Genomic DNA, 144,179 nt, shown 5'->3' on the forward strand with positions numbered 1-144,179 from the left:
TCTCAAGAAATCCTCTTTTTCTGATTCAGATGCTCAATGATCACTTTTACTTGCTCTGCTCTCTCTCTCTTTCTTGATCTGGATGAATCAATGACGGATGAATGGAAAGGACAGACTGAAACTGCTCAGGTTAACTCCCCGTATTTGAGTATATGATCACATGACTGCAGCGTGCAAATGTTTCGCTTTAACCTTTCAGAGATATTGCAGTTATTAATAATTAAATAATTAAATTAAATACTCTTTGTCAGTCTAAATGGAAAGTTTTATTTTACCTGGATGTTCTTAAATAATTTAATTGTTTAATATCTTAGTACATTTAAAAAGTTTCATTTGGTACATAAATCTCCTGTAGAGGATTTGAAAGAAGGAAAGGACAAGCTAAACATAACTCAGATAATGGTTATGTTTCTAAACTGGAATATGCTCATCAACTGTAGAGTTTGCTGTTAAGGGGATTTTGATTTTTATAAAATTACTTGCAAATGTACAGTCATTTTGTGTGTGTGTGTGTGTGTGTTTGGATCCTATTTCCAGAATATAGTCACGTATTTGTTGTATATTTGTTATATTTTTATATATGTTATAATGCATGGCCTTCATAGTGTAATTATATTGCAACCTAAAAGCTGTAAAATATCCCCACCTAGTGTTCAAGTCAAATATCTCTACCTACAGACAAATGACAAATTTGACAGGCAGCAGACTTAAAAACAGGTAATTAGCAAAACAAGACAGAGAAAAGTCTGGCATGCCAGTGCACTTTTAATTCTGGACCTCTGGTCACTGAGACAGTAATTAGTGTTTGGCATGTAATAGAGTGGTAAATATCAGCATTAAGCTATTTTTTTTTTTTACCACATAAAACCATATAAAATGGTTCTGATATATAGTATGTTAAAAAACTCCAAATTGCATAAAGAGCCAAGAGTCAAACTGACCAACAAAAAGAAACACTGATCATCATAATGATGACCAACATTTTCAATAAGACATTAAGATCTAAACCTCTGTTAATTCTCAATAAGAACTTCTGTAGACGTCTGACAGAAATAAAGTCAGCCTGGTTAGTAATAAGTGAAGCTGGTAATGCTGTTTGTGGAGTTGTTTAATCAGATCTTCAGAGATTTAATGTCTTCTTTTCTCTTTAGCTAATCAGAATTATAACCAGACTGACTTTATTTCTGTCAGACGTCTACAGGAGTTGTTATTGAGAATTGACATTAATTCGATTTTTATGTGGCTGCTGTGACAGTGTGTTTGTCAAACATATTAGCTAATAGTAATAGCTCAAGTTACAATCATTGTTCTATTCTGTCCAACACAACTTCATATACAGAGTTTAGTTCAATCCATCTCTACTCTCTCAATCCACAAGCTCAATGTGACACTGCCTCCTACTGGCAGAAAGAGCTCAATGTACAGTTTCAGGAGGAGCTCAATGAGTCTTATATCCAGATTTACTGATGAAAAGACACTATGATGATTCAGGAGCAGTTTGTTCTTTAGCATGTTTCTTCTGGTGGGTCTGAAAACTACCTAAATAAGCGAATCTCTCGTCGCAGATGGAGCAGCGGTAAGGCTTCTCTCCTGTATGAACTCGCTCATGAGTCTTCAGGACGTCTAACCGAGCAAACGTCTTGTCACACTGAGAACACTTGAACGATCTTTCTCCCGTATGAATCCGCTGGTGATTTTTTAAGGTACACTGTTTAGCGAAACTCTTCCCACAAACACCACAGTTATACGGTCTTTCTCCAGTGTGAACTCTCTGATGAAATGCAAAATTAACCGGACTAAAGAAGCTCCTCCCGCAGTAGGAGCACAGGTACGGTTTCTCTCCGGTGTGAGTCCTCTCGTGGCAAATCAATTGAGATTTGTGACGGAATCTTCTATCGCAGTGTGAACACTGATATGGTTTCCCCTCAGAATGTATTTTCTGGTGTGACTTTAGACAGCTTGAGTTTGTAAAGGTTTTCCCACATTCGCTGCACTGGAACGGCCTCTCGTTGGTGTGAACGCGCAAATGGATCGTCAGATGGGATTTGTGGTTGTAACTCTTCTCGCAGTGAGGGCACTTGTACGGCTTTTCCCCCGTGTGGACTCGCTTGTGAACAAGAAGAGATTGTTTGGTGCTGAAATACTTGTCACACTCGCTGCAGTGGAAAGTCTTTTCGCCAGTGTGTGTGTTTATATGAGCTCTCATATTAGATGGAGTGGTGAAAAAATCCTTCCCGCACTGTTCGCAGTGAAACTCCTTCTTCACTCTGTGCTCTTTTGAATGACGTCTCTTCTCTTCTAAGGTAGGAAAGCTGATGTTGCATCTCTTGCATGTCAAGTCTTTATCTTCTGTGTGTGTCCTCTCATGTCTTGCTAAATTTCCCAGTGAGCTCAATGTTTTCCCACAGGTGACGCAGGAGAAACTCTTGACCTTCAGCTGCTCTTTTGATGTCGAGGTTGTTTCTTCATCAGAAGATGAACCGCCATTCACATCTGAAAATAAAAAAGGTATTAAAATGTCGGTAACACTATACAATAAGGTTCCATTAGTTAATGCATTAGTTAACATGAACTAACCATGAACAACGCCCCTGTTCAGCATTAGTTAATCTTTATGTTAACTCACACATATACTAATGCATCTATTCACATTAACAGCACAATTAGTTAACATTAGATAACATGAACTAAACTTGAACAATGCCTGTGAAAAGCGTTACTGTTTTGTAAGGTTAACTTACTGTACATGTATACATTAGTTTATGTAGCAGTTGAAACACAGGATGAACATTTCTAAATCCCCATCTTACCCTAAAGGTAAAAATACTGTTGTGTACCTCATCAACATTATTTAATAATAAGGCATTGATTTGGGCTGTTGGTAAACATAATTCTACATCGAGAAACTAGCGGGAAAACTTGTTCGTTTATACGCACTTTACTATCATTACTTGCATTCAACAAAGTATTTATTAATGGATTTTGTGAACCTTATTGTAAAGTGTACACTATTTCAACATTAACTGATGTGTTACTAACATTTGAAGACTCTTTATTAACATGACTTACCATTAATAATTTTGTGTAGGCTATATAATGAAGGTTGTGAAATAGGTTGTGGTGTGGGTGGCAATGATTAGCACAACGATAACTGACCTTCTCATCTGAGCGGCTTCAGCACTCAAACACAGTGTGACCAGATGACCAATCAATTAATTGTATTAATAGTTTTGTATCATAAAAATTTGTATGCTCATGTTAATGAGTTAATAAGTAGCGTTAAGGGTATCTTTGAAGCTTACTCTGTGTTTGTGTTTGGCTTGTTAAACTTGCCAGTCACGTGACCAGGCACTGGAGGTAAAAATGGTGGAGCGGACAGGGAGTACGGCAGGTGCTGCAGGAGTTTGCTCGGTCGAAACCAAATATAAGTACAAGACTAATCTCAATAAGAATTTTTTTTTTTTGGCAAATAAAACATCAAATTTAAAACTGGAAGAGGATTAAGCCAATTTATTGGAAATATGGCGTACAGAGGCACCATGATTATTTACATCTTTGCTCTCCTGCTGGTTTCATACCGTTGCTGCTGGTCCGGCCGAGCCGGCGGTGTTGTGCAGGGGAACCTTGTTGTCTTAGCTCAGTTGAGTCATCAAGTTGTATATTCAAATATCCTGAGCAATGGAAAGGCTAATATACCAACTACTACCTGGCCACGCTCTATGATGAAACATCCAAGCCCAAACTACAGGCTAACCAGCTACTGGATAATTACGATCCTACTGGCAGGTGACGTTCATTCAAATCTGGGTCCAGTCTGCAAAGTTGAACTATAGCCATTATTGCCGGATATACCTCAGTTTGTAAATGCCACTGAATTGCATCAAGGAAGCGACAACCGATCTGTAAGTCTGATCGCAACTCTACAAAACACTATTCTTCACCTGAATGGCTGTATACATAAAGAACAATTAAATAGAATGACGACTAAAAGGAAGTTTGAACTTTTTCAACCAGTAAACCAGGCTAAAGTCTTGTGGGACAAACGACTAAAACTCAAAAGACTGCTCGTCAGACATTTGAATATAAGAAGTATCAAAGACTGAGCAAATTGGGGGTCTGCTGATGGATTCAAATTTTGACTTTCATTTTCCCTCGGAATCATGGCTAACTGAGTTATCACCAACAACTGCTTTTGCTGTACAGGGGTTTGCTGTACATAGGTGTGTTAGCCAAGACAGCCCCACAACATCCAGAGACTTGAGGTACTCAGGGCGGATCTCATCCACCCCTGGTGCCTTGCCACTGAGGAGCTTCTTAACTACCTCGGTGACTTCAGCTTGGGTGATGGACGAGTCCACCCCTGAGCCCTCAGCCTCTGTTTCCTCAATGGAAGACATGTCGGCGGGATTGAGGAGATCCTCAAAGTATTCCTTCCACCATTCGATGACATTCCCAGTTGAGGTCAACAACTGCCCAACTCCACTGTAAACAGCATTGGTAGGGCACTGCTTCCCTCTCCTGAAGCACTGGAGGCTTTGCCAGAATCTAGAGGCCAGTCGGTAGTCCTTCTCCATGGCCTCACCGAACTCCTCCCAGGCCAATTTTTTTGCCTCCACAACCACCAGGGCTGCAGTCCGCTTGGCCTGCCGGTACAAGTCAGCTGCCTCAGGAGTCCCACAAGCCAGCCAGGCCCGATAGGACTCCTTCTTCAGCTTGACCTTACGGCCACAGCACCGAGCGGCCGTGTCGACAATGGAGGTGGAGAACATGGTCCACTCGGACTCCTTGTCTCCAGTCTACCATGGGATCCAGTCGAAGCTCCGCCAAATGTTTCCAGCAGACCCTTACAGTATGTTTGGGTCTGCCGAGTCTGTCCAGCTTCCTCCCCTGCCATCGGATCCAACTCACCACCAGGTGGTGATCAGTTGACAACTCCGCCCCTCTCTTCACCCGAGTGTCCAAGACATACGGCCGGAGGTCGGATGAAAAGACCACAAAGTCGATCATCGACCTCCGGCCTAGGGCATCCTGATGCCACGTGCACTGATGGACACCCTTATGCTTGAACATGTTGTTTGTTATGGACAAGCTGTAACTAGCACAGAAGTCCAATAACAGAATACCACTCGGGTTCAGATCAAGGGGGCTGTTCCTCCCAATCACGCCCCTCCAGGTGTCACTGTCGCTGCCCACGTGGGCATTGAAGTCCCCCAGTAGAACGACGGAGTCCCCAGTTGGATCACTTTCCAGCACCCCTCCCAGAGACCCCAAGAAGGCTGGGTACTCTACACTGCCGTTTGACCCATAGGCGCACACGACAGTGAGATACCTATCCCCGACCCGAAGGCGCAGGGAAGTGACCCTCTCGTTCACCGGGGTAAACTCCAACACATGGCGGCTGAGCTAGGGGGCTATAAGCAAACCCACACCAGCCCGCCGCCTCTCACCATGGGCAACTCCAGAGTGGTAAAAAGTCCATCCTCTCTCAAGGAATGTGGTTCCAGAGCTCAAGCAGTGCGTGGAGGTGATCCCGATCTCTAGTCGGTACCTCTCAACCTCCCGCACAATCTCAGGCTCCTTCCCCGCCAGCAAAGTGACGTTCCACATCCCTAGAGCTAGTTTCCGTGTCCAGGGATCGGGTTGTCGAGGCTCCCGCCTTCGACTGCCGCCCAATCCACTAAGCACCAGCCCCTTACAGTCCCTCCTGCTGCGCCATGCCGGGCGACGTCACGGTCCTTGATTTTAAGTCCATCATAAGAGGTTTTTGAACCGCTCTTAGTCTGACCCGTCACCTAGGACCTGTTTGCCTTGGGAGACCCTACCAGGGGCAAATAGCCCCGGACAACATAGCTACTAGGGTCATTCGGGAACTCAAACCCCTCCACCACGGTAAGGTGGCAGTGCAAGGAGAGGTATGGAATTCCATACCAATAAACATCTGAAACATTGATAGCTTCACAATTTTTAAAACCAAGCTTAAGTACTGGCTACTATCAGAACAAATCTGCAACCACTGATGACTGTGTTGTAATTAATTTGTTTTTATATACTGATTTTGTAAATCTTACATTCCTGGACATATGTATGTTGATGTTTTATGCGGTGTATATGTATTATTGTATGTTATTTCATTTGTTTACCTGCCCATTGACATGCTTTTAAAGCTACTGTTATCCTTTGGCCTTCAAACACTTTAAAAGGCACGTGTGCAGATCGGGAAAATCAAAATTCTTTTTTTTAAAGGGTCATGAAACCCTAAACCAAATTTTCTGAGATTTTAACAGAGGTATGTGTGTTGAACACCATTGAAGACAATGTTAGCATCTGTTAGATTTAATAGTAGGGAGACAATGGTAAAATTTTAGTTTTTTTCAATTTTCATCTTCCAGGTTTAAAATCTTCATTGTGTCCTAGTACTTTGATGACTCATTGGTTTCTCTTAATTATTCATGGCACCACGTGGAACTTTCCAATGACAGACATGTCAAACTGTGATATCGCGTATTAGATGAGAGAGGCAATGATGGGACGCGCGTTTGTTTTCGTGGTGCAAAAGTTCCAGTGCATCTTTCCCTGCGATGCTGCCAGGGCTAGACTCTGGCTGCGGGTGGTTGGTTGGCCATCAACCACGGACACATCTAAACTATGTGTGTGTAGCAACCATTCAACTGGAGAATGGTGGACTTCGGCCTTGTACACCAATGCAAGTTTCGTCTTGCAAGTGATGCGGTCCCGAGGACTTTTCTATCGCTTCAGAGGTGTGTGTGTGTGTGTGTCTAAAATGTAACCCTGACCGTTTTACTTGCCTTTTGTTAAATAATCACTTGTTATTAAAATTTAGATTTCGATAATACCTCAATTGTATGGAACGTATGCTTAATTTGTGCAAATTTCTATGTCACTGTCCATCTTTATTATGTGGGTTTAGGGGGCGCGTAGATCTAGGCTATGTACGGAACGTTTTTTGTTTTGTTTTTTAAGCAGAAAATTTATTATTTTCAAATATATGCATTTATAGTGTGTATATAAACAAATATATATTTTATAATGACATAATTGTAAATGCATGTACATTTATATGTTTTAAATACAATTATGATTACTGTAGGCTAATACATGTAGCAGTGCATTCAGTTACTTTTGAAAGGACAAAAATAAGGTGTCAGTGTATTTCATTAGACTTTAACTTTGTCAGCTATAAAAAAATCTAGCATTTCCTCATGTTTTACCACTGATTTTTAGTGACAGTCGATATGCATGGGCCACTGGCGATGATAGTCTCTAGACTCTTTATTAACATGACTTACCATTAATAAATGATTATTATATTATTAAATGCTTTATTAATGGTAAGTCATGTTAATAAAGAGTCTACAAATGTTAGTAACACATCAGTTAATGTTGAAATAGTGATTTTTAAAAATAGAAAATTTAGATTTTCCCGATCTGCACGTGCCTTTTAAAGTGTTTGAAGGCAAAAAAAAAAAAAAAAAAAATTGTTGACAATAAACAATCACATATTCCAAGTTTCAGCAACTTATTTCTTTCCTAAATTAATCAATGTTTTTGGACTAATCTGTTCAATTAATGGTTCAATTGCTCACTTATGAAGACAGTCACTTGTCGCCACCTACTGGCTTAATAATGCAAATTGCGCAAACACAGGCAAGTGGAGTAATACAAACAATGAAGTCCCAGTGCGGACACTAGTGAAATATTCAAACACATTTGATACAAATATATTTATACAATAATAATGGCAATATATTTAATATGTGCTTGTGTTGTTAAATTGAGCTTATAGATTCCACTGTAATTGGCAAAGAACGTACAGTATATCTGTGTTAACTAATGGAACCTTATTGTAAAGTGTTACCAAAATGTCTAACTTAAAATGAACAATTAGATTTAATGAATCATGCACTTAACATCATGAAATTCTATAATATCCGTCTATGTTTTTCTATAACTTCTAGAGCTTAAAGGGGACCTATTATGCCCCTTTTCACAAGATGTAAAATAAGTCTCTAATGTCCCCAGAGTGTGTGAAGTTTTAGCTCAAAATACCCAACAGATCATTTTTTACAGCATGTTTAAATTGTCACTTTTTGGTGCTCAGAAAAACGCGCTGTTTTAGTGTGTGCCCTTTAAATGCAAATGAGCTGCTGCTGCACGGCACAGGGGGCGGAGCTTCATGAGCTCGCGCTCAGTCTCTCAGGACAATTTCATTTCACGAAATGATGATAATATCAGAAACTCTCAGAAACTGTTCATTTTGACCCGGAGTCGGACAATAATGCCTACAGAGTCAGAGTGCTGTATAGAGATGGAACAGGTATAGTTTAGTTTAATTACGTAAATAACGCATTTGTCATCTGCTTGTATGTATCCACTATTAATAGCCTAACGTTATACAAGTCTGCTGTTTCGGACCAGGTCCGAATGATGATCAAAAATATACTGATGAGTTTAATTAAGTTTATTGTACATCACACAATAGATGAAGCGTTAGTTTTACTCCAGAAAATCACCGTAAGAGCTGAGTGTGAACAGTATAAGAAGTGCGTAAGTACATAAACAAATTTCAGTAGAGTTGAGGGAGCATTTTCTCTTAAAAAAAAATAATTCCACCTCGTCTTCAGCGGCTGCCTCAGATTTCGGGAGTAAATAGAGAGAGCTATGTGGATTAATACGCTTGGGAGACATTCTCGTCAGTGCAGCAGTGATCAGGGCGGGTCTATGTTGAAACGGCAGTGTCTGTCAACACTCGTGGGCGGGGCCTGTATTAGTGACGTCACTAAAGCCGCATTCTGAAAACAGGTCGTTGGGAGACACTGCTGATGATTTATGGGGATTAATAAAAAAGGAGTGAGTGGATTTTTATCACTATTGGGTGGTTGTGTACACACACACATTCATGTCCAAACAGCATGCAAAAGTGAATTTTGCCTAATAGGTCCCCTTTAAAAATTAAAGATAAATGTGAAATTGTGATGCAGCTCATGATACAGTGTTTTCAACACATCGGTTCACAGTAACTAATGTCTGCACCTGCTGATTTAGGAACACAACTAAATGCTTACACACATTCTGACTAGGGATGCTCATATTGACCGTTTAACCATTAACCGGAAGTACAATTTTTGACCGATTAATACTATCAGTTAAATGGTTTAAAAGTGAAAAAATTTTTTTTTGAGTTTGCTGCATGGTTTAAGAAAATACTATATAGCCTATATTTATTAACTCACGGGGCGCGTCGACACGCACAACCACGTGTGCCTGCAGACATATTCTCTTGACTGGAGGAGAGCAAAGGCGCTTCCCGAAGCTGGCCACTCTAGCGAGACGTTATCTGTGTATTCCCGGGACATCTGTGCCATCGGAGAGGGTTTTTTCTGTCGCGGGTCTAACTGTCAACAGGCTGCGCTCCAGACTAACCCCACATCATGTAGACATGTTCGTTTTTTTAAATAAAAATTAGACAAGGTGTGGAATGAGGTAGGCCTGCTATTTTTATTTGACGAAAAAACGTAGTCTAACGGAAAAAAAATTGCCGGTTTTTCAAAGCTTCAAACGGATTCAGTGTTTTCTTTTTGTCATCTTAATTTGTAAATTAAGTTAAAAATGCTGCAGGTGCGTGAAAATTTGGTTCTGTTGTTGATCTGTTCTGTATGCTGCTGTTTGCACGTTAAAATATATCCGTGAAAAAAAAAAGTTTGTATTTTTAACGGGTCACAGATACGCGTCAATTTTATTTTTATTTAATGCCAATTCAATATTATACTCTTATCAGTTAACGGTTAATACTCGGATAACGAGCGGCGGTTGTCGGCCGGGAAAATTATCCGAAATGAGCATCCCTAATTCTGACTATGACTTACCATAACAAAAGATCATAAATGGAAGATACACACCTGAAGGAATAAAATCATCACTGTCATCATTTCGATCATCCTCATCCTCATTTTCTTCAACATCATTTCCTTCTTCATCCTCATTCTGAACATCATCCTCCTCCTCCTCCTCCTGGTTCTGTTGTTGTTCCTCTGCTGTGGTTTCTTCTCCTCGTCTCTCTATCAGGTTCCTGCAGTCCTCCAGTTTGACGGAGCACATCTTCATCTGCTGTTCTCCAGCGTTACAGTCAGAGGTTTGATCAGCAGATCCATGATCCTGAGCGTCAGTGTAACACAGTAAAGTGAGGCTGAGCTCTGAGTCCTGTGTGTCTCTGTATCTCCAGACTGAATCCTGAGCTTCTGTTCCATCACTCACACACACTGAAACCTTCTCCAGATCCTGACAAACACATCATAGATCAACACAAATAAACAACAACCTGCTGATATTAGCCTCATTACTCAGGAGTAATCTCTAGTGGGTATACTGGTGATTTGTTAGCATATTTTGCTGTTAACTTAAAGGGACACTTCACCCATTTGCATTAAGCTTTGTATTGTTAGAAACCCAGTCATATATTATAATAATCGTGGATTTTTCATTCATTTTTCCCTGAGATGGGAGAAATAAGGATTTAAGTGTTTTACTTCCTGCTTATTATGACGTAAAAATCATCATTTTGCGTCATAATAAGCAGGAAGTCACATTTCATTGAAAAGTGTAGAGACTACAAACACTGGCTCCTCATTATTCCAGGGGGAGGGACCCGCTCACGCTACAGGCCTATTACAGATCAGTGGGTGGGACTTCACTTTCTGAAACTGAAAGCAATATCCTCCATCTTGTTTGGAAGCTAAGCTAACAGGCGCTGTGGAGACAGATGTGAAGATATGACAATAGCGGAGGAGAGTGCTCAATATGATATAGAGGAAGAGGATTTCGGAAGTCTGATGCTTGAATCAGGTGTTTGTGGCTACCTTTACAAGTCGCATAGCGAAGAGCAGCCGAGGCAGAAGACCTGCCTGTCGCGGACGAGAAGCCCAGACTGGCTCGAGCTGGGGGCGGACTGGTGGCGCCGGTGATCTCACACCTCTCGTTTCAATCTAACTGAATTCATTCCGATTGGTGAATCTGACTGTAGTGTTTACATGAACGCTAAACAAGTGATCGGTTGATGTGCGCTTTACCCTTGCTAAGAAAATTTCCGCTCCTCCGTGAGAGATGCGAGACCCGGCGCGTCTCAGTAATGACGCCACCGGCCTCGCGCCGTTCTCCCGCGGCCGTCAGCCTCGTCCTGCTCGCCACAGTAAACATGATGAATGGCGACTGTAGAACGCAAAAGCCGAATCCCGGACATTTTGGGTCTCTAAATCCCTGGCAAACTCATCACTTACTGAGGCTAGCCTTGTTGTTTTCAACTGTGCTCTCTAACCGGTAGGCGTGGCCTCCTAAGGCAGCGAAGCAAGTGCATTCTGGGAGTTGTTGTCTTTCATCCACATAAGCCAAAAATACATTTTCTGGCTTTTCTCAGTCTAGAAAGCTCCAAATTCAAAAATTTCTCCACATTTCTTCTACTTAAATGACCTATTTTAAATACACATTCATCTTCCCAGAGGTGAAGTATCCCTTTAAGAAGTGAGAAGCTAACACAACTTTGGTTTGATTGAGCTGAAGGATGAAATGATGAGCTGTTCAAACCTCTCTGTTGGGGTTGTCTCCTCTTTCTCTCAGCTTTGCCTCCAGTGACGCCACCTCTTTCTTCAGCTGACAGATTTCAGTGATGAAATCCTCAATATCCAGCATGGACAGATCAGTTCCTACTGATTTACAGCAGATCACATCCATCTGTGCTCTCATGGTCAACATCTGAAGACAAACATCATCATCATTATTACAAGAGGCATTTATAATGAACTCACACTGATTTAAACTCAAAATGAAAAACTGAATATGAAAATGATTGCATTTTCTGATAATATTCATATACTAATAGACATTAATTTCAGATATAAATAAACATATGTTTAGGCGTGTATATGTTTAAATTCATTATCGTAAGAATATCATTATACATTATCATTATCTAAAACTGCTGGATTTAAACGCAGATTTCAGAAATTAAACATGATAATGTGATACTTGTACTCGTTTCTAAGCGTTATTTAAGTGTCCAGCATTGAAAATTAAACGTGTTAACTTTGGTTTCATTACAAATATCACAGTTAAAACACAGCTACTGTAGTAAGCAAAGGCTAATGTGTGTTTATAACTACAAATACACTTACTATTATTACAAATACCCGTTACTGTGGTAAAATCACGGTTAATTCATTTTTATAATGATAAATGTGAATAAGTAGTTCCTTTAAAGCTCATTAAAACACTACAGACAGAAAATCAACAATCACACACACAGTTAAAACAACACACCTCAGTCTGAGCGCCAGGCTTCCTCTTCTTCAGTGGTTTTACCGGCGGACTGAAGAGCGTCACAGCGACTCCTACAGGTTTCAGGAAGAAACGCTAGTCAGTAGATATCGTGATTCGTGTCTTCGTGAAGAGGAAGAAAAAAGTTTTTCCATCCAGAGGATTAATTTCTTTGCGGTAATTATTTTACCTGACATGGTGGCACAAATGTTCTGGGAAAACACATGACATTGAAAATGAATAACATTGAGTGAAAGGAAAACCATGCCCTTTTTTTCTAGTTTTTTTTAGATAGTTTGATGTTGGGATTAATGTTATTCAAAAAAGCATGGAACTATTTAATATCTGCCTCTGACCCAGACCAAAACAAACAAACATCATCAATGTAACGTCCCCACCAGACGATGTATTTTAAATAGGCATTCTTTTCCTGGTTTAAGACAAAATCTTCTTCCCATTTTCCCAGAAATAGACCTGCATATGATGGGCTGTAACAAGCCCCCATAGCACAACCTTTTATCTGTTTGAAAATCTTATCCTGGAAGATGAATATATTATTATTCAATGTCCATTCTGTTAATGACAGTAAAAAATCTGTAGGTGGCATTTCCGACTCAGGTCTCCTACTCAAAAAATGTGTCAGAACTGCAAGACCTTCTACATCCATATCTAGACAGATCTAAATTATCTGTCTAGATATGTATCAGAGCCTATATTTTGTAGTTGTGTGATCTTATTCAGAACATCTGTGGTGTCTTGGACAAATGCCAGAAGTGAAGACAAACAGGGTTCAATAAAATAGCCAATGTACTTAGAGATTGGTTCAGTGCGACTGTCATTACCAGAGATAACAAGTCTCCCTGCAGGGTTATCAACACACTTGGGTTTACAACACACTTATCAACACGCTTGCCACTCTTGGGTTTTCATTCCACAGAAAACCAAGTTCAGATTCAGAAATCCAGTCGTTGTCTTTGGCCACATATAGTAGTTGTCTCAGTTCCTCTTTCAGAGACTCAATAGGGTTAAATGTCAATGGCTGATAAAACTGTGTTGTTTAACTGACGAAAGGCCTCTTTTATATACATGTCCTTTCCCCAAATTACCATAGTACCACCTTTATCTGCATTTTTAATTACTACTGTCTTTGGATAGTATTTCCAAAGCCTTCTCTTCAGTGTGAGACAGATTACAATGCCTGGGTGATATTTTATTTTTAAACAAATTTTCAATATCATAATTCACCTTTTTAGCAAATGTACTTAATGCTGTATTCTGAACCAGTGGGCAGAAAGTTGATTTAGGCTTAAAAAGCCGCCTATGGGGAAAAGAGACTCTCTGACCTGTGTCTATGGAGCTTGCAGGTGTGGCCTGTGGCTTGTACCAGGTCTTGAGGTGTAGATTCCTGTAGAAGCGGAAGAGGTCTTTGTGTTGAATTCTTTGCAGAGTATAGGTTGGTGCAAAAATCAACCCTTTTGAAAGGACTTGGATGCTCTCCTCCGACAGAGCTTTGGCAAAAATGTTGATCACGGCTCGTGTCGGGTTCTGCTCCGTGTCCATCTGGGTTCCCAGTTTATTTCTGCCTCTCTGCGTTCTCCTCTTCCTTTGCTTTTGCTCCTGTTCCTCGATCGTTTCCACGTCCTCGCCCCGATCCACTCCCTCTTTAACTGGGGTGGGGTGGGTGCTCAAAAAAGCCTCCCGAGGTGTAGCAGGGCATTGAGCTTACGTCATCTTCACTGCTGGAAAAGTTGAACGAGACTGTTCTAGATCTTGGTCTCGCTGATGGGCCTCCAACTGTGCTCCTAGGAATTCACTTTTTCCCGCTGTAGACACTGCCCTCCTTATAGTCTGTAGCATCCCTCTGAAACTTACGTATTTTATCTTCTTTGCGGCTTTGGGTGAATTTCATGAGGTCTGTCTTAAGTTTGTCTTCAAATTCTTGTATGGAGGTGTTATTTGAATGTTGTGCTATTATCTTTTTCACCTCAGTGATTTCTTTCTTCATTTCTTCTCTGTCTTTATTTGACTCTTCTATAAGAAGTAACATCAAATCAGATGAGCACTTGTTGAGAATGGCTTCCCACCTGTCTCTGAAGTCCTTTTTGTCATCTCCTCCATAGGCTGGGAATTTATTGATCCTAAGGCCCCTGGAGGTATATCCTTTTCTCCAGTAGTCTGACAAAGTGACTGAATTAAGGTGGAGTCGTGTGTCTTTCTCGAATAGGTGCCTTGGTTCTTTGTAGGTTCTGTGGAGATCAGCTTTGGGTAACTCTCCGTCTGGTAAATCATCCAACAGTGAAGTTTTTGTGATAATCCGTTGTCCCTCTTCAAGAGAGTAAGAAAATGTTTATCCATCTTGATGTGACAAGTCAAAAAAATGGTCCAACTCAGAAAACTGTGGAGCTGCTCCTTAAAGCATGTCCCAAGTGCATGTAAGATTTGCCAAATGTCTGTAGAGGAGCGCTTCAAGGTCTCAAATGTTTGCTTGAGGTGCTCTTTGGATGGAATAATCATATGTAGCAAAAATTCAGGGAACTCCAAGGCACTCTCTTTATAAAGATTAAAAAGCCTTTATTGTTATGGCTTGGTCATCTTTAAACCTTTAAAACACTCCGAAGCATTTCGGCATACAAGCCTTCGCGTTTCGGCACACACCAAATAGTGGTGTGGCAAAATCCGTGCTCCTCATTAAGCTCACAATACCAGCGGTGGAGGGGATGGAGGCCGCCTACGAACGCAAGAAGGCCAAGTACTGAGAGCCGGCTGCTGCATGCCGGGAGGCTGGCTGGAAGACCACCATCTATCCAGTGGAGGTTGGATGCAAAGGCTACGTGGGGCTGTCAACCACACGCCTTCTGAGGGACGTAGGAGTGACCGGAGGGAACATGAAGAAGGCAACCAAAGAGCTATTGGAGGAGGACGAGAAGGGGAGCTTTTGGCTCTGGCTGAGGAGGAAAGACAAGAGCTGGGGAAAGAACAACTAACCCCGACAACAGCCGCAGAGGGTAACACCTATCAGCTGCACGGGGTGACAGGGAGACGTCTCTGTCACTGCTCCGCCACCAGGAGATGTTCCAGGATTAAAGGAGCGAAACGTTGGTGAATGGTGGTTCCTGACTGATGACCCTGCAGCTGACCCGTGGGCACCGGGGAAGGTGTGACCGGCAGCAATGCCTAGCAGGTGTTCCACCTACCTGTACATTTCACATTGTTCACTTTATTTAAACAATTAATTTTGATTTAACACCATATTATCAGGTTTCAGGTTTAAATGTGATTGCTTAGTGTTAAATGGACTTGAAACGGTTACTCTTTGACTTCACTTGATGTTTTCATTTTGAAATATCATGTTTTAATCAAGTAACAATTTAACAGGACTTTCACTTCGCTGAATTGTGAGAGTAAATGTTGAAAATGTGTAAATATGTTATTTTATGCAATGTTTTTAGCAAGATGATCAGATCAGTTAGCACTTGATATGCTAATGTGAAGCTGAACACATTTGGTTTTCACACCTCTTCTGCTGTCAGAGTAAAAAGTAGTTTTTTTAACTACTGTAGAGTAGTTCTCATATGATAAAAATGGTTTATTACCAACTTCTTTTTAATTAGTCAAAGTGTGTGAAATGCATAATCAATAATTTACTTGGTTCCTTAGAAACCGATTAAATCTGCATCAAGTTTTAAAACATAATGAGAATTTCTGCGTACTGATGTAAAGTTTCTCTCAGTTGAACTTCTACATTTTTAGTCTAACGTTGCATCTGTGATGACCTTTTTCCTTGTTTAAACTCTTCTGCTAAATGCTGTGGGTCATGTCTTTTTTTAAATGTGTTAATCACGTGTCATTCATAGTGTGAAAACCCCAATACCTGTCACATCCTGGTCATTTTTAGTGTGTTAACTGGTCATGATTGTTGGTGAAACGGGTAAGAGCATGGTTTACCAATCATTCTGAATTATTCTCAGATATGTTGTGTGTGTGTAGGGGATATTGGGGCTAGTTTTCAGGAAGTGGACACATGGCTGTATCTCAGTAACTATAAGGTTTAAAGTCAAATATCAAGATGGTTTTATTCTATTTCAAAATATTCTGCCTTCCAAGTTAAAATTCCAGCATTGTTATGTCTTGTAACATCTGTTCAAATCAGCAATAACAGCGATAATGTTCAATGACTTTTATACCCAAGACTTGATAAATATTTACAGAACTTAAAGCGTGACTAGTCCTGGTGTGTGTGTGAAGACAGGAACTATATCTGTACCATTTGGTCTGATTTTTAAGATAAATGTTGTCGATTTATATATTTAACATGATTTTTTTCCAGCTCAGTGAGTAAATAAAGTTGTGGTTAAAACTTTTTAAATCTTTATCTGCTGATAAGATGTGCTTAATGGATAAGAACCTGCTGCAAAGACTCTTGTATTTTAGATGTTGGTGTCACTACCAGGCTTTTACTTTTGCTTAACCAAAAACACGATCTTGGTTTCACCAGAAAGACTACGCTGGTAGTCCAACTTTTAAACCCCTAGATAGCATATAAACCATCATTTAAAAATAAATGTGGTATAAGCCAAGAATGATCAAAGTCGTTTAATTTTTCTTTATTCTTTTTCTTTGTATGGTTATTTTAGGCTAATGGTTGTGTTGTAGATGGTGCTTGATTTTCACTGGCCAAAGAGGAAGTTAACAGCATGTGTGCTTTATTAAAAGCATCCTAGAAAAAACTCTGCCCTTAGATAAACTTTATATGTTCTTCTACTTCTAGCTCTGACGCCATTGATTGATAATTAAGTATAGTGGAAAATTATACAGGTTAAGTTAATTAAATGCAATTCAATAGTGTTTTGTTGGTAAGAAATATATGTGTGTTATTTTAACAAAAAATATTTGGGTAAAAAGAACAGTGCCACAAAACCATTTTTTTGAGTGTAGTTTAACCAACCAATTGCAATGAGCCTGGCTAAACCGTAATAAACACCAGTCACTAAACAGACTAGCTAACTGTACTATAATTTACATTTATGCATTTGGCAGACGCTTTTATCATTGCTTTTTGACATTGCATTTCAAGGCACACATTTACATTCCTATCAGTTCTTGCTTCCCCTGCCCTTACGAAAAATAAGTTTATTCAAGTGTGCTATTGGTATACTTCTTTTAAACTAAAAATAAGAAAGTATACTTTCAGTCTACTTTTTATGTACTTCTCAGAAATATACTTTATGTACTTCTCAGAAATATACTTCAAATTCCACTTAAGTATACTTGACTTATACTGACAGAAAAGTGTAAGTATATTTGGCCTGTACTTGTTGATCGAGATATACTTAAAAGTATAATTAAGTATTCTAGGTATTCTTGGCTTGTACTTGTGTTTACTATTTTGATTTAGTAGCTTATTAAATACTTTTTTTTAAAACATAATATTGCTTATCTTATAAACGAACATGTTCAAGTTTATAAAATAATAAGCTTTCTGGTGGAATAGCTTATAGAGATAAATAAAATAAGCATGGAACTGAACCTGATCTTGTATACAGCGATAATAATAATTTAAAGTTTATTAAAGTGTTCTATTAGTAAGCTTCTTTTCAACTAAAAAGAAGAAAGCATACTTTCAGTCTACATTTTATATACTTCTCAAAAATATACTTTACATTACACTTAAAGGGGACATATCATGCTAAATCCCTTAACCCTTAAAGACCGATACGGCCGCCCGCGGCATAAAATAACTATCGTTCTAAAATGTTTAATAACTTTTGAGTCGCTAATCCAATCTGTATGCTTTAAAATGCACCGTAAAGATGAGATTCTCAGCTTTCCCGTGTTATCACGGTTGTCTCTATTGGTCATTAATAGGCTGCGTAGTGCCGGTGATTGCGTCATCAAAATTTGCAGCAGTGATTCGTCAAGAAAACACATGTGGTTTCTTTCTCTAAGCCAAACAGGAACGATTGTTGATGCTTAGTCCCACCCCCATGCCCAGATTCGTTCAAACGGTCATCAACTCAACCAATAAACATAGTGATTGGTGTTTTTAACAACCAATAACGTTTCTTTATACATTATTTAATATTTATTACATACCTATGCATGAAAACTAAAGGATACAAAGTTTTTGACCATAGCGCAAAACATGAAAGAGCACAAAACACATAAGAGCATAAAACACATAAGAGTATAAAACACATAAGAGTATAAAACACGAAAGGTCATGTCAAAACAGCAGTACACATATGAGGATGTCTTAGAATTAATTTTCGACGAGTCAGACGATGACCTGGTGGAATCTTCCGATTCTGATGCTGATACGTGGTGCAGTGAGGATGATTACATTCAAGGGATTGATCCGTTTGAAGACAAGTGAGTAACCTTTTTTTTTTTTTTTTTTTACTGTGCAGTTTGTGTATCATTCATTGCTTGCTATTTCTGTACAATGAGGACATAATTACCTCAGGTTTTCTAATCCCTGCACACCGCACACCAACGGACATTTTCAGTAAATAATTACCTCAGGTTTTCTAATTTTCTAAAATTCATGGCAAGTATTGCGTTGTGTGTGTAAGTTATTACTTGGTGAGGATTGCCCTTTTTTGTAGTTTGCCATTCGTTCGTTTATTTTATGTGCATTGCATAAAAAGTCTGTTGGTCATACCATCAAATTTGCTAGTGATCTTGGCAGGGGGAGAGTGTGTGTCAAATCAACAGTTTAGAAGTCTGTGTGAATATGAGGATGACAAACCAACTGGAGCAAAAATCTGAATATGCTTTATTTAGGCAATAGCCTACGATTGATTATTATTATTATTATTATTTAGGGGTGTAACAATATATCGTGTCACAATAAATCACAATACAAAAATGCATCAATATGTATCGTGGGTAGTTCACCCAAAATAACAATTACTGTGTGAGAAAAAAATCAAGTTTAAGTTTTTCAAGTATTGTATAATATAATACAATATATCAAGCATTATAATGCAATGGGAGAATATTTGTGGGTCCTCATACTGCCAAATGTCTGAAGTGGCCAGTAAATATATCTAACTTAGTCAGTGACAGAGTGCAAGTATATTTGTCTAAAATAATTCTGTTTTCAGCTTCAGAATCATGAATATTTTTATTCTGGTGTCACCATTGTCTTGTGCATTATTCATTTACACCCAAAATGTAATATGAAATTTAGCATTTTAATCAAAAGTAAGTTTTTTTTTGGTTAATATTTTACCATATGTCTTGGAGTATCACAATAGTATCAGTTCAGTTCAGAGTTCAGAATCGTGATGTGTATCGAATCATGACACGAGGGTATCGTTACACCCCTATTATTATTATTGTTATTATTATTATTATTATTATTATTATTAATATAAAGGATAAAAAAAATCACAATATGAACGAATGCCTTTTTTCAGATGTTATATACAGTTATTATATATTTTATACATATGTTTTCTTCCCTTTTTTATTGTAGTCGAGAGGATGAGAGAAGAGATGCACTGCCCATCAGCATGCTTCCTGCAGACACTGGGGCTGAAATATGTGTCCAGGAGGGTCCAGAGGGCCAGCAGAGGAGACAGAGGGCCACACCAAATACTTCCTCCATACCAGCCTCCCTGACTGGGAAAGGAAGAGGGAGAGGAAGAGACAATGGAGTAGAAAGGGGGAAGGGAGACACAACACCTCATGCCCAAATGGAGCCTGGAGCTGGGTGGAATGGGCCTCTAGAGTACCCGCCGAGGAGACAGAGGGTCACACCAAATCCTCCCTCCATAGCAGCCCCCCTGACAGACAGAGAGAGAAGGAGAGGAAGAGACAGTGGAGCAGGAAGGGAACAGGGAGACACAAGACCTCATGCCCCAGATGAGCCAGGAGCTGAGTGGAATAGGCCTCCAGAGGGCCAGCAGAGGAGAAAGAGGATCACACCAAATCCTTTCTCCATAGCAGCCCCCCTGATAGGGAGAGGAAGAGGGAGAGGAAGAGGAAGAGGGAGAGGGAGAGGGAGAGGGAGAGGGAGAGGAAAGGGGCGAGGAAGGGGAAGAGACAGTGGAGCAGAAAGGGACACAACATCTCATGAGCTAGGAGCTGAGTGGAATGGACCTGAGGTGACAGATAATGTCCATCCTTTTTCCCAAAAAGAACCCCTGGATTACAGGGTTTTGTGGGTGTGACATACTCTCCTGCACAAATTTTCAGACAGTTTTTTAGTGACAAAGCTGTCAAGATAATCTGTCACAACTCCAATATGAATGCAGAAAAGGAGCATGCCAAGGGGAAGAAGTTTGTTTGGGAAGAGCTGCAGCCTGCCAATTTTCTGGAGTATGTGGGCCTTATGATTTATATGGGACTTGTAAAACGCCCAAAAGTTAGAGACTACTGGAGGAAGGGATCGCAGCTAAGTGTACACTTCCCTGCTACAATCATGGCCAGAGATAGGTTCATGGCAATTAGCAGAACTGTTCACATGAGTAACCCAGAACATGACGTTGTAAATGACCGGAAAAAGGGCACCCCTGAGTATGATCCTCTCCAGCGTCTCCAGCCTCTTTACACAACTATAAAGCATGCATGCAAGGCATTTTGGCAACCTACACAGCAAAATCCCCAGAGTTAAATTAACTCTGCTCAGAGAACATTTGGTCCCTCTCTACAGAGAGTTAAAATAACTCTGAAACAGAGTTCAAGTTAATGAGATACTTAAGTGATTAATTAAGTGATGATTGGGCATTAATGATGAACACCTGCTGTCAACAAGCAGAATCACTGAAGGAAAGAGAAACAAGAAAAGAAAAAAGAGAAACACAAGAACTACAACTGACTTCCAGCCACAGATGAAATCAACTGAAGACAAAATAAGACATTAAATCTCTCAAGGAGGATTAAACAACTCCACAAACAGCATTACCAGCTTCACTTATTACTGACCAGACTGACTTTATTTCTGTCATATGTTTACAGAAGTTCGTATTGAGAATTAACAGAGGTTTAGATGTTGACGATTTATTGAAAATGGTTGGTCACCATAATGGAGATGAGTGTTTCCTTTAGTTGGGAAGTTTGACTCTTAGCTTATTTTTTTGTGAGTTTGTGTTTTTTTGTAATAGTTTTTACCAAAACACATAATTTGTTGCAAAGAATGCCAGACGCAAAGATGTTCAGGTGATCTAGTTTTCAACAACAAAAAGTAGAATGATGCACTTATATCATCACTGTCCAAAAGTGGTCATATGATGTTAATAAATTATATTCATTAATAATACTCTCTTGCCACAGATTGGACATTTTTAATTTTTTAAATACATAATAGGGGATTTTTTTTTTTCCTAAGACACAGACATCAAGAATCAGCATATGAATCTCAACAATGGTGACATGTTGCATGCCGCAATGCATCCTGGGAGCCATGAGTTTTATACTATTGTGGCTCCCAGCATGCATTGCAGCATGAAGCATGTCACCATTGTTGAGATTCATATGCTGATTCTTGATGTCTTTGTCTAAAAAAAAAAAACAAATCCCTATAATGTATTTTAAAAATCTAAATTCAGAATGTCCGATCTGTGGCTAGAGAGTATTGTTACTGAATATAATCTATTAACATCAAATAAATCTCTTTTAGACAGTCATGAGATAAGTGCATGTTTCTACTATATGTTGTTAAAAACTTTCACCTGATCATCTTTGTTTTTGGTTTTCTTTGTAACAAATTACATGTTTTGGTAAAAACTGTTACAAAAACCATAAACTTGCAAAAAGAGTCAAACTGCCCAACTAAAGGAAACACTCATCACCATAATGGTGATCATACATTTTCAATAAATCGTCAACATCTAAACCTCTGTTAATTCTCAATAAGACCTTCTGTAGACGTCTGACAGAAATACAGTCAGTCTGGTTAGTAATAAGTGAAGCTGGTAATGCTGTTTATGGAGTTGTTTAATCCTCCTCTGCTGAGATCTTGTTGACAGCAGGGCCCAGTTTTTCAAAAAATGTAATCTGGATCAAATTGATCCGGATTTGGAAATCCCATGTTTTGCTATCCAGGATCACCTGATCCATTTTACTTTTATGCCAGTTTTTTAAAGGAACCTTGGATTGGATCACTGTGATCCAAATACCAAATTTCAGGATTACCAAATCCTGTTTACTAGAGCCTTAAATGGAACCAACAGTGTGGCCTACTGGCTTAGCAAAGAACAACAGTTGGCAAAATACCGGTGGCCACAAATAACCATTGTTTATTTTAATTTTAAGAAACAGAAACACTGTAATAAACAGAAACATTTTACTTTCCTTATTTTGTTATAATGTTAAATTGTAGATTTTGTTGTTTTACCATATCTCATTAGATGTGACATGCTTCATATATGCTTCAAATATGAAGAAATGTATATATCATCAGTAGACATTGATTTTGTGATCATTCACTTAAAAAAAAAACTCTCTGGTTTTATTTGGTTCAAAAAATCACAACTGAATCCACCCTTCTGATGGGATCAGGATAATCCTGTTTTTTTTTTGGATCAAATAGATCCCAAACCGAGTTCAAAGTTCTGAAAAACCCAAAGGGCAGGTTTGATCCAGATCAAATTTAAGATCGGATTACATGATCTGATCTTAGTTCAGAATCCCTCTTTTGCTTTTGAAAAACCCATTTCCAAGATTTGATCCAATCCGTGATCCGAAATCCCACTGGATTACTTTTGAAAAACTGGGCCCAGGTGTTCATCATTAATCTCCAATCATCACTTAATTAATCACTTAAGTATCTCATTAACTTTAACTCTGATTCAGAGTTATTTTAACTCTCTTTAGAGAGGGACCAAATGTTCTCTGAACAGAGTTAATTTAACTCTGGGGATTTTGCTGTGTAGAAAGCAAATTGCCATCGATGAAAGAATGGTGGCCACAAAAGCTAAAATTGGGCTCAGACAGTACATGAAGGCCAAGCCAACTAAGTGGGGTGTGAAGCTGTTTGTGCTCGCTGACCTTAGCAATGGCTACACCTGCGATTTCTCCATTTACACTGGAAAGAGCCGATTCATTTCAGGGCAGGGTCTCTCGTACGATGTTGTCAACAACCTGATGGATTCATCATTCTTGGGCAGAGGTTATCATTTATACGTTGATAATTTCTATACAAGCCCAAAACTTTTTAGTGACTTGTATGCCAATGGTTTTGTTGCATGTGGTACATTCCGTGATTCACGCAGGAATACACCTAACACCAAGAACAATGCACTGACATCACGGAGCCCCAGGGGTTCAATCCGATGGATCAGACATCAGGAACTGTTGTTTGTCAAATGGATGGACACGAGAGAAGTGTCAGTTTGTTCTACAATACACCAAGCTTTTGATGGAGGCACTGTCACCAGAAATGTGCGCAGCAAGGAAACTGAGAGGTGGCAGAAAAAAAGCATCACAGCACCTTGCTGTGTGCTAGACTACAATGTGTGATGTGGCCCTGTGTCTTGTCGCCCACAGAAACTGCTTCAGCCAGTGGCATAGGAGCAGGGGGTCACAAGGTGGCACATAAACCTTAGAACTTTATTATGTAACGTGTATATAGTTTGAGAAGATTGTTTGAATCTTTTGTTATTTCTTTTTGTATTTAGTTTGTGAAGATTATTTGCACTATTTGTTCATTAGCACTCAGTATATTACCCTCAATGAACCGTTTCTTCATTTGCACTGTTTATTTCTTTTTGTATTTAGTTTGTGAAGATTATTTGAACCATTTGTTCATTTACACTCTGTATATTGTATTGTTAGTATTTATATTGCACAGCTGTCACTACTTGTTATATTGTTTGCATTTGTTGTTCATGTTCATATTATAATATAATTTTCTGAAGAAAAATGTTTGCTTCAGTGTTCTGTTGTAATCTAACAACTTTTCTATTTACTATACTCCCTGAACTTATTTGGACACATCTACATTGTCAGTAAATGTAATACACCTGTTTTTACTCAAAAACGCCTAGAATAATATTATAATAAATGGCTATATCTTGATGAGGGATTGTTACATGTAGACAAAATTTCATATGGAAGTCTAAAACAACCAAGTCTAACTTTCTAAAGGAAAAAAACAAAACTTCAGGAAGTTCTGTTTGAGTTCACACTGAAAACACCACATTTTTTGCTGCCGTTTTTCTTAAAATCCTGTTAATTTCATAAATTCTCTGACAAAATAAATGTAAAACTGGGACTTTAAATTAGCTAGATGGAAACTTTAGGTTCTCCTGTTTAAAATGATATATGGCACTTGATGCTTGCTGCTAGAATGGGTTAGAAAAACAAAGAAAAGTACAGGTGAGTCAGGCGCCCCAAAAATGTTCTAGGTCTTTAAGGGTTAATGCATTTTGCTTCCATTATGAGCATTTTTCTTTGCATTTGTGTGTGTGATATATATGACGACATATATATTCTACATGTTCTACCCCCCCCCTTTTTGGTCCTTTTTGTCATTTCCTCCATATGCTGGGAATTTATTGATCCTAAGGCCCCTGGAGGTATATCCTTTTCTCCAGTAGTCTGACAAAGTGACTGAATTAAGGTGGAGTCGTGTGTCTTTCTCTAATAGGTGCCTCAGTTCTTTGTAGGTTCTGTGGAGATCAGCTTTGGGTAACTCTCCGTCTGGGAAATCATCCAACAGTGAAGTTTTTGTGATAATCCGTTGTCCCTCTTCAAGGGAGTAAGAAAATGTTTTATCCATCTTGATGTGACAAGTCAAAAAAATGGTCCAACTCAGAAAACTGTGGAGCTGCTCCTTAAGTGTCCACATGTCCCAAGTGCATGCAAGATTTACCAAATCTTCGCGTTTCGGCACACACCAAATAGTGGTGTGGTCTACCAAGGCAAAATCCATGCTCCTCATTAAGCTCACAATACCAGCGGAGGAGGGGATGGAGGCCGCTTACGAACGCAAGAAGGCCAAGTACTGAGAGCCGGCTGCTGCGTGTCGGGAGGCTGGCTGGAAGACCTCCATCTATCCAGTGGAGGTTGGATGCAAAGGCTACGTGGGGCTGTCAACTAGGGCTGCACGATATATCACACGATATTGTTATGCGCATCTCGTCAGTAAAGCCGGTTCCTTGATTAGTAGTAAATCGCCTTCACCTGCTTTCAGATGGAGCGGCATTTACTACAAAGAGCCGTAGTTAACTGACAAGCTGAGCCAAATCACATCAATATCACGGACGTATCGCCAGCGATATTTAATGCGATATGGCTCAGCTTGTCAGTTAACTACGGCTCTTTGTACACAGCAAAAACTCCAGTGTTAATTTAACACTCCTGGGAGTGTATATGAACACTCAAGAGTGTTGAAGTTGATGAGATAATTAAGTGATTAATTTAGGGATGATTGAACATTATTGAAGACACCTGATGTTAATGTGGCATATGGGATACACTTAATAGGGCTTAAGCCCAGGCAGTTTGCAGACTACGCCACGATGGGACTTTCACCCAAAGAATTAACTAATTTGTTCAACCAAGGCACTCAAGTTCGTGGATGGATAGCCAGAGACAGTGGTCCAGTACAAAAATAGAATTTATTTTCACTTCGACAATGATTGAGATTTCACAACAAACATGCACTGTACACCAAATCAAATAACACATACACTCAATATTCACTCCACTCACTATACTCTATTCGCAACACACACATACGAGGGAGGAGGGCAATAGGGCGGAATCTTACCAGTGGGAGGCTAGTGGCTCGAGCAATGAGCATCCATGAAAAACACCCCAATCACACGTGTCAAATTTCATACACACAGCAAGAGATATGACCACACTTGGTGAACACGCAGCCACAGCACACCAAGGGACCCGCCACCGCAAGGGGCACTGCTCCCACTGGCAGTTCTCAGCACCTGGACAATGAACAGACACATAGAAAACCCAAACAAAAGAAATCAAAATTAGGCCAATCCTCTTGGATATCAACAGCAAGAAAAGGCCTCCATACAAGAGTTAAAAGAAATAAACACAAAACAAACCAATCAAAATGGTGTCAGTCCAAACACACTACACTCAAACCCTGATCTACAACAAAGACAAGAAGAATGATCAAACAGTGTTAAACAGGCAGCGATGTAACACGCTAGCCAGCCGCCTGATAACTTGAGCTAATAACTGAGTTCAATACTCCTTGGTCCAGTGTGAAAAGGCAGTCGGGTACGACGTAAATCCGTGAACATGTAACGTGAAGAATACAAGCAAAGCAGCAGATGTTCAGCGTCGATGTAGCCAACTGGCGGCCGCACCCCCGGTTAAATAGCACTCCCTAAAATGCAAAGGATGTCCATTTACAAATATGTCCCACAATAACCATTCAACTCTTACTCAGTATAGCAACATACCTATGATTAACAGCGTTGCGTCACAGGCCCTGAGCTCTGATCACTGATAGCAGGGCGCACACTCAGCTGGTGAAAGGGCTGCTGCCACACCGGGGATTCTATAGCACGAAACATTCCCTATAAGCCCACGTTATAAAGTTAAGGAGTGGAAAGAGAAACGAAGCGAACCATACCTGCGGCGCTACGGTAGACAGATAACCAGGCAGACATCAGGTCTCTGGGCAGGTAAACAAGACAAGTCGCATACCGGTGACATCATTTGTCAAAAGAAAAGTCCCGGTTTATAAAAGGGTATAGCCCTCGCGATTGGCTCAAAGTTAACTGCCCAGAATCACTCACAGCTGCAGCAACTTAAGCGTCACTTAGGGAGGCATGATCCAAACAACTGCATCCTGCTACATTAACAAGCAGAATCACTGAAGGAGAAAATCACAAATTGTAAGCCACCGTTATGGTGATCAATGGTTGCTTTAGTTGGACTCTTGGCCCTTATATTATTAACTTTAGATTTTGTTTGGCTGTTGTATCTGAGTTATAACTGCCAGATGAACAAAGAAAAAAAGTGATCTGATGGTGTTGGTTATATTATGACATTCATCATTTGAACTTGATCACTGAACTCATTAAGATCCTTCTTTCTGACTTCGATTTGGTTACAGCATAACTGTGAATCTGCATAAATATCCAGAATTTCTGATATAATATAAAGGCTTTTTTAAAAGTTGTTTAAAAAAAAATCTTTCTTTTAGGCACACACAGACGTCAAGATTCAGTCAATGCATCTCAACAATGGTGACGAGCAGAATATTCAATTAGGATAAGTAAATTACATAGACAATTCAGATCATAATTTATTCATACCGCAATGCATGATGGGAGCCATTAATGAGTTGTGATTGGTGGCAGCCACTGCAACATGCTTTATTATTGTCACCATTGTTGAGATTCACAGGCTGATTATTGATGTCTGTGTTTCTAAATTTGAATTTGAAAGTCTTTTGATCAGAACAATGTTTATTAAATATTTTGGATTATAAGTAAAGTACTGATAATCGTAGACTGAAGAATCACAAAACTGCTGCTAACAAGTTAAACCAAACTATTTCAATAAGTTTCATTTTTCAGATCACAGCATGATTATGTCAAAACATAACCAACACTATCAGATAACATTTTACTTTGTTCATTTAACTGTTATACATCAATAACAGCAGACAAACAGCAGTAAAAATTAAAGTAAACATATAAGGGTCAAGAGCCCAACTAAAGCAAACACCCATCACCTTAATGGTAACTTACAATTTGTGATTTTCTCCTTCAGTGATTCTGCTTGTTAACATCAGGTGTCTTCAATAATGCTCAATAATCACTTAATTAATCACTTAATTATCTCATTAACTTTAACACTCTTGAGTGTTAATTTAACACTCATATTTTAACACTTTACACTCTTGAGTGTGGACTCATATACACTCCCAGCCCCAGGAGTGTTAATTTAACACCGCTCCATCTGAAAGCAGGTGAAGGCGATTTACTACTAATCAAAGGAACCGGCTTTACTGACAAGATGCGCATAACAATATCGTGCGATATATCGTGCAGCCCTACTGTCAACCACACGACTTCTGAGGGACGTAGGAGTGACTGGAGGGAACATGAAGAAGGCAACCAAAGAGCTAGTGGAGGAAGACGAGAAGGGGAGCTTTTGGCTCTGGCTGAGGAGGAAAGACAAGAGCTGGGGAAAGAACAACTAACCCCAACAACAGCCGCAGAGGGTAACACCTATCAGCTGCACGGGGTGACAGGGAGACGTCCCTGTCACTGCTCCGCCACCAGGAGATGTTCCAGGATTAACGGAGCGAAACGTTGGTGAATGGTGGTTCCTGACTGATGACCCTGCAGCTGACCCGTGGGCACCGGGGAAGGTGTGACCGGCAGCAATGCCTAGCAGGTGTTCCACCTACCTGTACATTTCACATTGTTCACTTTATTTAAACAATTAATTTTGATTTAACACCATATTATCAGGTTTCGGGTTTAAATGTGATTACTTAATGTTAAATGGACTTGAAACGGTTACTCTTTGACTTCACTTGATGTTTTCATTTTGAAATATCATGTTTTAATCAAGTAACAATTTAACAGGACTTTCACTTCACTTTGCACAGGGCTGATTTGTGAGAGTAAATGTTGAAAATGTGTAAATATGTTATTTTATGCAATGTTTTTAGCAAGATGATCAGATCATTTAGCACTTGATATGCTAATGTGAAGCTGAACACATTTGGTTTTCACACCTCTTCTGCTGTCAGAGTAAAAAGTAGTTTTTTTTAACTACTGTAGAGTAGTTCTCATATGATAAAAATGTTAGACACGAGGAAACAACTTCTGTTCTATTACTCTGTTAATTTCTGATGTTATTATTGTTAATTTTATTACCAACTTCTTTTTAATTAGTCAAAGTGTATGAAATGCATAATCAATAATTTACTTGGTTCCTCAGAAACCGATTAAATATGCATCAAGTTTGAAAACATAATGAGAATTTCTGCGTACTGATGTAAAGTCTCTTTTAGTTGAACTTCTACATTTTTAGTCTAACGTTGCATCTGTGATGACCTTTTGCCTTGTTTGAACTCTTCTGCTAAATGCTGTGGGTCATGTCTTTTTTTTTAAATGTGTTAATCACGTGTCATTCATAGTGTGAAAACCCCAATAGCTGTCACACCCTGATCATTTTTAGTGTGGTAACTGATCATTATTGTTGGTGAAACGGGTAAGAGCATGGTTTACCAATCATTCTAAATTATTCTCAGATATGTTGTGTGTGTAGGGGATATTGGGGCTAGTTTTCAGGAAGTGGACACATGGCTGTATCTCAGTAACTGTAAGGTTTAAAGTCAAATATCAAGATGGTTTTATTCTATTTAAAAAAATTCTGACTTCCAAGTTAAAATTCTAGCATTATTATGTCTTGTAACATCTGTTCAAATCAGCAATAACAGAACTGAAAGCGTGACTAGTCCTGGTGTGAGTGTATGAAAACAGGAACTATATCTGTAGCATTTGGTCTGATTTTTAAGATAAATGTTGTCGATTTATATATTTAACATGATTTTTTTCCAGCTCAGTGAGTAAATAAAGTTGTGTTTAAAACTTTTAAAATCTTTATCTGCTGATAAGATGTGCTTAATGGATAAGAACCTGCTGCAAAGACCAGGATATGTTGTATTTTAGATGTTGGTGTCACTACCAGGCTTTTACTTTTGCTTAACCAAAAACACGATCTTGGTTTCACCAGAAAGACTACGCTGAGCATAAACCATCATTTAAAATTAAATGTGGTATTTAGGAAAGCCAGGACTGATAAAATTAATTTAATTTTTCTTTATTATTTTCTTTTTGGTTATTTTTGGAGCAGGTTATTCTCCACACAGTCTCAGTGTTGTAGATGGTGCTTGATTTTCACTGGCCAAAGAGGAAGTTAACAGCATGCGTGCTATAAACTAGTTTAACCAACAGCTGCAATGAGTCGGACTAAACCACAATAAACACTAGTATCTAAACAGACAAACTAACTGTACTAACTATAATATTTACATTTAAATGGACATTTATGCATTTAGCAGATGCTTTTATCCTAAATTAACTACAATAGAGCAACAAAAGCAAATATAGCTGCAAGCAGCCATTACCGAGGCCAAGCAGAATAAGATGACAAGACATGCCAACATGTCTGAAAGTGTCAGACCAACTGCAACAATGAGCAATTAAAGACATTTAAAGAGGATTTTAGGCAAAATGCCTGAAAAATCATAGAAACAATAATTAAAAATATGATTTAATGGATTATCACTTTCGACCAATAGGTGGCGCAGTTACAAAAGTGATGTGATGTGGTCAGAGTGAAGTGACAATGACACATACAAAGTTTGGTGTCAATATGTCAAGGCATTGCAGAGATAAAGCCTGAATAGTGCTTTTAGCATCATGCCTCAACTTTGCTGCTGCGCTATACGAAAACGGTTTCGTCTATCGACACGAAATCCATAACTTTTAGTCTGCACGGTCTGGAGATGATACGATTCGACTAAGATATCTCAATTCGCTTCAGAGTTATAGACATTTATATGAAAAAACACGTAAAAAATGACTGACACATGACTTTTACTTTTACTACCCCTTACTATCAATATTTTCGCATTTGGGCATTGGCGCATAGTTATCGACCTATGTTTCCAAACTTCTGATGGTGGTTTCGTCTCGATTGGACAAACGGTTTCGAAGATATAGCCAAATGTTTTTTAAGCGCTAAATCACAACGCTACACAAACCGTAAGGCGAAACCTAGCATGTTTGGTATCGTAGGAGTCGGCAAGGTTTCAGGAGTCTACTGAGATGAGTCTCGTGAAAATACGTCGACCACACCCAAAGTTATAAGCATTTGGAAAAGAAAAATTCACCACTAGGTGGCGCTGTTTTGAAACTTCTCATGCTCCTTCAGGACATTGTGCTGATGACCCATACCAAGTTTTGTAACAATCCGTTCATGCGTTCTTAACCCTCTGGGGTCTGAGGTGTTTTCTGGGCCTGGAGGTGTTCTGACATGCTCTGACATTTGTGCTTATTTCTGTTACTTGTGACATTTTCATGGCTAAAGTCTAATTACACTGTATTCAGCACAAACTCTGCTACAATAATATATCAGCAGCATGTATGTAAAAGTTTGCAGTTTTGAGATAATGACATTTAGGTAACCCTTCCTTTTACAGTCCCCTAATTACTAGGTATTTACCTGGTAAATATATGGTAAGTTATAGTTGGTTATTGGTAATTACCACAGGTAACAAGAATGTAAATGCAGAGAAACTACAAACTAGTTACTAGGTATTTACCGGGTAAATATATGGTAAGTTATAGTTGGTTATTGGTAATTACCACAGGTAACAAGTATGCAAATGCAGAGAAACTACAAACTAATTACTAAGTATTTACCTGGTAAGCATATGGTAAATTATAGTATTTTAGTGTGTAATTACTTTAGGTGATTAGTATGCAATTACAGAGAAACTACCAGGGAAAAAAACACCACTGTTAAATATCAACTCAACAAAGTACTGTGTACTTGTTACCTGTTTAGGTTGGTAATAACTCCGATTTAATTGTGTACTTCCTCAGAATGTAGGCAGCCAATTTTTAGAAACACCTCCAGTATTACCCATCAATTCAAGTTAGGTGTGTAGTTATCCTAAGGTTATGTTGGTAACAGTCCATGTTTATTTATTACTACCTTGAAATTAAGATGGTAGTTTCCAATAAATTACTTTGTCTTACATAGTTGTTGTTCATTGCTACACCCATTTATAGAGGGTTTATCAAATAATTTACCTTACACTTACCTGCACTGTTAGACCTTACCGGGTTTTTTTACAGTAAAATACTGGCAACACTGTTGCCAGTAAAATACTGTTAATTGTACAGTTCTTTACTGTAATCTAGTTTGTTTCTGCAAAAATGCACTAAATTATAGTTAACTAATTTCACTTGCAGAAACCGACTGCCTTAAATTGACCAACTGTCATTTAAATGTATTAACTAAAATGTATAATGCATTAATAATGTGAGTAAAGTATTACTGTGAACTTCTTTCATTTGAGGCCACTAAAAAACTATTGTACATAAAAAGATTTCCACTGGATCAGCAACTACACAGTCACCGCCTGTTAAATAAAGCAACATGCAGCAAATCATCAATGTTTGTAGATCTTCTCCTGGACTGAAGCACAGGCTCTACTCTTCAGCACAATGGTGACCCAAAAAATAAATTTTACAGTAAACTACTGGCAACAGTGTTGCCAGTATAAACCTGTTTTATAACTTACAGTTTATTACTGTTAAAATACATTTTGTGGGTGTGTCTTTTTTATCTTACACAGTTAACCCTTTCAACCCCACAGGGAAATCCACACTACGAGTAAAAAGTAACGATGCAGTGAGATAATTAAGGGAATATGTAAGTGATTGTTGAGCATTAGTGATGAACACCTGCTGTTAATAAGCAGAAACACTGAAGAAAAGAGAAACACAAGAACAGAAAATAGAGAAACACAATAACTACGACTGACTTCCAGCCATTGCACATTATTACACTTATTATTAACCAGTATGACTTTATTTCTGTCATACAGAAGATGTTATTGAGAGGTTTAATTGAAAATGTTTGGTTTGAAGTTACCATTATAGAGATCAGTGCTTGCTTTAGTTGGGATGCTGATGCTAAAACATTAGTTTTTTTTTTGCTGCTTGAGCTGTGTTGTTGCAAGTCACACTTGTGCACACACAGTTTATGAATGACTGCAGTTATAATGATTATGATGACAAAATCATCATATTGCCTGTTCATTCACTAAGGAATTCATTCTCACTTATTCAGAGTTTAATCCTCAATCAAAAGTGTTACATTACCACCACTGTGAAAACGCAGCAGTAAGATACAATGACTTTTTTTTTAACACATGATGCATAACCAGAGAAACAGAGCTACACTGTGTTTTAGAAACACCGAGATATCACAATTTAGCACATGAATCTCAACAATGGTGGCAATATTTCTTTTTTATTATTATTTTTATTCATGCAGCAGTGCATGCTGGGAGTTTTATATTATCCTGGAACCCAGCATGCATTGCAACATGAAACTTTTCACCATTGTTGAGATTCATATGCTGATTGTTGATATCTGTGTGTGTCTGAGCCAAGCAGGGGTAAAATAAAATTGAATGCACTATATGATTGTTATTTTTCAGAAGACCTGATTACAGAAATATTGATTTCATTTTGTAGATTCACAGATATATGCTAAATATGAGATAACTATAATTTCAATGACAATATACAGGAAAAATCTGAAAATCAGGCATGTCCAGGATGATTGTGACATCATCACAAAAAAATAAAAACACCTGATCATCTTCCTCTTGACTTTTTCTTGCCATAACAAATGTGTTTTATAAACTCACCGCTACAGCAGCCAGAGAGAGATGAAAGGTAAGAAGTCCAGGGACAAGAGACCAACTAAAGCAAATACTGATCTCCATCATGGTGACAACAAATTTTATTATTAACTAAATCTCTGTTAATTCTCAACAAGAACTTTTGTACATGTATGAAAGAAATAATCGTAAACTGGTTTGTAAACTGGTTTCACACTCAGTGTTACTGGAAGTCAGTTGTAGTTTTTGTGTTTCTCTTTTTTCTGTTCTTGTTTCTCTGTCCTTCAGTGATTCTGCTTATCAGGTGTTCATCAGTGTCTCAATTCAATCACTTCTTTTCATTCAAGTGGACTTTATTGGTGAACTAATGTAGAGAATAGTGAATGAGGGTATAGGGTGTGATTTGGAAAACAGCCTCTGAGTGTCGACTTTGAGCACTGTTAATTCACAGTATATTCCTGTAGGCGACTTTTATTTTATACGGTATATTACTGTTTTAATGGAAAATGGTATAATATTGTCAGAATTTTACAGCAAGGGTTAACAGTGTGGTAACTACCCCGCAGGAACAGTTTTCCCTAATGTCATGCACATCTTCAATACTGGGTATGTTCTTGCAGATGTTTTTACAATTTACTCTGTAAGTAAAGTGCAACTGTACTGTAAAATGAAGCCTTGTTTATTTCCATGGTATTACTGGAATTGTACCATATAACCTGATCATTCCCTTTTCCATATAGTCACAATTTTTTACCTCGTATGTCCTGCAACGTTACCAAGGAAAACATGACAATTTACTCTGTAAGTAAAGTGCAACTGTACTGTAAAATGAAGCCTTGTTTATTTCCATGGAATTACTGGGATCTTACCCTATAATCTGATCATTCCCTTTTCCATAGTCACATTTTTTTTACCTCGTATGTCCTGCAACGTTACCAAGGAAAACATGACAATTTACTCGGTAAGTAAAGTGCAACTGTACTGTAAAAGGAAGCCTTTTTATTTCCATGGAATTACTGGGATCTTACCCTATAATCTAATAGCTACGTAACTGTAGCTATTACAGATTATTGGGTAAAATCCCAGTAATTCCATGGAAATAAAAAGGCTTCCTTTTACAGTACAGTTGCACTTTACTTACTGAGAATGTTCAACGTGATCTCATGAGAATACGTGTGTATTTTTACGTAAAGTGTAATTCTACCGTACATTTACTTACGTTTTATACACACAGAAACGTATAATACTGACGTATTTACAGCACTAAAATGTAAAATGTTTACGAATTAACAGCACAAAAACGATTAGCCTACATGCAGTTAAACAAGAATACACATTAAAACCTTAAAAATACCTTATTTAATCGTTTAACCATTTTAATATTTAGTTTATTTACAGTGAGACACAAAATGCGTTTTCTCCAATAGAACAATAATAGGCTACACCAACATAAATTCACAAAATACATCAATTTTATTATACTTGATATAATCCAAATCTTTAGAATCCATACGTTTGCAAGAAAGAGATCCAAATTCAGCCCTTTATCCAGTGAGTGATCATCTCCATTTCACAGGCTATCACAGCAGCGCAGTCCGTGTCAAATCCTGCACTCGTGATGAATTCAAATTCAAAAATTGCGCCCTCAAGAAGCGTTACGACATGTTTTACGGCAGTGATATCAAACGCTCATTGGCTCTCACCTGTTCGTCCATGTTCGTCACAGATTGCAACATGCCATATTTCAGTTGGTAAACTACATTTGAAATGGAGAAGCGTACCATTCACACAGAGGGAAGCCGGATTAACATTTTCATGGATTAATAACTTAAATTCTGCTCTGTACCTCATTCAAAACTATTATATACTGAGAGAGAGGACTGTGACTGCAACACATCGTCATGTGAACGACTTTTGGTACCGGTTTTGACATTTTCGCAATAAATAAATTATTGTGATTACACTTATGTTGTTTTTCTTCATAATTGTAGCCTATGTAGTTTTCTATCTTTGAAAATTACGTATTAATACTACTTATTAATGAGACCAGGCTGGAATGTTTTAGTTAAGTTGCAGAACACACATGATCAAAGTTTGTGATTTCAAAAATGTTTAAGCAGCAAAGGATGTGGTAAGAGTGGTAATACAATAGAAATAAACAAGGCTTCCTTTTACAGTACAGTTGCACTTTACTTACTGAGTAAATTGTCATGTTTTCCTTGGTAACGTTGCAGGACATACAAGGTAAAAAAAATGTGACTATGGAAAAGGGAATGATCAGATTATAGGGTAAGATCCCAGTAATTCCATGGAAATAAACAAGGCTTCATTTTACAGTACAGTTGCACTTTACTTACAGAGTAAATTGTCATGTTTTCCTTGGTAACGTTGCAGGACATACGAGGTAAAAAATTGTGACTATATGGAAAAGGGAATGATCAGGTTATATGGTACAATTCCGGTAATACCATGGAAATAAACACGGCTTCATTTTACAGTACAGTTGCACTTTACTTACAGAGTAAATTGTAAAAACATCTGCAAAAACATACCCAGTATTTAAGATGTGCCATGACATTAGGGAAAACTGTTCCTGCGGGGTAGTTACCAGGTAAGTGTAAGGTAAATTATTTGATAAACCCTCTATAAATGGGTGTAACAATGAACAACAACTATGTAAGACAAGGTAATTTATTGGAAACTACCATCTTAATTTCAAGGTAGTAATAAATAAACATGGACTGTTACCAACATAACCCTAGGATAACTAGTACACACCTAACTTGAATTGATGGGTAATACTGGAGGTGTTTCTAAAAATTGGCTGCCTACATTCTGAGGAAGTACACAATTAAATCTGAGTTATTACCAACCTAAACAGGTAACAAGTACACAGTACTTTGTTGAGTTGATATTTAACAGTGGTGTTTTTTTCCCTGGTAGTTTCTCTGTAATTGCATACTAATCACCTTAAGTAATTACACACTAAAATACTATAATTTACCATATGCTTACCAGGTAAATACTTAGTAATTAGTTTGTAGTTTCTCTGCATTTACATACTTGTTACCTGTGGTAATTACCAATAACCAACTATAACTTACCATATATTTACCCAGTAAATACTTAGTAATTAGTTTGTAGTTTCTCTGCATTTACATTCTTGTTACCTGTGGTAATTACCAATAACCAACTATAACTTACCATATATTTACCAGGTAAATTCCTAGTAATTAGGGGACTGTAAAAGGAAGGGTTACCGACATTTATGCGTGGTTTGTGAAAATACCAAAAAAAAATTCTCACTGATTAAAACTAAAACTTTTAAATTAAAACTAATGAGCAAGTGTTTGAGATACTGGACATCTTGTTGGTTTTATACAAATTACTTATACAGAGAAAATTTGTTTTCAGTTTGAATCCGATCATTTAAAAGTACACACTTAAATGTTTATAAAGGTATATGGCTCATAAATGTGTGACAAGTATTCACTGAGTTTTGTTTCAGTTTATAGACGTGCTCAAGAAAAAAAAGTTCAACCCCAAGAGGAGGCAGAAAGCACACCTTCTTTATTTTACAAAAGCACAATGTTTTGATTTGATTGTAAGTGGACACATACAAAAGTAGAAATATCACAGATTCTTTTTTTATATTTCTTTTTTCTGTATGACCATAAATGACGGAGTAATTTAAGTTTATTGTGCTACAATGTGACAAAAATCCAGCAAAACGCGCGGGTGCGTTTGTCGACCCCAGAGGGTTAAAATACAGCATTTTAGCACAAAATTCAAAATGACAGACAGTCAAAATGGCCGATATGGTAAAATTGGATATCCGTCGACTCGGCATGTTGCCCTGAATCTAACAAGACCAATTTTATGATTTTTGGACAAACTGTTCAGAAGTTATTAGCAAAAATAGCCATTTTTCATATCTCCGGACCAGTAGGTGGCGCTGCGCCGAAACGCAGCATGTAGCCTCAGGTCATGCTTGTGATGACATGTACCAAGTCTGGTCTGAATACGATAAACCGTTGCGGAGATACAGCCTTATGACTGTTTTTTGCAGGCGCTACATAAAATTTGTTCGAGCGTTTATCGAAAACGGTTTGACGAAATCAATTTGAATTCCATATCTTTTGGTCAGCACTGCCTGAAGATGATCTGGTTAAATTTTCATGCGAATCTGACAAACCGTCTAGGACGAGTTCGAAAAAGTAGGTTTTTCGGAAAATTCTAAATGGTGGCAATCGAATCGTCATGAGCTCGGGAATCAGAGGAAAATTTTGTTGATTGGCCTTACGATTCAAAAGTTATTCGAAAAATATTACTGAAACTTTGGACAGGTGGTGGCGCTAGAGGGAATGACTTAGAAACACCAAAATTGGTGTATTTAATGTTGGGACTGTCCTCTATCAGAATGTCAAACCAAAACAACTTTCCCGCAATCGGTTCTATGGGCTGCCATAGACTCCCAGTCGGAAGAATAATAAGAACGGGAACAGATACAATAGGTGCCTCCGCACCTTCGGTGCTTGGCCCCTAATCATCACATAGCCAACAATATTCATTGTGTAAATTGCCATGTTTATTATAAAGCTGGATAAGCAAACAAGCAAAAGCAGAGGATTGGCCTAAGCGGAATTAATAAATAGTGACACCCACAAGCCAACTATAATTGCAGTTCAAAGCAAGGAAATACGGCCCACAGTGGTAGGGCTATTCGCTAGTTGCACGAAGCCGCCATTTTGGATTTCGGATCAGCGAGGGTATGCTAAGACACTTCCGGTTTCGCATTACGCCCGGTGCAGGGAGCCGGAGAAAGACTAAATTGATCTTTTATAGTTGTTTATAGAATCAATTATCACTTAAAATACTAATAAGATCCATATTACTATCACACGAGCCAATGGCAATTAAATGCACGGACGCATAGTCAGATTAATGAATGAAATACAACTGTTCACAAACAGAAGATTGTATTTGACTCATGCTACATACACATACGCAATGACAATTATGCCTACTGCAATTATAGAGTTACAACTACGACTAGAGTTGTTTACATAAAATGCACCATGAACAATTACATGTTTGCCCTGTTATCGGCTACAATTCGCTCCGTGCACGGCGACCGTTGACATTCGAACTTGAGTGTGTGGGCCAGTAGCTACTTCCAGTGAAAACTACGGTGATCTGACAGCGAGAGCGAGAGACAACAGCGATCGAGTTCCATTACACAGAGATATTTTTTTTCACAAGGAGTGTTTTTAGGATTCAAGAGAGGTGACTTGCCTTTCAGAGGACAGCCTCAGCACTTAATCGTTGTGTGCCGGTACCATTTCGTCACGTTACAACAGAGAAGTCAGCTTTCATGCGGTCCCCGTTGACGCCGCGGGACGGGCTGAGTGGATGCAGAAGATCCGGAGGGAGGACTTCAACCCGATCAAATTTTTAAATGCATATAATTTTCAGTGTATTTCACCTGTGCGTTTATATGCTTTCTATTATTTCTAATAATAATAATAATCTGTCTGGTGTTTATAAGCAGCACATGTATTGTGTAAAATATACACAAACTTACCTATATTCAATTGTTTGTGGTACCTACCGTAAAAAATGCAAAATATGTGATGATAATATTGATCGAGCAATGATGTAAGAAAGTAAAAATATATGCGCAGAATTGAGAAAATAGTATTTATGGAGATAAATTGTAGCCGATCACAGGGCAAACATGTGAATGTTCACGGTGCATTTTATGTAAACAACTCTAGTCGTAGTTGTAACTCTATAATTGTCATTGCGTATGTGTATGCAGCATGAGTGGAATACAATCTTCTGTTAGTGAACAGTTGTATTTTATTCATTAATCTGACTATGCGTCCGTGCATTTAATTGCTATCGTGTGATAGTAATATGGATCTTATTAGTATTTTAAGTGATAATTGATTCTATAAACAACTATAAAAGATCAATTTCGTCTTTCTCCGGCTCCCTGCACCGGGCGTAATGCGAAACCGGAAGTGTCTTAGCATACCCTCGCTGATCCGAAATCCAAAATGGCGGCTTCGTGCAACTAGCGAATATTGTAATGATCTATGTAAGCGCATGGTCTAAAGCTCATGGCGCAAGTGCACTTATAGCGTGTCTGAATCCACTTTTGCTAGTTTAACGATGGGAAAAATGATCGGCGCTCCCGGTGCATGGTCTAAAAGGGTTGTCTCTATTCTCTTAATGAGTATTGGATGTGTTTTGTCTGATCGCCGACCACGGAGGGGCGGGGCTGCCTTTTCAGGGAACGAGGGTTACATTGGTAACCGAGACGGTCTTAATAGATTCCTTGGGTCACGCCATCAACATAAATACCAAGTTTACCTTATTTTGGCCAAACTTCCTCTCCGCCATCTTGATTTTCATTCAATACCTACTTTTTCAAACTCCTCCTAGATCGTTTGTTCAATTTTCACCAAAATCGAATCGTATCATCTCCAGACTGTGCCGACTAAAAGTTATGGATTTCGTGTCGATAGACAAAACTGTTTTCGTATACTGCAGCAGCAAAGTTGAGGCATGATGCCAAAATAACTATTCTGGCTTTACCTCTGCAATGCCATATTGACACCAAACTTTTTATGTGTCATTGTCACCTTACTCTGACCACATCACATCAGTTTTGTAATTGCGCCACCTATTTTGGTGAAAGTGATAATCCATTTTAAATTACTGTTTAAATATTTTTTCAGTCATTTTGCCTAAAATCCTCTTTAAATGTCTTTCACAATGGTCTGACACTTTCAGACATTTTGGCATATCTTGTCGTCTTTCCACGTTTGCCAGATGTGGGCCGTAACAATGTTGCTATGTGAGTAGGGGTGCGTCTCATTTTTATTTATGAATCCTTGCTTCCTTTCCTTGCATCTTAGCAAGGAAAGAGTCACAAGTCATTAGTAATTTGATGGCAAGAATTACAGGAGCAACAATCAAGTATTTATAAATATGTTTACTAGGTATTATTAGAAGTACAATGAGAGATTAATACAACTTCAATATAATAAAAATGAGCCACTGTGCTTTTGTTGTAGGTGTTGCTATGCTGATGTCAGTCAGAAGAATGGCTCCTCTTTCTATGATCTTTCTGCTCATGATTCACGGTGAGTGGCTTGAACACTTCAGAAACTCTCAAAGGATTTTGCAATTTGCGTACAGAAGTTTTTCCAGTATCTTTGATGCACAAGCTAAAGCTAATTCGTTCAGTCTGAATTCTGTGTTTCAGGGGTTTCTAGTGGTAATTGGAATGTGAGTTACAGTCATTCACGCATCTGTGCACTAAAGGACTCAACAGTGATAATGAGATGCAATTATACATACCCTACTGGACATCAGATCGAGAAGGTGTTCTGGACCAAAGGCCCTGCAGATGATGTAAATCCTCCAGATCTGTCTGAGGACCCTGAATACAGTCAGAGGCTTCAGTATCTGGGAGATAAACAGCAGAACTGCACCGTCAGATTGAGTTATGTGACACAGAAGGATGAACACATCTACTATTTCAGATTCATCACTAATATAACAGGAGGAAGATGGATTGGTAAACCTGGAGTGACTCTTACTGTCACAGGTGACTTTGATGAGGTTTATCTCTTCTTCTGTGCATTATGTTGAATAATAATCAGTGTATTGCACTAGATATAATGTGTGTGTTGTGTTCAGATCTTCATGTCGAGACTCCTGAGAGAGTGACAGAGGGAGATTCAGTCAATCTGACGTGTAAAAGCAGCTGCACTGTGACTGACAGAGCAACATTCATCTGGTACAGAAACTCACAGAAGATATTAACTGAGAATCAATTCAGTAACAAACTCTCCATCAATCCAGTCAGAAGAGAGGATTCAGGCAGATATAGCTGTGCTGTAGACGGACACACTCACATCTATCCTGCTGGTTATCTCAATGTCATGTGTAAGTATGAATTCAGTCATATTTTAATAACTATATATTTTGTTTATATATATTTTTTTTTTATCAATAAAGATATTGAGTGTCTATTTACACTAAGTACGAGCCACTGCCACCATCACACAGCCTGGCTTTTTACAACTGCTTTTTGCATGACTGACCAAGTTTAAAGGACAGGCTCTGCACATCGACTGCAAAACCAAGTAGCTCCTTTCCTGGGCATTTGAGGACCTTTACTGATCAGCCAACACGATCTCATGAAAGTGCGTATCTATAGCACAAATTTTATTTCTCGTGCCATTTATACGGCAAAAATTGTTTTTGCGTGCAAATGAAACGCACTGTAAACTCCTTGGGTAGGATTAGGGTTATGGAGTGCATGCGTATTACACGCCATAAAGTGCGTATCATATGCACACGAAAACTATTTTTGGCGTATAAATAGTATGAGAAATAAAATGGTTTGGGTTAAGGGTAGGTGTAGGGGTAGGGGTAGGGATAGAGACAATTAAGGTCCCATTGATGCAGCATCCATTTATGATTTTAATAATTATGATCAGATACACCCAGTATGACTTTCAGAAGTATGAACACCATTTACACTTATAGCAAAGAAAATACATTTGCTACATGTACAATTATTCATACAGCAGACACTTTCATCCAAAGTCTCTTTTAACACCCTGCTGGTGGATCCCACATGAACGCTGAGCAGTGTTAATTTAACTCCAGAGATTTAACTGTGTGACTAGTTCAAATCAAAACTGCGGGACAGTTTGCCACTTAAGCACAAATTTACAGATAGATTTACACTTATTGCGCCATTAAGAATACAAACAGTGTGATGACATGGTTTCTTAATCTCTACTGTGGTACAAACAGTTTTAAATTGCAAAAAAAAAAACCACTAAAAATAACACATTTTCTTCTAGATCCTCCACAATACACTTTTGTTGGGGTGAGTCCATGTTGTGTAATAGTGGAGGGAGATTCAGTGACTCTGAGTTGCAGCAGTGACTCAAACCCTCCTGCAGAAATCAGCTGGATTAAAGGAGGAACGATTGTAGGATCTGGAAGAAACTACAGCATCTCAATGATCAGCTCTGATGACAGTGGAGAATACAAGTGCAAGTCCATCAATGAACATGGGGAGAAATACTCTGATGCTGTGACTTTAAACGTCAAGTGTAAGTTTAAAATAAAACACAAGATGCTCTAGAACATTCCAGTATGTTGATGATGATATACACTCACCTAAAGGATTATTAGGAACACCATACTAATACTGTGTTTGACCCCCTTTCGCCTTCAGAACTGCCTTAATTCTATGTGGCATTGATTCAACAATGTGCTGAAAGTATTCTTTAGAAATGTTGGCCCATATTGATAGGATAGCATCTTGCAGTTGATGGAGATTTGTGGGATGCACATCCAGGGCACGAAGCTCCCGTTCCACCACATCCCAAAGATGCTCTATTGGATTGAGATCTGGTGACTGTGGGGGCCATTTAGTACAGTGAACTCATTGTCATGTTCAAGAAACCAATTTGAAATGATTCAAGCTTTGTGACATGGTGCATTATCCTGCTGGAAGTAGCCATCAGAGGATGGGTACATGGTGGTCATAAAGGGATGGACATGGTCAGAAACAATGCTCAGGTAGGCCGTGGCATTTAAACGATGCCCAATTGGCACTAAGGGGCCTAAAGTGTGCCAAGAAAACATCCCCCACACCATTACACCACCACCACCAGCCTGCACAGTGGTAACAAGGCATGATGGATCCATGTTCTCATTCTGTTTACGCCAAATTCTGACTCTACCATCTGAATGTCTCAACAGAAATCGAGACTCATCAGACCAGGCAACATTTTTCCAGTCTTCAACTGTCCAATTTTGGGGAGCTCGTGCAAATTGTAGCCTCTTTTTCCTATTTGTAGTGGAGATGAGTGGTACCCGGTGGGGTCTTCTGCTGTTGTAGCCCATCCGCCTCAAGGTTGTGCGTGTTGTGGCTTCACAAATGCTTTGCTGCATACCTCGGTTGTAACGAGTGGTTATTTCAGTCAAAGTTGCTCTTCTATCAGCTTGAATCAGTCGGCCCATTCTCCTCTGACCTCTAGCATCAACAAGGCATTTTCGCCCACAGGACTGCCGCATACTGGATGTTTTTCCCTTTTCACACCATTCTTTGTAAACCCTAGAAATGGTTGTGCGTGAAAATCCCAGTAACTGAGCAGATTGTGAAATACTCAGACCGGCCCGTCTGGCATCAACAACCATGCCACGCTCAAAATTGCTTAAATCACCTTTCTTTCCCATTCTGACATTCAGTTTGGAGTTCAGGAGATTGTCTTGACCAGGACCACACCCCTAAATGCATTGAAGCAACTGCCATGTGATTGGTTGATTAGATAATTGCATTAATGAGAAATTGAACAGGTGTTCCTAATAATCCTTTAGGTGAGTGTAAGTACATATTAGTAGCACACAAATGGTTCATGATCTTTGCCACAATAAGTTTGGTAATATTTTTTAGACCCTTAATTAGATTAGATTAGATTGTTTATTTAGCCACACGACAATGCCAGTGGAATTTGTTTTCGGTACAGTATGTTTAAGCTCTACATCATCATACATTACAAACAACAAATAGACAATATACTTCACAACATGTAACAATACAAGATACAGTGGGTGAATGACCATGTGTAGTGTATGAGAGGACAAACTAAACTAAAGAGAGGAGTTCAGAGTCCTGATGGCTATGGGGAAAAAGCTGTTTGTGAAGCGTTTGGTCTTGGTAGAGAGTGACCTGTAGCACCTCCCTGAGGGAAGGAGCTGAAAGAGGTGGTGCGCTGGATGTGAGGGGTCGGAGATGATTTTCTTTGCACGCTTTACAGTCCGATGTGTATAGAGGGAATCGACTGAGGGCAGTGGTTTCCCTATGATCTTAGATGCTTTGTTGCCAGTCTGCTGTAGTTTTTTCTGTTTGGCTACCATACCATACTGTTATTGATGATGTAATGATGGACTCGATGATAACGGAATAGAACAGAACAAGGAGCTGATGTTTGATCCGGTATTTTTTAAGCTGCCTGAGGAAGTAAAGTCTTTGTTGAGCTTTTGCAATGATGTGATTAGTGTTAGTTGTCCACTTCAGGTTATTGCTAATGTGTGTTCCAAGGAATTTAAAGGAGTTAGTGATGGTGATTGGATTGCCATTTATTTGTATGGGTGTTTTGGGAAATGGCCTACATCTAAAGTCCACAATGAGTTCCTGGGTTTTGGCTGTGTTGAGCTGGAGGTCATTGTTCGAACACCAATTTACAGCTTGGTCCACGACCATGCGGTACTGTGTTTCATCATTGTCTGAGATGGTTTTGTCGTCCGCATACTTTATTGTTTTCACATGGATGTAAAGTATGCTGTATAAATGGAAAAGAGCCAAGGGGAGAGAACACAGCCCTGAGGAGCTCCTGTACTGAGGGTGAGAGGGTGTGAGGTTATGTTATTAACCTTCACCCTCTGTGATCTATTCCACAGGAAGCTCCTTATCCAGTGGCATATGGCTGGGTCAATGTTCATGTCCAAGAGTGTGGTAAAGAGTTTAAATGTGTTAATAGTGTTAAAGGTGGAACTAAAGTCTATGAGCAGGATGCGTGTGTAGGTGTTTGGTGATTCCAGATGTTGCAAGGTATGGTGGAGTGCTATGCTGATTGCATCCTCAATGGACCGGTTGGCTTGGTAGGCGAATCGATATCGAATCGAGTCCATCAGCAAGGAAGTGCAGGATTTCAGGTATGCCAGAATAATCCGTTCAAATGCTTTACCACAGATGTTAGGGCAACTGGTCTGAAGTCATTGAGGCAGGTGATCTTTAAGGACTTTTGCACAGGAATAATGATGGAGCATTTAAAGCATTGTGGGACTGTACATTGGTTTAATGAGATGTTAAAAATGGTGAAAAAAAGGCGCCAATTGAGCTGCACAATGGCTAAGCAAAGCAGGGCTGATCCCATCCGGCCCTGCTGCTTTCCTGATTTTAAGCCTTTTTAAATGTAGTTCTCACCGATTCCTCCTGGATGCAGAAGGGTGGTGTCGGAATGGGGTCGGGGGGAGTGACTGGTGAGGTAGGTTTTTCAAATCTTGCATAAAAGTTATTTAATATGTTGGGGAGACTTGGATCACTGTTAAGAGGGTAGATGGGGTGTTTTTTGTAGTCTGTAATGTCCTTAAGATTTTTCCATATTGATCTTGAGCTGCTTGATGAGAATTGTTGTTCCAGTTTCGTTCCATAACTGTGCTTTGTTCTCCTTATTGCAGCTCGTAGTTTATATTTGGCTGTTCTGTATTGACTCTTGTCTCCACTTTTGTACGCCCAGTTCTTTTCTTTGCGTAAGAGATGTAAGTCTTTGGAGAACCATGTTTTTTTATTGCCATAGAATGTCACTGTTTTGGTGGGGATGCACATTTCCTCGCAGAACTTGATGTATGACGTCACAGTATCAGTTCGCAGAGGGAGTCACAAGCTGCACTGAATATGTCCCAATTCGTGCATTCGAAACACCCTCAAAGCATTTCAATGGCATCTATGAACCAGGACCTTACAGATTTGGATGTTTTCTTAATGGATTTAAGCTTTTTTTTCTGTACTTCTGAATGAGGAGCAACACTGGATGGTCAGACCTCCCCAGTGGAGCCCTCGGGAATGCCCGGTAAGCATTTGAAACTGAGATGTAGCAGTGATCCAGTGTTTTTGCTTTCTCTGCTGTGGCAAGTGACTTGTTGCTTGTAGTTTGGGAGTTCAGATGACAGGTTTGTGTGGTTGAAATCACCTTACACGATGACAGACGTATCAGGGTTGGAGTTTTCAACAGACTAGATGTGTTGGGAGAGATCGCTAATGGCTGTGTTAGCGTTAGCTTGTGGTGGAACGTAAACGCAGATTAGTATAATTGAAGCGAATTCTCTCGGGAGGTAATATGGTCTGCATTTCAAACTGATGAATTCAAGATCGGGAGAGCAGTAACGATGAAGGATTGTTGAATTGTTACACCAGCGCTGATTTACCATGAGAGAAATACCCCCTCCTTTAGATTTGAGGGATAGTTTGACTGACCTGTCAGCTCTGAAGATAGTGAAGCCAGGGGGGGTTACCGCCTCATCAGGAACCGACTGATCCAGCCATGTCTCGGTAAAGCAGAAGGCTGAGCAGTCACTGCAATTCCTGTCCATTTGTGTTAAAAGCTGAAGTTCATCCATTTTATTTTTAAGGGATCCCACGTTGGATAAGATCAGAGCCGGTAGTGGGGGCCGGTAGGGCCGTCTCCTGAACCTGGAGACCACTCGTCTCCATTATATTCTCCGATATGTAACAGCTCCTCATGACTATTTGATGTAATGCATTATGTTTCCCTCACATATAACACAGACAAACTTGCAAAACATAATAGCAGAGCAGGTACCGGGGCAAGCCTCCTGGCAGCCATGTCTCAGTGTCCATTAGTTAGGCTGGTCAGATTTGGGTGGGAGATTCAGTGACTCTGAGCTGCAGCACCAGCACTCAAAACAAACAAACAAACAACCAACCAAAAAAAAACATTAATGTCTAAATTTAAGATTTATGTATTTGAATTTCATAAATAATTTCCATCCATTTGGATTACATAGTTTTAACATAAATTAATGTGATTCTGATTCATATATGTCAGTCATACATAATTTAAACAAATAAGATTTATGTAATTTATGTAATGTTTGCGCTTTGTTTCTGTCTGATATAATTGTAAATATATATATTAAAATACTGATATTCTGGTCTATAACTCCTCCCCGAACTTCCCGCTGTCCTGTATCTTGCGCTCTCATTGGCTGCAGATCAACGGCGGTGTAGTTTTCAGTCAGAACACATTCACACAGCAGGATTTTGAATCGCAGACAGGTCCAGATGTTATGTATGCCAAATATCTCAGGGGCATCGATGACGTATCATCACCTTTCCCAGATCGTGTCTTTGATAATTCACACTGCGTGATCATCACTCACGTGAACGAGCACTGATTTGCTTATGATTTCGGGCATTTGTCGGCGATCTCGCCAAAAACCTGTCTTGTGTTTCTCTTTACTTCAGTAATTCTGCTTGTTAACAGCAGGTGTTAATCATTAATGCTCAGTCGTCACTTAATTATCTCATTAACTTCAACACTGCTTCAATGGTACTTTAAGACTATAATAGTGTGCACACACATGAACACTTTTGCTGTGTACTATTACATAAATCCCCAGCAAGCACAGTATGTCAATGTGACTTCAGGAAGATGTTAGTCTCCAACTAATCCAACATCAGATGTCATATTTAGGTTAAAAATTTAATTCAGGTTGACGTCTAAACCCAACGTTTGTTTGACAATTTGGTTGGAATAAACACTGCACTGCAAAAAGGGTGAAATGCACATTAAAGTCCACATGAAATCAGAATTGACCATATTTACTTTGTTTGCCTAAATTGATCGTTTTGTGGTGAACAATTCATCAATGCAAGTCAATCCACACAAAAAAATTTTTTGGCTTCGTAATCTTTAATCAAAATCTGAAAATGCCCCTCCCCTCTGCATTGGAGGACCTTCCCTGATGACGTATGTTTGACGGCTTGGTTTGGGAAACGCTTAACCACTCCCCTCAAACCGTTAGTCTGCTATGAGTGAGAGATGGAGAGGAGGAGCGCTAGAGTAAAACCCTGCCCTCTGTTCAATATTCCTTTTCACTGGGAAATACGTCACAACACTGGAGAAAAGTCGTTTGCAACTTCCGGTTCATGCGGACTTTAAATCTGTGAAGATCTCAGCAGAGGAGGATTAAACAACTCCACAAACAGCATTACCAGCTTCACTTATTACTAACCAGACTGACTTTATTTCTGTCAGACATCTACAAAAGTTCTTATTGAGAATTAACAGAGGTTTTGTTGTTAAATGTTGATATAATAGGTTGGTTTGAAGTCACCATTATGGTGATCCGTGTTTGCTTTAATTGACTTTTTAACATACATTTTTCTTGGACTGCAGTAACCGTATATTTATGTCAATAAAAACATTTTCAACCAAACATTAACATCTAAACCTCTGTTCATTTTCAATAAGAACTTCTGTAGATGAATGACAGAAATAAAATCAATCTGGTTAGTAATAAGTCTACTGCCATGCATTTTTTTTTTTTTTTTTTTTTTTTTTTTGGTGTTTATTCCAACTAAAATTGAGTAAGTCATTCAAACCCTCCTGCTCTGAACTTCAGCTGGTTTAAGGAGAATGAAACCTCAGCTGTTGGATCTGGACAGAGTTTCAGTGCACTACAGAGTGGACGCTTCTACTGTCAGGCTCACAATCAACATGGATCTCAGAGATCAGACGCTGTAACTGTGACTGTTAATGGAACAGCTCATAAACTTAAAGTGATAGTTCACCCAAAAATGAAAATTATGTCATCGTTTACTCACCCTCAAGTTGTTCTAAACCTCTATGAAGCATAACAAAGACATTCATACAGGTTTGGAACAACTTCAGGGTGAGTAAATGATGACAGATTTTGTCTGAACTATCACTTTAAATTACTCACTCTAAAGTGAAGTAAATTAATCTTTTCGGATGTCATACTTTTTGTCTCAGCTATAGGATGTTTGGTGATATTATACATATCCATTGGAGTGGTTTGTGGAGCTGCAATGATCATTACCATGGTGCTAATTTGGTAAGATGTTTGCAATATTTGACTGCAGTTACTTGTACTGTCTTAACCTCTTTTCAGAAACAAGAAGTATTAAGTAAAGACTCAGTTTTCAGGCTAAATGGGTGTTTCTACACATATTGATTTCAGTTCAAGTTGGATAGTTGGGGGGGGGGGGGGGGGGGGGAGAAATGATGAAGGGAAAAACTTTCTTAGAAGAAAATGTGACACTAATATAGATTTTTTAAAATATACGCTAAAATCTGATCACATCACATGAATTGGTTTTCAAGGGTAAGCAAGCGGATGAAAAAGAGAAACGACACACTCAAATCTCAGGTGAGAAAAATGATTTTGGTTATCAGTAGTTTACTAATCAGGTAAATGAACTGCACTCAGACTGAAGTCCTGAATGTAGTCGTGACTTTTATCTAGTGGGTGTTGAAAGACATTATTCATGCATTTTTTCTCTATTCTGTGTTTTTTTCTTTTTTGTTATGGAAAAGATGAGTCAGTCCAGAAATCATTATAGCAGACGTGAAGCTTCTGGTGATGAGTTAAGTGAACCTGTGTATGAGAATGCAACAGTAAGTGTTTTAACTGAGCTTTTCACACTATTCACTGAATATCAAATGTCTATAAGCATATAACAAATATAAAAAAACATAAAAAAAAAAAAAAACAGTATTACTTCTATATTCATTCACTTACTCTCATTATTTTTCTCTTCATTGTTTCTTTCTTTCAGCCAAACATGAGGCCGTAGTGTTTGGGACACAGAGCAACAAAAATGTCCGCTTGCAAATTCCTTTATGTACAGCGGAAATGGAAAGTCTTCACATCCCTTTTAAAACAACTGGGCATTTTTTATGTTAAAATTTAAACAAAAGATAAATCATATCAGACATTTTGCATGTTTAATGTAACAATTACAACCTATGCAATGCCACAGGACTCCGTTTGGATGGGAGTCTTATCAGTTTGGCACATCTTGACATGGCAATATTTTCCCACTCTATTTTTTATTTTGCAAAAACACTTTGATTCACGATTCCATTCACCTTTCAACAATGAGAACCCGTTGATGTTTTGTATAAGCTCTTTATTTTTATCTTTGGTTGTCATTTTTTACATTAAATGTGCAAATGCTCTGAGTTATCTTTGTTTCATGTTTTACATCACTGTTTCAACAGGAGTGTGTAGACTTTTTATATCCACTGTATCTCTTGTGTGTGGAGCCCTGAAAAGCAACGTGAATTGATATAAAGTGTGTAATCATTAAGGTGTATTGCTACATATAGTTTGTTTAGCTTAGATGTTTTAAGATGTTTTGTTTAACTTTAATCCTCATTGTTTGTTTTCAACGTAGAAAATAAAGATCTGATATTGCAAGTTTACAGTCTTCTGTCATACAACAGCATAAAAAGCAATAGATTTTTGGGACATTTACATGACGCAGTTTTCAACTAAAAACTGAAAACTTTGTATGCCTTTTCACTGTTCATTTACACAACAACAGTGTTCTGGGCCTGAAAACGCAAAACTTTTGAAAATGGGTTTCAAGGTGCTCGTTTCTGAAAATTATAGTTCTCTTACGAGAGGTTCTCTCGTATTGCGTAAGCTTGCTTACGCTGCGGGAAAAGTCTTCTTTTCTCGAGATACTGAAGCCAAAAATTATCCTTAATTTCATATTTTGTCAACGCAGTGCAGCTGCGGGCAGCTGAGCTAGAGCGGCATACTGCACGCTCATTGGCTGCCGCGCGGCAACTGCTTAAGCCTACCAGTGAGCCTGGCGTGACGTCACGCCCAATGAGGGCGCGCGCGCCCTCGCGCGTCACAGCCCGCCAGAATGGGCGGCGTCAGAGCGTATATAAGGAAGGCTCGTAGGCTATATTCTCTGATTTCTGTCTTTTCAGCGAAGCACTCGCATCGCTGAACTCTGAGAGGAAGCCGTCGCCGTTGTCCTGCAAGGAACAGCTAACGAGCCAGCTTAGGACAGCCTGAGGAAGCCGGACGAATCTTCGCCGCCTTCAGCCTGCCGTGCCAGCTCAGCTATCCGGCGATATCCTTCTTTGCAAAAGCTCTTTTCTGTGTGTTTTGCTTCCGCAGCACTATCTAAAAGAGCGGAGGCGTTGTTGCAAATGCCTCGCACCACGTGCGGCTCATGCCGCTTTACGCTCAGCGACAGAGACCGCCATCTTATCTGCGCTCTCTGCCTGGGCCGGGACCACGCAGCCGTCGCGCTTTCCACGGGCGGCTGCACCTTCTGTGAAGAGCTGCCGATGTCGACCCTGCGGGCTCGTCTCGCCTTCTTCACAGAGCCTGCTCCAACCGTCGTTGGGCCGCGAAAGAAGAAACGCCCCTCTCAACGACCACCGGAGCCCGAGACTCGAGCCAGGGCCTCGCCGGAGCCTCTCCCGCGAGCCTCGCTCTCTCCTTCTCCGCCCCCGCTTCCCGACGCGCAGCCGACGGCTCTCGCCCTTGATGCCGTCGCCTCAGGGGATGAAGCGGATGACAACGCGCTACTGGACACGTGCTCATTAATGGCGTCGGACAGCGAGGGATGGTCCGGTTCTGTCCGCTCCGCCTCCTCCACCAGAGCGTCCAGCAGGACTCACGCCAGTGTGGACGCCGAGCTTCTCACTTTGGCAGTCGAGCGCCTGGGCCTCGAATGGTCTCCGCCAGCGGTGTCCCCGCCCAACAGGCTCGACGGATGCTTCCTGCCCGCCAGTCGACAAGCTCCAGCGTCCAGACCAGCGCCTTTTCTACCGGAGCTTCACGAGGAGCTTGCTAAATCGTGGAATGCTCCAGTTTCGGCCAGACTCCGCTCTCCGGCCTCATCAGCTCTTTCCCGCGTGGATGGAGCCACGGAGAGGGGGTATGACCGGATCCCACCGGTCGAACAGGCGGTTGCAGCGCATCTTTGCCCCCCATCCGCTAGATGGCGTTCAAAGACTGCCCTCCCGTCTAAGGCCTGCAGGACTACTTCGGCGTTTGTCAGCCGCGCTTTCTCCGCCGCTGGGCAAGCCGCCTCAGCCCTGCACACAATGGCGGTCCTTCAAGTTCTCCAAGCCGACCTCCTCCGCCAGCTCGACGAGGGAGAACTGGATAAGTCTGCCTTGACCGACCTGCGCAGTGCGACGGATCTCTCCCTTCGCACGACGAAGACAGCGGCCCAAGCTATCGGACGTTCCATGGCTTCGCTGACCGTCATAGAGCGCCACCTCTGGCTAACGCTAGCCGACATGGGGGAACAAGAGCGGTCCGTGTTTCTCAACGCCCCGCTCTCACCCACCGGTCTCTTCGGCCCTGCGGTGAGTGGCCTCGTGGACCGCTTCTCTGAAGTACAGAAGGCGTCACAGGCCATGAACCTCTTTCTGCCCCGCCGCTCGAGCTCCGCTGCAGGCCGCTCTAACACTCAGCCTCCTGCACGCAGCTCCATGCAGCGCCCGTCTCGACCTCCAGCTTCGCAGCAGCGCCAGCGCGGCCGACCCAGGTCCCGCTCCACCAGCCAGCACAGGCCGCTACCCCCGCGGGGTCCCCGGCCTAGAGTTTCGCTGAAACCCGAGCCTGCGAAGTCCTCCTAGCACTCGTCGAGAGGAAAAGACGGTTGAGTCCCGCCGCGGCCGGACCGCCGTCAAAGCTAACTTGTATCCCTCTGCCAGTCCCCTTGATAAAGGCTACTGCAGTAGTGTCCACCGCAGCCAACGAGCCAGTTTCTCAACTCTCTCGCCTGCACACAAACGCCGTTTTTACGGCGACCCAGATAAATCAAATAAAGAGTGTAAAATCTGGTCATTCGGCTCACGCCGTCAGTGTTATGAGTGTAGTAAACATGCCCACGTCCCAGTGTTCATTGCTACACACAAGCACAATCTCCCCTGTGTACCCCACAGAGTGCACTCACATAAAGCGCGCTACGGCCGCTCGAGTGTTAGTTGTAGGTCACGTGCCCACGCCCCAGTGCTCACACCTACACAGTGCTCGCTCTGTCTCACACATTCGGGGTCCAGAGCAATCCGTCACCGGCTGTGTGTTAATAAAGAGCCCTGTGCCCGCTACACAGCACGCACACTCTCATGTGAACACTCACGAGCCCGCCCCGCTTCCGCGCCGCGAGCCGTCACACTCAACGCTCTCTCACAGCATCACTCAGCCGGCTGCCGCTATCAGCGAGCCCCCGTCTCCCCTCACTGCCACTGCGCGACTCGCGCACATACCGCCACAGGCTCCTTGTCCCGCGCTGTGCGGCGGGCGGGACCCGGAGGCGATTCGACCCCTAGCTATGAGTGCGAATGCATGGAAAGCTATTCCGGGAGTGTCGAAGTGGGTACTAAACACAGTGATAAAGGGCTATTCGCTTCAATTCGCTCGCCGCCCCCCGCGCTTTCGCGCCCGGGTCGAGACTCAAGTGAAGCCGGATGCAGCTCATCTGCTTCACGCAGAAATAGCGAATTTGCTGCACAAAGGGGCGATAGAACGAGTTCACCCGCCGGTTACCGAGGCAGGCTTATACAGCCGTTATTTCCTCGTACCCAAGAAAGGCGGAGCGCTCAGACCTATATTAGATCTGAGACATTTGAACAAAGTGCTCGTGAAACGACCGTTCAAAATGCTCACGACCAGTCAAATCCTCGCGCAGATTCGCCCGGGGGACTGGTTCATCTCTCTCGATCTGAAAGACGCGTATTTTCAGATTCAGATTATACCCCGTCACAGGCCATTCTTGAGATTCGACGGTCAGGTATATCAGTACACCGTCCTGCCGTTCGGCCTGTCCCTGGCACCCCGTACATTTACGAAGTGCATGGATGCGGCTCTCGCACCCCTGAGATCGAAGGGAATGCGAATTCTGAACTATCTGGACGATTGGCTCATTATAGCGCACTCAACAGAGGAACTAGTTTCTCACAAGACAGCGCTTCTCGGTCATTTGGAAAGCCTGGGTCTTTCCGTGAACTGGGACAAGAGCTCTCTAACCCCCAGCCAGTCTATCACTTTTCTGGGTATAGATCTGGATTCGGCGGCGATGACGGCCAGATTATCAACACAGCGCGCATGCTGTGTTCGACACCTCGCCACTTCCATTCAAGTGGGGAAAGTTTTTCCCCTGAAAACCTTTCAGAGGCTTTTGGGCCATATGGCGTCAGCCGCAGCGGTCCTGCAGCTGGGTTTACTTCGAATGCGCCCGCTTCAATGCTGGCTAAAGTCGGAAGTGCCCCGCAATGCATGGTTTTCGGGCCGTGCACCAGTCAGAGTGACTCAGCGCTGTGTCTCAGCCCTGCAGCCCTGGCTGGCGGCCGAATGGTATCAGCGGGGAGTGACGATGGGGGTCATCGCACACCGCAAAGTGGTCTCGACAGACGCGTCCAACATGGGTTGGGGAGCGACTCACGAGGGCAGTCCGATTTGCGGCCCATGGTCGAATACGGAGAAAAGCCTTCACATAAACTGTCTAGAGATGCTGGCGGTCGAGAAAGCGCTGAAGCACTTTCTACCGCTTCTACGGGGACACCATGTGCTAGTTCGCTCGGACAACATGTCAGTGGTGTCTTACGTGAACCGCCAGGGCGGAATCAGATCCAGAACCCTGCGCGCTCTCACAGAGCGCCTCCTATCCTGGGCTCAGGGCCCGCTGCGCTCCCTAAGGGCAGCTCATGTACCCGGTCGTCTGAACGACGGCCCGGACAGACTGTCCAGGGACAACGTTCCCCCGGGGGAATGGTCTCTACACCGCCAGACGGTCCAAACGCTTTGGCGTCGTTTCGGCGAAGCGGAGATCGACCTCTTCGCCGCGAGCGAGAACGCTCAGTGGCAGAGGTTTTTCGGCCATAGCAGCGTTCGCCGATTCGGTGCGCGGCCGCTCGCTGGGCAGGAACGAACTCATTACCCGCTTTCTGCGCGGGGCCAGGAGGATGAACCCTCCTCGGCCCCCGTCAGTCCCTATTTGGGACCTGTCTCTGGTCCTAGAGTCCCTAAAAGTGCATCCATTCGAGCCTTTGGACTCTGTGGAGTTGAAATACTTGACGCTTAAAACCGTTTTTCTGCTAGCTCTGGCTTCAGTCAAACGAGTGGGTGATTTGCATGCGCTGTCCGTCAGCGCGTCGTGCCTCGAGTTTGGACCTAACGACTCGTTAGCCATTCTCAAACCGAAGCACGGTTATGTCCCCAAAGTGTTAGGTACTCCCTTTAGGGCTCAAGTCATTACCCTATCGGCCCTGCCGTCATCCGGCAGCGAGGAGGGTGTTAACCGCCTTTGCCCGGTCAGGGCGTTAAGGTGTTATGTCATGCGCTCTACAGCCTTCAGGCTCTCAGAGCAGCTTTTCGTCTCGTTTGGAGGGCGCGCTAAGGGTCGCGCCGCCTCGAAACAGACGCTATCCAGATGGATAGTGGATGCTATTGCAGCAGCATATGCGTCAAAAGACCTGCAATGTCCGTTGGGCATACGGGCTCATTCCACCAGAGGCATGGCCTCATCGTGGGCATGGTCCAGCGGGATTTCCATTCATGACATTTGTATGGCGGCGGGCTGGGCGTCCCCCTCTACATTTGTTAGGTTTTATAACCTGGAAGTTCCCGCCCTGCAGGCTAAACTTCTGTCAGTCTAGTCGTGTTCATGTCCTGCTCATGTGCGCAGGCTGTATTATCGATTAGCTTGTCTGTTGAGCTGCACGCTCAGGGTATCAGTATGCATAGACCGGCCGTACCGTTCTTGTGTTCCCTAGGTGTGCTTATGAACATGTGTTGGCCCGCACCGCTGGCCACCTGTCATTTCACCTCTATGCTTTTCATAAAGAGTCATATGTGATCGTTAGGCGCGCACGGCGTGGACAAGGGGTTCCCGCAGCGTAAGCAAGCTTACGCAATACGAGAGAACCTCTCGTAAGAGAACGATACTTGGTTACTCACGTAACCTCGGTTCTCTCTAGAGAGGGAACGAGTATTGCGTTCCCTGCCGTGCTTAAAGCCTATAGCTCGTGTCGCTTCATTCGACAGAAAACAGAGAATATAGCCTACGAGCCTTCCTTATATACGCTCTGACGCCGCCCATTCTGGCGGGCTGTGACGCGTGAGGGCGCGCGCGCCCTCATTGGGCGTGACGTCACGCCAGGCTCATTGGTAGGCTTAAGCAGTTGCCGCGCGGCAGCCAATGAGCGTGCAGTATGCCGCTCTAGCTCAGCTGCCCGCAGCTGCACTGCGTTGACAAAATATGAAATTAAGGATAATTTTTGGCTTCAGTATCTCGAGAAAAGAAGACTTTTCCCGCAGCGTAAGCAAGCTTACGCAATACTCGTTCCCTCTCTAGAGAGAACCGAGGTTACGTGAGTAACCAAGTATCGCTTTTGTCTCAGAGTAAACTACAAAACATTTGCTTTTGTGTACTTTCTTTAAAATTAAGGTTTATCTGCCATTTTAATTCATAATTTCCACAAAGTGCCATAGAGGACGTCCATATGATTGGTGAGTAATATTTCACTTATTCTGAAGTAATACGACAGCTTTGTGTGAGAAACAAATTTAAAATGTAAGTGATACTGTATATTAGTTGAGGGAGGCCTGTTGATAACTCTGACTTTACTCTAAACAAGTAATAAAAACTCGGTGAGTGTTTTAGCGCAATTTTCTGACCTCATGGGATCACAACACTAAGAGATAGTAAATCTTTTCCGTTTTTTTTTTTTTTGCGTTCCCGAGATTAGACCTTCCTTAACATAATGAGTGCTTTGAAAAACAAGAGTGCTTCAAAATTAATTTGTGAACAGGATCTTACAGTCTATAGTATCATAAAGACACCTAAAGACATGAAGAATCAGCGTATGAATCTCAGCAATGGTGACAAACGAAAAGCTACATGCTGCAATGCATGCTGGGTGCCGCCATAGTACAAAACCCATCCATGACTCCCAGCATGCATTGCGGCATGAATAAATTATGCAGCTGAATATTCCTACTATTTGCTTTTATTTTTGCTGTTGTTTTTGTTTTGTATTTGTTTTGTGAATTTAGTTGATTTTTGTGATGTTCAGAGTTGATCTGTTCAAATGAATAGTTTGTTGATCACCAATTGATGATGGCGAACACTTTAAATTCAAATAAATGTTTGCATTTGCACTGTATGGTCTGAAAACTGAATTGTGAAGTGTTACACGGACCTGTTCAGGTGCTTTGCTATTTTGAGGCAATATTTTTTGCTTCATTGACCTCATTGACTAGAGACGCGTTCAGTTTTTGCAAATTCCGTCATGTAAATAGCGAATCCGCCATGGCGCGAGCGCAACTGGCTTTTGAAGGGAATGGGAGATGAGACTCTGGTTGGTTTATTTCTCTTTACGCCCAAAACACACCCATTACTCATTAAGAGAACAGAGACAAAACACCCATTACTCATTAAGAGAATGGAGACGACCCTTTTAGACCATGCGCCGGGAGCGCCGACCATTTCTCCCATCGTTAAACTAGCAAAAGTGTATTTGGACACGCCATAAGTGCACTTGCGCCATGTGCTTTAGACCATGTGCTTATATCCTTAAAATAGGGCCCTATGTGTCATTTTTCACACATCTCTTTTTAGAGTGATTAACTACACAAAGCAACCAAAGAGAGCAGTCACGTGAAAACACCTGTCAAAATCAATGAACCTAACTACACACTGCACAACGAATCTCTTATTTAGGTCACGTCTACACATTGTGCTTGTTATCATGAGAGGATTTGTAAGCGTGTATAACTCAGTATTAAGTTCAAAACGGTGAATTTTGCCTGTACTATGGTGAAAACGTAGCACTTCTGCATCATCTTTTCTCATTTAGTTTCAAAACAAGGTGCCCTTTATTGATTTCTGGCAAGGTTTGCTCAAGTGCACGTTTATAACGCCCTCAAGTGGTGTTTTTAGCTGTGTGTATTCAAAGTCTGTGAGGGGAAAAAGTGCTTTGTTCTTTCCAATTTGACAAAAGGACAGATCTGCCACATTTGTGTAACTACAAGTAAACAAGTATGAAGATTCCATATAGGTTGTTGTGTATTTTGTGTGTTTGAGAATTTAAAGTATAATGAATGTGAGCATATAATCATCAAATCAATAGAGAAACTAAACAGTCTCAGGAAGCTGCAGTCACATGATCATAGTGAGTTTTTCACCAGAAGGTTTTGACTGCCATCAGCACTTTCACTCTGTGCAGTTCAGAGAGAAGACAGCGGAGAAACCCGAGTGACGACAACACGGTAACAATGACTTCGACACAGAAAGGTCTGTACCTATTAATACAGTTCATTTCTGTTTGTTTAGTTACATGACAGCTGTAACATGACAGGAATGTTTAAAAGAAAAGTCTATGCAGGGAAAATCTTCTATAAGAATATTATATTTAAAAAATTCTCTTGATGAATAGAAATAGAATAGAAAAACTTCTATTTTAAAGTGCTCTTATTATTTTAGTCATAGCGTTCAGGTTTGAACGTTTGATTTTAAAGCATGCTTGTTTTTTAATTGTCTAACTTAAACATCAATCTTTGAATATAAAAAGACACACCCACAAAATGTATTTTACAGTAATAAACTGTAAGTTATAAAAACTGTTGCCAGTATTTTACTGTAAAATCTTGTTTTTTGGGTCACCATTGTGCAGAAGAGTAGAGCCTGTGCTTCAGTCCAGGAGAAGATCTACAAACATTGATGATATGCTGCATGTTGCTTTATTTAACAGACAGTGACTGTGTAGTTGCTGGTCCAGTGGAAATCTCTTTATTTACAAAAGTTTTGTTGTGGTTTCAAATGAAAGAAGTTCACAGTAATGCTTTGCTCACATTATTAATGCATTATAAATTTTAGTTAATACATTTAAATGACAGTTGGTCAATTTAAGGCAGTCGGTTTCTGCAAGTGTAATTAGTTAACTCGAGTTGTAGTGCATTTATACAGTAACATACTGTAGATTACAGTAAAGAACTGTACAATTAACAGTAAATTTTACTGTAAAAAAACCTGGTAAGGTCTAATAGTGTAGGTTACGCTGGATTTATGTAACATTATTTATTTCAATTAACTTAAGTTAATTACATAAGGTTAATCCAATGCCGTTAAATTGAATAAGGTTAACAGTCTTAATTTTGTCCAAAACAATTAAGTTAATTAAGTTAAATTATCCTAAAATTCATATTCTTACATTCAACCAAAACAATATTTATTTTGGTTGAATGTAAAAATATTAATTTTAGGATAATACATAAATCCAACGTATCCTAGTTACGTGGAACCTGTTGACATAAAAAAGTTAAAAGTTAAAGTTACGTTGTTGATTTATATTTCAAACAACAATTCGACATTTGCTCGCAATGTTTTTCTTACAAAAAACCTCACCATTCTGCAGGACAATTGTCTATTACAGTATACAGTATATAACACAGATAGAAGGGTGTCAATAAATCTGTGGTGATATACAAGACGCTTTAAGAAAAGTTTATTTCCATCACACTGTAAAGTGTTATTAGATATTACATATAGACTGCATATACCAAAGATTTTACATATAAACTGGGTCAGCATACTGTTAATTACAGTTAGTACCATGGGAAGTATAGGGGTGCTGAGCGTGACCCCTGGCGTGGAGCCCATGAAGAAATATGGTTGGGGATAAAAGTTCACACAAACAAAACCAAGAAACTGTGGTGTTTAGCCTATAGGCATACATTACGTGTGTTTGTTTTTATTTATGCTGTATTATAAAATGCCCATATTATAACAAATAAATAAAATATATTTGGAAATTGCCCTTTAAAACGAAGGCTCAGTTTGTGGTTCACAATTATTTGATTAAAAACAACAAAAACAATAAAACAAAGACAAAGTCACTAAACACTTATTTATGTTTTTGTTAACAGAAGTTATCTTGCGCCGCTATCGTCCTGTCAATCATCTGTCTCATTCTCCCGGGTCGCGGCTATGATTACAGTTTCAGTAAAAATGTATTTCTCCATCATCGGTACCACCCTCAGCCGATTGGCATTACAGTATTTGCAATCACCATCCCGTGGCAAAACGGAGCGTCTAAAAGAAAAGTTCTGACTGCTGACTGAACATTGGTCAGTGAGCCTCTCCCGCTCGGCGCTGTCAAGCGCAGCTTCACCACACAGATTTAACTCCGCACAGCTAAATAAAACAGGCTGGTGGCAGACTAATAATTAATATTTCTGATGTAAAGATTTCTGTGAAACGTGTAAAGTTGCACAGAAGAAAGCCTAATAGGACCTGCCCTGTACAGTTTAAGAATCTGTAGCCATAGTAGTAGAGGACTATTATTTTGTTGAACAGACCTGGGCTGCGTTCAGCCCCGACAAAACGTTGCACAACGTTTTTTAAACAGAAACGGTGATGCGTTGAACACACTGTTCTAATGACGCAAGAGTTGCAACTATGGCAGCTGAGAAGGCCATTCTTTGTGTTCTTTGTGAAGAATTTTCAGAGCCTGATGAAGTCGGTATAAATATGTTTAATACTACAAAATATGCCCGATGTTACAGTTACTGCACTTGCAACCCAGAACAAAAGAGAACATGCCAATCGAGTGAAGGGATTGCTGAAACTGAAGCACACATCTTACCTAATTCAGACTAAAACACATCTATTTAGCCTCACATACTGACTTTATTTGTAGTTCATACTGTTTTAATACCCTGTTTCTTTCTCATTTTTAGGAAAAGCACTTAATTACCATTGTTTATTTCTATACCAAATGTCATACACTTGCAATGAAGCTAAAAAATATAAACAACTACATCATTATGTTGATATCCTATATTTTTACAATAAAACTTACGACAACCATGTCTTCTAATATCCTCAGTTGTTGCGTATACCGAGCTGCACATAGACAGTGGAGCTGCATCGAACACATTTGTAAATTACTTTCCTTGGACCCATTGTGCGAGTTCACTTTAATACCGCGTGCTTTATATACATGTTGCTGCTGATTGGACTGCAGTTCTGACACACCCACCAAACAAGAGAAAACGCATCTCAAACCCCGTTGCACACCGGTGCACGCCGTTTCCAGGAAACATGACGTTCAACCGGGAAACCGTAGCAAAACCGTTTTGAACTTGAACGTGCCCCAGGTCACATGCTCAGATTTGCTTGACCAATCGGCGGAAGGGGGCGTGTCAGGCCGCCCACATGTGGAAAACGAATTTTGAAGTAATTTATTCGTCTTTTGCTTGTGAACTAAAAAACGAAAAATCAAGCCGAAATCTCGTTTTTTCGTTTTTTTGAAAAAAGAAAAAACGAATAAAGGGGTGACTTCCGTTTTTGGTTTATAAATGAAAAACGAATTGACTGAAGTTCAAAGACTCTCTTCATTCTTTGTTCAAAAAGGAATAACGATAAAATGATCGCCAAAAACGACGTTTTTAATTGGTTTTTCGTTTTTTGATTCTAACACCAAAAACGGTTATTTGGTTTTTCGTTTTGAAACAAAAAACAGAAAAACGGTATTTTCGTTTTATAATTACAAACGAATTACGGATTATCCAGAGATCCCCTGACCGTATAGGGTGTGATTGTGAAAACAGCCTCTGAGTGTCGACTTTGAGCGCTGTTAATTCACAGTATATTCCTGTAGACTATTTTTGTTTTCTACGGTACATTACTGTTTTAATGGAAAATGGTATGATATTGTCAGAATCTGGCCTTTTTTTACAGAAAGGCTTAACAGTGTAGTTACGTGGAACCTGTTGACATAAAAAAGTTAATTAAAGCCAACATAGCATTGTTTTGAGTGTATAAGCCTATCACCTTCGAGTTGTATAAAACGAGCTGTAAGCCCGAATCAATCAGCCCAATGGAGGCATCCGGTCAGCGGGTGAAGGTTTTTGCGCGTTACTGTCTTTCCTTGTGGCAAAGTAATTTGATTAAATGAAATAATTTTTTTGCATGTGCATTATTTCATCTGACTCCATTAATGAAAAGGTTTTAATGATATCTGTGCATCATTAAATGTGAGCGAATGTTTGACTAGATTCAATTATTAGACCTATCAGCATTAATATTTCATTGTTCTTACTTGGATCAAACTAAAAGTATTAACTGGCATGTACTCCCCATTCAGTGAGAGAAGTGACAGCGACAGGCTGAAGCAATACCTCTGATGTTAGGGCTATATTCTGTTGTAGCAATCCTGAGACACTGATCAAGATGCACACTGGACAGTCTGTTTCTATCATGATTCTTGATGATGTTCATTATAGAAAAGGATGACTCACAGATGTAAGTGGATGGGAACATTGAAAGAAGCAACACTGCAATAATTCTGCTGTTCTTGAATTTAGCTTGAGAAACCACTTTTGTCCAAAAGCCACTCACACTAGCCTCCTTGTGTTGCTCTCTGGATGAAACCAGGTCAACATCTCATTTTATATTACGACATATTTGAGTGTAAAAAATACTATGTATGTGGCAGCAATGCGCTACCGTAATCACTAATGGTCATTCATCACTTGTCTAATAAACTCCAACACTGCTTCAGTTATCACAGATCTCCACTATTTCCCTATCAGCCTCCTTGGCTCCTGCACATCATTCTCTATCACTCACACCTGCCCCTCATCATCACCCTCATCACTACCCTATAAATGCACTCACCTCACCCCAGCTCATCATCTGATCTTGTTTATACTAAGTGGAATTCTCACTATCTCACGAATATTAATTTATTAATTACGCTTGCTCATCTCAGTTCGCTCAGGCATCCTCTGGCCCCGCTGTTTCTTCCTCTGCGGTTCGAGGAGGGAAACGGGAAAGCGCAAGGGGCGGGTCTCCCTCTGAGGCCCTGTTTACACAAGAACGCTCGCGGGTGAAAACGTAAAAATATTTTATCAGATGTGCCTTTCGTTTAGACGGCGACGGCGTTTTTGGGGCTTAAAAACGCAAAAAAGTGAAACCACCCTCCAGAGTGGAAATCTTAAAAACGCTCCACTGTCGCGTTCCCGTCTACAGGGTAAAAACGCAAAAGTCTGATTTTGCGCTACCAGGGAGAGAAGTAGAAGGAAGGTTGTACGCAGGCCCGCGGACTTGGTGTTGTTGTGTGGCAGTGCTTCACATTGCCACCTAGCCGCCTGGAGTGCATACTACATTGAATTTCACACACTTTTGCGTCACCATATGCACGCAGATTTCCCCCCCATAACGCTCTTCTAAACACAGAATAAAAAGTGATAACGCAACGCCACTTCGCCATAGGTTCGTGCAGTTCCCCACCACAGCCAATGAGCGCGCTAGTCAGCTCTGCTCTGTGCTCGCTGTGCAGCTGCACTGCGTTTTAAAATAAAGGCTTCAATATTCTCGAGAAAAGGAGTTTTCCCCATAAGCGTATAGCTACGCAATACGAGAGACCGTTCTCGAAAGGGAACTAAGAATTACTCACAGTCATAGAGCATAACTCCATAGGCTTCATTCACTTGTGTTAATTGCACAATAATGAAAACACAGAAAGGTTTAATTTGAGTCACTGCTCTGATGAATCACCATTACACAAACACCATTAAAGATTCAGTTCCAGAGTGACTCATGGACACATAAAGACAGACAGTTACAGACCATGCACGATATTTGGCATGTGCAGGAAAACCACTGTTTGGTAAGAGAGAAGCTGCCCGAGGCCTAAACATCCTTTAACGTGCTAAAAAGCAGCTGGGTTAAGATGAACTGATTATCTTCGTTAGTACAAAATGTTGCATGTTACATGCATTTTGTTTTTAGCTTATTTTGTAATACAATTTGATTTATTTACTCTTTATCATTTTTGTATTTATTTGTTTTGAACTGACATGTTTCCTGTGTCATTGCGTAAGATAAGTTAAGTTTCGTTTCTAAAGAAACAGCCCTCATGGGTGTGGAAGTCTTCAGAGGGAAAGCCTTTAAAAGCCATCAGCGGATCTCACAGTCATCACAGGACAGAGCAGAAGAACATCACACTTCTCTTGAAAACATAAACCTCACGAAATGGCAAACGCAGTAAGTAGGCAATTCTTTTCATTTGACATTAAACTCATCAAAATAATATAGTGAGAACCAAAATGTGCTGAATGAATTGTATTGTTGTTAATGCACCCAGCTGTCATCATTTTACAGTATCACAGCATTTTTATAATATATGAACATTTCTTATGTAAATTTAACTGCACTTTTACAACAAAATAGTTTCAGTTGTTATTGAATAGGATGTGCTATATGTTGTACATGCTCTTGATTTTTAAACTGCTGAAGGCACACAGTTTGCAGATTGTTCAGACCTCATATTTATAATTCACCGTAACATTTCAGTTAGAACAAACAAACATTCAAAAACGGATGTAATCTTTGTGAATGATGCCAAGCACCACACTTTATCACACTATTAAAGCTACAATATGTTTTTTTTTTTTTGCGCTAGGAGTCGCTAACCTCTTACAATAACAAAGGCGTAGGTTGATGACGCATTTGCTTTAAACAAGAATAATGGATCTTGTCGTCAAGCTGATGGATCTAATAATGTTTATGGATGAGTGAATACATTGATGTTTTTAAAATGACTGTGGTATAAGGCAGGGCACGATTGCTAATGAGAGACAGATTATCAGCGCCACACGCGAGTCCCACGAATATAAAGGAATAAGGACATTTCATTCTACCGAACTACATGCAATTACTTTATTACTACTCACACACAAACCTGTGAGAAATGCTGATGGCGGTCACATGCGCATTAAGAATTGGTTCTATAGTTATGTGCGTTTGAATATATGTGCGCAGGTTTGTAATTCCCTACAGACCAAGCCTAAACAAAGAACTGGTCTTTCCTTATAATTTTTGATACAGAATTTTATTTTATTTTATCAATTCGGGGTAGATACGCGAATTGAGTTTCCCGACGACGCTTTATCTGTAGAGTGGTAAAGGGATCCTCCATAGGGAGAGACTAGTTGGCACTTCAGCACTGCGTTGTCATCGGGTCCAGGCGAAGGTCCTTCATCAGATCTGGATACGGCCTGGATCCGGCAGGCTGCGGGAAAACCTTGGGATAAACAAAGACACTAAAATTAGCGTAGATGCTATTCTTCTTATGATGTAACGAGTACATCAGGATTTATGGGAAGTGTTCCCGGTTCCAGCTGGCCTAATCTATGCAGCCTAACATTGAATTATAGAAGTCTATAATGTATTATGTGAATGCTAGGTCAAAGAGATGTGTCTTTAATCTGGCTTTGAACTGACAGAGTGTGTCTGCTTCCCGGACAATGGTAGGAAGACTGTTCCAGAGTTTTGGTGTTAAGTAGGAGAAGGATCTACCGCCAGCAGTCAATTTTGATATTCTAGGTGTTATTAACTTGCCGGAATTTTGAGATCGCAATAGACGTGAAGGAACTTAAACATTTTTACATTTTAATCCGACCTAAAACATGCCATCATGGCAACATTAACAGTTTAATTTAAAACATGTTATCATGTTCTTTCTTCGGAACAAGAAAATAACGGCTGTAGAAGCCTGACTCACTTTGTGAAGTGGGAACTATCTCGATAGCCCCTTTCGCCAGCAGACTTAACACTTCGGTGCGGAGGACGTGAGACACACTGCTCCTTACCAAAGTGTAGATTATAGCGCGAAAGCTTGGGGGTCTGCGGGCGAACTGAAGCGAGTAACTCTGCTTTATGATATCCATAACCCAGCCTGACACTTCGGGGATGGCCTGCCAGGCCTGGGCCCGAGAGGCCAGGGGTTGGATTGCATCTGGAGGCAGAACGCCAAGACTCGGGGGCCCGACCTGCCAGATGTTTTTGTGAAGAAGTTTGCTCGATTTGTGCTCTGTGTGGGTCACTGTCAAAACAGCGTTTGGGTGCAGGGGTGCGTAACGAAGGACGGGCCCATGTTCTGCCATTAAAGGTAGGGTAGGTAGGATTTTTCTAAAAAAAAAAAACATTCCAAATTAGCTTAAACTGTCTTTATATACCAATACATAATTAAAATATAAGTACTCTGAAAAAGAGAGTATAAAAATCGAGTGTCTGTAGACCTCTCACGACTGTTGTAAACACAGCTAATTATTTCCATTCACTCCACCCCCTCCCTTCTGGGCTCCTTCCAAAGCCACGCCCCCAAAACACATGAACGCGCGACGCCAAATGCTCAGGCTCAGGAAGACGCATTTATTTACCTGAGATGAGTGCAGCGGAAGGAGCGCAGTGCATGCAGTGACATCATGTCAGAATCACATGTAATAAAATACCTAACTTTATCACTAGAAATATAAACAAATAAGATGGCTTTTAGTACTCACTATCAAGCTAGCATATCGATACTGGTAAAGTTTAAAATATATTTTGTTTGATTCGGTAACGAGCTATATTTAGGCTATAGGTAACAAGCTATATTCATAAGGCAAAGCTAAAAACAGGTTGCATTGATACACGTTTTTCCATTACCATCAGTTAAACTGTGATGAAGGTGAATTTCGTGTAAGAGTCATAACATATACGGTGTTTTGCATGTAAGAGTTTACATGATGAAAACATTGTTGACTCTGATGAGGACTAACGTTACACTCCGGTGACAAGTACATCGTCGGTTCAAGGACAGGTCCGGGGTCGAGGGCGAAGCAGAGGAGGTCGTTCAAGAGTGCGGGCAACCATGGTCCGAGGAAGTAGTTTTTGCCTTGTTTGCCTTCGCTGACTGCATATGCAGGTGCTTTGAATTTTGAATGCTCTTTCTCTGCCATAATTTTACTCTTCGTAGGTTCCGCGCCTCTCTTGCACTCCCCTCAAATCAAACGGGTGCGCGCATATGGGCAGATCTAGCAACAGTGGTGGTAGCCATGGTTGCGAGAGTGAGTGACAGTCGCCCAAACCAATCAATTGTTTCGTCCCGGATGGAAATAATGAGCTGTGTTTATTGCAGATTAAAAGGTCTACAGTCACTCGATTTTTAAACTCTCTTTTTCAGAGCACTTACATTTTAATTATGTATTGGTATATAAAGACAGTTTAAACAAATTTGAAAAAAAAGTTTTTTATAAAAATCCTACCTACCCTACCTTTAACACATCTCCAGCTGCCTGAACTGAAGAGGGCGTTGTGAGAGGCACTCGAGCGATCTTCAAGGGTTGTCCCGCCGCAGAGGGACATGGCCCCCTCTTCTGCCGGCTAGGACGGCTTCCTAGACTCATGGTTCCGCGTGAGCTTTGGCTGCGGGCCCTGGCGTTTGGGGAGCGGGTAGCGCTTTGCTGGTTTGAAGCGCTGATTGGTCTCAGCCGCTGGGCGGGGCTGGGGACCTGAGGCGCTGGTTTCTCTGGCTGCGGTGTGCTCTTGGGGCACCGTGAAGTAGAGCTGGAGCGCTTAGGGAGGAAGTGCTTCATGGCAGTGGATGCCTTCTGAGCTTCCGTGAAACGTTCCGCAAACCCCTTAACAAAAGGGCCAATGAGACCTGAAGTGGAGACTGGCGAGTCGAGGAAGGCGGTTCTGTCCGCGTCCCTGATCTCTGTCAGATTAAGCCATAAGTGGCACTCCAGCACCACTAGGCTGGCCATGTTGCGGCTGAGCGGTGGTCTGGTACAAAGGCAGGGCCAGGTCTGTGGCGCTGCGGAGGTCTCTGAAGGCGTCTGGGTCAGGTTCTGACTCATCCATAGCACGCAGGAGTTTAGCCTGAAACCCAGACGTTAACCCAGACGCCTTCAGAGACCTCCGCAGCGCCACAGACCTGGCCCTGCCTTTGTACACCTGAAGAACAGCCATGGTGTGTAAAGAAGAAGCAGCCTGGCCAGCGGCGGAGTATGCACGGTCCGCGAGTGCTGAGGACGTTCTGCACGGCTTAGATGGGTGCGCAGCCTTTGCTCTCCAACTGCCAGCAGTGGGAGGACACAAATGGGCGGCGACCGCTTCTTCCAGTGGCGGGAGCTTTACATATCCTTTTTCCTCAGCGCCATCAATGGATGAGAGCGTCAAAGAGGCAGACGAGCGTGTGCGCACTGAAAAGGGCGCACGCCATGATTTTGTGAGCTCTTCGTGAACTTCTGGAAAAAACGGAGCGGAACGCTGGCGAGGGGCCTGCTGGCGCCCCGGCAGGGACCACTCATCGAGGCGGCTTCTAGTGGGCTCTTCCTCACCCTCAGATGCCGCCACAGAAACAGCGTTGTCAAATTCCTCCACCGATCCGCCGAAAGAGACAAGGCCGGCCGCTTCGAGAGAGGGGCGTTGATCGCTCTTAATAAACAGCACCGGTGAAGTGTCAGATTCTGGTGTGGGCGAGGCATGCAGGGACGGGCCCGGCGTGCACGCGCTCAGATCACTGCGCTCGTGAAGTCTCTTCGGGGCTCGAGAGGCGCCGGGGACGGAAGATGGGCGGGCTCGCTCTCTGACGTAGCGAGAGCGAGCCTAGAGCGAAGCGCTGAGATGGGCATGCTGTCACAGGAAGGACAGCCGCCTTTAGTGAGCGCTGCCTCGGCGTGCTCAGGACCCAGTGTGTGTCTGTCAGACACATGCAGGGGAATCCCGCAGGTCTCACAGACGGGGAGCGGCATTTGTATCAACACGTTCTGCTCTTTTAGATAGCCTAAAAGGCTTAAAGGATATAATATTTTTGCCGGATGCCACAGGGAAACGGCGATCAGCTTAGAGGCGTTGATGAAGTCAGCCAGGCGCTGAAGCGGTTCCACTGCTGGGCTGTTCGACGGCAAGAGGCTTCTTGTCCAGAGAAGGTCAACGATGAGATGAGTATTCTTCACTGAAGGAGATTAAATCTGTTTCTATGGCGATATTCTGCGGAATTTATACCCTTCAGCTACACCCATATTGGCGCGATATTGGCCCATACAAGGCAGCAAGCGTTCTGATTGGATCGTGCGTCCTTGCTGGATCACCATAGATTTGTGCAGTTGCCGCAGCACAGCCAATCAGCATGCTTCAGCCAGCTATGATGTGCTCGCTGTGCAGCTGCACTGCGTTTTAAAATAAAGGCTTCAATATTCTCGAGAAAAGGAATTTTCCCATAGTGTTTGCAACGCAATACGAGTGAACCGTTCTCGAAAGAGAACTTGCATCATATAATATAACAACACCCAAACTATCAGTGTATGAATCAAACTTTTTTTTTCACACATCATTTTATTATATCCATGTATGTGGTTACAGTCAAATCATAGAAAACAGTAAAATCGCTATGGAACTCTGTCCTGTCTTGCCTGCACTCGAGACGGTGACATGAGCTCCACAGTCTTCACTCCTATTGGTTCGGTCCTCTTACATTCTGTCACCAACGGTCACTGTCGCTCGTGTCGCCGGATGTCGCCAGCCCTCCATTGAAAATGAATGGGATCATGTCAATTTGTCGCTGCGTGTCGCTGGCGGTGTGAATGGGGCTTAAATAGGCTCCCCTACCAAAGTTTTAAGGCAAATACACATACAAGAACTATACAGTAAATATTGTGTGATCGGCACTTCCTGAATGTGTTTCCAACAGCAGCAGTCGCTCTGATCCGACTCATTCCCCTTCACTACAGTTCAATGTTTGTCTGAGACACATTTGCATAGTTTAATGACAACTTTACTCATGTATTCCAGTGTGTTGAACTGCTGGACCTATAAAATCTGGACGAAGTTCTACAGATCTTTATTGCCTCCTCATCTGAGCTTTTAACAACCTACAAAAAGAAGACAAAAGAGAAGATGCAAAAACACAAAACAACTCTCTCTGATCTCAGGAAAAATCTTCAAGATCTAAAAAAGTCATATGAAGAAATTGAAGGTAAGGAAAGACATGTACACAACTCACTGTCTTATGATAATCTGTATATATAATTTACTGAAGTTAATGTGATACACCTATCTCCTGCTCCTATATTTGTGTTTAGAGTACAAATTACAAACCAGGGGAAAAGAAGTTCAGCACAAGATTATCGTTCAAGTCAAAGGCGTTTAGATAATACATACAAATAAATGTATTTGTTTCTATGGACCGCAACTTGACTTGACTTGAGTCAAGATGAGATGACAAGAAAACCAGTGAAAGCAATAGATTTAACGAGGATGGAAAGGAAGCTGTTTACAAGAAAGACTCCTACAGGAATTACGTCAGAAAGGCATAACCAGAACCGGTTGAACTACTTCCTAAAAATAGTCCCTGAAAATTTTACTGCTCATTGTTTGAATGGAAACATTTATATTAGTGCTAAAATAAACAAAAAATATAAGATGCACTTTTCTGGAAAGTCTTGGCCATACACATCCACTATAAATGCACTGCTGAAATGTTTTCTTGCGTTTACAATATATTTCCCTTTCGATACGGTACACTCTCACTGTATCAGTTTTTTCTGATGCTTATGGAGAAAAACATAGTTTTTCTCAGAATAATGAAGCCTGATTGGTTCACGTCTGTGTAACTTCACAGACAAATGGATTTTCAAAGAGCAAATTTTCTCATCTTAAAGAGCAAATTCAAGCAATGTTCGTTGCAAAATGTCATGCCACGAGTGTGGCTTCCCTGCACCCCTTGGATGAGCACACAGAGGGCATCGCTTGACAAGGACGTGTCCACGCCATGGCTGCTCCAACAGAGACCAGCTGCTCTCACAGCCAGAGCATGAGTCTCGCCCTGTTGTGCCCAATGATCACTTTCTTTCAAGAGAGCGATCAATCATGCATCGCACACTCTCCAAATGATCTTCCCCTTTCAAGCCGAGACGGAAGAAACAGCGGAGCCGCGGGGCTGAGCAACGGAACTGTAGCGAGCTCATGTTCGGCCCAGCACCCGCATGTGTCGATTCACCCACGCAGTCCGCGCACTGGCACAGCCCCAGGAAAAGGCAAAACAAGGTGAAGCAGTGCTTCCGCTCAGCTAAGCGCTACCTATTTCCCAGGAATTAGGGACCCCGCCTTAGGCTAGAGCTGGATCCTGAGCAGCTCAAGCAGCCCTGATTTTTTGTCAGTACTGTGTCCCCCCCACCAGTGTTGCGTTCCAGTCCACTTTTAGACACGCACCTGCGAACTTCCCTAAGCACTTCCCCTCGGGGGAATCCCTGCCGCCATTTTGAAGTGCGTTCCACTTCGTGAAGTGGACGAGGGAAGTTTATATGGACAGACCCTCATTCCCTCGATTTTGACCGAGGGAGCCAGTCTACTTCAAATGTACAATTCAGGCACCTATATGTCCCACAATGCAGTACGATTGTGACGTCACCACATATCTCGTCTAATCACCACCACAACAGACCACAACTCGATGATATATTAATTATATTTGTATTTATTTAAAACAACCCAAACACGTATATAAACATTTGTATGCTGCATTACACAAATTCTTAAAGGAAAAAAAATGTAAATAATAAATCAACTCTTTAGCTGATTCCAAGTGATCAAGGGCTTAGGACGTTCCAGTTCAGCCGGCCGCAGTTTCCACCAGTAGTGGGCACTCGTGCAACGTAAGCAATGACGTACATCCGAGTGAACGAGACAGAGGGAAGTTAGCGAGTGAAGGGCAAGACAATTTTGGACTGGAACGCAGCCCAGGAGTATGCGAGCCCAGACCTCCTTCCGCTGTTATAGCGAACCAAATAAAAGCATACCCACTCAGAAAAATGGATCAGCTGCTCTCAGTAGTCCCATGGCCAATTCCGTTAAGAAGGGACCTCCTTTCCCAGGCGTGAGGGTCAATTTGGCATCTGTGACCTGAGTTGTGGAGCCTCCATCTATGGACTCTTGACGGGAAACTTCACGTCTTTCCCAAGAGGTCATGAATATGATCTCTGAGGCAAATGCATTTTCTACCAGGCACTTTTACACCCAAAAATGGTCTATTTTCTCCAGCTGGTGTTCAGCTCGGGATGTAGACCCCTTCTCTTGTGAGATCCCTCATGTACTCGCATTCCTACAGGAGCTGTTGGACAGCGGACGCACCCCGTCCACGCTCAAGGTATACGCACCAGCTATCACGGCGTACTATGTTCCTATTGCTGGCCAGTCAGTTGGGAAATACGACCTGGTGGTCAGATTTCTCAGAGGAGGTTTAACCTCCTGGCCCCAACACAGTCTCGTAAAAGACCCAAATGCCCTCTTATAGGATGTATTTTAAGTCCCTATCTCTCTAGGAGCCTGCCATGGGGCCTTTGGCATCAAGCACCCCTGGATACGGACTTGCAGGACGGCCTTCTGTTCTGCACTAGTAACACAGCGTTTTGCAGTATGTTCTTCATAAGCATTAGAAAACACCCGTATTGTATTGTGAACCGTATTGTAAGGAAAATTTCCAGTTACTAACGTAACCTCGGTTCTTTAAGATAACAGGAACGAGCATTGCATAGCTTGCTGTGCTACTGAGCCTACAAGAGTCGACGCTGCCGCTCCTCGGTCGAAAAATTCTGACTAAAATGGCTTTTAGAGCAACTCAAGTATGTAGTCGACCCCATACATTTTGGCGGGAAGAAAAGCCATTCGTCTGTGCAGGTGCAAAGACATGAACCAATCAGGCTTCAGTATTCTGAGAAAAACGGGAGTTTTCCCCATCATAAGCGTCAGAAATCACTGCTGCAATGCTCATTCCCGTCATCTCAGGGAACCGAGGTTACAGTACGTTAGTAACTGAAGCGATTTTACACTGAGGATATAAAATGTCATGCTTTTCCAGAGCCTGAGAAACAACAGTCATGGGAGATTATTATGGATGAATTGAAAGACATCCTGAAGAAATACTCCTTAGACTTTTCAAAAGAGCAAATGAAGGTAAACTAACTACTCATTTAACATATCTGCATTTAATGTCTTTTCACATTTCACTTCCTCCCTGAAGGAACATACAAGCAGTTCTGCTGATATGTATTAAATTGGTGAACTGCAATTGTCTACCATCAAATTGAAATGTAATGCCTCACATGGTGTCTGTGTGTAAAAGTTTCTTCCATTTCAATGGATAACAGAGAGCACCTTTCATGGAGAAATTGCATAAATGTGTGCTTTACTTATTTATTTTTGCAACAAAACATACTCAACCCTAAATTAATCATTGCTTGAAACAAATATGTTGAGTAAATGATTAAATTACTCACGTTACCAGTCAGGATGCATTTCACTCATGAAATGCTCTGTGAATTCACCAGTGAAATGATTTTTGTAGGTCACAAAATCACTTGTCAGTAACATGGTTTTTGAGTCGTGAAATGCAACGAATGTTAATGTGATATACTGGTGTGTTTTGTATCCTGTAGATCTTCAACGACCCCATTCATGGTCACATTGCGCTGCACCCCCTGCTAGTGAAGATCACAGATACACCTCAGTTTCAGAGACTCCGACACATCAAACAACTTGGAGGAACATATCTGGTGTATCCGGGAGCTTCTCACAATCGCTTCGAACACTCTCTTGGGTGAAATATTATTATATTCAGATCAACATTTTTTAGATTGTTTAAGTAATTATGTTTAAATTAATAATTTGAGAGATTTAAAGTGAATATTTAAATAATTTGACTACATTTAAATGTTCACAGTTCTCTGATGTTGTTGATGTTTTTACATGGCATGTAAGTAAACGAATAAAAATATTTTTGCTGTTCAGTGTTCTTGGTATAAACTATGGTGTTGTTTGCGTGTGTTAGTGTGGCGTATTTAGCTGGTTGTCTGGTCAAGACTCTTCATGACAATCAGCCAGAACTCAAAATCACCAGACAGGATTTCCTGTGTGTTCAGATCGCTGGACTGTGTCACGACTTGGGTGAGTAGCACTAATGCACATGGAAAGTGAAAATAATCCACTATTCAGTGTTTTGTGTTGTGTTTTTTGTATTTGTCATGGAGTCTACACTCACCCAAACCCTTGTCAAATCGAGCATTGATTTAGGATAACCATACCTAGAATTATCCAGTTTCTCTTTATTTTTTAGGTCATGGTCCATTTTCCCATGTATTTGATGGTCTGGTTATTCCTAAAGCAAAACAAAAGAAAATAGACAGAGGTAAGTGTCTGTGGACATGCACATTTCTTACTCATGTTACTGGTACATTTGGACATGGAGAACTCAAGCCATGTATGTCTGGGAAATTAACCTGAAACAGTTTATTAATGTGCATAACATGACTTACAATCCACATAAGACCTGCGTTTTTTTCTTAGGCTTGCCTGATGACATCCCTGAGAAGTGGAAGGTGAGAATGAGCTACATTTAGCCTTAGATGTTATATGAATATGGTCCCTGAAGCACAGGTTTTATCAGCTGACAATTTTCAATTTTTTTTTTTTTTTTTTTAAAAAACATTATAGGCACAAATACAAATTTACTTTTAGAAATGGTGTTTTAGAAAAAAAATGGTGTTATTGTTTTGGCAAGTTTACTGTTTAAATTAAAACATGTATGAAAACTTGTGTGATATTCCCCCGTTTTAATAGATTTTATTATTATTATTATTATTATTATTTTAAAATACATTTTACTGTGCAATTTCTTTCTAATTTCTTTGAGTTAGACCGAACTTTTATTTTGGTGGGTTGTAGACATTTGAGTTTCTGTGTGTTTTAATAAACTATTACTATCATTATTATTGGGCCTACTTGAAGTATACTCAACTGTGCAATAGTAATATATTTCTGTTATAATTTTTTTCAAGTTATACCGAACATTTATTTTGACAGATTGTCGTAAACACATAACAGTTTCTATCTGTATATGAAACGAATGAATGACGATAGTTTTATCAAATGAAATGGTGAAATTCTCGTGAAGTGTCTCTCATAGCAGCTCTGCGATGAAGTGCACGTGTAGCTTACATCATGTCTCAATACAGTGAAACGCTGAAAACACCACGAGCATGAGTCACGCGTGCTTCAGTGTATTTGTGTGTGTGTGTGTGTGTGTGTGTGTGTAGTGGAGCATTCCCAGAGACGCGTAGAACAATTGCAGTCTTTTAACTTTAATATTCATAGACACTAGTCCATATCGAGATTTGATTCATTGTACAGCACTACTTTTGATTTATTCATTCAAAAATAGCCAAATTCCGTGACGTTCTGTTTTATATAGCAAGTTCCATTTTTGACTGGATTCCGTGATTCGATCCGTGTCGCTTCGCAAACACAGACGGGGTGAATTTATGAATGAAAGTGTGAAAGTTCTGACACAAAACGAAGTTGTTACGTATCCTCACGCTTTTTTTAAGTGGGTATATGGAAATCCTTGGCCTTTTCTAGTGGGTATATGGCGTATACCTGCGTATCACGTAGACTATACCACTGGTAATATATGTACAGTAGGGAGAACACGTATTTGATAGACTGCTGATTTTGCAGGTTTTCCCACTTACAAAGCATGTAGAAGTCTGTCATTTTTATCATAGGTACTCTTCAACTGTGAGTGACGGAATCTAAAACAAAAATCCAGAAAATCACATTGTATGATTTTTAAGTAATTAATTAACATTTTATTGAATGACATAAGTATTTGATACATCAGAAAAGCAGAAATTAATATCTGGTACAGAAACCTTTGTTTGCAATTACAGAGATCATACGTTTCCTGTAGTTCTTGACCAGGTTTGCACACACTGCAGCAGGGATTTTGGCCCACACCATACAAACCTTCTCCAGATCCTTCAGGTTTCGGGGCTGTCGCTGGGCAATATGGACTTTCAGCTCCCTCCAAAGATTTTCTATTGGGTTCAGGTCTGGAGACTGGCTAGGCCACTCCAGGACCTTGAGATGCTTCTTACGGAGCCACTCCTTAGTTGCCCTGTGTGTTTCGGGTCGTTGTCATGCTGGAAGACCCAGCCACGACCCATCTTCAATGCTCTTACTGAGGGAAGGAAGTTGTTGGCCAAGATACATGGCCCCATCCATCCTCCCCTTAATACGGTGCAGTCGTCCTGTCCCCTTTGCAGAAAAGCATCCCCAAAGAATGATGTTTCCACCTCCATGCTTCACGGTTGGGATGGTGTTCGTGGGGTTGTACTCATCCTTCTCTTCCTCCAAACACGGCGAGTGGCTCTCTTCAGGTCATTGACCAGGTCCTGCCGTGTAGTTCTGGGCTGATCCCTCACCTTCCTCATGATCATTGATGCCCCACGAGGTGAGATCTTGCATGGTGCCCCAGACCGAGGGAGATTGACCGTCATCTTGAACTTCTTCCATTTTCTAATAATTGCGCCAACAGTTGTTGCCTTCTCACCAAGCTGCTTGCCTATTGTCCTGTAGCCCATCCCAGCCTTGTGCAGGTCTACAATTTTATCCCTGATGTCCTTACACAGCTCTCTGGTCGTGGCCATTGTGGAGAGGTTGGAGTCTGTTTGATTGAGTGTGTGGACAGGTGTCTTTTATACAGGTAACAAGTTCAAACAGTTGCAGTTAATACAGGTAATGAGTGGAGAACAGGAGGGCTTCTTAAAGAAAAACTTACAGGTCTGTGAGAGCCGGAATTCTTACTGGTTGGTAGGTGATCAAATACTTATGTCATGCAATAAAATGCAAATTAATTACTTAAAAATCATACAATGTGATTTTCTGGATTTTTGTTTTAGATTCTGTCACTCACCGTTGAAGTGTACCTATGATAAAAATTACAGACCTCTACATGCTTTGTAAGTGGGAAAACCTGCAAAATCGTCAGTGTGTCAAATACTTGTTCTCCCCACTGTATTTATGATTTCATCTGTCTTTGTGTCTTTACTGCAGCATGAGCAGATGTCAGTGCTGATGTTTGATGACATTGTGAAGAGTTTGAAGACTGAGAATGAGAATGTGTTGAAAGAGCACGGACTGGATGATAAAGACATCACCTTCATTAAAGAGTTAATCAAAGGGGTTGAAGATTCAGATGCTGAGGTTCATATACTGATACTTCATCTGTTATTGATGTGTTAGCATGAATGAAGCCTCATTTACACACAGCCTTTGCTTTTATTTTCAGTGGACATACGAGGGCAGAACTGAAGACAAATCCTTCCTGTATGAGATTGTGGCAAACAAACAGAACGGCATTGATGTGGACAAATGGGACTATTTCGCACGGTAAATATTATTAGGCATTTTGCACAGATGGGACTATGATGTAGAATCTATAACTTTGAGCCAAATTATCCTCTCATTTACATATCCTTTTTATATTTATATTTAATGTTTATTTCTCAGAGACTGTCATCACCTCGGCATTCGAAACAGCTTTGACCATCAGCGTCTGCTGGAGTTCGCTCGAGTGTGTGAAGTGAACAGGAGAAATCACATCTGTTTTAGAGACAAGGTGCCTACAATTATCTACAATTTCATCTACTCTGTTTTATATTTATATTTTCTGCTTAAAACTTCAGGTAAAAAGTGCCATTAGCTGTTGAATGTGAACACTGTACTATGGGAACTGGATCTGTGACTCTGGTGTTTGTATGTCTAACAGGAGGCAGATAATGTTTATGACATGTTTCGCACTCGATACACTCTCCATCGCCAGGCCTACCAGCACAAGATCTGCAACATCATTGAAGAGAGGTGAGTCTCTCTGTTTGCAGTGAATATGAGATTTCACAATATTTAACCTGCTGATTCTTCTAACAAAAATTCAGCATTGGACTGTGATTCTTCAAATGTTGGAAACACTAACTCAAATGTGTTAGGTTTGCAGAAGCGCTCGTACTAGCTGATCGTGATCTTCATGAAGAGAAACCTGAAGATATGTTGAAGATTTCTGAAGCCATAAAGACAGCAGAGGAATACAGCAAACTCACAGGTCAGCTCAAAGAACAGGTGAAAAACATGTAAACTCAAAGCTAAAAGAGCTAAAGATATACCGGATTACCATAAACCAGGATAAACATATTCTCTCTTATGAAACATGTGGTTGTGTGTCTCAGGACATATGAAATAACATGTATAATAATTAATCTTCTGTTGTTCAGATGAGATCTTTGAGCAGATCTCGTCCTCCACTTCTGATAATCTAAAGAAATCCAGAGACATCCTGGACAAGATCGTCTGGAGAAAACTGCCAAAGTTTGTGGGAGAAGCTCATCTGACTGAGAAAAACATGTCAAAGGTTGGAGAGAAACTGAAAAACACATTAATTTACTGTTTGATTAACCCTTTAAAACTGACAAACCCTTTCAAATCTGAAAATTCAGGAACAGCTGACAGAATCATGGAAAGCTGCAGTGCAGAAGTACAACCTCACTGACCCGACTGTTTCTCTGAACGCTGAAGAATTACCAGTTTATGTAAGTTATCTTATTTCAGAGCAGATTTACATACTTAAACCAGATAACATGTGTTTAGTGACTAAGATGCATGTTTTTACACTGAAATAAAACAGAATTGTCTAGTGAATCTCATGTTCTCACAAGCTCAGGTGGTTGATCTGGATCACGGCATGAAGGACAAAAACCCCATTGAATCCGTTTATTTCTACAGCAAGAGGAATCCCGACCAAGCTTCAACCATTGAAGATAATCAGGTACTCATGACACTCCAAACTGTTTTATTTCAGATCTTAAAGATTATCAGGTATTCGTGACACTCAAACTGTTTTATTTCAGATCATTGCAGAATCTTTACAAATGAGTGCCATTTATTCCTTTATAATTGTTGGTAAACCAATTGGACTGGAGCTTGAACTGTGTCTTGTTCGGCTCAGTGAAGTTTGCAGTGTACTTCATTTACTCTATGATTGAGTATCTTTATAAAACTCATTGTGTGTGATATTTGTCTTGTGTTGACAGTTGTCCAGTTTCCTGCCAAAGAAGTTTAATGAAGAGCTTGTCAGAGTTTATTACAGAAGAACTGATGATCAGACAGAGATGGAGGAGAAGAAGAAGAAGGTGGAAGAGGCTGAGAAGTGCTTTAAGAAGTGGTGTAAAGACAACTTTGGACTCCATTAATGTGTGTATGATTTATAATATCCAAAGTTTATGGCTGCAGAGTCCGTTTGTTTAAAGGTACACTGTGTAATTTAAATATTTTATTAGCTAAAATCAATGTCCTTAATCATAAATCATAAATACTGACTTATAAAGCCCTAAACGGCTTAGCTCCAGTCTATTTAACGGATCTTCTATCACCCTATAATCCATCGCGCTCTTTAAGATCACTAAATTCGAGGCTTTTGGTCATACCTAGGATATCCAGATCCACCAAAGGAGGGAGAGCATTTTCACATTTAGCTCCAAAACTCTGGAATAGCCTTCCTGATACTGTTCGTTGCTCGGACTCGCTCTCCCAGTTTAAAACTAGATTAAAGACGAAGAAGAATCTCTTCAGCCAGGCATTCATATAACATTTTTAATCTTACAGTTTAATCCGGCCTCTAGTTCATAAACGCCAGAGGAGAACTGGCCCCCGACTGAGCCTGGGTTCTCCCAAGGTTTTTATTTCTCCATTAGGTCACCTGATGGAGTTTTAGGTCACCATTAGGTCACTTGATGGAGTTTTTCGGTTCCTTGCCACTGTTGCCTTTGGCTTGCTCAGTTGGGGATATTTAATTTAATTTAATCAATCAATAATACTATTGATCAGTATTACCAAACGTGGATGTTTTTTTCCACTAGAAACAAACCTTGTTGTATTATTTTAATTTAATACTGTGAAGCTGCTTTGATACGATCTGTGTTGTGAAAAGCGCTATACAAATATACTTGACTTGACTTTATGCAGCACTGCATGCTGGGAGCCATTAGTTTGCACAAATAGAATGTGTAAGTATTCCCCAAATACTTGAATACAAATACATGTATTCAGCATGTGTAAGTATTCATTAATTCTACCAGCATGCATTATGTCACCATTGTTGAGATTCATAAGCTGATTATTGATGTATAATTGGCGTATAATTGATGTATAATAATCAATAGCTGTATTATTATAAGCTGATTATTGATGCAAGTGTGTGTCTCTCTAATTTTTTTTATTTCCTGCTATATTTAGAAATTCAGAATCTTTGATCTTTGGCAAAAAAAGTATTGGTGGTAAAAATCTATTTATTACAAGTGACCACCTTTGGTCATTGATGATATTTGTTAAACGTTTTTCTTTAAGGTGATGACATGTATATCACCTGATCATCTTTGTTTATGGTTTCCTTTGCAACAAATTATGTGTTTTGGTAAACACTATTACAAAGACAAACCTAACATAAAAAATATTAAGTGTCAAACTGCTCAACTAAAAGAAACACCGATCACCATAATGATGACCATATATTTTCAATAAAACATCAACATCTAAATCTCTGTTAATTCTCAAAAAGATCTTCTGTAGATGATTGACACACTCACACACACACACGGACACACACAAACATATAAACATATAAACCCGTGGATAAAGACACACAAGGACACAAACATACATTTACACCTCATAACAGATCAAGAGCACTCATAACACCAAACACACATACACTCGTGGACGAGCAAACACACAACTGAAGTTAGCATGACCATCTCAAAACACAAAATGCATCAGTATACTCAGTGTACAAGTAAAATGTTATATAATATAATAAAACACTTACTTGTCGAGAGTGCTGTCTCCCCATCTAAAAAGCATATCTCCAAGAGTCACTATATGCCGCGTTATGCAGTAATGCGCACGGACGCGCACGCGCTGGTCACCATGAAAGTTTGTGCACTGTCTTCTCTGGTTGATGTTTTGATCCCTCCCACTAAAACTGCATATCAATGTTTTCAGAAGTTCATTGGCTATCAGATAAGCCAGTCATTTGCAAACTCTGATCCAACTGGAGCTGCCAAATGTCCCTCAAAGAGAAGGAGGACCATCCCCCATACTGTGCGCTGGCTGGCTAATGCTGCCTGGAAAACCCCCTTGCACTCCTCGATTCGCTCAAATCAGCTGTCACTCAAATGTTCAGGGGTCAGCGGCCATTTTGACTTAAAAAATCTGTAATGTTTACATGTGAGGTGTAGTTTCATCACATGCGTTGAAGTTGTGACAGCTCTGTCGGCTAACTTGAAATGCTACTACTACATTATGTGGATGTTTATTGATATATAAATGTGTTATGGACTAAATACTTCACTGAATTGGATTGTATGGACCCTTTACAGTGTTACTAAACCATTGTTGTTGGAATGTAATGGATCAGTGGACTAAAAGGAGGCTTCATAGGTGAGTTTCTTCCAGTTTGTTGTTGTTTATTTTTTTGCAGGTGGTCTGACAAAGACACAGATTTTACCCGCTGGGTTGATTGTATCCTAAAAGGGTTCGAATCACAAGAATCCCAGCTTTCCAAAGATATGTAACATGTTTAAAACATTTTTTTTTTTTTGAGTTTTGTCTTTCAAGAAGTTAAACCTGTTAACATACAATGGCCCGCTGGCGGGACGTCGGACTTTAAAGTAGTTAATCACTTAATTATCTCATTAACTTTAACACTGATTCAAAGTTACTTTAACAATCTTTAGATTGGGACCATATGTGCTCTGAGCAGTGTTGATTTAACACTGGGGATTTTGCTGTTTAACTATGCAAATTAGTTAAAGGCTAAAAAACTAGTCTAGTGGGAAGAGGTGTGATGCTGTCAATGTAAATAGAGGGGGAATGCTCAATAACTGAAACTGTGTGTGTTAGTTCAAGACCAAGATTAAGAAACCTTGATCTCTTTGTCTCTTTATATTTCTCTTACTAGTTATTGATACTGCTGGTGACTGCCACTGCACTCCCATCTTCTGCGATAATAGACAGGTGAGATGTGCCATGGTCATCAGGCACTGTATCAGTGTTCTCATCATCATAGCTGGTTTGTTTGAAGTCATCATTAATTCTTACTCCTGATGTGGTCCACAAAGCTGTCTGAGGTCATATTTTTTAACAACTGTGAAACAAAATTGACAAAATAAGTAAATATTGGAACAGGGAAAAGCTTTGATAGAATGACGTCTGCTATAACATAAGCTTCTCCTGTTGGATCAGATGTGGCAAAGATTCTAAAGACAATTCAGAAAAACTCGAGAGATCTTGAGATCTGAAGTGGCTTAAAGGTAAAGTTCACCCAAAACTAAAAATTCAGTCATTGCTTATTAACTTTCTGACCTCACAACATGATTCAGTCGCATCAGTTTGATGTCACTAACTGCAGGTGTTTTCAGATCTTGTGTGTGTCATGTCCCTGCTTACATCACATTTGGTTCATATATGTGGAAGGGAACATTATCAGTGAATAAACACGTAATTTTCAATCTGCTTCTCACACACATCTGTTGTATGGATTCAACACTTGGAAAATAGCGGATAAGTCATATGGAGCATTTATATGGTACATTTTGTAAGTGATATTTTTAGTCTTTCAATCTTTTTTTTTAAACAGGACAGTGGATATGAGACGGGAAACAATAGCCCTGTCAACACGTTGATCTCACAGTGATCTCTCCATATGATCACAATCTGAGTTCACAGTGAGCTAAAAGGGTAACCTCACAGCGCTCTCACTGTTTGCTCATATTATGGCCACAATGTGAATCACCCCAGCTAGAAATGTTATTAGACATGGACTCCAACATCGCTCAGACGTCACATTTTGGTTGAAAATGAAAATTAGGTTGACGTCTAAACATTTGATGTAAGGCCCCAACGTCATTAAACAACTCCACCAACAGCATCACTTATTACTAACCAGATTTACTTCTGTCATATGTGTACAAAAGTCCAGTGTTTGCTTTAGTTGTGCAGTTTGACTCTTGATGTTTTATTGTTAGTTTTTCTCTGGCTGCTGTCACTGTTTGTTATGGCAAGAACAGACATCAGATAATGTCAGCTACTTGATGTTGATGACAATGATCATGTAGTGCTCTGATCAGCTGATCTCTTTTAGACCATCATGTGTGTTATTCATTTCATATAATTGATTATAGTTATGTTTCTATAGCAGAGTATCCAATAGTGTTTAAATAAGAAAATCTGTATAACAATAATAAAAACTAAACAATTTAAACTACTGTTTCACTTACTGTATTCACACCAGGAAAGTCTGTAAGTTCACTTGCTTTGGTTTGGACCAAATAAAATGTTGATTTTTTTTTGTTTGGTGTGGTTCGCTTTCACAACGCCCTTTTTGCAAGTGAACCAAAATTTGTAAACCAAACCACACGTGTGCTAAGGTCGTCCATTCATTGGACAGAAATTCTCAAGCAGGGAAAAGCAGGAAGTGCAAAAACAGGCAATTTATGGAGAACCTTCGTAGTGCAATTTTTATTATTTTACTGATTTGGTGTTATCAGTTACTAACGCAATATGAAGAAACGTATGAGCATCATATGATACAATGTCATCTATGTGATGTTGTAATTAGGAATTTGCGAAGACGAAGATGTGCTGCAAGATGGTTGCGGCGGAGACAGCATGCTCTTTAGAAATTAAATATAGTTTCATCTTTGTTAAAGCTGTATTTTTTTGTTTTATTAACATTAATGACACAGACAACAGTAGGAATATTAGGTGTGTGCTGTCACCGAATGCACGAAAAAAAAGAAAAAAAGAAAAACATTATGGTTTCTTTCTCAACTATGTCATAACCGAGAGAATACTTGCCGAGAAGGATATTTAGACGAGATTTTAAACAAAATCTAAAGGTAATGATTTAAGGGTCAAGAGCCCAACTAAAGCAAACACTGATCACCATAACGGTGTCTTAATAGTTTTTCTCCTTTGGTGATTCTGCTTGTTAACATCAGGTGTCTTCAATAATAGTAGTATTAACATATACAATGTGTCACTTTGGGGTTGATTTATGACCCCTTTGATTGATTGATGACCCTAGTGTCACTAGTGATTGACAGGGAATCCATGTGTCAAGAAAACAGTGTCTCTGACTTACAGTGCCAAGCTGGCTGAGATTTGCATCCTGATTGACATGTGAATACTCGCACCTCACCATATGCCAATGAAGTTTTTATGATATGGTCCTCTCTGGTCTGCCTTTTCACACCTACGTCACTACCTACACCATGGATTAAATAAGGTTAGGGGTTGCCGTGTTAGACACAGAAGACTTTCTGCATCTTTTCCTGTAACAATGGCTGCTCCGGGAACTCCTAAAACCCCTAGAAAGGTCATGTGTATTTCGCCAACAAGAGGACCTGTTGAAATGAGAGAGGAACTAACTTTTGCACCTAGGAAAAAGCAAAATGTTAGCTTGACAAAGTTTCTTCATGAAGACATAGCTAATGTGAAATGTGATTACCCAATGTCTGGTAAACGCGTGCTGAGATATGCGTTTGACAAGGTGCTGTGTATTGTGAAACTCTACACTGCAGATGTTGGAGACGAATTTACATGGCATACTCCATGTCTGATTTTTCAAGACAAAGACTGGTTTCTGTTTTTCAACTACGTTTGGAGAGATTTGAACGACTGTGGTGATGATCCGTTATACATTGCCGAGTGGGATGGCTTAACTCCTAACACAAGATTTCGTGTGGTTGGGGACCACAGTAAAAAGCTACCAGACGACTGTGTTTATATTTTTTGCTGCAACGACAAGACAAAGCTCAACGTACATGCGTGGCCTATTCGAGAATCTGAGCATCGCACGTGCTACGACATGAAATTTCTGTTTCAGTGGAGAGATGTTCGTATGCTTGACAATATATTTACAAGCATAGACAAGATGTTTAGATGGTGTGACATGTATGATCGTTACAGTTCTGTAAAGATGCAATTGTTTCACCCTGAGAAGGGCGTTACCAACCCCGAAGACCGCCTCTTAAGCCCACCCACATATTACAGTCATTAAAAACACGTACGGATCGGTACAATCGCAACATTCATTCACCATGTCTCAAGGATCTACACCTGTCTACTGCTACAGCAACACCCCAGAGACTATCCCGGCAATGCCTGATGACAATGCCACACCGCTGGAACCCCACCCCTAAACATGTGACAACAGTTGGTTGGATAAATTTTGTATGGATCTAGGATATCACAACCTGACCTTCTTACAACTCCATACGGCAACACCGGTGCAATAGCTGGAGCTGCGGCCTTAGCAGGAATTGACGACACAGACAGTTGTATCCGTTCTGATGGGTTCAAAATCATAAAAGCAACTGTTGTGGTCCTTCTGGAACACGTCATCAACAAAAAGCTGAAAGAAATCTGTTTGGGTTGTGAAGTGGATCACCCCAGTCAGATTAGACATTCCTGTTTGTTTGAACCGGACCCCTATTTCTTTGACGCCTACTTTGAGGAACTGACACGTAATCTGGTGAGACCAGATCTTAAGCACATCGTTGCTCAAGCATTGAGCCATTGTGGTTTAAGGGTCCACCCCCAGAGGATTCAGGGGTCAGTGGATGCTATTTTACACGAACTGCGTGACGAGGTTTTCATTGTGGAGAAGCTTCGCGAAGTCAGAGAGAAAGTTGTGGACGGCAGCAGTGAACAAATTATCTATGACGCTGTGGACAGCTGGAAAGGTATTGTCCAAGTTGACTGTTTGTGACAACAGCATGGGGAACACTTGTTTTGCATCTGGACTGGCTAAGTGTCTACTTAGACAACGTATTAGATGTGAGATGACCACCTTGTTGTATAACAACATTAATGAATGTGCCAATGTATCGGTTACTGTAAACAGATGTGGTGTTGATGCCAAACGTTTTACAAACTTTAAGAAACAAATGTCTGTTGTAAGAAATGTGTCAAATGAATGGTCAGATATGATGCGATTATGCGTTAATGCTGGTGATCCAGTTTGTGTAACCATCAGAAAAGTTTTAGACCTGATGACCGAATGTGGTAGCTTTATTAGAATAGCTGATATATTGTGCTTGTGTACATATGTATCTGATCTATGTGTAGACATGTTGACAAGAAACAATCAGACTGATGTATGTGAAATTGTTGAAACACTGGTTGATTACATTCTTGAGAAAAACATTGTGATGTGTATAAAATTTCTACACTACATTGATGCTGTATGATACCTTTTGTATCCTTTTAATGTTTAAGAAATAAAACCCTGAACCACTTAACCATCTGTGTTATTCTTTTGTGGAGCGTGAAGTGTCAATATGTCAGAAGAAATGAAAAAGATTTATTACACACCTTCTAACCCTGGTTCTTTAGGGGGTAAAAAACGTTTAAAAGAAACTGTTTTAAAAGAGACGGGTGTTCGTTTAACCGATAAAGAAGTTTCAGACTGGGTCGCTGCACTCAAAAAAAAGATTATGTCTAAACATAAGATTTATGTATTTGAATTGCATATAGAATTTCCATCCATTTGGATTACATAGTTTTAACATAAACCAATTAATAATCTGAATGTGATTCATATTTTTAAGTCATATATAAATTAAACGGATAAGATTTATGTAATTGTATTAATAAACTGAATGTGATTCATATATGTCAGTCATATGTAAATGAAACGGGTAAGATTTATGTAATAGTACACAGAAAAACGCCCATGTTAAATGAACACTTCTCAGTGTTCATATGTGTGCACACTACAGAGTTAAAGTACCATTGAAGCAGGGTTGAAGTTAATGAGATAATTAAGTGGTGATTGAGCATTAATTATGAACACCTGCTGTTAACAAGCAGAATCACTGAAGAACAGAGAAACACAAGAACTACAACTGACTTCAGACACAGCCTCAGATGAAATCAACTGAAGATAAAAGAAGACATTAAATCTCTCAAGATCTCTGCAGAGGAGGATTAAACAACTCCACAAACAGCATTACCAGATTGACTTTATTTAATTTCCGTTTTAATGAAATCAATAGTTGTATTTTAAAGTCACCATGATGGTGGTTAGCGTTTGCTTTAGTTGGACTCTTGACCCTTAACTTTTTAGTATTACATTTTCTCTGGCTGCTATAATTGTGTGTGTATAAAGCACATTTGTTGTGGCAAAAAAGCCATGAGAAGATTAGATCAGGTGATGTTGGCCGTTTATTGTTGATGAAATCATCATGTAATTGCTTGATTCTTTGATAATGTTTTGATTGTATATGACTTGTGTTTGTAATGTTGTTTTAAAATAGAAGCCTTGTAATTTTACAGCATGAGAGCAGTCTCGTTAATCAAATAATATAAAGGATTTTAAAAACATTTAGTGCATTAAACTTTTTCATCTACATTATTACTTAGACATCAAGAATCAGTGTATGACTCTCAACAATGGTGACAATCAATAAAATGCTTCATGCTGCAGTGCATGCTGGGTACCACCAATCAAAACTCACCCATATCTCCCAGCATGCATTGCGACATTAATACATTATGCAGCTTGAGTTGATCTGATTATCTGGATATTTTGTTTGATTGTCACCATTGTTGAGATTCATATGCTGTTTCTTGATGTCTGTGTGTGTCTAAGTAATGCCATAGATTTAAAGCTCCAATATGTAGGAATTTTGTAATAAAATTTCCGAAAATAACTTGGACAGTGTGATATATTTCCTCCAGTTGTGTACTTACAATATCTCAAAAGTCTCCAAAGATTTTTTATTTCAGAGAATTTCCGATTTTAAATAACTGGCCGTCCCGGAAAAGAAATGTCGCGCCTCAGTGACGCAATGTCCGCTCTATCCTTTTTTTCCGGTGTGGACCATGTGATAGGATATTCCACCACACCGGATTTTTATTTTATTTTTTTACAACAACTTTATTGAGTTTTTTTTTCTTATCACAATAAACAATAAAGACGTCTGACAAAGAATAAAAAAGAATAAAATAAAAAATATGACCCACCACACCGGAATATCATGGTCAAATGCGGAAGTGGTGGTTATAGCGTTATTGCCATAGACTGTATGGTTATAGCTGTTATGGATCACGATTACTCTTTGGCGAGTATTGAAGTGCCAACAAAACGAAAGCGTCCATATTCGGATACACGCGGAGTCACGGACTGTGTGACAAACGGAGGAATAAAACCCGGATAAATATCGGCAGGAGTTTTCGAGATGGAGAGAGCTGCGCGACTATCTTGGACTTGACAGAGACTCTGCTCTCGCGAGTGTATTGATAGACAGGTAAGCAGAGGTGGAAAGTCCAGGGGTCAGAAAGTAAAAGTCCTGCCATATATTTATTCCACCCATGAACTCACACAGCAAAAACTCCAGTGTTAAATTAACTCTCCTGGGAGTTTATTTGGCTCCAGACTCAAGAGTGTTAAAGTTAATGAGATAGTTAAGTGATTGATTGAGTGATGATTGAGCATTATTGAAGACACCTGATGTTAACAAGCAGAATTACTGAAGGAGAAAAATCACAATTTTAGTCACCATTATGGATATCGGTGTTTGATTTAGTTGGGCAGTTGACCTTTAAATGTTTAACTTTAGATTTAGTTTGGCTGCTGTATCTGTGTTATAACAGCCAGATGAACAAAGAGAAAAAGTGAACAGGTGTTGGTTATATTTTAACATAATCATCATTTGACCTGAATCACTGAACTCATTTAGAGCCTAATCTCTGACTTAAATGTATATTGGTCATAACAGCATCACAGTGATTCTACAGAATAATATCCAGATTTGTCATTATAATCCAAATGATTTCTTAAGTTGTTCTGATATAAAAATAAAAATAAATCTTTCTTTAAGGCGCACACAGACATCAAGAATCAGTGTATGAATCTCAACAATGGTGACAAAAAGAATATTCAATTAGGGAAAGGAAATTAGTAAGACAATTCAGATCATAATTTATTCATACCGCAATGCATGATGGGAGCCATGAATGAGTTTTGATTGGTGGCACCCAGAATGAACTGCAACATGCTTTATTATTGTCACCATTGTTGAGAATCACAGGCTGATTCTTGGTGTTAGTGTGTCCAAAAAAAATAAAATAAAAAACTTTTCAAAGTGTTTTGATCAGGACAACTTTAAAGAAATCTTTTGGATTATTTTGAAAATGCTGATTATATTGATAATAGTATACTGTAGAATCATAGACGGCTGTAATCAGCAAGGTAAACCTAACTCTCTGAATGAGCTTTGTGATTCAAGTCAAAAGATGATTATGTCGAAACACAACCAAAATGACCTGATCAGCTTTTCTCTTTGTTCATCTGAGAGTTATAACACTGATAGAACAGCCAAACAAAATCTAACGATATTAGTTTAAGGTTCAAGAGCCCAACTAAAGCCAACACTGATCACCATAATGGCAACTTAAAAAAAGAGATTTTCTCCTTTGGTGATTCTGCTCGTTAACATCAGGTGTCTTCAATAATGGACAATCATCACTCAATCAATCACTTAATTATCTCATTAACTTTAACACTCTTGAGTCTGGAGCCAAATAAACTCCCAGGAAAGTTCATTTAAAACTGGAGTTTTTGCTTTGTGAGTTCATGGGTGGAATAAATATATGGCAGGACTTTTACTTTCTGACCCCTGGACTTTCCACCTCTGCAGGTAAGACATGCAACTGTCAATAATAGCACTTATAAACAAAGTTATATTGCTCTTTGTACTTCGGTAAGGCTTTTTATCACGTGTGGTGACCGAGATTATGGCAGTACAATTAAATACAATCGGATATGTTGTTAAAAATATATATTTAGTCATTACTTGCAAATGTTCGTTCAAATTTACTTTTAGATATTGGTTTGAACACGTTAAACAACACGGCATTAACCATAAAAACTTAAAACTGCACAACATAAACCAAACAAATCATTTGACAAATAGCTGTATGTTGTAACGGGATAATATAGCATAACATTTCACGTTCCTTGCAGTTCATTAATTATGATGACATAAAATAATACGATCAGATCAGACATACAGGTAATACAAAAACGATAAATTACCTCATCCGTGATCATGATTCATTAATTCCATTTAGATACATTGCTATGGTGAAAACGCATTAAAAACGACATCTCCCATCGTCACCTCCTTCATAGCGTCATCAAGCTTCGCCTTTGTTATTGTTGGAAACTGCGCCCTCTTGTGGTCAAATACCAAAGTTACATACTGGAGCTTTAAGTTTTTTTTTTTAATTATTATTTTTTTTAATTAAATTTTAAATAATAGGTATTTAATAAACAAAACTGCTAGATACACTGTAGAATCAAATTACTTCTATTGTGAATAAAACAATATTAAAACCACAAGTCCTATATAATTAAAGCATTAGATACTGCATAAGATCAGGGATTCAGGCAATTTCATCAATAAACTATGGGGCGCCGTTTGTAAAGCGGCTCACGCTGAAAATAACAGCAACATTTTGTCACATTTAGCTTCAAACTATGTTTAAAAAACTGGTATGAGTTTTTGACGGTCACTTTTTAGCACATTTAAAAACAATATTTGTCAACTTAGAGATATTTTAAATAGTTAAATCTAAATGTTAAATGTTAAATCTAAATGCTAAATCTAAATGTTAAATCTAAATCTAAATGTTAAATCTAAATGTTAAATCTAAATGTTAAATCTAAATGTTAAATCTAAATCTAAATGTTAAATCTAAATGTTAAATCTAAATGTTAAATCTAAATCTAAATGTTAAATCTAAATCTAAATGTTAAATCTAAATGTTGAATCTAAATGTTTAATCTAAATCTAAATGTTGAATCTAAATGTTAAATATAAATCTAAATGTTAAATCTAAATGTTAAATATAAATCTAAATGTTAAATCTAAATGTTAAATCTAAATGTTGAATCTAAATGTTAAATCTAAATCTAAATGTTGAATCTAAATGTTTCGGGGGAAACTAAATATTTAACTAATATGCAAATTAAAAATGCCGGTAACCGGAAGTGCCAAAATAAAAGCTCGAGGAGGTCAGTGTGTGTTTATAGAATGGTTTATAGTGTCAAATAACGAATAAAAACCATCTCATCCGAGGAAGTGGACTCTTGGACATGGATTATCATGATAATAATAACTACACTGTTAGACCTTACCGGGTTTTTTTACAGTAAAATACTGGCAACACTGTTGCCAGTAAAATACTGTTAATTGTACAGTTCTTTACTGTAATCTAGTTTGTTTCTGTAAAAATGCACTAAAACTCAAGTTAACTAATTTCACTTGCAGAAACCGACTGCCTTAAATTGACCAACTGTCATTTAAATGTATTAACTAAAATTTATAATGCATTAATAATGTGAGCAAAGCATTACTGTGAACTTCTTTCATTTGAGACCACTAAAAAACTATTGTACATAAAAAGATTTACACTGGATCAGCAACTACACAGTCACCGCCTGTTAAATAACGCAACATGCAGCGTATCATCAATGTTTGTAGATCTTCTCCTGGACTGAAGCACAGGCTCTACTCTTCAGCACAATGGTGACCCAAAAAAATAATTTTACAGTAAACTACTGGCAACAGTGTTGCCAGTAGGGCTGGGCGATTTAAATCGCGATATTGTTATGCGCATCTCGTCAGTAAAGCCGGTTCCTTGATTAGTAGTAAATCACCATCACCTGCTTTCAGATGGAGCGGCATTTACTACAAAGAGCCGTAGTTAACTGACAAGCTGAGCCATATCGCATTAATATCGCGGACGTATCGCCAGCAATAATTAATGCGATATGGCTCAGCTTGTCAGTTAACTACGGCTCTTTGTACACAGCAAACACTCCTGTGTTAAATTAACACTCCTGGGAGTGTATGAGTCCACACTCAAGAGTGTTTAAGTTAATGAGATAATTAAGTGATTATTTTAGTGATGATTGAACATTATTGAAGACACCTGATGTTAACAAGCAGAATCACTGAAGGAGAAAATCTCAAATTGTAAACCACCGTTATGACGATAAATGGTTGCTTTAGTTGGACTCTTGACCCATATATTATTAACTTTAGATTTTGTTTGGCTGTTGTATCTGGCTTATAATCGCCAGTTGAACAAAGAAAAAAGTGATCTGATGGTGTTGGTTATATTATGACAATCATCATTTGAACTTGATCACTGAACTCATTAAGATCCTTCTTTCTGACTTCGATTTATGTTGTTGGTTACAGCTTAACTGTGAATCTGCATAAATGCCCAGAATGTTTGATATAATATAAAGGATTTCTTAAAAGTTGTTTAAAAAAGAAAATCATTCTGTTAGGCACGTCAAGATTCAGCCTATGCATCTCAACAATGGTGAGGAGCAGAATAGTCAATTAGGAAAAGTCAATTACATAGACAATTCAGATCATAATTTATTCATACTGCAATGCATGATGGGAGCCATTAATGAGTTGTGATTGGTGGCAGCCACTGCAATATGTTTTATTATTGTCACCATTGTTGAGATTCACAGGCTGATTATTGATGTCTGTGTTTTAAATGAATTTGTCCGAATATCTTTTGATCAGAACAATGTTTATTAAATATTTTGAATTAAAGTACTGATAATCGTAGGCTGAAGAATCACAAAACTGCTGCTAACAAGTTAAATCAAACTATCTCAATAAGTTTCATTTTGCAGATCACAGTATGATTATGTCAAAACATAACCAACACTATAAGATGACATTTTACTTTGTTCATTTAACTGTTATAAATCAACAACAGCAAACAAACAACTGTAAATATTAAAGTAAACATATAATGGTCTAGAGCCCAACTAAAGCAAACACCCATCACCTTAATGGTAACTTACAATTTGTGATTTTCTCCTTCAGTGATTCTGCTTGTTAACATCAGGTGTCTTCAATAATGCTCAAGCATCACTAAATTAATCACTTAATTATCTCCTCAGCCCTAAATGCCGCTTCATCTGAAAGCAGGTGATGGTGATTTACTAATAATCAAGGAACCGGCTTTACTGACGAGATGCGCATAACAATATCGCGATTTAAATCGCCCAGCCCTAGTTGCCAGTATAAACCTGTTTTATAACTTACAGTTTATTACTGTTAAAATACATTTTGTGGGTGTGTCTTTTTTATCTTACACAGTTAACCCTTTCAACCCCTCAGGGAAATCCACACTACAATGAGTAAAAAGTAACGATGCAGTGAGATAATTAAGGGAATATGTAAGTGATTGTAAGCAGAATCACTGAAGAAAAGAGAAACACAAGAACAGAAAATAGAGAAACACAATAACTACGACTGACTTCCAGCCATTACACATTATTACACTTATTATTAACCAGTATGACTTTATTTCTGTCATACAGAAGTTGTTATTGAAAATGTTTGTTTGAAGTTACCGTTATAGAGATCAGTGCTTGCTTTAGTTGGGATGCTGATGCTAAAACATTAGTTTTTCTTTTGCTGCTTGAGCTGTGTTTTTGCAAGTCACACTTGTGCACACACAGTTTATGAATGACTGCAGTTATAATGATTATGATGACAAAATCATCATATTGCCTGTTCATTCACTAAGGAATTCATTCTCACTTATTCAGAGTTTAATCCTCAATCAAAAGTGTTACATTACCACCACTGTGAAAACGCAGCAATAAGATACAATGACTCTTTTTTTTTAACACATGATGCATAACCAGAGAAACAGACCTACACTGTGTTTTAGAAACACCGAGATATCACAATTTAGCACATGAATCTCAACAATGGTGGCAATATTTCTTTTTTATTATTATTATTATTCATGCAGCAGTGCATGCTGGGAGTTTTATATTATCCTGGAACCCAGCATGCATTGCGACATGAAACTTTTCACCATTGCTGAGATTCATATGCTGATTGTTGATATCTGTGTGGGTCTCAGTCAAGCAGGAGTAAAATAAAATTGAATGCACTATATGATTACAATATTCTTCAGAAGACCTGATTACAGAAATATTGATTTCATTTTGTAGATTCACAGATATATGCTAAATATGGGATAACTATAATTTCAATGACTATATACAGGAAAAATCTGAAAATCAGACATGTCCAGGATGATTGTGACATCATCACAAAAAAATAAAAACACCTGATCATTTTCCTCTTGACTTTTTCTTACCATAACAAATGTGTTTTATAAACTCACCATTACAGCAGTCAGAGAGAGATGAATGGTAAGAAGTCCAGGGACAAGAGACCAACTAAAGCAAATACTGATCTCCATCATGGTGACAACAAATTTTATTAATAACTAAATCTCTGTTAATTCTCAACAAGAACTTTTGTACATGTATGAAAGAAATAATCGTAAACTGGCTTGTAAACTGGTTTCACACTCAGTGTGGCTGGAAGTCAGTTGTAGTTTTTGTGTTTCTCTTTTTTCTGTTCTTGTTTCTCTGTCCTTCAGTGATTCTGCTTATCAGGTGTTCATCAGTTTCTCAATTCACTCACTTCTTTTCATTCAAGTGGACTATATTAGTGAACTAATGTAGGGAATAGTGAATGAGGGTATAGGGTGTGATTGGGAAAACAGCCTCTGAGTGTCGACTTTGAGCACTGTTAATTTACAGTATATTCCTGTAGGCTATTTTTATTTTCTACGGTATATTACTGTTTTAATGGAAAATGGTATTATATTGTCAGAATTTTACAGCAAGGGTTAACAGTGTACCTAAAATAATAAACACGTTTGGAGAAACTGTATTTGAAGAGTAGGCTAGTGTCACTTTTATGAAAAGTGCGGGACTTATGACCTGTAGCCATAATAGCCAGCCACGAGGGGGTTCACTTTGACTGAATGTCAACTCATCACTCTCTGTCAACTCATCACTCTCTGTCATGTTCGCCCCGGACCAGGTACGTCGTTCAAAATGTCCAACGAAACGGCGTTAGCCGAGAGCATCGGCAGAGCCGTCCTGGCGGCTATTCAAAATGTTTCTAACGTTACAAGGACAGCAACCGCCTCAGGGCCTCCACAGGCCACCTCGGTAAGTATGTTTTCCAAATCACGTATAGCATTCGATTCTTGTCAAGGCTAACTTAACTAAACTAGCTAACGGTAGCCAGTAGAGATTTGCTACTAGCACCAAATGCACTTTATGTGTAACGTTAGCACATTTGTTTTCTATAAACCGTAAAACTCACACCGGTTAAGTGACGCAGTGGGATGAACTCATGAGTAAATGTGTGTTTTACGATTATGTGAAGATGTTCTGAGCAGCAAAGCATAAATTATATAATTTAACGTTAGCGTTACAGCTAACGGAGGCTGTTTGTCACCCCTCAGGCCCACAAATGACACCGTAAATTGTGTAAAAAACAAAAAACACTGTAAAAAAACTCTGTCCTCAGTCAGACATCTCACCTTGGCTTAAGTTACCTGCTGGCCTTTACTCACAAGATAAAACCGTTCTCTGCTTGGCTAGAGAGAGAGAGAAATGCTGGTGGAGGACAGAGGCAGTCACAATGATAAAGACATTTAATTTAATGTGAATAAGGCACCACAGTCAGAGTGCATACTGTAAAAAAGCATAAAATGTATCTCTCTTTGTTTCCTTTGCCAATCTCAACCCTGGTTTTTGACTGCTGGACATATAAACAATAACAACACATGAAATATAATGTTGCTAATATTTTGCTAATGTCTCTTCAGACTCCCACCACCTACAATTACACACCGCCGGGGCCAGCCACACCCACCACCTCCACTGGGACATCATACCGCTCGGTATACTTTCATACTCATGTAACCTAGCTAGCTGTTTGTTGGTTTTTTAATTTGTGTGGTGTAATGTTTCGGCATTAGTTCCAATCATGGTGGCATATTTTACACAACACCAGTGTTTTGATTTAATAAATTGCTTATTGACAAAAAAAGGTTAATGAACCACCTGGTAATCGATCAATCGTATAGAGACCCCATGGTGGGTTGATGATACTATCAGTTAGTTGGTTTGCATCTACAGTTTGCATTCACAATGAACTAAAAACGTATTGCTCTCTTGTAATGCACAGGTGTCTGTGTTTTCATTGATTTCAGGTTCCCTTTCCATCAGTTCATCAAAGGACTGCTACACACTCACGTTTTGTCAGAAAAAACAAAGCCTGCAAACACTATACAAGAGATGTTGTGTGCTTGCCTTTTTCGTCAGCATCAACATTCCGCATTCCAAGGGGAGACTCCAGAGCAAATTTTGCACGAGATGGCCTTATTGGGAAGATCTCCTTTACATCTGACTGGTCTGAAGCACAACTTAGAGAAGAAATGACTGCCATTGTCTATGGGCCAGTCATTCCCATTTGAGTATTTGAGTACAGTCAAGGGATGCAAAAGACTAATGAAACCAAACGTCTCAAGCAGTTTTCTGTGGGGTGGAAAAGAAGTTGCCTCGATTAGTTCAGCCACTTGTCTCTATATAATGGCATTAATATGCAAACCTGTACAGGTACACAGTTTATATGTGACATGTTTATGTGTTTATATATGACAGTACAGAGTTTCAGTTATTGGCAACATTCAATGTATTAGTAAAAATATGTATGTTGCTTATTCTGCTTCTTTACATAAATAACATATCCCTTTTTTAGGTTAACTTAGTGTTAAATACTTAACTACCACTGGCTTGATGTATTCTATATCACACATGACATACTTTTTTCTCCAGGAGGAACCTGAGGATCTCTCCGATAGTGACTTTGAAAGACCTGTGGGCCGGAGAAGGAGAGGTGGGTGTGAGAATTTGAAATGTTCGCAACAGGTTGTAGGCACAGTCAACAGTTATTTTCTCACAGCAATGGGTTTATCATTCATTTATAAAAAAAAAATATTTGTTCTAATTCTGCTCATCCCAAAATTCAGATATGGGTAATTAATTAAAAATGTTAAGTGCTTTGTTTCCAATTACTGATATATATTTTCCCTTCTTTTGTCCATAACATGTCATTTAGTTCATACAGTGTCACCTTCCTCAAGTGAAAGTGAGCTCATCAGTCAAGGGAGTGAAAATGACAGACTAGAAGAAAGTCCATCACGTCAAAGAAGTAGGTTAAAGCACTTATTTATATTATATTTTCTATGGGCTGTATGGTAACTCGGTTCAAACCCTGGTCCAGCCCTGGTCCTTTCTGTGTGGAGTTTGCATGTTCTCCCGTGTTTGTGTGGGTTTCCTGCACCATCAAAAACGGACACATTTAGATTAATTATCCAGTCAGTGCCCTTGACCAAGGCACTGGCTCAGAATCTGGAGTTGGTTCACCACCCCTCAGTCATGAAGTGTGCAAACCACAACACTGCTGAGTACAAGACAGGCGTGTAGTGTGAACAGTACAGTGATCTTAAGACTTTGAAAGTCATGTAGTGTGACCAAAGCTTAACAAAAGCAAACCTGACAGAATGTAAGCACCAGTTCTTGTATTTAAAAGTCAGCCTCAAATGGATCACTGTAAGCAACCTGTAAACTGTATTTGAATTGGATGTCTTGATTCATCTACCTACAAGTCATTATAAGAGGTGTAGACTGACGGAGAGGCGACTCTCAAACCTAGCTCATCTTATTCAGTTTTGCTTCACCCTAAATCATTAAAGGCTGCCTTTTAAATTTATTTTAAAGGAAAACACTTAAAGATGGAATTAGTGTTAAGTTGCATTTAGATAAAATGAGATTAACATCATTACAAAAATATTTCCCTTTGACCCTCCTTTTCTTTATGCAGTGCTGAGTACAGTGCCTTCATCACAGAGGGAAAGTGAGGCCAGATGTCAGGAGACAGAGAGTAGCACTCAAGAAAGTGAAAGTCAGGGCCAGGCAGAGGACCTGAGACAAGTGTTTCCTTATAATGTGGCAGAATTTGTGTAAGATACTGTTTGGGCTTCACAGAAATACAGCAGTGTAGATGTTGGTCCGTTTACATTATGAACCTCTGATAAAAGTCTCTCTCTCTCTCTCTCTCTCTCTCTCTCTCTCTCTCTCTCTCTCTCTCTCTCTCTCTCTCTCTCTGGTTTCTGCTGAATTTTCTGCTGTCCCTGTTTATCTCCGTTTGCTCAGCCCTGTTTATCTGGAGGAAGATGAGGCTCTTGAAGAGGCAATTCAGCGTAGTCTACTAGAAGAGTGTGATGGACCTGCTGTTAATACTTTAAAGTAAGAGTTTGAAGGATTAAAATTTAAGAATATGTTTTTAGATCTGCTGATCCTATTTCCCTACATAACATCACATAAAAAACTAAGGTGAACTATACTGTATTGGGCATTCAAGGTGAACATGAGGGCATCCATTTACTGATTAGATTTAACAGTTTCCTTTGAAGGGGTTTTGTTAGTCTTTGATCTTTCTACTAAGAGTTGAACTATGTGTGAATGTTTACCTAATCTTAGTTCTCGTGACCATGTGTTGTTTATACAATTTGGGGGTACCATTATCTCAGTTGGGGGTAATTGCCTCTATTGTCTTTAGATGATTAGATTCAGCAGTCATCTCTAAGGCTGTGTGTAAGTTCAGCACCTTTAAGGACAGCCCACTGAATGGCCTATAAGATATTGTGCATAAGTGTTGGGGTGGGCTAGTAATGCAATTCATTCTGGGGTAATACTAATTTTTTAAGTAGTAATTTGCTTTGTTTGAGTATAAAATCATCAGTCTTCTCCAAAGGCGAGATCTTTGAGCAGCTGCCCGACATCTCCTTTGTGCACACATTCGTCTAACTATTGCAGACATGCCAACCATTTCAGACGCTGATGAAAACCGTTCTAGTTAGGTTGTACTGATGCAGTCAGATGTCGGTGCACCTGTTGCTCATAACTTTTAAAGTTGATTGAGTTGATTGAACTAACTCATTTCAGCTGTTCTGTAACCGAAAACTCAGTTTCCCATCTCAGGGTAAGTCAACTCAGAGTTCAAGTTTTAACTCAGAGTTGGTTGAACCTCCTTTTTGAAACAGGCCCCTGCAGCTCAGGCTGGAAACCTGTTCATTTGTCTCTGCTGCTTCCGTCACAAATTTGCGGGAACCAATCAAAAATTGGCTTATCCACATGGCGCGCTATTGGTGGGTTTAATCTAGGGCTGGGCGATATATCGCATGACATTGTTAGGCGCATCTCATCAATAAAGCCGGTTCCTTGATTAGTAGTAAATCACCATCACCTGCTTTCAGATGGAGCGGCATTTACTACGCAGCAAAAACTCCAGTGTTAAATTAACACTCAAGAGTGTTAAAGTTAATGAGATAATTAAGTGATTAATTTAGTGATGATTGAACATTATTGAAGACACCTGATGTTAACAAGCAGAATCACTGAAGGAGAAAATCACAAATTGTAGGCCAACGTTATGCCGATCAATGTTTGCTTTAGTTGGACTCTTGACCCTTATACATTCACTTTAAATTGTGTTTGTCTGCTGTTATTGATTTATAACAGTCAAATGAACAAAGAAAAGTGTGATCTGATAGTGTTGGTTTAGTGTTGGTTTCCCCTTTCCTATGAAAAGATCCCCAGTGTTAAATTAACACTCCTCGGTGTACATATAGGTCCAACTACAGAGTGTTAAACATTAACACTGAAGCAGTGTTGAAGTTAATGAGATAATAAAGTGATTAATTAAGTGATTATTTGGCCATTAGTGGTGACACCTGATGTTAATAAGAATCATTGACGGAAAGAGAAACAAGAAGAACAGAAAAAAGAGAAACACAAGAACTACTAACTTCGAGCCATTACACACTATTGCACTTAATATTACCAGTTTGACTTTATTTCTGTCATACATCTACACACATTCTTATTTAGATTTAACAGAAGTTTAGATGGTAATGTTTTATGGAATGTTTCGTTTCATGTCATCATTATGGTGATCAGTGTTTGCTTTAGTTGGGCTCTTGACCCTTTACTTTTTAACATTACTTTTTTCTCTGCTCCAACTCTGTGTGTATAAAGCACATTTGTTGTGGCAAGAGAAACTATGACCTGGGCTGTGTTTCCCGAAAGCAATCGCAAGCCTAATTTGATTGTACAGACCATTTATTGCAATTGTTCTACGATCAAGTTAGGCTTAAAATACTTTTGGGAAACGAAGCCCAGGTCATGATGATAATGTTTACCTGATGAAGTTACAGTCCTGTAGTGTCTTTATTCACTGAACCAGCATTATTAACTTAATATTCAAATGATTTCTTCATATACAATACAATAGTTAATTCCAGCAGTGCTTAAAACAATCTAAAATTTTTAAATCACACACAGATATCAATAATCTACATATGAATCTCAACAATGGTGACAATCACACAAATGTTTCATGTTGCAGTGCATGATGGGAGCCACCAATCAAAATGCATCCCTGGCTGACATCATGCATTGCAGCATGAATAAATTATGCAGCTGAATTGTCCTTTAATTTTCATTGTTTTTTCCTGTTTGCTTTTATTTTGCTTTTGTTTTATTATGCCTTTAGTTTTGTGATGTTCATAGATGATCTGTTTGTCACTAGTTTGTTTATTGTCACCATTGTTGAGATTCATATGCTGATTCTTGATGTCTCTGTGTTTAAACACAATAGTGATTGTGCTCAAAAGTTTTTTCAAAATTGTTCATATTGCTGTTGAATCTCAAACTGTAAAATCTCAGGCCTACAAATTACCGATAACAAAATGTAACAAAGCATATAGTCATAGATTTTGACTCTGAACGACATCAGTGAATAAGGTCACAACATGATGATAATGTCAAGCAGGTTTTCTCTTGGCATACCAAAAGTGCTTTATAAACACAATGTTGGAACTGTCAGAGAAAAACTAACAATAAAAAATTAAAAGGGTCAAGAGCCCAACTAATGCGGACACTGACCACCATAATGGTGACTAAAAAAGAAAACGAAATGAAAAATGTCATACAACATTACCGTCTAAACTTCTGCTGAATCTCAATAACTTTTGTAGATGTATGACAGAAATAAAGGCTCAAACTGGTAATAATAAGTGCAATAATGTGTAAAGGCTCCAAGTCAGTTGTAGTTCTTGTGTTTCTCTTTCCTTCAATGATTCTGCTTATTAACATTAGGTGTCACCACTAATGCCCAATCATCATGTAATTAATCACTTAATTATCTCATTAACTTCAACACTGCTTCAGTGTTAAAGGACAAATCAAGTGAAAAATGAACCTAGGGGTAATTAACACATGGTTACCGAGTCGATCGTTCCCTGGAATGTGTTTTCATGAAAATCGAATATAAAGTGTTTTATCTTTAAAAACAGATTAGCTCATAACAGCAGTATATGGGGCACAGAGTAAGTGAAATTAAATCGCTATTTAATACCACTAACAAGGCTCAGAATAGCCTCACACTAACACGGTAACATAATGAGGGTCCTTACAAAACGAAGCATTGAGAACTTTGTAAGTGTACAGACAGTTTAATAAGAAGATACTTTATAAAGACAGTACATTACGCGTTTACATGCAGGATCCATCTTGGAAAACAGTCTCGACTAATCGAGCGACGAACCCCGTGCTACGTTAGATTTCACAAACGCAATTCCTATCGACCAGCTATCCTATCGATGGCGTTCGTCGCTCGATTAGTCGAGACTGTTTTCCAAGATGGATCCTGCATGTAAACGCGTAATGTACTGTCTTTATAAAGTATCTTCTTATTAAACTGTCTGTACACTTACAAAGTTCTCAATGCTTCGTTTTGTAAGGACCCTCATTATGTTACCGTGTTAGTGTGAGGCTATTCTGAGCCTTGTTAGTGGTATTAAATAGCGATTTAATTTCACTTACTCTGTGCCCCATATACTGCTGTTATGAGCTAATCTGTTTTTAAAGATAAAACACTTTATATTCGATTTTCATGAAAACACATTCCAGGGAACGATCGACTCGGTAACCATGTGTTAATTACCCCTAGGTTCATTTTTCACTTGATTTGTCCTTTAATTTGTAACACTCTGTAGTTGGACCTATATGTACACCAAGGAGTGTTAATTTAACACTGGGGATTTTGCTGTGTGACCTGTGTCTATGGAGCTTGCAGGTGTGGCCTGTGGCTTGTACCAGGTCTTGAGGTGTAGATTTCTGTAGAAGTGGAAGAGGTCTTTGAGTTGAATTCCTTTGCAGAGTATAGGTTGGTGCAAAAGACAACCCTTTTGAAAGGACTTGGATGCTCTCCTCCGACAGAGCTTTGCCAAAAATGTTGAACACGGCTCGTGTCGGGTTCTGCTCCGTGTCCATCTGGGTTCCCAGTTTCTTTCTGCCTCTCCGCGTTCTCCTCTTCCTATGCTTTTGCTCCTGTTCCTCGACCGTTTCCACGTCCTCGCCCCGATCCACTCCCTCTTTAACTGGGGTGGGGTGGGTGCTCAAAAAAGCCTCCCGAGGTGTAGCAGGCATTGAGCTTACGTTCACTGCTGGAAAAGTTGAACGAGACTGTTCTAGATCTTGGTCTCGCTGATGGGCCTCCAACTGTGCTCCTAGGAATTTGCTTTTTCCAGCTGTAGACACGGCCCTCCTTATAGTCTGTAGCATCCCTCTGAAACTTACGTATTTTATCTTCTTTGCGGCTTTGGGTGAATTTCATGAGGTCTGTCTTAAGTTTGTCTTCAAATTCTTGTATAGAGGTGTTATTTGAATGTTGTGCTATTATCTTTTTCACCTCAGTGATTTATTTCTTCTTTTCTTCTGTCTTTATTCGACTCTTCTATAAGAAGTAACATCAAATCAGATGAGCACTTGTTGAGAATGGCTTCCCACCTGTCTCTGAAGTCCTTTTTGTCATCTCCTCCATAGGCTGGGAATGTATTGATCCTAAGGCCCCTGGAGGTATATCCTTTTCTCCAGTAGTCTGACAAAGTGACTGAATTAAGGTGGAGTCGTGTGTCTTTCTCGAATAGGTGCCTTGGTTCTTTGTAGGTTCTGTGGAGATCAGCTTTGGGTAACTCTCCGTCTGGTAAATCATCCATCAGTGAAGTTTTTTGTGATAATCCGTTGTCCATCTTCAAGGGAGTAAGAAAATGTTTTATCCATCTTGATGTGACAAGTCAAAAAAATGGTCCAACTCAGAAAACTGTGGAGCTGCTCCTTAAAGCATGTCCCAAGTGCATGTAAGATTTGCCAAATGTCTGTAGAGGAGCGCTTCAAGGACTCAAAATGTTTGCTTGAGGTGCTCTTTGGATGGAATAATCATATGTAGAAAAAATTCAGGGAACTCCAAGGCACTCTCTTTATAAAGATTAAAAAGCCTTTATTGTTATGGTTCGGTCATCTTTAAACCTTTAAAACACTCCGAAGCGTTTCGGCATACAAGCCTTCGCATTTCGGCACACACCAAATAGTGGTGTGGCAAAATCCGTGCTCCTCATTAAGCTCACAATACCAGCGGTGGAGGGGATGGAGGCCGCCTACGAACGCAAGAAGGCCAAGTACTCAGAGCCGGCTGCTGCGTGCCGGGAGGCTGGCTGGAAGACCACCATCTATCCAGTGGAGGTTGGATGCAAAGGCTACGTGGGGCTGTCAACCACACGACTTCTGAGGGACATAGGAGTGACTGGAGGGAACATGAAGAAGGCAACCAAAGAGCTAGTGGAGGAAGACGAGAAGGGGAGCTTTTGGCTCTGGCTGAGGAGGAAAGACAAGAGCTGGGGAAAGAACAACTAACCCCAACAACAGCCGCAGAGGGTAACACCTATCAGCTGCACGGGGTGACAGGGAGACGTCTCTGTCACTGCTCCGCCACCAGGAGATGTTCCAGGATTAAAGGAGCGAAACGTTGGTGAATGGTGGTTCCTGACTGATGACCCTGCAGCTGACCCGTGGGCACCGGGGAAGGTGCGACTGGCAGCAATGCCTAGCAGGTGTTCCACCTACCTGTACATTTCACATTGTTCACTTTATTTAAACAATTAATTTTGATTTAACACCATATTATCAGGTTTCGGGTTTAAATGTGATTACTTAATGTTAAATGGACTTGAAACGGTTACTCTTTGACTTCACTTGATGTTTTCATTTTGAAATATCATGTTTTAATCAAGTAACAATTTAACAGGACTTTCACTTCGCTGATTTGTGAGAGTAAATGTTGAAAATGTGTAAATATGTTATTTTATGCAATGTTTTTAGCAAGATGATCAGATCAGTTAGCACTTGATATGCTAATCTGAGAGATCTGCTCTGAACACATTTGGTTTTCACACCTCTTCTGCTGTCAGAGTAAAAAGTAGTTTTTTTTAACTACTGTAGAGTAGTTCTCATATGATAAAAATGTTAGACACGAGGAAACAACTTCTGTTCTATTACTCTGTTAATTTCTGATGTTATTATTGTTCATTTTATTACTTCTGATGTTATTATAGTTCATGTTCTTTTTAATTAGTCAAAGTGTATGAAATGCATAATCAATAATTTACTTGGTTCCTCAGAAACCGATTAAATCTGCATCAAGTTTGAAAACATAATGAGAATTTCTGCGTACTGATGTAAAGTTTCTCTCAGTTGAACTTCTACATTTTTAGTCTAACGTTGCATCTGTGATGACCTTTTGCCTTGTTTGAACTCTTCTGCTAAATGCTGTGGGTCATGTCTTTTCTTTTAAATGTGTTAATCACATGTCATTCATAGTGTGAAAACCCCAATAGCTGTCACACCCTGCTCATTTTTAGTTTGTTAACTGATCATGATTGTTGGTGAAACGGGTAAGAGCATGGTTTACCAATCATTCTAAATTATTCTTAGATATGTTGTGTGTGTGTAGGGGATATTGGGGCTAGTTTTCAGCAAGTGGACACATGGCTGTATCTCAGTAACTATAAGGTTTAAAGTCAAATATCAAGATGGTTTTGTATTCAATAAAAAAAATTCTGCCTTCCAAGTTAAAATTCCAGCATTGTTATGTCTTGTAACATCTGTTCAAATCAGCAATAACAGCGATAATGTTCAATGACTTTTATACCCAAGACTCGAGAAATGTTTACAGAACTTAAAGCATGACTAGTCCTGGTGTGTGTGTATGAAGACAGGAGCTATATATTTACCATTTGGTCTGATTTTTAAGATAAATGTTGTCGATTTATATTTAACATGATTTTGTAATGGATAAGAACCTGCTGCAAAGACCAGGATATGTTGTATTTTAGATGTTGGTGTCACTACCAGGCTTTTACTTTTGCTTAACCAGAAACACGATCTTGGTTTCACCAGAAAGACTACGCTGGTAGTTTTAAACCCCTGGATAGCATAAACCATCATTTAAAATTAAATGTGGTATTTAGGAAAGCCAGGACTGCTAAAATTAATTTAATGTTTCTTAATTCTTTTCTTTTTGGTTGTTTTTGGAGTAGGTTATTCTCCACACAGTCTCAGTGTTGTAGATGGTGCTTGATTTCCACTGGCCAAAGAGGAAGTTAACAGCATGTGTGCTATAAACTAGTTTAATGAGTCGGACTAAACCGCAATAAACACTAGTATCTAAACAGACAAACTAACTGTACTAACTATAATATTTACATTTAAATGGACATTTATGCATTTAGCAGATGCTTTTATCCTAAATGAACTACAATAGAGCAACAAAAGCAATTCATCACATAGCCAACAATTTCATTGTGTAAATTGCCATGTTTATTATAAAGCTGGATTAGCAAACAAGCAAAAGCAGAAGATTGGCCTAAGTGGAATTAGTAAATAGTGACACCCACAAGCCAACTATAATTGCAGTTTAAAGCAAGGAAATACGGCCCACAGTGGTAGGGCTCTATTGTAACGATCTAAGCACATGGTCTAAAGCTCAGGGCACAATTGCACTTCTGGCGTGTTTGAATCCACTTTTGCTAGTTTAACGATGGGAAAAATGGTCGGCGCTCCCGGCACAGGGTCTAATAGGGTTGTCTCTATTCTCTTAATGAGCAATGGGTGTGTTTTGTCTCTATTCTCATAATGAGCAATGGGTGTGTGTTGTGCGTATGTGAAATAAACCAACCAGAGTCTCGTCTCCCATTCCCTTTAAAAGCCAGTTGCGCTCACGCCATGGTGGATTCGCTATTTACATGACGGAATTTGCAAGCGGAAAGACTAACCGCTTCTCCAGAAAGCAAACGGATCTGCTTGTGCGCTTGGTTAAAGCTCTGACCATCTACGGACAAGCCGGATTCACCATGGGCCCTATCTTGCACCCAGCGCAATTGACTTTGTACACCGACGTATGTATCATTCCTATTTTGCACCCGCGCACAGCGGAAATACATTTGCGCTCCCGGGGGCGGTTCAGCGCAAAGAGGAGGCATCTTCTGGCGCAAATGTTCCCTGGTGCTATTTTGCAGGTTTAGAAAACAATTCCGCCACTGACCAAAAAAACCCCGAAAAAAACTAGTTTAAATTCAGTGGCGCGTTGCACATGTTATTCATATGCTATTTTAAGGGTGCATGCTTGGCCATAATCAATGTAGCGTGTGCACAACGCACATACACTTTGATTCTCTCATCTACACAGAAGCAGCAGTTTCCATTTTTGCAAATCATACATTATTACAATAGATAAATAGATAGACAGTTTATTATAAAAGCATAAATCTAGCTTACACATTTACCCAAATTATCATACGCCTGTTTATCCGAAGTTAATCTGGGTGTGTTTCTCCATCCCCAATGTCACTTCTCTGTGTTTTACGGCCCTGACAAGAACGTCGGTCTCCTCGGCTGTGAACCGCTCCTGGCGTGCGTCTGGCAAATCCGCCATTATAATAGCAATCCGCCATGGAACAAGCGCGTCTGCTCGTAAAGGGAATGTGAGATGTCGCTCTGATTGGTTTTTCACGTTACGCCCAAACCACACCTATGAATAATGAAGCTATTTCAGACCAACCCATTTTAGATTTGCGTCGGAGAGTCAAGAGTCATTTATCCCGCCGGTATAATAGCAACAGCGCCCAAGACCCGCCCACAAAGTTACTTGCGTTTCGCGCTTGATACTTGCGTTTCAGATCGTTAAAATAGTGCCCGTAGTCTTATTGATAACACAGATGGGCTTAAACGGCACACATGTAAATGTATAAGCTCACTTCAGACTTTATCTGTGTCTCATTTCGAAGGCTGAGTCCTCCTTTCATTTGTCACGTCATTGAAGCGGCTTCATTTCAGTAAACTGACCATTACATTACAAAGTCAAAAGATAAAATAGGGCCCCAAATCTTTATGTACACAATATTAATCGTTTACATTGTAATGCTTTTATTTGTAATATTTGGCACGTTTGTGTGCTGCTGTGTGTCCCTGTGTGTGTAATAAGCAGAGTGTGTGTGTAATAAGCAGAGTACACGTGTTGTGGACCCGCCTAGGCGCATATTAATGCGTCCTTTAAATAAAAATTCACACTTACTTATAATTAGATAGAGTAAAGTATATGCGTATTTGGCGTGCTGTCCGAGGGGAGGGTTTAGCTAGTATAATAATATTACAGTATCAACTCAGGGTGCTCTTGCTTTCAATGGAGGGTGCTTAACACCCTCTAGAACCTCCATAGAACCGGGCCTGCCTCCATACAGCAAAATCCCCAGTTAAATGAACTCAGAGTACATTTGGTCCCAAACTACAGAGAGTTAAAATAACTCTAAAGCAGTGTTAAAGGTAATGAGATACTTAAAGGGATACTTCACCTCTGGAAAGATGAATGTGTATTTAAAATGGGTCATTTATGTAGAAGAAATGTGAAATTATTTTTGAATTTGGAGCTTTCTAGACTGAGAAAAGCCAGAAAATGTATTTTTGGCTCATGTGGATGAAAGACAACAATTCCCAGAATGCACTTGCTTCGCTGCCCTAGGAGGCCACTCCCAAGCCACGCCTACCGGTAAGAGAGCACAGTTGAAAACAACAAGACTAGGCTACTAGTGAGTCTCCGAGACGAGTCTGCCTGGGATTTCGAGATCGCCCAAAATGTCCGAGATTCGGCTTTTGCGTTCTACAGTTGCCATTCATCATGTTTACTGTGGCGAGCAGGACGAGGCTGAGGGCCGCAGGAGAACGGCGCGAGGCCGGTGGTGTGATTACTGATGAGCGACACCTGTGAGACGCACCGGTCTCATATCTCTCACGGAGGAGCAGGAATTTTCTTAGCAATGTTTAAAAGCACATCAACCGATCACTTGTTTAGGGTTCATGTAAACACTACATTCAGATTCAACAATCGGAATGAATTCAGTTAGATTGAAACAAAAGGTGTGCATGTAAACAATGAATGGCGACCGCAGAAAGCAAAAGCCGAATCCCGGACATTGTGGATGATCTCGACGGCCGGACATGTCCGGGAAAAAGAGGATGGTAACCCCTACTACTCATCTTTCTCCACAGAACAAGAGCCTGCTAGCTTAGCTTCCAAAGAAAGACGGCGTACACTGTGTACATTCTGTGAGTGAGATCCCACCCTCTATGGGCGGGTTGAAAACATGCGGGACAGCTCCTCCTACTGGCTGTAGTCTCTCGCCTCTTGGCCAAAAAATACTCAGATGACGCAAAATGACGATTTTTGCGTCATCTGAGGATTTTTTCCAGACAAAAAATACATAAATCTCTCCTCTTGGGGAAATGAGGGAGAGAAGCACGGTAATTCGAAAATACTACAGGTTTGCTACTAATACAAAGCTTAATGCTAAATCCTGAAGTATCCCTTTAAGTGATTAATTAAGTGATAATTGAGCATTAGTGATGAACACCTGCTGTCAACAAGCATAATCACTGAAGTAAAGAGAAACACAAGAACTACAACTGACTTCCAGCCACAGCCTTAGATGAAATCAACTGAAGATAAAGGACAGGGGTGTCAAACTCATGAGGGCCACTTCAGCGTTATGGCTGCCCTCAATGGGCCGGTTGTAACTGTAAGACTCTTAACATATTGTTAAATAACTGTAAAAATATTTATTTTATTATTACTTATTTAAGTTACAAATACTGTATACACTGCAAAAAGAGATGTGTCAAAAAACAACATGTGACTGTGTAGATAGCATTTTGACACATGTTGTGTATATTTTTAACACACAATGTGTGTTAAAATGTAACTCTGGATAGAATAGCACTGGGTGGAGGGCAGTTTGTGTTTATTAAAAAAATTATAGGTATATTTTATATGGTATCCCATAAAATGCTCTAAAATAAATAAAGCAATACATTCAAATGAATAAATTAAATCTTAATTCATGAAAACAAAGATTAACGGGTGTTTTTTTGCAGCCAATCACATCATGCCTCTTTTTCAATGTCTTTTTCAAAAGCTGCTTTCACTTGTTATTAATAACCAGATTAACTTTATTTCTGTCAGACTCTACAGAAGCTCTTATTGAGAATTAACAGGTTTTGGTGTTGACGATTCATTGAAGGTTTCATTTAAAGTCACCAGAATCGTGATTAGTGTCAGCTTTATTTGAGCTCTTGACCCTTGACTCTTTAACATTAGTTTTCTCTGATTGCTGTAAATGTGTGTTTATTATAACACATTTGAAACAGCAGAAATAATCATGAGAAAAACATGTTCAGATGATAATGTTATCACCATGAACATGTAAAATTGTTAAGCATAGCAAGAGTTAAATATTTGAAAGATTAATGTAATTTTAAAAGATGACTTTTAAAAGGATTAGCATATTACAATTAGCTTCAAATTATTTTTTAAATACAGTTCGTACAGGACTTTAGAGTCTAAGGTATCAAACACACATCAAGAATCAGCGTATGAATCTCAACAATGGTGACAAACAAAAAGCTTCATGCCGCTATGCATGCTGGGTGCCACCATAGTACAAATCTCATCCATGAATCCCAGCATGCATTGCGGCATGAAGCTTTTCGTTTGTCACCATTGCTGAGATTCATACGCTGAATCTTGAGGTCTGTATTTGTCTAGTTTCTGTTGTGGATTAAAAAATTTAGAAAATATTTTTTATTATGATGGATAGCATGATGTAGTGTCACAAGTTTGTTATAACTAACAGCACATAAGTAAATTAAATGCGCACCATCCATATACTCATAAACTTGATCAGATCAGCACTTGCTGATTACAACATCATCAAGAAATATCTGATCATATTTTCTCTCGCCATAACAAATGTATTTTATTAAAATACAGTTAAAGCAGCAAGAGAAAAACTAAAAGAAGAGTAAAGGGTCAAGAGCTCAAATAAAGGAGCCATTAATCATGATTCTGGTGACTTCAGATAAAACATTCAATGAAACATCAACATCTAAACCTCTGTTAATTCTCGATAAGAGCTTGTCTATGTAGATTCATGATGTCTAAACCATCCAAATGTTCAAACAAACTCTTTATTAAATGTCACTGGACTCCATTAACACAAGTTAACAAAACGTTTCAGTGTTCATCCAAACACTCAGTTGTAAAAACACAGGAAGTAACTCTGGCAAATACACACCGACTACAGTCACATGTGACACATATCTGACACAAGTTGTGTAACTATAACACATTAGTGTGTAAAAGGTTTCAACACACTTCTGTGTAAGAGGAATAACACATTAGTTGTGTTAAAGGTAATACAAAATGTGTAGTCCTTATAAACACAGAGATGTGTTAAGAATCGACACAGGTTGTGTATTAAATTTGACACAACATGTGTTGTCCCTGAGCACACACACTACATGTGTTAAAATCTACACAACACGTGTTGTTCCTGAGCACACACACTACATGTGTTAAAATCTACACAACATGTGTTGTTCCTGAGCACACACACTACATGTGTTAAAATCATGTACACAACATGTCATTTTTAACATCTCTTTTTACAGGTTGTGTTGTTTTCAACTCATCATTTTATAAGAGCGAGCCGACACTCACCATCACTGTAAATGGTATGCAGTGTTTGCTGTGTTCTCAAACAAACAGGCCAGTGTAAATACAAGTTATTTATATACAATATTTTGTCAGTTAGAGTGCAAAGTGCAAACTCTGTGAACTGTTATCTCTTCATGAACTTTTGTCAAAAGCAGCATTATCAATTAGGGGTTGAAGCGTGAATAACTGAATAATGTCCAGTACAGTGAGTCTGTCCAGTCATTGAGCTTGAAACATTGTCTTGTACTTTGTGTGCGCATGCATTCTGTACTCGACTATTGATTAAACGGTTAATATTTTAGCATCTGGCCCTTTCGCTTTATTTTTTAAAATGACACAATTTGTGTGTTAAAATGACTTACACATTTATTGTGTTAAATTTGACACAACATGTGTTGTCCCTGAGCACACTCACTACACTGTAAAACCCAACAAGTTAAAAAAACAGAAACCGATTGCCTCAATTCAATTAAGTTTATAAAAACAATAGTTATGAGTACTCTGAGCTTATTTCAGTTGAGTTTACTAAAAGTAGATATACATTGCAGTCAATAAATTAAGTGATTAATTAAGTGATTATTGAGCATTAGTGATTAACACCTGCTGTTAACGAGCAGAATCAATGAAGGAAAGAGAAACACAAGAACTACAACGGACTTCCAACCACAGCCTTAGATGAAATCAACTCAAGATAAAAGACGTTTAAATCTCTAAAGATCTCAGCAGAGGAGGATTAAACCACTACACAAACAGCATTACCAGCTTCACTTATTGCTAAACAGTTTGACTTTTGTCATGCGTCTACAGAAGTTGTTACTGAGAATGAACAGAGGGTTAGATGATAATGATTTATTGAGTTTCATTTAAAGACACCATGATAGTGATCCGTGTTTGCTTTAGTTGGGCTCTTGACCCTTGACTTTATAACACCAGTTTTCCCTCTGGCTGCTGTAACTGAGTGTTTATAAAACACATTTGTTATGGCACATACACCAAAAGAAAATATGAGCATGTGGTTGTGTTAAGATGATAAAAATCATCATTTAGTGACTTGATTCTCTGATCATTTCCAGAGCCTAATCTCTGATTAGACAGGTGATGTATTACTTGTATTATTCATTATAGTATAACTGATTCTGCTGTAAGGCCCATTGTTGTGATTAACAGAAAAAAACCTCCATGGTATTATGCTGACTTACACAGACATCAAGAATCAGCATATGAATCTCAACAATGGTGACCATTAAAAAATGATTTATGCCGCAATGCATGCTGGGAGCCATGGATAAGTTTTGTATTATGCTAGTACCCAGCATGCATCATTTTTTAATGGTCACCATTGTTGAGATTCATATGCTGATTCTTGATGTCTGTGTGAGTCTTAATAATGCAAGACCTTTTCTGTGAAACTTTTTGTGCACAACTATTTTTTAATATCCTTCATATTATCTGATGTCTCAACATGGCTAGCTCTTATGCTGTAGAATCACAGTTTTGAGTGAAATTAATATGTTGCTCTTTTAATCAGAGATCAGACTCTGAATGAAATCAGTGAATCAAGTCACGAAATTATGATTGTCATCAACAATCCTGCACCATCAACACCAGATCAGACTTTTCCTTGGCTTTTGTGCCATAATAAATATGTTTTATAAACACTCAATTATAGCAGTCAAAGAAAATCTTAAGTGCAAAAGTCAAGGGTCAAGAGCTCAACTAAAGTAAGCGCTGATCTCCATCATGGTGACCTTAAATGAAACTGAAATCATCAACTTCTAAACCTTTGTTAATTCTAATAAGAACTTCTGTAGACGAATGGCAGTAATAAAGTCAAACTGTTTAGTAATAAGTGAAGCTTGTAATGTTGTTTGTGGAGTTGTTTAATCCTCCTCTGCTGAGATCTTGAGATATTTAATGTCTTCTTTTATCTCCAGTTGATTTTGCTGTGGTTGGAAGTCAGTTGTAGTTCTTGTGTTTCTCTTTCCTTCAGTGATTCTGCTTGTTAACAGCAGGTGCTCATCACTAATGCTCAATCATCACTTAATTAATCACTGAATTATACAATTATCATTCTGGGATCTAGAAATGTTCTATAACTCATTCAGTTTGAGTTCTGTTTCAGTCATTCAAGTTTCGGTAATATTTGAGTGTTGTGAACTCAATTGTATTTAGTTAATATTACTGTTAGGTTTTACAGTGTACATGTGTTAAAACTGATACAACAAGTGTCATTTTTAACACATCCCTTTTTTAGAGTGTATGCATTTGCAGGGGCGTTTCTAGGTTTTAAAAACATCTGGGGCTGAGGGGCAGAGCGTGCAACACAAACACACACACACACACACACACACACACACACAGAGGTTGCAGCAGGACATTGAGCTGAACGCGCTGTGAACACACACACACACACACACACACAGAGGAACACGCTTCAAAGTTGTGTATCTTGTGACCGCTCGCAAAGTCACAAAGATCCAGAGTGAAACCAGATCGCCGAACACGGAGTGGCAGGACGACCTTTTTTCCTCTTTCGGCCAAAAACCAAAAATGCTATCTTCGGCAGCCTAAATTTCGGTGCATCCCTAATTTTAAGACAATCGTATGCGCTCACGGGCAATATGAAATATAGTATATATGTAATATAGTGGCCTTGGGCCACGGGCCTTGAGTTTGAAACGTGATATAGGCGACATTAAATCTCTCAAGATTAAGAGGATTAAACAACTCCACAAACAGCATTACCAGCTTCACTTATTACTAACCAGACTGACTTTATTTCTGTCAGACGTCTACAGAAGCTCTTATTGAGAATTAACAGAGGTTTAGATGTGATGTTTTATTGAAAACAGTGTTAGTGATGGGCAAATGAAGCTTTGGTGAAGCATTGAACTGCTCAGAAGAATTGTTTTGAAAATGGGTTCATTACTCGAAGCTTCAGTAACAGCGACCTCGCCTGGTGAAGTGCCAGGGCTGCATCTAAATTGGACAGGAGGATTTAAGACCAGTGAAATAAATCTAGTGCACGCACCTAACTCCTTACTTTTCTGTACCAAAGCAGCCTTCGGAGCAGTGGTTCAAATGGAATTGTAGTTAATGGTTTGAAGCACGTATCAAAGCTTCAGTGTCAGACTGCCATCACTAATCAGTGTTTCCTTAGTTGGTTAGTTTGACTCTTGGCTTTTTTTGTGAGTTTGTGGTTTTTATATCAGTTTTTACCAACTATTTTTTTAACAACATAAAGTAGATTATTAAACCAACCTCATCACTGAATAAAAGGGATTATTTGATGTTAATAGATTAGCCAACCTGTGGAGACAGGGAAGTGTTGCACCGCACACTCAGACCCCACTTCAGGCTGCTATACTTTCCGAGTCGGGTCCCTGTCTTCCATCTCCCGGCCCCACCGCAGGTACGTCTGTGGTTCGCCTGGCTTGGTTTCTGGGAGCCTGGTTAACGCTTCCCAACCTGCCCAGCTGGCTCCTCTGTACCATCAGACTCGGCTATACAATTCAGTTTGTCGATTGTAAACCCATCAGGAGTTAACCACCATTGCCTGATGTCCTTTCACTTTCGCTTTCGTTTTAACTTTAACTTTAACTTTAGCTTTAGCTTTACTGCTGAAAATGTGTTTGACAACCACACTGTCACAGCAGCCAAAAAATACAAAATATATAATCAGAGTTAAGAGCCCAACTAATGGAAACACATTAGAGTTAAACCTCTGTTAATTCTCAATAAGAGCTTCTGTAGACGTCTGCCAGAAATAAAGTCAGTCTGGTTAGTAATAAGTGAAGCTGGTAATGCTGTTTGTGGAGTTGTTTAATCCTCCTCTGCTGAGATCTTCACAGATTTAGTGTCTTCTTTTCTCTTCAGTTGATTTCATCTGAGGCTGTGTCTGAAGTCAGTTGTAGTTCTTGTGTTTCTGCTCGTCTCTTTTTCTGTTCTCTTCTTTCCTTCAGTGATTCTGCTTGTTAACAGGCTTATTAAGGCTGAGATGACTCCATATTTAATATACACAGCTTTTGTGGCTCAGATAAGGTCCAGTTCTGGTTTATTTCTTTGCTCTTGGCTGACATGTGGCATTGCTATGGCCTGCTTGTGGCCCAGATCTGGCAAACAGGAGCGGTCCAGTCAAGTGCCGTCATTCCACGCTGCATGTGGACCAGATCATCTTTCCACAAGTGCCAGATGTGGGCCGTAACTATGTTGCTATGTGTGTAGGGGTGTGTCTCATTTTTATTTATGAATACAATGAGAGATTAATACAACTTCAGTACAATAAAGATGAGCCACTGTGCTTTTGTTGTACACTGTAAAAAAGAATACATTGATTTTATTGATATCTAATTAATAAAAATGAGGCAACAGATTACAAGCAATATTATTAATTAAATTTAACAAATTAGAATTGAGTAATAATTAATCAAATGAATTCCTTAAAAGTTAACCATTTAAAATGAGTAAAATTTACAAAATATATTTTATTGCCAACATTGAAGACACCTGGTGTTAACAAGCAGAATCACTGAAGGAGAAAACCATAATTAAAGTCACCATTGTGGAGATCAGTGTGTGTTTTAGTTGGGCTCTTGACCCTTAAATTATTAACTTTAAGTTTCGTTTGGCTGCTGTACATGAGTTATAACAGCCAGATGAACAAATAGAAAAGGTGATCTGATGGTGTTGGTTATGTTTTAACATAATCATTATTTCACAATCATTAGACCTGAATCACTGAACCTCATATTATGAGTTAAGTTAACTTTATTAATTACAGCAGTATAATATTTTTAGCCTTTTCAATGAAATCCAAATGATCAAATCAATAATAAAAAATAAATAAATATATATGTTGTTTTTTTTTTGTTTTTTTTTAGGCACAAACACACATCAAGATTTTGCGTATGAATCTCAGCAATGGTGACGAACAGATCACCTCTGAACATAAGCTCATTATTTATTCATGCAGCAATGCATGATGGGAGCCATGAATGAGTTTTGATTGGTGGAACCCAGAATGCACTGCAACATGCTTTATAAATGTCACCATTGTTGAGATTCACAGGCTGATTATTGATGTCTGTGTGTCTCCTTTTTATGTAAGAGAAACTTTTTAGAAATTATTTGCCTTACATTGTAAAAGTTAAAAAAATATTATGCCGTACAAAGCCAGTGCTGCTATAATTAATAAAGTAAACCTAACTCATAAATTGGACTCTATATGAGTTCAGTGATTCAGGTCAAATGATTGTGAATTAATGATTATGTTAAAACACAACCAACACCATCAGATCACCTTTTCTATTTGTTCATCTGGCTGTTATAACTCATGTACAGCAGCCAAATTAAACTTAAAGTTAATAATTTAAGGTCAAGAGCCCAAGTAAAACACACACTGATCTCCACAATGGTGACTTTAATTATGGTTTTCTCCTTCAGTGATTCTGCTTGTTAACACCAGGTGTCTTCAATGTTGGCAATAAAAGATATTTTGTAAATTTTACTCATTTTAAATGGTTAACTTTTAAGGAATTCATTTGATTAATTATTACTCAATTCTAATTTGTTAAATTTAATTAATAATATTGCTTGTAATCTGTTGCCTCATTTTTATTAATTAGATACTAATAAAATCAATGTATTCTTTTTTACAGTGTAGGTGTTGCTTTGCTGATGTCAGTCAGAAGAATGGCTCCTCTTTCTATGATCTTTCTGCTCATGATTCACGGTGAGTGGCTTGAACACTTCAGAAACTCTCAAAGGATTTTGCAATTTGCGTACAGATGTTTTTCCAGTATCTTTGATGCACAAGCTAAAGCTAATTCGTTCAGTCTGAATTCTACGTTTCAGGGGTTTCTAGTGGTGATTGGGGTGTGAGTTACAGTCCTTCACGCATCTGTGCACTAAATGACTCAACAGTGATAATGAGCTGCAATTATACATACCCTACTGGACATCAGGTCATGAAAGTGTTCTGGTTCAAACACTTTGTAGCAGGTGTCGAGCCTCCAGATCTGTCTAATGACACTGAATACAGTCAGAGGCTTCAGTATCTGGGAGATAAACAGCAGAACTGCACTGTCAGACTGAGTCATGTGACACTGAAGGATAAAGACGAGTACTATTTCAGATTCATCACTAATATAACAGAAGGAAAATGGATTGGTAAACCTGGAGTGACTCTTACTGTCACAGGTGACTTTGATGAGGTTTATCTCTTCTTCTGTGCATTATGTTGAATAATAATCAGTGTATTGCACTAGATACAGAGGTGGAAAGTCCAGGGGTCAGAAAGTAAGAGTCCTGCCATATATTTATTCCACCCATGAACTCACACAGCAAAAACTCCAGTGTTAAATGAACTCTCCTGGGAGTTTATTTGGCTCCAGACTCAAGAGTGTTAAAGTTAATGAGCTAATTAAGTGATTGATTGAGTGATGATTGAGCATTATTGAAGACACCTGATGTTAACAAGCAGAATCACTGAAGGAGAAAAATCACCATTTTAGTTACCATTATTGAGATCAGTGTTTTATTTAGTTGGGCTCTTGACCTTTAAATGTATAACAGCCAGAGATACCTCCCAGATAACTACTATCTACAGGTTCATAATTAACATGAATAATGCATAATTTATAATAAAAGGTAATGGTAACCCACTAGTAATGACTCAAGTATTACTACATCATTCTAAAGGAACTACTAATTATTTGGATCAGTATTCTAAAGTGAACAACATGATAAATATCTAATATTGACTGAAGTCATTGTAAGCTTTTGAGATTTTTGTAAGATTTTGAATAGTAATTCCTTCCAATGGATTTGGTAACACTTTAGTCATTACTAGTGTGTTCCCATGATCTTCACTTTAGAATATTTATCCAAATTATTAGTAGTTCCTTTAGAAGGATGTAGTAACACTTGATTCATTACTAATGGGCTACCATTACCTTATATTAAATATTGTGCATTATAAATATTAATTATTAACCTGTAGCCTATATAGTAGTTCTTATAGTCTCCAGTGAGGTATGAAAAATAGTAGTTATTGATTAGCTAATAGTGAACTACCACATCCGACTGTGCACTATTACTTACTAATTCGTTAATCAGAGTTTCTTGTTAGTTAATAGTAGTTACTAGAGTGTTACTAATGCATTACTCATTTGTTCCTGTGTAGTTATTCATTAATGAAGGAACAGTATTCTAAAGTGTTACCGAATATTCAGTTAAGAAAAGGAAATTACTAAGACAATTCAGATCTTAATTTATTCATACCGCAATGCATGATGGGAGTCATGAATGAGTTTTGATTGGTGGCACCCAGAATGCACTGCAGCATGCTTTATTATTGTCACCATTGTTGAGAATCACAGGCTGATTATTGATGTCTGTGTGTCCAAATAAAATACTTTTTTTTAAAGTATTTTGATCAGAACAACTTTTAAGAAATCTTTTTGATTATATTGAAAATGCTGAAAATAGTATACTGTAGAATCACAGGCTGCTGTAATCAACAAGGTAAACCTAACTCTCTAAATGAGTTTTGTGATTCAGGTAAAACATAACCAACACCACCTGATCAACTTTTCTTGTTGTTCATCTGGCAGTTATAACTCAGATACAACAGCCAAATAAATTCTAACGTTATTAGTTTAAGGGTCAAGAGCCCAACTAAAGCCAACACCAATCACCATAATGGCAACTTAAAAAAAAGGAGATTTTCTCCTTTGATGATTCTGCTTGTTAACATCAGGTGTCTTCAATAATGCTCAATCATCACTCAATCAATCACTAAATTATCTCATTACCTTTAACACTCTTGAGTCTGGAGCCAAATAAACTCCCAGGAGAGTTAATTTAACACTGGAGTTTTTACTGTGTGAGTTCATGGGTGGAATAAACATATGGCAGGACTTTTACTTTCTGAGTCCTTGACTTTCCACCTCTGGTGTTGTGTTCAGATCTTCAGGTGGAGTCTCCTGAGAGAGTGACAGAGGGAGATTCAGTCAATCTGACGTGTAAAAGCAGCTGCGCTCTGACTGACAGAGCAACATTCAAAGCCGCCTTAACCTAATGGGAGGCCCCGGGGCTGAGAGGTTTTGTAGGCCCCCCAAATCCCCCCGCCATCCACTCAATTTAGTCTCGTTTTAAAATGGTGTAATCTACATCATAAAATGCATTAGTTTCTTTCAAGACCTGGCAACAACAGTGAGTTTTCCTTCTTTGAGCCAGAAAACACCATAATATTGTTATTAAAATATCACTGAGCCCTCTTGAGCATAAACACAAGACACTTTATTTATCAACAAAGCAACTTACGTTGACGAAAACCAAAATGTGTGATTTTAAACACTATTATGAAAAACATCATCACCAACCATCACCTGTCTGCACAAACATACTCAACCTGTCTGAACTGATATAACTGATAACAGCAAGAACAGCAACAGATAAATGTAGGAGCCTCTTCTCTGACCTCAGCGGGCCTTTTGAACCAATCACATGACATGCACCTGCACAGACACAAACACACTCATTTCAGCACCGTGGATAGCAACATCAACACGGCCAAACCACTTTTGGCCAGGTATCAAAAAGATAAAAACTGAGCAACATTTATAGAAGGTTTGCAGTATAAATGTTAATTTCTCTTAAAACAATGCACAACCACAACAATTTAAAACCTGCACAACAGCACAAGCTATAAATACAGTACTTTCTTACCTTTTTAGAAGTGCTTTCGTACTTCTAAAAGAAGTGTTTTCGTACTTTTAGAAGTGTCTGCACAAACATTAATAACTGATAACAGCAAGAACAGCAACAGATAAATGTAGGAGCCTCTTCTCTGACCTCAGCGGGCCTTTTGAACCAATCACATGACATGCACCTGCACAGACACAAACACACTCATTTCAGCACCATGGATAGCAACACCAACACGGCCAAACCACTTTTGGCCATGTACCAAAAAGATGAAACTGAGCAACATTTATAGAAGGTTTGCAGTATAAATGTTAATTTCTCTTAAAACAATGCACAACCACAACCATTTAAAACCTGCACAACAGCACAAGCTATAAATACAGTACTTTCTTACCTTTTTAGAAGTGCTTTCGTCTGGTCTTCTTTGAAGAAAAGGCCCTAATTATGTCCTTAAAATCCAAATCACGAAGGATGTCATGCTCAATAGACATCAGTGTGAGATGACTGAGTCGGTCTTGCTGCATGCTTGATCGCAGTCTATTTTTCACCAAGCCCAGTTTGGAGAAGGACCGTTCTCCGCTCGCGTTGGTCACTGGCATAGTCAGGAATAGCCGTAGAGCTATGTCTGTGTTTGGAAACACTGTATGGAGTTTTCTTTTTCTTAAACATTTCAGTAACTCCACTGCAGACCTGCTGCTCACATTTTCATCCTGTACAAAGTCTCTGAACTGTACCACCTCCTCCACAAAGTCCTCTTCTAAGTCACTGTTGTATTTCCTCTGCAGGTTCAATGCTGCTGAGCGGAGGTCTTGGGGGGAAATCAAGTGCAACCCATTTAAAAACCCGAAGTTTTCACACACATCTTTGTATGACTGGTACCTTCTGTCCAGTTCTGATACTAAACGGTCAATGATATAGATATAAACAGATGTACAGAAGCGTTTGCGGCCTGATAGCTCGCACTCAGGCTCAGATGACTCATCAGCCTGTCTCTTTCTTTTTTTTTCCGCTGAGTGTCTGCTTTGTACTCATGAGACACATTGGGGGACATGTTCCGTGCAGCTGTCTCAAAGCTATCAAACTGATCCCGGAGGCTTGCTACATATTCACGCAATGATCGAACCAGATCCACAGCATTGCACAGATCCAATTCCACTGCTTGTAGTGCAGTACTTACACCATGAAAACGTTGCAGAATTGCATTCCACATGTTGCACATTATTGCAATTTCCAGTTTGTTCATCTTTTTGTGCAGTGCCCTAGCCTCTTCTCTTGTGCTCAAATTCTGGTGCTCATCATCATCAGCAATGTTGAGTAATGACTGCTGGATCCCTGCGTAGTTCTGACATAGGGCTTTGGTTGCAACAGCGTGCGCTGACCATCTTGTGTCAGAAAGCGATTTCAAAGTCTCTATTCTTTTATTATCATTGGGCTGCAACCCTGCCCTGATCATCTGCCAGCGTGAAGTGGTCTTTGATGAAAAGTTGAACAAAGTTTGTACAAAACTGAAAAACTGTTCAGTCTCCTCACAGCAGTTCACACTGTTGACCCCCACCAGGTTTAGGGTATGTGCTGCACAGGGTACCCACTGTGCCAATGAGCTGATCTGCTTGATGCGGGCCTGCACGCCTTTGTAGGCTCCTGACATATTATTAGCATTGTCATAACATTGTCCTCTACAGTTAATAATGTCAATGCCCATCTCCTCTAAAACACTAATAACAGAGTTGAACAGTGCTTCTCCGGTGTGGTTTTCAATAGGGAGGAATTTTACAAATCGCTCCTCTATACAGCCCTCTGGTGATACGTAACGCAAGATGAAAGTCAGCTGGTCAATGTGAGTGATATCTGGCGTGGAGTCCACACTGATAGCAAAATACTTTGCGAGCTTCACTCTGCTAATTACTTCCTCGAGCACTTTCTGTCCCATCAGCTGTATGAATTCCTCACACACATTCAGGGAGAGGTAGGATGGGGTTCCTCTGCCAGCGTTTCCATATTTTTCAATATGAGCCTTTAAAAAAGGATCAAACTGGCTAATCAGCTCCATGCACCCCAAATAATTGCCGTTATCTGAGTCTCCAAACCTGTGGCTGTCACCCCTGAAAGCAAGTCCCCGTTCAGACAAAAACTTCACAACAGCAACAACTCTCTGTAGAACCTGTGTCCAGTACTCACACTCCTCATTGAACTGTTTTTTTAGTTCTGAATCCACTGTTCCCCTGTCAGCTGCTTGACTGATGTAAGTGATCATGGCTTTTCTGTGAATGTCGCAGCTTTCATGTTCTGCTATGCGATCATTTGCATGTTTCCAGTCAAAATAACCCCCACTCACAAATGCTGATTTCTCCATGTTCTGGCCAAATAGTTTGCATGCAAAACAAAACACACTACCTGCTGATGGTGAATAACAGAGCCATTCTCTGGGCACAAACTCTCCATTACTGAGTTTGCGTTTGAAATGCATTTTTGAGAAAAATCTTCTCTGCTGTTTATATTTGCGTTCCGATGCTGACACGTCCGCATTTTTATTTTGACAGACCTTCGGTCCCATTTTCGCCCAATAAGCCCGCACTTGTGGGTCAATATTATTTCCCCAGCGGCCCGGGTCACTGTTATATGGGTCATCATCTGACTGGTTTGCGGCCTGGTCCTCTCTCTGAGACTCACCCGCACCCCGCTCCTCCTCCCCTCTATTGATGCTGCTGGCAGTCCCCTGCTGTTCCTCGTCCACCTGCGCGGCGGTCGCGGCCTGCACCTCCTCCGCTCCCTCCGGTGTGTGAAGCGATGTTTCTCCAGTGCTGGATCTGGATGCATCTTCAGTAGCACTAGAAGCTGGTTTAAAAAATCCGGTGAGCTTTGGGATGCTCTTTAGCAGACATTTTTCGCGCAACTCCTTCTTAATAAGTTTTTTTCTTTTCTGGGCGCCGCTCTCAAACTTCCGACTCATTTTTTCTTTTCTGATCACCGCTCTCAAACTTCCAACTAAATTAATGACACGGACACACCCAGTAGCGCAGGAAAGGGAGACCAGACCACCCCTGGTGGTGGGCTGTCACTTCACCTGTCACGGGGGAGCTGTCAGTCTGACTGACTAACATTGTAAGCAACTATATAGACATTCAGATAATAGCTTTAGAGCCTTGAACACAAAAAAAAAAAAAAAAAAAAAAAAAAAAAAAAACCCGACCATCGGAGGCCCCTAAACTTGCGAGGCCCCTGGGCTTCAGCCCAGGTAAGCCCGTGCATTAAGGCGGCCTTGGCAACATTCATCTGGTACAGAAACTCACAGAAGATATTAAATGAGAGTAAATACAGTAACAAACTCTTCCTCAATCCAGTCAGAAGAGAGGATTTAGGCAGATATAGCTGTGCTGTAGACGGACACACTCACATCTCTCCTGCTGTTTATCTCAATGTCATGTGTGAGTATGAATTCAGTCAAATTTTAATTATATATAATATATTTTAATCAATAAAGATGTTGAGTGTCTTCATTCCTCTCCTTATTCCCATTGCAAATAAGCTCAAAGAAGCTTTTTTTTTTTAAATTAAAACAAATAAAAGTAGAAACAAAATGTCAGATATAAAATAGGTCTAACATGCGAGTAGCTAAAACACAATTCAGGTCATGATGGTTATGTTTTGTTGACTAATTTACAATTGTGCAGTGACCTGATTCACTTGCCATCAAGCATTACAAATTGATTATACATATGCTTTATTAGTTTTTCATTATAGTTACTAATTACAACAGTGCTGTAAAAATTTAAAGGATTTAAAATCACACAGAGACATCAATAATCTACATATGAAACTCAACAATGGTGACAATCACACAAATGCTTCATGTTGCAGTGCATGATGGGAGCCACCAATCAAACGCACCCATGGCTCACATCATGCATTGCAGCATGAATAAATTATGCAGCTGAATTGTTTGCTTTTATTTTGCTATTGTTTTATTATGACTTTAGTTTTGTGATGTTCAGAGTTGATCTGTTTGTCACTAGTTTGTTTATTGTCACCATTGTTGAGATTCATATGCTGATTCTTGTTATCTGTATGTCTAAACACAATAGTTTCTGTGCACAACATATTTTCAAAATTGTTCATGGATCTCAAACTGTAGAATCTCAGGACTATAAATCACAAATACTAAAATGAGACATCAAGTATATAGTCAAAGCTTTAGACTCTGAATGACATCAGTGAATCAGGTCACAACATGATGACAATGTCATCATCACAACATACAGTGAGCAGATCATGTATACGCTTGCAGTAACACATGTGCTTTATAAACTCTAAGTTGGAACAGTCAGAGAAAAACTAGTATTACAAAATGTAAAGGGTCAAGAGCTCAACTAAATCAAACACTGATCACCATAATGGTGACTTGGCACGAAAAATTTCATACAACATTACCGTCTAAACTTCTGTTGAATCTCAAGAACTTTTGTAGATGTATGACAGAAATAAAGTCAAACTGGTAATAATAAGTGCAATAATGTGTAAAGGCTGGAAGTCAGTTGTTCTTGTGTTTTTTTTTTTCTGTTCTTCTTGTTTCTCCTTCCTTCAATGATTCTGCTTATTAACATTAGATGTCACCACTAATGGCCAATCATCACTTAATTAATCACTTAATTATCTCATTAACTTCAACACTGCCTCAGTGTTAATTTAACTCTGTAGTGTGGACACATATGTACACTGAGGAGCGTTAATTTAACACTGGGGATTTTGCTGTGTAGATTTATATTTATTTCAAATAAATGTCATTAAGAATTCAAACAGTGTGATGACATGGTTCCTTAAACAATCTCTACTGTAGTACAAACTGTTTTAAATGGCAAAAAAACAAAAAAACAACTAAAAATAACACATTTTCTTCTAGATCCTCCACAGTACACTTTTGTTGGAGTGAGTCCATCTGGTGTAATAGTGGAGGGAGATTCAGTGACTCTGAGTTGCAGCAGTGACTCAAACCCTCCTGCAGAAATCAGCTGGATTAAAGGAGGAACGATTGTAGGATCTGGAAGAATCTACAGCATCTCAAAGATCAGCTCTGGTGACAGTGGAGAATACAAGTGCAAGTCCATCAATGAACATGGAGAGAAATACTCTGATGCTGTGACTTTAAACGTCATGTGTAAGTTTAAAATAAAACACAAGATGCTCTAGAACATTCCAGTATGTCTATTATGATATCAGTAAATATTAGTAGCACAAAAAATGGTTCATGATCTTTGCCACAATAAGTTTGGTAATAATGTTTAGACCCTCCCAGGAATGTCTCAGTGTCTACTACCAGACTGACTTTATTTCTGTCAGACGTCTACAGAAGTTCTTGTTGACAATTAATAGAGATTTTGTTGTTGATTTTTTATTGAAAATAATAGTTTGGTTTGAAATCACCATTATGGTGATTAGTGTTTGCTTTAGTTGACTTTTTAACATACATTTTTCTTGGACTGCAGTAACTGTATTTTGTATGTCAAAAAAAAGCATTTTCAACCAAAAACTTACATCTAAACCTCTGTTCATTTTCAATAAGAACTTCTGTAGATGAATGACAGAAATGAAATCAATCTGGTTAGTAATAAGTCTACTGCCATGCATTTCACTTTTTTCTTTTTTTGTGTGTGTTTATTCCAACCAAAATTCGACGTCTGTCTGACATTGGAGCTTGACGTCAAACAAATGTTGGGTTTAGACGTCAACAGTGTTGCCAGATTGGAAATGTCCAAGTATCGTACTCTCGCTCCCTCTCTACACGTTCTTTCCCCGGTAGACGTAGAATCCACAGCTAGATCAATGAGAAACCCTATGATTACAACGACCATCATTTTAAGTGTCACACAGGTCTGAAATTATCGTACATTATAGGATTTTTTCCATTATTGATCGTACAGAGGTCAAAATTATCGTACAAATACGATAATTATCGTACATCTGGCAACACTGGACGTCAACCAGACTTTAATTTTCAACCAAAATCCAACGTCTGACTGATGTTGGAGTCTAAATCCTCAGTCTAATTCTGACTTGTTTAATGTAAAGGCACAATATGTAAGATTTGTGATTAAAATATCCAAAAACCACTTGAACAGTGTTATATATTTTGTTGATTTGTGTACTTAAATTATCCCAAATGTTTCTAAGAATGTTTAAATCCAGAGAAATAAACAGTTTTAACCAGGACAGTGTCTGTGCGTCGCCTATCAGTGACATCAAACCTCTATGAATTTCTTTGTTATGCTGAACACAGAAGATGATAGAGTGAAGAAGGTGGGTAACCAAACATTACTTTTTTTACATACTATGGAAGTCAGTGGCTACCGTCGTCTGGTTGTTACCCACCGTCTTCACTCTATCTTCTTCTGTGTTCAGCATAACAAAGACATTCATACAGGTTTGGAACTTCAGGGTGAGTAAATGATGACAAATGTTTTTTTTTGTTTTTTGTTTTTGAATTTTGTGTGAATTTATCACTTTAAATTACTCATTCTAAATTGAAGTAAATTAATCTTTTCGGATGTTATACTTTTTGTCTCAGCTATAGGATGTTTGGTGATATTATACATATCCATTGGAGTGGTTTGTGGAGCTGCAGTGATCATTACGATGGTGCTAATTGGGTAAGATGTTTGCAATATTTGACTGCAGTTACTTGTACTAACATATATATTTTTAAAAATGTACACTAAATATTATCCCATAGCTTAGACAAACTAAACTGAAAGGTTTTCAAATAAAAATCTGATCACATCACATGAATTGGTTTTCAAGGGTAAGCAAGTGGATGAAAAAGAGAAACGACACACTCAAATCTCAGGTGAGAAAAATGAATTTGGTTATCAGTACCCACATAGCAACATTGTGTCGGCCCAGATCCGGCCCACATCTGGCACACGTGGAAAGATGATTTGGCCCACATGCAGCATGGATCTACGGCACTTGAGTGGCCCACTCCTGTTTGCCAGATCTGGGCCACAAGCAGGCCATAGCAATGCCACATGTCAGCCAAGAGAAAAGAAATAAACCAGAACTGGACCTTATCTGAGCCACAAAGTCTGTGTATATTAAATATGAAGTCATCTCAGCCTTAATAAGTTAACAAAAAGAATCACTGAAAGAAAGAAGAGAACAGAAAAAAGAGACAAGCAGAAACACAAGAACTACAACTGACTTCAGACACAGCCTCAGATGAAATCAACTGAAGAGAAAAGAAGACATTAAATCTGTGAAGATCTCAGCAGAGGAGGATTAAACAACTCCACAAACAGCATTACCAGCTTCACTTATTACTAACCAGACTGACTTTATTTCTGTCAGACGTCTACAAAAGTTTTTATTGAGAATTAACAGAGGTTTAACTCTGTGTTTCATTTGAAGTCACCATAACAGTGAATAGTGTTTCCATTAGTTGGGCTCGTAACTCTTATTATATCTTCTGTCTTCTTTGGCTGCTGTGACAGTGTGTTTATCAAACACATTTGCAGCAGCAAAGAAAGCTAAAGTGAAATGAGATCAGGTGATGATGGTTACCTGTTGATGGTTTTATAATCATCATGAAGTAACCTTTTTCACTGATGTCTTTGGAATCTAACAATTGTTTTGTTCCATTAATATATTTCATCACAAACCCTGTGTTACTGCAGCGTGAGATTCAGCAATATTATAACAATCAGTTAGAAGATTTTAACAAACATGAGCACGAAAAATGAAGCAATGGTGACACACAGAGATATGAGAAATCAGCACATGAATCTCAACAATGGTGACAATATTTTTTTTTTAAATAAACAGAATAATTCAGAACATCACTGAAAAGCTACTAAATGTCACAACAAAAACAACAGCAACAAAATAAAAGCAAATATTTAGAATCAAACAAAATTATAGGACAATTCAGCTGCATAATTTATTCATGTTGCAATGCATGCTGGGAGTTTTGTACTATGATGGTACCCAGCATGCATTGCAGCAAGGTACTTTTGATTGTCACCATTGTTGAGATTCATACGTTGATTATTGATGTCTGTGTTTGTCATCGAACAGTAATGTTTCATGCTCATGTTTGTTAGTCTGCTACCTGATTGTAATAATATTGCTGGACCTCACGCTGCAGATGTTACGTATGTATGCAGATGTATGTAATGTGAATATATTAGTTGAACAACATAATTTTTAGATTTCAAACACATCAGTGAAACAGGTTATATCATGATGATTATAAAGCCATCAACAGGTAACCATCATCACCTGATCTCATTTCACTTTAGCTTTCTTTGCTGCTGCAAATGTGTTTGACAAACACACTGTCACAGTGGCCAAAGAAGACAAAAGATATAAGAAGAGTTAAGAGCCCAACTAATGGAAGCACTCATCACTGTTATGGTGACTTCAAATGAAACACAGAGTTAAACTCTGTTAATTGTCAATAAAAACTTCTGTAGACGTCTGACAGAAATAAAGTCAGTCTGGTTAGTAATAAGTGAAGCTGGTAATGCTGTTTGTGGAGTTGTTTAATCCTCCTCTGCTGAGATCTTCACAGATTTAATGTCTTCTTTTCTCTTCAGTTGATTTCATCTGAGGCTGTGTCTGAAGTCAGTTATAGATCTTGTGTTTCTGCTCGTCTCTTTTTCTGTTCTCTTCTTTCTTTCAGTGATTCTGCTTGTTAACAGGCTTATTAAGGCTGAGATGACTTCATATTTAATATACACAGACTTTGTGGCTCAGATAAGGTCCAGTTCTGGTTTATTTCTTTGCTCTTGGCTGACATGTGGCATTGCTATGGCCTGCTTGTGGCCCAGATCTGGCAAACAGGAGTGGGCCACTCAAGTGCCGTAGATCCATGCTGCATGTGGGCCAGATCATCTTTCCACGTGTGCCAGATGTGGGCCGGATCTGGGCCGACACAATGTTGCTATGTGGGTTGGGATCTGTAGTAATAGCCATCCCTGAGCTCTGGTCTGATAACCAGACCTTCTAACAGCTAAAAGTGAATTAATATAAGATGGTAATTTGTGCAAAAGAGCTTTGTACACAAAAAGTGCAAAATGCATTTCTCTATGAGATTTTAAGGGCAGCCAATTTACTTTCTGATAAAGTGTGCAATGATGGGTACTAAACCTGTCCCCTGTAATAAAACGAATGGCACTATGATATACAGCATCGAGAGGTTTTAGAACAGAAGCAGAGGCATGCATATAGATTGTGTCTCCATAATCAATGATAGGTAAAAAAGTGGATTCAACTATTTGTTTTCTATTATTTAGAGTCAAACAAGATTTATTTCTAAGAAACCCACTCTAACTCTTAGTTTCTTTACCAAACATGCGTTTTAAAGGAGAGCCTGTCATCAATCCAAATCCCCAAATATTTATAAACATAAACACGGTCAATAGAGGCACCATCCAATGTGGAAAAACATAAATCATTACCTATTTTCTGTTGTTTATTTGAAAAAAGCATATACTTGGTTTTGCCTACACTGTTAGACCTTACCGGGTTTTTTTACAGTAAAATACTGGCAACACTGTTGCCAGTAAAATACTGTTAATTGTACAGTTCTTTACTGTAATCTAGTTTGTTTCTGTAAAAATGCACTAAAACTCAAGTTAACTAATTTCACTTGCAGAAACCGACTGCCTTAAATTGACCAACTGTCATTTAAATGTATTAACTAAAATTTATAATGCATTAATAATGTGAGCAAAGCATTACTGTGAACTTCTTTCATTTGAGGCCACTAAAAAACTATTGTACATAAAAAGATTTCCACTGGATCAGCAACTACACAGTCACCGCCTGTTAAATAAAGCAACATGCAGCAAATCATCAATGTTTGTAGATCTTCTCCTAGACTGAAGCACAGGCTCTACTCTTCTGCACAATGGTGACCCAACAAATTCATTTTACAGTAAACTACTGGCAACAGTGTTGCCAGTATAAACCTGTTTTATAACTTACAGTTTATTACTGTTAAAATACATTTTGTGGGTGTGTCTTTTTTATCTCACACAGTTAACCCTTTCAACCCCTCAGGGAAATCCACACTACGAGTAAAAAGTAACGATGCAGTGAGATAATTAAGGGAATATGTAAGTGATTGTAAGCAGAATCACTGAAGAAAAGAGAAACACAAGAACAGAAAATAGAGAAACACAATAACTACGACTGACTTCCAGCCATTACACATTATTACACTTATTATTAACCAGTATGACTTTATTTCTGTCATACATCTACAGAAGTTGTTATTGAGATGTTTAATTGAAAATGTTTGGTTTGAAGTTACCGTTATAGAGATCAGTGGTTGCTTTAGTTGGGATGCTGATGCTAAAACATTAGTTTTTCTTTTGCTGCTTGAGCTGTGTTGTTGCAAGTCACACTTGCGCACACACAGTTTATGAATGACTGCAGTTATAATGATTATGATGACAAAATCATCATATTGCCTGTTCATTCACTAAGGAATTCATTCTCACTTATTCAGAGTTTAATCCTCAAGTAAAGTGTTACATTACCACCACTGTGAAAACGCAGCAATAAGATACAATGACTTTTTTTTTAACACATGATGCATAACCAGAGAAACAGAGCTACACTGTGTTTTAGAAACACCGAGATATCACAATTTAGCACATTAATCTCAACAATGGTGGCAATATTTCTTTTTTTTATTATTCATGCAGCAGTGCATGCTGGGAGTTTTATATTATCCTGGAACCCAGCATGCATTGCGACATGAAACTTTTCACCATTGCTGAGATTCATATGCTGATTGTTGATGTCTGTGTGTGTCTGAGTCAAGCAGGAGTAAAATAAAATTGAATGCACTATATGATTACAATATTCTTCAGAAGACCTGATTACAGAAATATTGATTTCATTTTGTAGATTCACAGATATATGCTAAATATGGGATAACTATAATTTCAATGACTATATACAGGAAAAATCTGAAAATCAGACATGTCCAGGATGATTGTGACATCATCACAAAAAAATAAAAACACCTGATCATTTTCCTCTTGACTTTTTCTTGCCATAACAAATGTGTTTTATAAACTCACTGTTACAGCAGTCAGAGAGAGATGAATGGTAAGAAGTCCAGGGACAAGAGACCAACTAAAGCAAATACTGATCTCCATCATGGTGACAACAAATTTTATTAATAACTAAATCTCTGTTAATTCTCAACAAGAACTTTTGTACATGTATGAAAGAAATAATCGTAAACTGGTTTGTAAACTGGTTTCACACTCAGTGTGGCTGGAAGTCAGTTGTAGTTTTTGTGTTTCTCTTTTTTCTGTTCTTGTTTCTCTGTCCTTCAGTGATTCTGCTTATCAGGTGTTCATCAGTTTCTCAATTCACTCACTTCTTTTCATTCAAGTGGACTATATTAGTGAACTAATGTAGGGAATAGTGAATGAGGGTATAGGGTGTGATTGTGAAAACAGCCTCTGAGTGTCGACTTTGAGCACTGTTAATTTACAGTATATTCCTGTAGGCTATTTTTATTTTCTACGGTATATTACTGTTTTAATGGAAAATGGTATTATATTGTCAGAATTTTACAGCAAGGGTTAACAGTGTACGTTAACTACCAGTTTCAATTCAACAAAGACCTTCTGTATAGCTGTAAAGGCAGATTGTAGCTCTAAATGGGCCTGGTCAGCTGTAGGGGCAATAGCATAAATAACTGTATCATCAGCATAGAGGTGGAGTTGACAATTTTTTATAGCTGAACCAATATTATTGATATAAATAGAAAAAAGAACTGGACCTAAAATCGATCCCTGTGGAACGCCCTTCAAAAGCTCAAGAAAACCTGATTTGACACCATCAGTGGAAATACACTGTGTTATTTGTCAGATAATTTTCAAACCATCTGCAGGCCGCTGTAAGAACAAATGATGTGGACGTTGAAGATCTCAAAAATGAAGTTTATTACAGCAAAGTAGTAACAATTATAACTAGTACTACAATTAGTAGTAACACTTCAGATTCAGCGGAGTCATACAGAATGAATCTCACCCTCTCAGCTCAAACATTTATCCTCTATTTTGTTTGTCTTCCCCCTCTACATGTAAATGAAGCTCTGTTTTTAAGTGTAATTTAAGAATAACAGATTCATCTTCCCTCTCAGCATGAGGCTGAAACTCTGTCTTAAATGTAAATTGAGGATCTTTCCTCGGTGCCCACATCTTTGATGTTCTGTGAAATCAGAACAGCAAAAGGTTAAGGTGATAAAATCTATCTGAAGTGGATCTTCTGTTAAAACAGAACGGTCAAATGTTTAAGGTGACAAGCTATTTGAAGTCCCTGTAATCAAGATGGTTGTTGGTTGCCCTCTGTGATACTATTTACATATTACTGAGATTGGATGTAATTGTCTCTACACTGTTAACCCTTGCTGTAAAAAAAGTCGTAATTCAGACAGTATCATACCATATTCCATTAAAACAGTAATATACCGTAGAAAACAAAAATAGCCTACAGGAATATACTGTAAATGAACAGTGCTCAAAATCGACACTCAGAGGCTTTTTTCCCAATCACACCCTATACCCTCATTCACTATTCCCTACATTAGTTCACTAATATAGTCCCCTTGACAGAGTGAATGAAAAGAAGTGAGTGAATTGAGACACTGATGAACACCTGATAAGCAGAATCACTGAAGGACAGAGAAACAAGAACAGAAAAAAGAGAAACACAAGAACTACAACTGACTTCCAGCAATACTGAGTGTGAAACCAGTTTACAAACCAGTTTACGATTATTTCTTTCATACATGTACAAAAGTTCTTGTTGAGAATTAACAAAGATTGAGTTAATAATAAAGTTTGTTGTCACCATGATGGAGATCAGTATTTGCTTTAGTTGGTCTCTTGTACCTTGACTTCTTACCATTCATCTCTCTCTGGCTGCTGTAACAGTGAGTTTATAAAACACATTTGTTATGGCAAGAAAAAGTCAAGAGGAAGATGATCAGGTGTTTTTATTCTTTTGTGATGATGTCACAATCATCCTGGACATGTCTGATTTTCAGATTGTTCCTGTATATATCTATTGATATTATGGGAATGTCATATTTAGCAGAAATCTGTGTATCTACAAAATAAAATCAATATTTCTGTAATCAGGTCTTCTGAAAAATAACAATCATATAGTGCATTCAATTTTATTTTACTCCTGCTTGACTCAGACACACACAGATATCAACAATCAGCATATGAATCTCAACAATGGTGAAAAGTTTCATGTCGCAATGCATGCTGGGTTACAGGATAATATAAAACTCCCAGCATGCACTGCTGCATGAATAATAATAAAAAAAAGAAATATTGCCACCATTGTTGAGATTAATGTGCTAAATTGTGATATCTCTGTGTTTCTAAAACATAGTGTTGCTCTGTTTTTTTTTTGGTTTATGCATGATGTGTTAAAAAAAAGAGTCATAGTAATTTATTGCTGTAGTTTCACAGTAGTGCTAATGTAACACTTTTGATCTAGGATAAAACTCTGAATGAATAAGAATTAATTCCTTAGTGAATGAACAGGCAATATGATGATTTTGTCATCATAAGCATTACAACCACAATCATTCATAAACTGTGTGCGCACAAGTGTGACTTGCAAAAACACAGCTCAAGCAGCAAAAGAAAAACGAATATTTTAGCATCAACATCCCAACTAAAGCAAGCACTGATCTCTATAATGGTAACTTCAAACAAACATTTTCAATAACAACTTCTGTATGACAGAAATAAAGTCGTACTGGTTAATAATAAGTGTATAATGTGTAATGGCTGGAAGTCAGTCGTAGTTATTGTGTTTCTCTATTTTCTGTTCTAACAGCAGGTGTTCATCACTAATGCTCGACAATCACTTACATATTCCCTTAATTATCTCACTGCAACACTGCGTCAATGTTACTTTTACTCTTTGTAGTGTGGATTTCCTTGTGGGGTTGAAAGGGTTAACAGTGTAAGATAAAAAGACACACCCACAAAATGTATTTTACAGTAATAAACTGTAAGTTATAAAACAGGTATATACTGGCAACACTGTTGCCAGTAGTTTACTGTAAAATTAATTTTTTGGGTCACCATTGTGCTGAAGAGTAGAGCCTGTGCTTCAGTCCAGGAGAAGATCTACAAACATTGATGATATGCTGCATGTTGCTTTATTTAACAGGCGGTGACTGTGTAGTTGCTGATCCAGTGGAAATCTTTTTACGTTCAATAGTTTTTTAGTGGTCTCAAATGAAAGAAGTTCACAGTAATACTTTGCTCACATTATTAATGCATTATAAATTTTAGTTAATACATTTAAATGACAGTTGGTCAATTTAAGGCAGTCGGTTTCTGCAAGTGTAATTAGTTCATTTGAATTAGAATTTAGTGCATTTTTACAGAAACAAACTAGATTACAGTAAAGAACTGTACAATTAACAGTATTTTACTGGCAACAGTGTTGCCAGTATTTTACTGTAAAAAAAACCGGTAAGGTCTAACAGTGTATATGATAATTAAGCTCTTTTAAGTGAAGGAACATTTATATATATATAAATATATATATATATATATATATATATATTGGAGTGGAAGTTGTTGGGAACAGATCATAATTTCTTATACCGCCAAGTCTAGTCCAATTGATGACAGTCTATTTAGAAGTAAAGAATGATCCACAGTGTCGAAGGCCTTAGATAGATCTATAAACAGGGCTGCACAATGCTTCTTTTTATCCATACCACTTATGATGTCATCCAGTACCCGAGTAACAGCAGAGGTGGTGCTATGACCAGGTCTGAAACCTGACTGATATGTTTTCAAAATGCAATGTTCGTCTAAAAAGGAGCGCAACTGCAGATTTATTATTTTCTCAAATATTTTCACAAGACATGAAAGCCTTGGAAATGGGTCTATAATTGTTTAAATCTTTGGGATCACCACACATGAGTATATGATGACAGAATTTTCATTTTAAAGTGGAGTGTCCCTTTAACAAAAAGATCATCCATGCATCAACAGTCACTGCCTTTAAATAAAGCAACACACAGCATATCATCAGAGTTTCTCTGCTCATCTTTGACTGAAGCGCATACTATACTCTCCAGCACAATGGTGACCCACAAAACTCAGCAGAAACCCTTTAAATCCCAACAGAACATTAAAGGAGAACGGTCAATTTTAAAATTTTTTTGTAAATTTGGAGTGCTGTCAATACAGAGAACAACGACAAAAATCGGTGTTGCCTACACCGTGTTATCCTCTTTTTAAAATTTGCACCCTGTTGACTTCAATGGGGCAAGTTTTAAACCTGCTTTTAGCCTCTTAACATCCTTGATGTGTCATTACAAGTGCACAGGTCATGTGAGTGATTCCTTCAGAGTGAACACGGTGAATCTGACTGCAGTAGACGTGAAAGATATGGATAAAAATTATGTTAATTCAGCCAGCGCTCATACCTGTATTTACATCCTGTTTTCGGTCGAAGTCCACAGTAATCGATTGTCGAGTTCATGCGCGTGATCATAGGTACTATGCACGTGAACTCGACAATCGATTACTATGGACTTCGACCGAAAACAGGATGTAAATACAGGTATGAGCGCTGGCTGAATTAACATCATTTTTATCCATATCTTTCACATCTACTGCAGTCAGATTCACCGTGTTCACTCTGAAGGAATCACTCACATTGGCTGTGCACTTGTAATGACACATCAAGGATGTTAAGAGGCTAAAAGCAGGTTTAAAACGTGCCCCATTGAAGTCAACAGGGTTCTCTGTTTTGACAGCACTCCAAATTTACAAAAAAATGAGCTCAATGTTAAAATTGACCGGAGTTCTCCTTTAAACACTAACAGATTTCCACTATATCATTATGTGCAAAAACACATAAAATACCACTTCATTTGAACATTTACTCTCAGTCATTGAGTTCACATAAATACATTCTCAATAACTTATTTTGTTTAGTAAATTTGACTTAGATTTTACAGTAAACAACTGACTTCAGACACAGCCTTAGATGAAATCAACTGAAGAGAAAAAAAGACATTACCAGCTTCACTTATTACTAACCAGACTGACTTTATTACTGACTGTCACACGTCTGCAGAAGTTCTTATTGAGAATTAACAGAGGTTTAGATGTTGATTTATTAAAAATAATATTTGTCACCATTAATGTGGGTAGTGTTTGCTTTAGTTGGTCAGTTTGACTTTTGGCCTTTAAATGTTAGTTTTTCTGATTGTTGTAACTGTGTAATGGTAAAAACAGCAAGAGAGAATATGGCCGTGGTGTTGGGGATACAATTATAATCATTATATAGTAGCCTTTTTTGATAGTTTTGTGAAAATCATTGGTTATAGTAGCCCTTGCACTTTCACCGATCTTATTATATGAGTCTCTTCTCTCTTTTTCAGTCCAACCATGTTACTTCAGTTGATGTTCTTTGACAGTTTTTTCCATTACTGGTAAACATTTGGCACCCTGTGCTGTGATCGGATCTGGTTTTTCTCTGGATATCTGAGACTGAAGTAAATCTGGAATGAAGGCTGTCATCATCATCTTCATCTTCATCACCCTCTGCCTGATCTCAGGTCAGTTCTTCACTGCTCAGTCTGGGTCAAATAATATAATATATTACCCAGATTGATGATATATAATAACTCAGAGCAAATGAACTTGTGTTTGGCAGGTCAAGTACTTTGTTTCAGAGTGTTTGGATGCACTGGAGGGAGTTTAATGTTCAAGTGCATGTACAAGAACGAGAGAGAGACTGATGATCAACATAAAGTGAAGTATTTCTGCAGAGACAGGAGCTGTAAGATGGGCATCAGTACTGATGTTCAGAGTCGATGGGTTTATAACGGGAGATTCGCTCTGTATGATGATGAAAACAGCAGATTCTTCACAGTGTTTATCAGGAACATCAGCAGAGAGGATGATGGGGATTATACATGTGGAAAAAATCAGAAATGGAGTCATAATGTTAAGTTAGTGGTGAGTAAAGGTACGTGTGACACTTTATAACTTCCTACAGCAATTATTTATTATAGTATTAAAGGTGCAGTACGGAAGATTTTGAGTAAAAATTTATAAAAATCTTTAAATCAATGTTCAAAACAGTTTCCATGCCTTACACTGATTCACAACAGTCAGATTATAGTAATAATCCATAGTTTCAGCTGTTAGGTCGGATTATGAAGGGAAAATGTTAGTTTTATGTAATTTATCTTTGTATGTTCATGTCACTTCCATAAAGAAAAAAACAAAACAAGACATACTTCTTCATTTTCTAGAAAGGAAGGTTAACTTATCGTCACATATACCCTCAACTTTTGGTTGATTAACCTTGCACAGGTTTCACACAGAGAATGGCGATAGAGAGGCCATAGTTCCCTAGTGCACCTTTAATAACACTAATAATATTTTAGATTTAAGTTCATGTCAAGGTTTTGGTGAAATCATTTTCAGAGTCTCGTTGTGGGACGTCTGTTATCCGGGACGGGTATCTTGGACAAAAGATGATCACTTTCCGCTGTGAATATGATGAGAAGTATAAAACACACACCAAAGTTTTCTACAGACTGAATGAGGATCCTGTCCATGTTCTGAACAGTTCACGATCATCACAATCATCTGAGGAGAAGTTCAGTCTGTCTGACAGTCATGAAGATCATTTTAATGTGACCATTAGAGATATTTCTGCAGCGGACGGTGGAGTTTATTTATGTGGAGTGGAGAGAGATGGATCACATCAATCAATTACTCACATAACCTTCATTAAAGAGATTCAGCTGAATGTTTCTAGTGAGTTTAGTTTCTTTTTAATGAAAATATCCTTACAACTCTAAATAAGGAATGTAAATCCCTCCTGACTTTTAATAATATAATGAATCAAGAAATAAATGAATTTTGCAGGTCAAACGTCTGTCCAGGTTCAGGCCTACTCCAGTAAATCAGTCTTCATCACGTGTAAATTTCCACAAAAATTTAAAGGAAACAAGAAGTTCATCCAGAAAGATTCATCACAGAAGATCTTCGTTGATGGACAGAATCAGTGGGTTCGTCATGATAAAGTGCACATGTATGATGATTCCAGTGAAGGACGTTTGAAGGTTTTCATCAGTGATTTAACCGCGGATGATGAAGCGACGTACAGATGTGGAGTGAATATCCCTGATCATGATCTGTTCACTGAGATTACACTGACAGTAAATCAAGGTAAAGAGCTTCTGGGAGGACCTTCATTTTAGAGACTTAAAATAAGAAAGATAAGGTATTTTTATATTGTATATTTTTCATTGTTTTTGTGTGTATAGTTGATCATTTTCCTGCATCAAGCAAAGCATCTGCTATTATTGGTGAAAGTGTGAAACTCACCTGCAATTTCCCCGAGAAACACGACGAGACCTTCACACACATCTGCAAAGAGAACAAGGAGAAGATCTGTGAAAGCATCAGTTCATCAAAGAAGAAACGCTTTGAGTTTTCTGCCGGTCCAGCAGGAGTTTTCACAGTGAGCATCAGTAATGTGAGCGTGAGAGATGCTGGAGTTTACTGGTGTGGAGCCGAAACCAGAGACACACATCTGACTTCTGTCTCGCTCACCAATCAACATCAACTCACTCCAACTCGTACGTACAGTGACCATAAATCAAATAACATATGCATATATGACAGCATATAAATACTTCTCCTTTTCTTTGACTATTGTTGCCTCCAGTGGTCGGACGTGAAGGAGATTCATCTGAGATCAAATGCCCTTATGATGAAAACCATTCAACAGAAGTAAAGCATCTTTGTGAAGGAAAGTGTTTCACTAAAGATGCTCAAAATATCATTCGATCCGATGAAGCCCATGTTAATAACCCAAAGATTTCAGTAAAGGACGACACTGAACTCAATCTCTTCACTGTGATCTTGAGTGACCTGAGAGCAGAGGATGCTGGGATATACTGGTGTGCAGTGGAAGGAGCGTTTAACCTTCCCATTGAGCTCATGATCGTCCTGAAAGATGGTGAGTGTTTTCTGGGGAACATCTCAATGTTTTCTGAAACGTTTTTTTTTAAAAAACATTAAATAACTCTTAATTTTAACATACTCTGCCAGATTCGAGCGAGCCAATTTGGACGCGTCAGGAGAGTATAAATTCAGAGAAAACTTGCCATATGACAGATCAGAGGACCCCGCCCCTCCCTCTCAGAGCGATCATTTCGACACCAGAACGAGCATTGACGCCGAGCTTCTCCGCGTCATAACTCGTGCTGTCGACGAGCTGGGTCACGACTGGCTTTCCTCAGCTGAACCCGCTAGAAGCCGCCTCGACAAAGCCGCCAACAGGCCCCTCGTCAGCGCGCCGCTCCATTTCTCCCTGAGGTCCATGAAGAGCTCACTAAGTGCTGGCGCGCGCCCTTTTTAGCGCGAACGCGCTCTACTTCCTCCACCACGCTTTCCACTGCGCGGAGGAAAAAGGCTACGTGATGCTCCTGCCACTTGAAGAAGTGGTCGCCGCTCATTTGTGCCCTCCCACTGCAGGCAGTTGGAGAACAAAAGCGGTGCACCCATCAAAGCCGCGCAGGACTACTTCGGCTATGGCCAGCCACGCATATTCCGCCGCTGGTCAAGCTGCCTCTGCACTTCGGCCGGACCAGCCCCAAAGACCGCTCGAGTGCTTCTCACAGCCCCCTCTTCAGCTCAGGCGGCTGGAGCAGTATTAAATGCAGAACATGGGCCTGTCTTTTGTCACGCACCCCTGCCCCCAAATGCTGTTTTAACAGCGACCCACAAAATGCATAAATTGAGCAAAATCTCTGTCATAAACCCATGTCGGTTCGGGCCCCCAAGTCTGGGCGTTCCACCGTCAGATATGATCTTACCTCTGGCTCAGCGGGCTCTGGCATGGCAAGCCATCCCCAGAGTTTCAGAATGGGTAATGAATATTATAAAGCGCAGCAACTCGCTTCAGTTCGCCCGCAGACCACCGCGCTTTCGCGCCATCATCCAAACTTCCGTAAGGAGCACCATAGCTCATGTCCTCTGCAACAAAGTATCATGTCTGCTGGCGAAAAGGGCCATCGAGTTAGTCCCCGCGTCACAAAGCGAGTCGGGGTTTTACAGCCGATATTTTCTTGTTCCGAAGAAAGACGGTGGCTTGAGACCCATTTTAGATCTCAGACATCTGAACAAGGCCCTCATGAGACGGCCATTCAGAATGCTTACAACCAGGCACATCCTAGCGCAAATTCACCCAGGAGACTGGTTCTTCTCAGTGGATCTAAAAGACGCGTACTTTCACATCCAAGTGAACCCCCACCACAGGCTATTCTTGAGATTCGCCTTCGAGGGGCAGACATATCAATACACCGTCCTACCATTCGGACTGGCTCTAGCGCCTCATACATTCACGAAAAGCATGGATGCGGCTCTCTCCCCCCTGAGACAGCGGGGAAAGCGAATTCTGAACTACCTCGACGACTGGCTCATACTGACTCAGTCAGAGGCGGAGTCCCATACTCACAAAGCCTGGCTCCTCAGCCATCTAGAATGTCTAGGGCTCAGGGTGAATTTTTCCAAGAGTATACTGTCCACCAGTCAACATATCACGTTCCTGGGAACAGTTCTCGACTCTGTACTTATGAGAGCATGGCCCACAACGGACCAGACTCTGTCAATTCTGCGGCTCGCTACGTCATTCAAAGAAGGCTCCTATGTACCCCTCCGAACGTTTCAGAGGATATTGGGCCTTATGGCATCAGCATCACCAGTACTCCTACTAGGCCTACTGCGTATGCGCCCTCTCCAGCTGTGGCTGGCACCTCAGGTACCATCCCATGCATGGCGCTCGGGCCTCACGAATATCAGGGTGGACCAGTGCTGTATCAAAGCCCTGGACCCCTGGAAAAACACCGGCTGGTACCAGCAGGGTGTGAGCATAGGTTTGGTCTCAGAGAGGAGGGTCATTTCAACAGACGCTTCCAACTCCGGTTGGGGAGCTCTGTACAAGGGCAGGCCAGCCTCCAGCCTCTGGTCGAGCTTGGAGAAACGCCTACACATCAACTGCCTCAAGATGAGTGCAGTTTTTATAGCCCTAAAAACCTTCCTCCCATATCTACCACGTCTTGGTCCGCACGGACAACATGTCAGTGGTCTCCTATATAAATCACCAGGGTGGCCTCAGGTCCCAAGACCTGTAGACCATAGCCACACAGCTACTGCTATGGGCTCAAACCAACCTACGCTTTCTCAGGGCAGCTCACGTGCCGGGCATGATGAACGTAGGAGCAGACATGCTTTCTCGGGGCAATGTTCCCCCAGAAGAATGGTCATTCCATCCCCAGACAGTTCTCCTGTTATAGGAGGTCTTCGGGAAGGCAGAAGTAGAACTCTTCGCCTCAGAAGACAACTGTCACTGCCCAATCTTCTTCTCAAAGAGCAGGGATGCGCTGGCCCACGAGTGGCCCAGCCTCCCCCTCTATGTGTTTCCCTCAGGTCATCGAACGGATCAGGAACACGAAGTGCGCAGTCCTCCTTGTAGCCCCCCTCTGGTGAACCCAGATTTGGTTCCCAGAGCTAATGCAGCTGTCTGTGATAGCTCCGTGGCCAATCCCGCTAAGGAACGACCTCCTTGCGCAGGCATACAGGACTATCTGGCACCCCCGTCCCGACTTGTGGGCCCTCCATGCATGGCCACTCAATGGGTACCCCAGGACCTCCCAGAAGGTGTCCTGAATACCATTATGAAGGCTAGAGCTCCGTCTACTAGGCGCCTCTACCAAATCAAATGGTCAGTGTTCTCCAGCTGGTGTTTAGCTCGAGACCTTGACCCACACACTTTCGAAGTACCAACGGTACTTTCTTTTCTCCAAGAGCTGCTGGACGGGGGACACTCCCACTCCACGCTCAAAGCGTATGTGGCAGCTATCGCAGCATTCCATGTGCAGGTGGTCGGCTCTTCCTTAGGTAAAAGCGACCTCATAGTTCACTTCCTTAAAGGAGCCAGAAGGCTTAACCCGCCTCGACCACCTTCGGTGCCGGCTTGGGACCTTTCTCTGGTTCTACGAGCTCTTAAGGGACCCCCTTTCGAGCCCTGCTGTTAGCACTGGCGTCAGTAAAAAGAGTAGGGGACTTAAAAGTGCTCTCCACGAGCCCTTCCTGTCTTGAGTTTGGACCAAACGACTCTAAAGTCTTCCTTTGGCCAAGACATGGATATGTACCCAAGGTGCTCTCAACACCGTTCAGAGCCCAGGTTATTTCTCTATCAGCCCTCCCAGTCACGGGAGAAGATAGTGATGCTCTCACGCTCTGCCCCGTCAGAGCACTGAGAATATATTTGGTGCGTTCGGCCTCGTTCAGACAGTCTGAACAGCTCTTTGTATGTTTTGGGGGCCGCACCAAGGGGCTGCCGGTCACAAAACTCACACTATCTAGATGGATAGTGGATGCTATTGCTCTGGCATACACCTCACTGGGCCTTCCGTGTCCCATAGGTGTAAGAGCTCACTCCACAAGAGGCATGGCTTTCTCTTGGGCATGGTCCAGTGGAGTCCCTATTGAAGACATTTGTGCGAGTTCTCCATTTAAGCCCTGGCTCCGTGGACCCAGGCCTGTTATAACTCAGACACTCTATTGTGACTTCACAATTCTATATGGGAATGATATTCTAGGTCCCTGGCTCTTTCGACCCAGCCCTATACATATTCTGAGTGGCCTTTGTGCTTCACTATTTATTCCATATCATATTAGACCCGAAGTTCTGGTCTGTGATATTCAGACTACTCTGTTTTAGTCCCGGGGCTCCCTGGATTCGCAGAGTAGTCAAAGGCGAATAGCACAGCGTTTTAAATTGGGTTACCACAGCGTTTGCAATGCAGTACGAGAGAACGTTCTCGTAAGGGAACGTACTTGGTTACTTACATAACCTCAGTTCCCTTAGAGATAAGGGAACGAGTACTGCGTTGCCTTGCCGTGCTATTTCGCTCATCTCTGGTGTTTCGCTTCAGTCGATATAGACCTGTCATATGGCGAGTTTTCTCTGAATTTATACTCTCCTGACGTGTCCAAATTGGCGCGCTCAAGTCTGGCAAGGCGCCAAGTGCTCCTATTGGAGTTATGAAAAAGTAATGAATGAATGAAGTAATGAAAAGTAAAGTATTCTCAGTTCTTTAAGTTACTAGAACTCTTGTGTAAGTGAACTATACTAAGCTTTGTCAGTACAACATACTATTCTTATTTGACTTGGGTTTTTTAATGCAAACGGTTTGCATGCTTTTTTAAGCAAGACTTATATTAGATTTACATCAGTGTAAAAACATGGACCAAATTTACTGTTAATAAATAATTTTCCATATTAATGTTTTAAGGTAAAAGGAAATGTCTGAAAATTACAGCACCATTTCTGGTTCTCTGCAGCTTTTCTTCTTACAGCGTGTTCATTTTTGTGTGAACTGTCCCTTTAAAGCAACATGCTGTGGTAAAGTCTGCAGATTCAGCCTGATGATCATGAAAACCACAGAGAACAGGAAGCTACCAAAACCACACTCAAAAAAAATTTTTTGTCTAAAAATAAGATTTATGTATTTTAATTGCATAACAAATTCCCATGCATTTGGATTACATAGTTTTAACATAAACCAATCAATAATCTGAATGTGATTCATATTTTTAAGTCATATCTAAATGAAACAGATAAGATTTATGTAATTGTATTAATAAACTGAATGTGATTTATATTTGTCAGTCGTATGTAAATGAAACAGGTAAGATTTATGTAATAGTACACAGAAAAACGCCCATGTTAAATTAACACTGCTCAGTGTTCATATGTGTGCACACTACAGAGTTAAAGCGGTGTTGAAGTTAATGAGATAATTAAGTGGTGATTGAGCATTAATGATGAACACCTGCTGTTAACAAGCAGAATCACTGAAGGAAAGAGAAACACAAGAACTACAACTGACTTCAGACACAGCCTCAGATGAAATCAACTGAAGAGAAAAGAAGACATTAAATCTGTGAAGATCTCAGCAGAGGAGGATTAAACAACTCCACAAACAGCATTACCAGCTTCACTTATTACTAACCAGACTGACTTTATTTCATTTCCGTTTGAATTAAAGCAATAGTTATATTTTATAGTCACCATGATGGTGGTTAGCGTTTGCTTTAGTTGGACTCTTGACCATTGACTCTGTAATGTAAATTTTTCCTGGTTGCTATAATTATGTGTTTATAAGACACATTTGTTGCAGCGAAAAAGCCAAGAGAACATGAGATCAGGTGATGTTGGCTGTTTATTGATGAAGGTGTAATCATCATATTGTGGCCTGAATCACTTATCTTTTTCAGTGTCTAATGCTTTGATTATTGGGGTTATGTGATTTTGTTTTAATTGTTATAGTAGCTGTGTGACCTGACAGCATTAGATCCAACAGTTAATCAAATAATATAAAGAA

General features: G+C 39.5%; 5 protein-coding genes and 2 long non-coding RNA genes across 8 annotated transcripts in view; 5 read left to right on the forward strand and 2 right to left on the reverse strand.

Annotated features, from left to right (window-relative positions):
* LOC311077549 (uncharacterized protein) overlaps positions 1-14,316 on the reverse strand; it is a 20,107-nt gene extending 5,791 nt beyond the window's left edge. The window contains exons 1-5 of one of the 2 annotated variants that reach the window (XM_084106081.1): positions 13,668-14,316; positions 12,328-12,398; positions 11,596-11,763; positions 9,918-10,296; positions 1,540-2,493 (exon numbers count right to left, since the gene is read on the reverse strand). In XM_084106081.1, coding sequence (XP_083962207.1) covers positions 1,540-2,493; positions 9,918-10,296; positions 11,596-11,763; positions 12,328-12,398; positions 13,668-13,884 — 1,789 coding nt within the window. In that variant the 5' untranslated portion in view covers positions 13,885-14,316. Of the gene's footprint in view, positions 1-747; positions 2,494-9,917; positions 10,297-11,595; positions 11,764-12,327; positions 12,399-13,667 lie in introns of those variants that run through there. The other variant, XM_084106080.1, reaches the window with a different exon arrangement.
* A 1,915-nt stretch (positions 14,317-16,231) lies between these two features.
* LOC311077554 (B-cell receptor CD22-like) lies at positions 16,232-50,773 on the forward strand. Its single transcript, XM_084106088.1, has 9 exons — positions 16,232-16,252; positions 40,786-40,854; positions 40,977-41,321; positions 41,414-41,662; positions 42,592-42,846; positions 49,321-49,402; positions 49,672-49,717; positions 49,885-49,965; positions 50,127-50,773. Exons 1-9 carry the CDS (start codon positions 16,234-16,236, stop codon positions 50,142-50,144), a joined length of 1,164 nt encoding a protein of 387 aa, XP_083962214.1. The 5' UTR covers positions 16,232-16,233; the 3' UTR covers positions 50,145-50,773.
* Positions 50,774-58,564: 7,791 nt separating this feature from the next.
* LOC311077553 (deoxynucleoside triphosphate triphosphohydrolase SAMHD1-like) lies at positions 58,565-80,583 on the forward strand. Its single transcript, XM_084106087.1, has 17 exons — positions 58,565-58,625; positions 64,244-64,382; positions 69,957-70,140; positions 73,021-73,115; positions 73,598-73,758; positions 73,990-74,105; positions 74,275-74,346; positions 74,505-74,536; positions 77,052-77,201; positions 77,287-77,387; positions 77,508-77,616; positions 77,767-77,858; positions 77,984-78,096; positions 78,266-78,402; positions 78,488-78,580; positions 78,712-78,816; positions 79,082-80,583. The coding sequence occupies exons 3-17, from the start codon at positions 70,062-70,064 to the stop codon at positions 79,238-79,240; spliced, it is 1,614 nt and encodes a 537-aa protein (XP_083962213.1). The 5' UTR covers positions 58,565-58,625; positions 64,244-64,382; positions 69,957-70,061; the 3' UTR covers positions 79,241-80,583.
* A 24,183-nt stretch (positions 80,584-104,766) lies between these two features.
* LOC311069799 (uncharacterized protein) lies at positions 104,767-119,063 on the forward strand (the record flags this gene model as incomplete). Its single annotated transcript, XM_084093265.1, has 4 exons — positions 104,767-104,831; positions 116,646-116,714; positions 116,837-117,181; positions 118,951-119,063. Exons 1-4 carry the CDS (start codon positions 104,813-104,815, stop codon positions 119,061-119,063), a joined length of 546 nt encoding a protein of 181 aa, XP_083949391.1. The 5' UTR covers positions 104,767-104,812.
* Positions 119,064-122,960: 3,897 nt separating this feature from the next.
* On the forward strand, positions 122,961-126,493 carry LOC311077559. Its single transcript, XR_014604929.1, has 3 exons — positions 122,961-123,117; positions 124,590-124,844; positions 126,252-126,493. It is a non-coding gene; the product is annotated as an uncharacterized lncRNA (long non-coding RNA).
* Positions 126,494-136,340: 9,847 nt separating this feature from the next.
* The window catches only part of LOC311077550 (polymeric immunoglobulin receptor-like), a 14,500-nt gene continuing 6,661 nt past the window's right edge, over positions 136,341-144,179 (forward strand). The window contains exons 1-5 of the mRNA XM_084106082.1: positions 136,341-136,735; positions 137,200-137,535; positions 137,647-137,949; positions 138,048-138,362; positions 138,452-138,745. Coding sequence (XP_083962208.1) covers positions 136,378-136,735; positions 137,200-137,535; positions 137,647-137,949; positions 138,048-138,362; positions 138,452-138,745 — 1,606 coding nt within the window. The 5' untranslated portion in view covers positions 136,341-136,377. The remainder of the gene's footprint in view (positions 136,736-137,199; positions 137,536-137,646; positions 137,950-138,047; positions 138,363-138,451; positions 138,746-144,179) is intronic.
* LOC311077557 overlaps positions 137,833-144,179 on the reverse strand; it is an 8,057-nt gene continuing 1,710 nt past the window's right edge. Inside the window, exons 2-3 of the long non-coding RNA XR_014604927.1 lie at positions 138,109-138,150; positions 137,833-137,984 (exon numbers count right to left, since the gene is read on the reverse strand). This is a non-coding gene — a long non-coding RNA (uncharacterized lncRNA). The remainder of the gene's footprint in view (positions 137,985-138,108; positions 138,151-144,179) is intronic.

The sequence above is a fragment of the Abramis brama genome, assembly GCF_963993115.1.
Source record: "Abramis brama genome assembly, chromosome: 2".
Classification (NCBI taxonomy): domain Eukaryota; kingdom Metazoa; phylum Chordata; class Actinopteri; order Cypriniformes; family Leuciscidae; genus Abramis; species Abramis brama.

Coding starts and splice junctions, on each gene's coding strand:
- LOC311077554 (XM_084106088.1), top strand. Junction 40,855..40,976: donor CTTTCTGCTCATGATTCACG/GTGAGTGGCTTG, acceptor TCTGTGTTTCAG/GGGTTTCTAGTGGTAATTGG. Junction 42,847..49,320: donor TGTGACTTTAAACGTCAAGT/GTAAGTTTAAAA, acceptor TTTTTGTCTCAG/CTATAGGATGTTTGGTGATA.
- LOC311077553 (XM_084106087.1), top strand. CDS start 70,062: ATGCAAAAACACAAAACAACTCTCTCTGATCTCAGGAAAAATCTTCAA. Junction 77,859..77,983: donor TGCAACATCATTGAAGAGAG/GTGAGTCTCTCT, acceptor CAAATGTGTTAG/GTTTGCAGAAGCGCTCGTAC. Junction 78,403..78,487: donor CTGAGAAAAACATGTCAAAG/GTTGGAGAGAAA, acceptor CTGAAAATTCAG/GAACAGCTGACAGAATCATG.